This window comes from Sorghum bicolor, chromosome 4 (assembly GCF_000003195.3).
Source record: "Sorghum bicolor cultivar BTx623 chromosome 4, Sorghum_bicolor_NCBIv3, whole genome shotgun sequence".
Taxonomy (NCBI): domain Eukaryota; kingdom Viridiplantae; phylum Streptophyta; class Magnoliopsida; order Poales; family Poaceae; genus Sorghum; species Sorghum bicolor.
Window position 1 is genome coordinate 3,195,410 of NC_012873.2, and position 136,381 is coordinate 3,331,790.

The following is a 136,381-nucleotide window of genomic DNA, read 5'->3' on the forward strand; positions in this document are numbered from 1 at the left end:
GGTACTTAGGTAGCTCCTGCATGGAGGATTGGGGTGCACAGTGAACGTATCATCGCGCATGCTGAATCGGAGGATAACATCTGTGTCGAGCTTGCTGTGGTCAGCGTCGTCAGCCACAGACTGGACTGCACTCCAATAGAAGAATCCTGGCAAGCAAATAGGAGTCCTGCCCTTGATAGGGTAAGGTGGATCAATGGTTGCTTTCCATTCCAACGTCTCTATGCCATCGCCAAGCGTCAAGACCTCATGTCCAACATCGTATTCTGTACGTTTTTGCCCTTCACTGTATGAGCGCAAGAAGTGCCTAGCCACCTTATACGTACCACTGGAAGGATCAAAGCCGAAGGCGACCCTTTGGTCCAATGCCACATTCCGGGTGCCCCGTGGCAACTCAACAAACTCCTTGGTGGCCGGGTTGCACACAAATATGTGCCCTGTAACGCTGGGGATCAGAATCAGTCCATCGCAGTGCAGGGGGATGGTGAAATATGGGATGCCACCAGGACGAGGCTTGCTCTTCATAATGAGCTTGGCGACATTGCTTTGCCGTGCTGGCCGGAAGCTGAAGATGTGGACGAAACCAGAGGCCAGCTTTGTCGGTCTCGGCTGCTCCTTCCGAGGGACTATGACCATGGATGATGAGCTTCTAGCTCTTGCAAGTTCCAAGTGCAGGCGGACGAAATGAGCGCTGGCTATGGTGGCGCACCACGCCTTGCAAACAGATTTGAAGCGCACAAGGGACTTCACAGGAAGGCGCACCAGGATCTCGAACAGCAGCACCTCATCTGGAATCATGCTGCCACCACCGACCTCCGGTGCCACTGGACGGTGTCGTTTGGAGATCGGCTGGTTCATATATCAGCCCTTATTAATCCTGACTGCCTTCAATCTGCTCTATCCAGACTGGTTCATATATTCGTCCTTATTAATCCTGACTGCCTTCAATCTGCTCTATCTAGCCCTGCGCGTCCACATGTATATATAAGTAGTCAGAATACGGGCAAGCACAAAACTGACTCGGAATTGAGACCCGATACTGATCGGTATCATACTAAAACAACCAAAAAAATTCGTAACTGACTCGGAATTGAGACCCGATACCGATCGGTATCATACTAAAAACAACCAAAACAATCGTATGTGGATCAGATTCGAACAAATCTATACCTTATTATTTTATTATATATTCAAAATTTTGTTCTGCCATCAGTCTGCCGCGTTCCCTTCGGAGTCCATACAGCGGAGACTTTTATACGGCGGAGACTTAGATCCGTACAGCCTGCAAAGGATAATAATATATATGAATATAAAAGCGGTAGAGAGTTAAATCTGTACAGCCTGCAAAGGATAATAGTAGCGCCGGCCAAAGAGAAGGGAAAAAGAAAACGGCCAAAGATCCAAAAATCGAATCGAAAAAGAACTCCAAATAAATAAATCGAATAAAAAGGCAACGAACCATGGCTGCGACCCAGACAAGAACCAACGGCGCACCCAGCAAACGCACAGCGCCCCCGGTCCGACTAGAAGGCGACCTTCAGCAACACGCGCCCGGCGTCCACGGGTGGCACTCCCAAGCGGCGGCTGCGGCCACCATGGATTCGCCGATTTGGCTGCTTCTTGGCCAAAGCCCAAAGGAAACTCGATTAGGTTGAGGTACTTTGGGAGAGTAGATTTGGGGAGAGGAGAAAGTAGGGGAGAAGAAGTGGATTTGCCCGTCTGGGGGTGGGAACAGACCGAGCGGAGATTTTGCCGTAGGGTAGGGCGGAGGGGCGCGGTCCGTGCGGAAGAAGAAGAGCGGATGGGTGCGGTGCGGCCGTGCGGGTCTGCCGTCTGCGGACGGGAAAAGCAGCACCGCATGTATATGCGCGTGTACGGTCTATCCTGGCCGTTGATTCGGCCGGCGGGTCCCACCATTGCATCGCTGGGATGAAACGCCACGCGAAGTGATTAGGCCTTGTTTAGTTAAAAAAACAAAAACTTTTTTTTTAAGCACATCGAATCTTGCGGCACATGCATGGAGTATTAAATATAGATAAAAACAAAAACTAATTACACAGTTTGTGTAAATCACGAGACGAATCTTTTAAGTCTAGTTACTCTATAATTGGACAATGTTTGTCAAATAAAAATAAAAGTGCTACGGTATCAAAATTCAAAAAAAAAAGTTCTAAATAAGGCCTAACTTTGTTTGGACAACCTAGCTTCCACAGTTTATCCCAAACTGGGTGTTCAATAGATGTACTACCGCCCTGTCCACCATTTATGCTTTCTCTGTGGCGTTTCACCCAATCTCCTACAACTAAAAAGAAAGAAAGTAAGACCACAATTTGGTGCGACAAATACATCCTTCCGTCGGTCCGCTGGAGGTGCGAACCGCGCCCTCGATACCGTATCCACGGCTTCCCTCTAAATGCCACTCCTAGGAGAGATCTCGGCCAAGTCTCACTAAAAATGCCACTTTTGTGGACCCATATAAAGGCTTATTGATTTTATACCACTCAACAAATCACGTATCCTTGCCAGAAATTGCGTATCCATCAGAAATCACGGACCCTCGCCAGAAATCGCGCATCCTCACCTCCCTCCGCCTCTCAGGTCTCGCTCGCTACCAGCGCCTACCTCCGACGCATCTGCTCCTGCGAGGCGTATCCTCGCCTCCCTCCGCCTCTCAGCTACCAGTGCCTACCTCCGACGCATCTGCTCCTGCGAAGACGGCGGCACGACTGCTCCGGTGTGGCGGCACGGCTCGCCATGGCTGTGCCACTCGGCCGCGCAGTCTGTGTGATTGTGAACGTTGACGTCACTTGATCTCTCTCGCCGCTCGGACTGCCAGCGTGAAAAGTGAGGTAATTGGTGATCCTGTGTTAGCCTTAGCCATACACTAAAAGAATTAAATTACAACATTTGGAAACCTGTGTTAGCGTTAAATTTCAGCAAGGGTGAAAGAAGTTGTTTACATAGATCAAACCATCCGTAGATGAAGGCATACACTGACCATTGCCCAAGTCTAAAGTTCAGGACCGACTCCTTACAATTCCGATCTTTGTCAACAAACCTTCGCCTGTGCTTGTAGACTTATACCACTAACTCTAGAGCTTAAATGGTTAGCGTTTGATTAATTTCAGCAAGGGTAAAATAATTTAATTACATAGATCAAACCTTCGCCTGTACTTGTGGACTTATACCACTGACTCAAGAGCTTAAATGGTTAGCGTTAGATTAATTTCAGCAAGAGTAAAATAATTTAGTTACATAGATTAAACCTTCGCGCTGGTGGACACCTTATTAAATGGTTAGCGTTAGATCAATTTCAGCAAAGGTAAAATAATTTAATTACATAGATCAAACCTTCGCCTGTGCTTGTGGACACCTTGTTGTATTAGTGAGTGTTATGTTTTTTGTGCCCAAATGGCTCATGTCAGAATCACTCTATTACTCAATTTCCTAACTTTATCATAGTCTCAACAGAATATAGGAAAACAAGTAGCATATATTGTCGGACTGCTATAGTTCTAAAATAGATATAATAGTATCATCTATTTTCAATTACAAATAGCGAATTGGATTGCTATCTGCTTTATCTATTGTCGGATTGCTACAATTTTACAATATTGTTTACCTAGGTAACTTTTTTTGCAATAACAAGATTTATTGACCATATTATTTTGTAGGCACAATATTGTTGAAAGTGATATATACTGTTATGGATATGCCAAAGCCAACTGATTATCTGGTACCTTTAGGGGACCTTACAAATACAACAGACAGAGGTATATAAAGTTTTAAAATATATCTACTATTATATGCTCGTGATAATCCAGTTTGCTAAAACCATGCATTGCATTATTGTCCAATTCGTCAATAATGTTGATAGTAGTACATCCACAATTAAGCCTTTGTTATTTATTTGAGCCTCCAATTCTGTGGCCGGATATCCTAAATTTTTGCAATCTAAGTTTTTGTTTTCATTGTTGCAGTGTAGATCATGAGGCTTTGGAGATGATCCTAATGTGAGTTTACTGAAAAACATATATTCAGTTCCTTGTAATTTATTTTTTTATGGGCATGATGCAGTAGTGTAATTTAGATCAACAATTTAGATAGAAAGTGATGATGTAATAGTATGGTTGCAAATTAATTAATTTTGATTTTTTCATTGTGGTGTAGTTGAGTGCTTTGAGAAAAGAAAACCGGTTCTTTCAATTGTTATTTCACCTAATAACACTATAATATTCTTTGAGATAACTGAAAAGCTGGGCAACATGAAAGATACCTAGATATGCATTCTTGTGAGGGAAGATTCATACTAAAATTATTCATGGTTTTTCCCTCTATTATCATTAACAACCGTTATATTCATAGCTTTAATTAACCTAACTCGATTGCACTGTAGCAATGCCACATTCTACAAGGATGTTTCTGTGTTAAATGTGTCCATTTACATTTGTTGTCAAGAAATTTAATTCATCATCACATATACTTATTCCTGTTTCAGAGATCTACAAGGAGTCCTAAAGTCCAATGACACTTACTAAGCGGATCAAAGGCCAAAAAAGGCCACCACACGTGGCTCCGAGGATCAGTCTCCAGGTTTGGGAAGCCGAACAATGCGTCGAGGAGTGCACTAGATGCTGGCGAGGTTGCCCTTTGGGAGCATCACATCACTGTCAAACCGGAGCTCAAGGAGGCCGTGCTTCGTGCAAGCAAGTGTCTGGTAATAAATTTGCTCCCCCTGTCTCACATATTGGATGGACATAATATTAGTAGATTTTGGGTTTAGATAGTTGTTTCTTTGATGCTCAGATGTTTAGCTCAAAATTTATATGGTTCAAATTTACAGATTTGTCTCCCATTCATTCTATGCTTTGTACTTTAGGAAGTGTTGCAGGCTGCAGCACCTAAAGTTGAACTTCCATCAAGAAGTACATCTAAGAGAAACACAACCAAATCTGATAGCTTAAGTTCTGAACAACAGGAGACAGAAGGGTCTGAGATGGCTTATGCAAGCCCTAGGACTGATATGTCAAGACAAGAAGAATAAATGGTACTTACTATTTTGATTTTTTTTTGTAGAAGGTCAGTGCATTACTAATGTGGATGTTTTTTTAAAAAAATAGACATACCATAACTTTGACATGAGTAGAACCTCAAATTATTGTGATAATTATGTCTCTGAAAACTTTAAATGTATCGATCATAACTTAAAAACTACTCGATGTTTGTTTATCCATTCTGATGACATTCTTGTGTCAATAGAAACAATTCATTTGCTTTCAAGTAACATTACTTGTATTCTTGATATATAAACTTGTTTACTTATCAGTTGGAACTGGGCTGCTTGTATCCCTTACAACTTCTTATTCCAGCAACAAATCAAAGGAGAAACTAGGTCAAAAGGTATTAAAATTCTACACATTCACTGAAGCGATATCTGATGATTTTTGTTGTTACAGTCTGGCGTCTGGCCCGAAACCGTGAAGCTGCTAGGAAAAATAGTCTAAGAAAAAAGGTAGAAGAGAAGCAATATTACCCGTGTGAGAGGCACATATATTTGAATCTGTATATAGGATGATATAGAGATATGATGGAACTTATTCGTAGAATTATTAGTGCACGAAAGAAATAGATATACTAGAGAAAGATTACAGTAGAGTTTGTGAGCCTACGACATCGCACTCTCTGTGACTATATTAATTTTACAAATTTTGTTTTTTATTAAATGTCACTTTAATAATGATATTTAATTTCACTATATTATTATCTTATTATGCGACCCACATGTTTTTAGTATAAATGTTTTGTTGTCCCGTAGCAACGGACGGGCACGCTACCTAGTTTAAAGAAAAAATGGATTGTGATGGCTCATTCAGAAAAGGAGGACCAATCAGGTAGCTTAGGTTTTATTATCAGAGAGAGAGGCTGAGTTAATCATCTTCTTATCGCCCTCCATGCTCAACTGATAGCCTTGAGGAGAGAGTGCGGCAGGATGCTACGGTTTTGGGTCACTTTATACTGGATACAGTAAATATGAGCCGTTCATATTTGATCTAATGGCTAGCACAAGATAGGCCTTTGCGTTTGGGCCTTATATTGAGGATCAAATCGTGGATGAATATGGAGTTTTGATCTCTTTTTTATTCTTTTTTCTTCAAGAAAATTTATGAACTCTAAATTTAACTAGAAACTCAGCGCGGCTCACCTTTTTTTTGTACCAAAAGGTTGAGCTAGAAATAACAGGGGATGTTAATACCACGATAACATTGCATCATGAAAGGTCCCATGAAAAAAACTGTTCAAAAAATAGCAACATAACAGGTCCATAAAAAGGTTTTTATATACCAACGAAACAGACAAGGCACCAGGGCCAACCTTATATGTGCACAATAGCAATCACAGTACTCGGGCTTTGTTGGCTATGCACAAGTTTTTGGGGCTCCACACAAGTGTTTATGCACAGGTTCCATTAGTCATCTATGTCACTCATCAATCCACCCTTGGAACTGCAGCGGTTCCATTAGTCATCTATGTCACGCATCAATCCACCCTTGGAACTGCAGCGGTTCCATTAGTCATCTATGTCACTCATCAACTCACTCTTGGAAAGTTGGTTCACCCTGATTCAGGCCTTGTTTAGTTGGCAAAATTTTGGTTTTTTGGCTAGTGTAGCACTTTCGTTTTTATTTGACAAACATTGTCCAATCACGGAGTAACTAGGCTCAAAAGATTCATCTCATAGATTTCAGGTAAACTGTGTAATTAGTTTTTATTTTTATCTTTATTTAATGCTCCATGCATGCGACTAAAGATTCAATGTGACGGGAAATCTTGAAAATTTTTGCGAACTAAACAAGGCCTCAAAGTAGAGCAGGGTGAGCTTAGAATAAGCCAGGAACCATAAAGCTTTGCCTACCAATTTCAGATCGGTTACCTACTAGGACGGTACAAATGAAATGAGGACGCCTGTAGAATTGCTAGGAAGAAAGTTATAGCTTACTGAGTAGTGTAATCTTGATATAAAATTTGCCAGCGGACTTCATATGCAAAAGTGCTAATGGTCATATAAATGTGCACAGTAGAAACTCCATCTATGGGATACAATTCAGTAAAGGGATGCATCAATACTTTTAAGGGCTAATTGTTATATATAAGATTTGTAACTTTATAGTTTTACAGGAAAACAAAAATTTCTGAAACTAAGCATATCTCACAGGTATTTTCATAAAAGCTAAGGCCATGCATAAGTATGCATCACTAAGTTTCTTTTAGTGACCCAGCACAAAAATGTCTTGTATAACCTTTAATGAATGATGAGATCCATAGTATGCAGCAGCCTGGAAAGAGGGAAAACAAAAACGAAATAGTACTATTTAAATGTACACAGATAAAAGGATAATTATGCATTGGAGAAATATGTGTGCTCTGCCCAGGAAATTAATTTAAGTGGCTGAACAATGATTATAAATGCAATTTAGAAACCAAAATGATTAAACAAATAGACTAAGATCGTGTGCGCTCCTTCGCTTCAACACATTTCTATTTTACAAAGGGAACATGCTTTCTCCCCCATCTATCTGACAAAGGTGGCTATCTTAATATTAGATACTTATTAAAGGAACATAGATTAGGACAAATATCAAACTATTACCAATGTCAAGTCGTTACTGTGAAAAAAACCATTGATAAACACATTTATCATCAAATATAATAAAGAGTTTACTAAACACCATTAGTTAATCTTTCATATTCATAAATAACTAAGTTTGGAGAACAGAACTAAATTTAACATATAAAAAAAGAACCATGCGCATTGAGACTGAAACAACTACTTTCTTGTTCTAGTAGCATATATGATTATGAATGGCTGTCAATTTCTGTTGTAACTGAACTTACAATGTCATTTCTACCGAATAGCTAAATTTTAAAAAGGACGTATCCACTTAAATAATTTCATTTCTAACTGATTTGATCTTTCAAGTTCTGGCGGTATGGGGCCAACTAATCTGTGACGTGTAAGAATCCCGAATGGAGTAGTTGGATGGTTTTACTAATTTGATACAACATACTGAAATGCCATGATCTAATATTTGAGAAATACCATTTTGTAAATTTTTTAATCAGAGCAGTCGACAAAGACAAGACATGCCATTCCAGTTTGATGAAATGAAGTAAGCCACTGCACATGCCATATATGTACATTTATAGTTAGCACACATGGGATACAACCATTTTCAGTAAACATTGGCACTTATTCATAGGCATTCTGATTGGTATTATCTCAATCGATGCAATCGTGCATGATAGAAAGACAACAGAATGTTCATGTTTAAGTTCATGGGTTGCTGATTAAATACTACCAGAAACGCTAATTGTTCAGAGGCTCAATGCACACCTAGCTTGGAGGAATTTCCTCGAGCAACAGCTGGGCATCGTTCATGGACACCACTCCGGGTGCTGAGGAGGTGGCCGGTGCTTGCAAAGTTGGGGCTTGCATATGGGCACAACGAAGATGCAAAGTACTAAAACCACTTACCTTGCACGCCCTGATGCAGAATTTTCCATGAGCAGAGGTCTGTAGGCGGCGTGGTAACGTACCGACGTCTCAGGCCGTGGCCGAGGAAGGAGGGACCGATGACTGAGGGAGGTGTGAGGTGAGAGGCATTGGCAGCGCAGCAAGCGGAGGGTGACGAACATTCTCGTTGCTGACGATTTGCAAGGCGACTGTGGCACCACTGCGACTGCGAGGTGTGGGGAGCGACGATCTCGATCTGGGGATGCGAGGAAGGTGACGAACTGTCGCTTGCCATGGCCCATGCGCCGCGATTGAGAAGGCAGTTGCGAAGGGGGCCAAGAGCTGCGGCGCATGGGCACGCCAGCGCCCGGAGGAAGGGGTGGTAGACGGCGGCGGGCAGCAAGCGGAAGACGACAAGCTAGTGGAGCAGCGGGAGCAAGAGGACGAGCGGGTTCGCGACGTCTCATGACTGATTGGGTTTGCGGCTTAACGGAGGCGGACCCGCTATGGCCCAAATCGAACAGTCCAGCTTGCATCCTCGTTAGATCCAACGCTTCCCAGGCTAACGGGCGACGTGGCCCTATCGGACGTCTACAGTTTGGTGTAGGATTCGTAATAAGAGAAGAAAATCACTTTGTTGGATGAAGAGAGTTCTACAACTTTTATATTTTGGTTATATTTCCATGTGACTTTGTTTGACTAATTCAGGCCTTGTTTAGTTCCAAAAATTTTTGCAAAATAGGAATAGTAGCACTTTCGTTTGTATTTGACAAATATTATCCAATAATGAACTACCTAAGCTTAAAAGATTCGTTTCGTTAATTCCGACCAAACTGTGCAATTAGTTTTTATTTTCGTCTATATTTAATACTCCATGCATGTGTCTAAGGATTTGATGTGACAGAGAATCTGAAAAATTTTGCAAAATTTTTGGAGAACTAAACAAGGCCTCAATAGAAATGACAACCTCAAACAACATTTTGAAACACCAAATTATTTAAACTAAAAAAGTCAAAAAAAATAAAAGTTATAGTAATCATCAAGATCTATAACTTTTATTTTAGTTATTTCTTCATCCGACAAAGTGTTATTACACATTATTTATAAATTGACATATCTCTGATATAGTTCAACAAACTATGTGATAGACTTAAGAATTTGTGTTTATTATTACTTTATTGGATTAATAAATAACCAAAATAAAAGTTATAGATCTTGATGAGTTGTACAATTTTTGTATTCATAACTTTTTTAGCTAAAATTATTTAGTGTTTCAAAATCTTGTTTGTAGTTGTTATTTTTTAAATTCAAAATTTTAAATTATTTAAATGAAGTCACATGAAAATATTGTAAAAATAATAGCAATGAGAACACAAAAAACTTGATAGAGCATGCTATTAGAAAATTTAAGAAAAAATCACCTATTTTGAAATTCATATGATTTATATAAACTAGATTCAAATTTTATCACGCATTAAAAAATATATGAAAACTACTATTCTTATACGATTCCGTAGATGAACTTCAGAAGCGGGTGATATAGGGGGTACATTACCTGATAGACTTATAGATATAGGGTAAAGTGGAACTTAAAACTCCAATATTGGTGTAGCTCAATGCTGGAACCAAACATAACCATTCTAACGGACACACGTTCGAATTCCTATTAAAGCAACACTAAAGCCTAAATATGTAAATATGTCTTCCATCCTAGTGGTGTGTCCATAGTATTCCTATGGAAGGTCATGAGTTCGGGCTTCTTGCAGTTTCTTTTTTTAAAAAGATTTTCACCTCAGTTTTATGTCTTATTTCCTATTATATCCTTTTACAACACAAAATAATTTCAAATGTAAAAATCATCAAAAGCAAAGTTGTACAGCTCATCGATATTTACAATTTTTTTTGTCATACGAGTTTGCTTGAACAATTAAAAAATAAAATTTGAAAATATAAGGACTTGGAATGAAATTTTGGGTTAGTAATCTCTAACCGTTTTACATAGTTCGTTTGGAAAATGAGAAAGCTTACTAAGTCTCAAATAAATATGACAGGTGAAAAGAGGCAATCTTCAATGGTTTGGCATTAATCATTTGGCAAAAAAAAAATCTTGCGGCGGGAGGAGGGGTAGTCTCGCGACCACGCGCGGGGGCGACGGATTTCACACGAGGGACGTGATGCCAAGCACGGAGGGGCTTGGCATATATGAGAGTCCTTCCCCTCTATTTGCCAAGTTAACAAAATTGCAAAGCCCAATTATCAAATCGTTGGATAGGTGTTTTTTAGATTTTTTTTTGCAAAAACATGAATGCAAAAGCCTATTTGCAAAACGGTTGGAATGCTCTAAGTTATCTTAAATAAAAAAGTTGTCAACAATAAATTTGTACAACACATCGGAATATACAACTCTTAGTTGGTTATTTTTTTCCATCTGACTTTGTTTGAATAATTTGAAACGTGAAATTTTAATATGAGAACTTTAAATAGAATTTTGAGATAGTAGCTATTTCTAATTAAAATGTCATCGACAATAAACTTATAGAAATCTTTGAGACCTATAATTTTGGTTTTGGTCATTTCTTCTTCTGAGTTCATCTGAGCAATTTAAAATTTGAATTTCAAAATATGAGAAATTTAAAAAGAATTTTAGGAGAGCAAATGACTTCAAATGGAAATTTTGCCAGCAAGAAAGTTGTAGAAATCATTAGAAAATTTTTATTTTGGTCATTTCTCTATTTAACTTTGTTTAAATAATTTAAATTTTGAATTTTAAAATAGAGAAACTTAGGGAGGCCACGACAAATGAACTGTGATGTTTAGACATTGTCACAAAGCTAACCACTGTATGCAATGATAATTTGGCATGGCTGAAAGTAATATTCGCTGATTAATTATGAGAGAAAATATTGTTGGCCTAGTAGAAAAAATACGACTTATAAGACAAGCGAACAGACTCTAGCCTCGTTTGTGTCTAGAAAGTTACGGCTGAAAGTAGGGATGAAAACGATCAGAAATGATTGATAGGAGGCTAAATCACTTTTGTTTTCGTATTTTTTTCTTGAAAACGAAATCGGTATGATATTGTCAGAAAACGGTCAGAAATGATTAATAGGAGGCTAAATCACTTTTATTTTCATATTTGTTTTCTCAAAAACGAAATCGGTACGACATTGTCGGAAACGAATACGACGCCGACATTCTAATAATTTCAAAAATGATAGTAGTCGATCACAAAATATATCAAGAACGATGAGAAGAATCCGTGAGAACGATATCCTAAAAATGATAAACACGTCAAACCCTCGAACATAAAAAGTTCTATATAACTCAACCTATCTCACATGACAATGATAAATAAAGCCACAGTTGACAAAGATCACAAACTGAAACGATATAGTTCACACCATCTTAGGGACAATTCTTGACAAAAACACAATATAAACGATCATGTTTCAAGTTGACTCGGCATAGTATAGTGATTAAAAGATGAATTATTAGAGTTCCTCTTGGAGGTTGTAGCCTGTAGACTTACTAAAGATGAATGTCAGACATGTCATTAGTTAAAGACCTTTGAATCGGTAATTATCAACGACAAATTACCCGTTAAATACGAGAATCTTCAAAAACGATCGGAAGAAGGCAAAATCATTTTCACTTTCGTTTTCGCTTATTTTCACCGTTATCGTTTTTGTTTCTTCGGTTACCGTTATCGTTTTAGTGGCCTAAAATTGGAAAAAAAAACTCGAAAACGATTTCCGAAAATTAAAGATTATCATTTTCGTTTTCATCACTAGCTGAAAGTATTATTTGTTAATTTGTTGTGAGAGAAAAACACTCCTGAATGATCAACAAATTCGACAAATAAACTCAAACGAATAGATTGAATTGGAAGCAATTTATTTTTATTATTAGGGTTTATATATATTTGGAATTTTGGATGTGTAGTACGAGGAAGGCTGCACGTCCGGTACAGCCACCGATCAGCAGTGCCGAATTGTTAAGAAATAATAACGTATACCTCTTCTATTTCAAATTATAAGATATGAATCTTAGAGAGTCAAAGCATCTCACCAGAATTATAAAGATTTATAACATCAAATAGATATACTGTGAACAATATAATTAATGAAGAATCCAATGATACTTAGTTAGGCCTTGTTTAGTTCCACCCAAAATACCAAAAATTTTCAAGATTCCCCGTCACATCGAATCTTTAGGCGCATGCATGGAGTATTAAATATAGACAAAAATAAAAACTAATTACACAGTTTGGTCAAAATTGACGAGACGAATATTTTGAGCCTAGTTAATCCATGGTTGGACAACAATTACCACAAACAAACGAAAGTGCTACAGTGTCGCGAAATTTTTCACTTCGGAAACTAAACAAGGCCTGTATAATAAATGTTATTATCTTATCATATAATTTCGATTAAACTTGAGATATTTTGATTTACCAAGATTTTGGGAATGTCTTATAATTATTTAGGATGGAAGGAATATATAGTAAAAGACAATTGAAATGATAACATATAGTAAAAGACAATTCACCTTCTATATATAGGTACACGATAATAAAATTGTAGTAGCTGTTTATTACGCACTCACAGCCACAGTCACAGCCACAATCACAGTCACAGCATCGTGAACGCATAACGGCGAACCAGCCAGCAGCGCTCACCACGAAGGAAGAAGAAGCACAGGATGGAGACACCTTGGGCGTGTTCGTGAGGGTGGCCCAGATGGGCTTTACGCCCGTGGGCTGCAAGTGCGCGTGTTTGCGCACTTGGCCCAGGTTGCAGCCCGGCTCTGGGTGGCCAAAACCACCCTCTCCGCCTGGCTCCCGAGCGACGCCGCTAGGGTTCGCTTTCCTGGAGCTCGGCTGCGCGCGGCGCTCGGTTGGCGATTTTGGGCACTTATGGCGGGGCTCGAGGTGTCCGCGGCGGGCTCGCGCGGGAAGATGAAACATCCTGGCGCCAATTCACACCCTCCCCAACCCTCCTCTATAAGTAGACCCGCAGCGGTCTCAATCCGTTCCTTCTCCTCTCTAAGCTCAATCCACTTCTTCCTCGTGAGAGACCGGTGGCGGCGGCTCACTGCGCGGTGGTGGTGGTGTTCTCCTGTGTCCGGCGGTGAACTCCTTCGCCGTTCCGGGTGCTTGTTCGTGTGCTGCTGCCGGGACTCCGAGGAGGCGGTCTTCTACCTCTACTTCGCCTTCTTCTTCCTCTCCGTCGGATCTGCAACCTCTTCTTCCTCTACTGTCGGATCTGCAACCTCTAGTTGCAGTTCTCCTTCCTCTATCATCCAACGACCCCGAGGCTAAGGTGAAATCCTGATTTTTTATGTGTTGTGCTTTATGATGTTCAATCTGCTAGGGTTTGCTTTCAAGATTGTTATTTTACTTTCGTATCTGCTCTGTTTAGGGTAGATCTATGAGTTGGTATTTGCTTGAGGTGTGTGAGATGGTTTCTGTGAGTTGTGATCTGTTTCGTTCATTTCTGAGTTGCTATGAAAGGTCGATGATGTAGTTCACAGTGTGCACTAGGAGGCATTTTATTTTGCAGCCGTGCACAGAAAAAAAATTTCTTGATTCATGTTGCAAACAAGTTGATGCATAGCAGGGTATGATTAGCTGAACTATTCTTAATTGACATGCATGTAGATGGATCCCTCTTTGCGTCGGGAAATGATGCGTAGGCAGGCTGCTGCTATGACTATTGTGATGGTGTCTTTTGTAAGCACTAGGCTAAAAAGGAAAAGTCCTGAACCTGATACTGAGCCTGACCCCTTAACCCCTTGGATTAGAGAGGAAAATGAGCTGCACAGGCAGAGAACACTGGCACTTATTTACAACTCCACTGATGTAGAGTGCATATCCATACTTAGGATGAGAAGAGCACCTTTTTTTGCTCTCTGTGATTTGCTTAGGCACAGGCAGTTGGTGACAGATAGGGAGGGGGTGTCTGTTGAGGAGCAAGTAGCCATGTTCTTTCATGTGGTTGGTCACAACCAAAGGTTTAGGGTTGTAAGACATTCTTTTAGGAGATCCATTGAGACAGTGCACAAGTATTTTCATGTGATCTTGAATGCTGTTGGTGAGCTTAGGACTGAGGTCATTAGGCCACCTAGCACAGCCACTCCTGCCAAGATCCTTGGGAGTCCTAGATGGAATCCATATCTTAAGGTAATTGTTTAGCTTGGGTTCATTATTTGTTCATAATTGCTGGATGCACTTGTATCTCACTGGTATGGTTTATAGGACTGCATTGGTGCCATTGATGGCACCCATGTGCTTGCTAGAGTTCCTAGGAACATGCAGCAAGCTTTCAGGGGTAGGAAAAAGGACCCCACACAGAATGTCATGGTTGTTGTGGACTTTGATCTCAAGTTCACTTATGTATTAGCTGGCTGGGAAGGGTCTGCTCATGATGCACTTATTCTTTCTGATGCCATTGAGAGACAGGATGGGTTCACTATGCCCCAAGGTAATTTGCACAAACTACAACCAATTGTTGACCTGATAGGTAATAACATAGAGTCACTTAGAGGCATTTGTATCCCATTGTAGGTAAATATTACTTGGTCGATGCTGGGTATGCATGCAAAAATGGTTTCCTACCTCCATACAGGGGTGTCAGGTACCATTTGAGTGAGTTTGGGTCTAATAGGCCTACCAATGCCCAGGAGCTGTTCAATCTACGACACTCATCACTTAGAGTCACAGTGGAGAGGGCTATAGGTGCACTGAAGAATAGGTTCAGGATTCTGGATAACAAGCCATTTCACAAGTATAAGACCCAATTAAAGCTTGTCATTGACTGTTGCATCATACACAACTGGATCTTAGGGTTTGGTACTGATGAGCATGTCCCTTCTGAGGTAGGCTTTACTGGTACTCTGCCTGACTCAAATGATTCTCATAGCCAAGAACAAGACTCTGCACTCATGGCTGCAAAGAGGGATGCAATCTGCAATGCTATGTGGGAGGGGAGGGGCACTCATAGAATTTGACACTTCATTTATGTCAATTTTGTTTAGTCTACCCTGCTATGAACTCTTGTTTGCACTGTGAACATGTAATAATCCATGCTGAGACCTATTTTTTAATTAATTTGTATATTCTTTGGATTGTCTTTATATTTGCAATGTTGTTTGGCTTTGTTGTGTATATTTTGGGTGCTTTGTTACACTTGGGCCACCCTGACTTGTTAATGGCAAACACAGCTATGTCTCCTGTTGAGATTACTGGGTTTGTGGGTGCTGCTGATGTGCTGGAAGAGATGATCAGGAATGGTTCAGATGCTGCTGTTGTAGGTGGTGCTGATGCTGCAGCACCTGCAAATGGTGCTGTAGGTACTGGTGCAACTCCAGCAGCACCTGATGCTACTGTTGCCCCTACTGGTAGAGGGGGGCAATGAGGTGGAATAACAACACCTCTGGCTTTGTTCTTAGGAGGATGTCCCAACTGTTGAGTGATGGTAGCAGACCTGACAAGGTGTTTAAGGACAAGGATGTAAACCTTGTTGCCAAAGCTATGAAGGAGTATAGTGGGGAAGTGGTAAGCCCAACTCAGGTGTACAATCACTTGAGGAAGTGGAGGCAGAAGTGGGCTAGAGTGGTTAAACTGAAGGATCTTAGTGGGGCTTTGTGGGATGCTGATGCCAATGCCATCATGCTTGAGCAGGATCACTACCTTGGCCACTGCAAGGTAGTCCTTGTCTTATTCTCTAGGTTCTAATATTCTGTCTTTGTTGTTTGCTTCTCTAATCCTTTGTGTAATTCTGCTAGGACCACCCTAAGGATGCAGAGTTCCTAAACATCCCAATTAGGTTTTACACTGAGATGGAGTCCATCTTTGGGGGAAACCTGGCCACTGGCAAGTTTGCTGTTGGCTCTGGTGATTCCTAGGGACACCATTTTGATAGTTGTGCAGGTAAGGTTGATGGTCCAATACTAACCCAGACCTACAGCAAGACTGAGATAGCTGAGGGTAGCAAAGCCACTGACCTCCCTTCTACTGTTGTGGGTGGGAAGAGGAAGAGGGGACACTTCAGTGAGGATGAGATGCTCTTGCTGTCTAACATGAGTGATGCTGTCAACAATGTGGCTCTAGCTCTTAGAGAGACAGGGCCTGCCTATGTGGATGGGGATCTGTACTCGGCTGTCATGGAGATGGGGGGATACACTGAGGATGCTTTGATGGCGGTCTACACCTTTCTCTTGGACAACAAGGCTCAGGCCAAAGGCTTTGTGAACATGAGTGATGGACATAAGTCCATCTGGCTAAGGACCTTCCTAGCCAAGAACTACTTTATGTAGTTCCTGTTCATGCTAGTCTACATGTCTAGGAGGGGGTTAAGTGTTGAGATGTATAGTTCCTCCACCTCCCCTGAGCCACTCTCTTCTTCTTTTGACTCCAGCTGAGATGTGGCTGTTCTAGTTCTTTTGTGCAGGCAGGTTGTAGGACTGACTGCTGACCTTTTGGTGAGGATTAGCTAAGAGGGTGGCTAACAATTTGGGCCCTTATATATTGGGCAGAACAAGTTATTGTAACACACTATTACCAGCCTTTGTTGGCTGTTGTTTATTTCATGCATGTATTCTGTTTACTTTGTTTTGTGGAGATAATTGTTTCTGTGCCAATGATGAGTATTACTAAATTCTTTTATGTCATGCTTGTCATAAAAGTATGTGATAGTGAGTTGGCCTACACAAGGTTCATACTGACTTTGTTGTGTGGCCAGCTCACTACACATTCTTCCATGGCATGCATGAGTTCAATTACATACTCTGAGGCTTGGGTTTCATCTTTGGCATGTGATGACAAATAAATGTATGAGGTGGCTAACCTGTTTTCCTTGTGTCATTCATCACATCTGAAGGAACCATAAACTTTACTTAGCAACAATTGGGTCTATGACTCAAGGTGATGGCAAGAAGTTTATGGTCCTCCAGATGCCATGGGTGCCACAAATGTTTGGATTTTCCATTAGAGCTACCAATGATTACTGACGTGGCTTTACATTTGGCCTATGATGACATACATAACAATCAGAGGTGGCTTTACACTTGTAGTTGCTCTTGTTTTGTAAGGCTAGCATTCAGTCATGGTTATCATCAGGACATGAGATACATCCATCCACAATGCAACAGGTCTTGGTCTGACCACCTGATGGCTAAGGATGGATGTATCTCATGGCCCCATGGTACTCGTGAAACAGTTCTTTGGGATCCACAAAGTTGCCACCAGTGATGATTGTCTTAAGAATAAATTGTGCAAAATCAATAAGGTCTGAGGCCCCTTTTATGTGCTTCTGTCCTAGCCTATGATATTACATGGAGTAGTAATGAAGCACCATATGGTTGCGGCATGGAAGAACTTCCATTTGGTTCAAACCAAACTGAAGTTCTTCAATGCCGCAGTCATAGTTGTTTCAATGTAGTTCTTTATGACTGAGGCTTGGTCAGTTCCATTTCAAAGACTGGCAGAATTGAAATCTAAATTGATGTTTGGGTTTTTTTTGAAGGAACATGACTTGGTATATTGTGTACAAGGGGTACAAGCCTGGAGTGTATGCAGACTGGACTGACTGCAATGCACAGGTTGCTGGTTTTAAGAAGAACAGCTACCAGGGGTTTCCAACAAAGGAAGAGGCAGTAGCCTCTTTCTTAGAGTATATGGGTTGTGATGAAGATTCCATGGAAACCAAACTCTTTCCCAAACAACAAGGCATCACTGAGCCCAAGCAAGTTGTTGGTACAATGAACATCTTCCTTCCTATAGCTATATCTCTAATTGTGCTTTTGCTGGCCATGCTTATGTATGTATCTAAAACTTGTTGCACTTGTCCTGCAAATAAGTAGGTCCTGCAGCTGTTCCATGGTGACCTGGTATGTTCTGTACCAAGGTAGGCACCCTGGTGTCTACTCTAACTGGGCAGAACTATGTTTGGCACTTGCTGGAGGTGACAATAACTTGTATCAGGCTTTCAAAACAAGGGAGGAAGCTGATGCAGCTTTTCTAGCTTTCACATTAAGTATTGTCTGCTGAACTACATTAATTGGAATGGGCAATGATGTTAAAACTGAGGCCCAATTTAGATGTTGTAACAAGGAACATTTCTGTGTGTTTTATGTTTATTTTGCTGCATCTTTGCATGCTTCAGTTCAAAACATGTGAATTGGTGTATTTTGATCATGGGCCTGGCCGAGTTTCATATGTGCCAAACACAATCTCCAAAAGGTAGTTGAGGTAGTTGGCCTGTTAGCCTGGCTCCCAACTGCTCCACAAACACCAGCTAGGTTGGGCCAGGCTAGTTTCATACAATGACACAAACAACAGCACTTGCTCCAAACAAGCCTGGCTTGGCTGGGCCTGGGTCTGATGGGCTAGCCAGGCTGGGCTGGTACACCCTCACAAACGCGCCCCTGACCTCTCACCTCAGCACCACCAGTGACCACGGCATCCGATCCGAGCGTCCGCGTCAGCGGTCGTGGTCAGAGACGAGACGCGGTCCGAGGCCGTGAGTCCCCTGTCCCCGCCGCTCAGTGCATAATCAACCGCGTCCGAGCAGGAGAGACCGTGGGGTGAGGGTGGGGCCCGTGCGGTGGGCTGTTGATTCTGCACTGACCAAGCTGACGGCCCCCACCACCACGGCGCCTGCGTTGACCAAGCCGACGCCGCCGGCCATCGTGGCCACCTGCGGCAACAGGGGCAAGGGCAAGCCGACGTTCTACATGAGGAGCAAGCGGTCGGAGCGGTGCGACGCGACGCGTCAGGTGACATCCGGGTGGACGGGAACCGCTCCGCCCGTTCATTTAGGTCTTGTTCGTTTCGGCTGGAACGGCCCGAAACGTGGCCCGTTCCAGGTGGATCGACTAGACTTGGAATTAATCTTGTCCAATCGAAAATGGCTATTCGGTTAATTTAAGGCTGAATTATAGCCAGAGTGTTTTTCCTGTGTTATTCCATAGGTATCAATTCCGGGCCTCCTACTCTCCGGAAGAAAAACAGGCCCATTTTCAATATGCTCACCAGGTTTCAGTGAACCACTGGAAATCACTCAATCCAGCCCACGAAGAGAAACAGGCCTGTTTTGAATACGGAAGAAACGAACAAGGCCTTAGGGTGGAATGGGATCAGAAATTGTTCCTGCTGATGAATCTTATACAAATTTATGAACCAATCTAGCTAGAAATTGTTCCAGCTCTTTAATCCTGAAGAAACGAACAAGGCCTACGTCAGCAGGATAGACCGGGAGTGGAAGACCAATCCGTACGAGCGCGCTACCACGACCCCGACCCCGTGGCCATGGCCCACGTCCGCGAATGCACCCTCAAGCCGCTCATGCGTATTTGAGAGAAAAAAAAAGCGTGAGATGGCGCGGGCCGCCACCGACGCTGGGTTGGAGGTGTGCGGGTGGCGGAGCCCGACCAGCACACGGACATGGGCCACGTTCGCGGCGCTGGTGAACTCGGCGGACGTGATGGTGGGCGTGCACGGCGCCGGGCTCACCAACATGGTGTTCTTGCCCCGCGGCGGCGTGCTCATCCAGGTGGTGCCGTTCGGCGGGCTGAAGTGGCTCACGGGCGTCACGTTCAAGGACCCCGCCGTGGACATGGAGGTGACCTACGGACTATTGGAGGAGAGCTCGCTGATCGACTAGTCCCCGAGGAACCACCAGGCCTTGTTTAATTCTAAAATTTTTTTGCAAAATGTTTTCAAATTTTTCATCATATCGAATTTTTAGACATATGCATGAAGTATTAAATATAGACGAAAATAAAAACTAATTGCACAGTTTGGTCAAAATTGACGAGACAAATCTTTTGAACCTAGTTAGGACAATATTTGTCAAATACAAACAAAATGCTACAGTGTCAATTTTTCAAAAAATTTTAGAACTAAACAAGGCTCAGATCCTTGTTTAGTTAAAAAAAAATTACAAAATGGATAAAAAGTCAGGTTTGTCAATGCGGCCCATCCGAAGCAAGGGTTGTTGCTGCTTTGAGACTCCCAAAGTCCCAAACTCCAGGACCTCTCACGGGCTCACTGCACTGCACGCAACGCCGGCGCTCGGCGCATTGAGGCCGGCGCCCGAATCGTGTATATCAGCAACCAAACCAGAACCCCTGCCCCAGCGCCTGCTTTACCCGACGGAGGCGTCCCAAGCCGACCTGCTAGCGTAGCGGAGGCAATTGATACTTCTCCAATCCTTACTTGTTCCCAACTCCTCCAAATTGTTCGTCTAACCTGCCTACATTGCTCAGAGTAGTAGCGGCGGAGAGGATCGCGGAGGCCGGAACCCGGAGACGATGCTTCGTGACGGAGACGGCGGCCGCGGCGGCGGCGCGCACCTCATCTTTGCTTACTACATCAACAGTCACGACGTCGGGCAGGCTACCCGCGCCCTACAGGTCTGCGGTCTGCCCCTCCCTCCCTCTCAACTCCTCCGCCGCTTGCGGCTTACCTGCCTGGTGCGCAGGGGTGCGGTGGTGCTCGCCGCTCGCGCCTGATCGCTTCCGTCCCGTTTCCTGATCCTGCCTGCGTCCCTCCTCTGTGCTCCCCCCGCAGGTGGTGGAGCACCTGCTCGCCGCGGGGCACCACGTTCATGTGGTCACCGCCGCGCCCGAGTTGGTCCGCACCACCGAGATTGCATCTCCTAGGCTGCACATCCGCGAGGTCGAGCAGGTCGTGCTCGAATGCGGCGCCCCCAACGCCCTGACCGTCGACCGCTTCCCCTCGGTCGAGAAGGTTTTTTTTGTTCCCTTGCACACACAACTTGATCGTTTCCATTTCCGTTATTGCACCGCCCTTCGTATCTCCGAGTTCTGATAATGTGCGCGCGCGGATTGCAGTACTGCGACAATGTTGTGATGCCCCGGGAGTCCATTCTGAGGAGCGAGGCTAAATGGCTCAAGTCGATTGAGGCTGACATAGTGGTACTAAGAGCATGCATACTATGTTCATCTAGACATGTCTAATATTTGTGTGTGCTGAATATTTGTGGGTGTGGCAGGCTTCAGATGTTGGGTGTGCTGTGAATGGAAGTGCCGAATCGTAAGTTTGCATACCCCTGCAGTTTCAGTTTGCTGCATTTTGATACAAATTTGTTCAACATTTTCATTTTATTTTCAGTTCGCCGCAACCCTTTGCTGATGCTATGACCTCGCTGAAGAGCTTATCAGGGCTGGTTGTCAATGGGTCAAGAAGCCCCAAGAATCAAACTCGTGAAAAGGCCCTGCTCCCTGATTGCAGGGTACTCAGCTAACTTTAATCCTGAAATGTGAATTTCGATTTGTGCCAAGTTTTGTTCTCCATGATAGACTTAAGTGTGAATTCTTATAGTCCCCACATATGATGGACACTTGCGAGAGGACTCCTTCCCCACCTTCAAAACGCCTCCGTGGGAGAAGTGTACCACCAACACCAGCTGATAATTCAGACCTGGAGCTGCCTGCTGCTCGTCGAAGGAGCAGCAGCAGCCCACCTACCCCGGACCGGAAAAGAAGTGAGATACTCTACATTCTACCCTTCCTTTTGTTTCAACCTCTTATTTTGAACATCTCTTTAACATGGATTGGATAGAGAACTAAAGGCAAAGAAGTATGTCCATACTGTACCAGTCAGGAGATATGGTACCTTTTGCTAGACTAAACTGGATGAATTAGCAAATCCATTGTAAATATTGATCCCACCAGGTCAGATGCCACTGTTTAGCTGTGGGCACGATATTACCTCTTGAGCTATAGCAAAAAACAATATCTAAATTTTTGGTAAATTAGATGTGATTGTTGTACAGAGGAACCCCGAGTTGATATGACATGATTATGATTATAGTATTTAGTTTGTTGGATGGCTAAAAACACGTTTCTTGTTGTTGTATAGGAAATGATATCTCAACTGTGACATGTTGTTGGTTGAAGTGTTTACATTCCTATTGCATAATATTTGTTGCTTATCACTGCATGCTTCATGCTTGTGTTTAGTTGTTTTGTGATCTGAACCTTTGATCTTTGTTTTGGTTTACAGGTGAGGATGAAACAATCGTTATTCCAAAAGGTACTCCTAGCCCTACAGTAGTCTATTGGGACATTGAGAACTGTAGGGTTTACATTCCTGTTGCATAATATTTGTTGCCTATCACTGCATGCTTCATGCTTGCGTTTAGTTGTTTCGTGATCTGAACCTTTGATCTTTGTTTTGGTTTTCAGCTGAGGATGAAATAATTGCTATTCCAAAAGCTACTCCCGTTCCCCCCACAGCAGTCTATTGGGACATTGAGAACTGTAGGGTTTACATTCCTGTTGCATAATATTTGTTGCTTATCACTGCATGCTTCATGCTTGCGTTTAGTTGTTTTCTGATCTCAACCTTTGATCTTTGTTTTGGCTTTCAGCTGAGGATGAAACTGTGGCTATTCCAAAAGCTACTCATACTCCCATGACAGTCTATTGGGACATTGAGAACTGTACGGTTCCGAACAATGCACAGGTAGAAGAAGTGTGTAAGAATATGAGGGATGCTCTGCAAATGAACTTCTCTGCAGATCCTATAACAATCAAAGCATATGGGGCATCAAACAAAATCAGGGAGGGGCTTCAAAGAACTGGAGTCACAGTTATTGATATTCAAAATAGAAAAAAAAATGCTGCAGATAAGCTTATTCTGGTTGATATGATACTGTTTGCCGTGGACAATCCGAAAAGTTCATCAATTTTGCTGATCTCCGGTGATGGTGACTTTACTCTAGCAGTTCAGCAGCTTGTCCAGCGTGGATATACAGTTAGGATCGACATTCCCTCTCTGAATACCGCTTCATCATCTCTTATGAGTGCTGGGAGTTCTGTGTGTGAGTGGCCAGTTCTTGCCCGTGGTCTCATTGTCATCCCCAAGTGCCTTCCTGATAGCCTTGATGTTTTGAAAGCTCAAATGATACAGCTGTTTCTTTCAAATGGAGGACATATGGATCTTGTTCGTATTGTGCCAGCGTACATGAATATCTTTGGCAAACAATTAAGGCTAGCAAACTACGGTGTTTCTAAGCTGATTGATCTGTTCCTAACAATGGGCAACCCGTTCTTTGTCATAGAGGGATTGGTTATCCTCGACATGCAATCAGCTCTTGAAGACAGGACAACAGATCAGAAGCTTGATGACCCAGCCAGTACAAGTAAGTTGGTCACTGCTAGCTTTCCACCATTTCTTAATGTTCGAGTAACTTCACACTCAACTAATAGTATTATCTGTGACTTGTGTTTTCAGCAATTTCTTCAGACGCTCTAGGCAATGTTTTGTGTACCAGTACGGAGGATGATGTTTGAAACCCCTGGGAGGTGAATATGTTGAAAACACCGACAAAAAACCGGATTGCATAGAGAAGGGGGTTTGAGGATTGCCGGGTCAGCATCATTATTCATTCTCCATGTTGAAAAGTTGAAGTGCTTTAGCTTTCTGAAAAGTTGATGGCTGTAAGCACGTGCTAGTTTTCTTTGTTGTTTGTGTTTTGATGCCTAAAAAGTCAAGACTACAAGAGACAACAATGTCACAGTAATTACAAGCAACTACAATGACAATGAACTATGGCAATGCTCACCCGCTCACTCATAAATCTCCATGCTTCTATTTTTTTTTACTGGGAAATGTTTTCTTTCATAAGTTCTTACCCTTGGGGTACCGTGTTACATTTGGTTAATTGTTATTGTTCTGTATAATTTGAAATTTTTATGAGCTCAGGATTGATTATTGTTCTTTCTTGTTTGTAATATTGAAAAAATAATGTAAATCTATGCGGAAGCAATGGCATGGATACCACTAAACATGATGATGCTGGCACTTCTGGAAGTGGTGGGAGTAACACTGGTGGCTCTAGGATTGGGCTATTCAGGCCTGGTTTAGTTTCTAAAAATATCTTTAAATGTATGCATCGAGCATTAAATATAGACGAAAAAGAAAAACTAATTGCAAAGTTTATCTGTAATTTATGAGACGAATCTTTTGAGTCTAGTAAATCCGTGATGAAACAATGATTGTCAAATACAAATGAAAGTGGTATAATAGCCAAAGCCAGAATATTTGCAAACTAAACAAGCCTCGGGACACCTATTTCAGGTGGTGTGCATGCAGTGCAACCACTGTTCATGATTTACCATCACCAGCTTTGGCCGTTCGCAACCTCATGGAACAGGTGCGTTTACGCCCTCTTGTGTTTGGTTTAGTTGTATCTGAGATAGTAAGAGGTAAACAATCAAATATGGATACGGTAACGCTCCTTCTACGCCGTCTGTCCGTTCGGACGGACTCACACCGATCAAAGCGATGCGTCTTGCCTTCTTATCTATTCATTAGCTATCTCGTCTTCATGAGCCCCCATTAGCTATCTCGTCTTCATGAGCCCCCGCACCTCTCCTCTATTTTGCTTGCTGCCTCGCCTGCTCCCTCTCTCGGTTCCTCCACACTGCTGCGCTCGCCACTGCCGCTCTTTAGGACGACTGCCACGCTCGCATCCAGCTCACTGCCACCTCGTCTGTTAGCGCTCTCCGTGACCTCCATACCACTTGATAGGGGGCGATAGTGGTGGCTTCAGGCGAGCTACCCCTCCCTCCCTCCCTGCCTTTTTCTCTTACTCTGCGACCTCCATGCAACCAGAGAGGACAACGATGATGGCAGCTTCCAGCGAGGTAGGTTTGGATCTAAGCCGTCCTCCTCTCTCTCTTTGTTGTATTAGTTTTTTTCTTTGATGTTGCATCTCTTTTGTTGCAATAGTGTTGTTTTGCTATTGCAACAAGTATTTTTTTGTTTTATTACTCTTTTTTTTATCTGATGTTGCATCTTAAATTTGCCCTTTTGTTTCTGTTGTTGCAGTATCGTTTTGTTGTTGTTGCAACAAGTAATTTTTCTTTATTGCATTAGTCATTTTTTTCTAATGTTGTTCTTTTTTGCATTTGGTTTTTGTTCTGTTTTTGTTGTAGTAATCTTTGTGATGGTGTTGTGGAAAGCAATGCTCCTTTGTTGTATTAGTTTTTTTTATGTTCTTGCATCTCGTGTTGCAGTAGACTTTATTCTGTTATTGCAGTCATTTTCTTGTGATGTTACAATAGATTTTGTTCCATGGTGAGGATATGACGCACCTAGCGGGCGCACGGCAGGGGATGGAGCGGTGCGACAGAATGGCAGCGTGACAGGTGGCGGGGTGGGATGGCGGAATGGACGCGCGCTCGTCTTATTCGCCGATGCAACTCGACTCCCTTCCATCCCGCTCTGCTCTGCTTCGCGCCTCCCTCCCAACCTGCCATTACTAGAGAACATGCCTTTCTTCGATGTGCCCAAATGCCTTTAGACTGTCGGGGACCTTTAGTCCCGGTTGGTGTCACCAATTGGGACTAAAGCCCGACCGTTAGTCCCGGTTTGTGCTACTGACCGAGACTAAAGCTTTTGTCCTGGTCCATGGCACCGACCGGATCTAGAGGATGGGCTTTAGATGCGGTTTATGTTACCAACCGGGATTAAACCCTCTCCTATAAATTCAAGCTCCCTCTCCCTCTTCTTCCTCCCTTCCTCCCTGCCCGAGCCCGAGCTCTTGTTCTTCCATTGTTCTTACTTGTTCTTGCTCTCATCTTCGACGATCAATCCACTTCAACGCTTCTACGCCGTCGTCGATTTGTTTGAAAGTTTGCTAGCTTTATCCTCCTTTGTTTTAGCAGCACCATATGTAATTTCATGTTGTATATGTCTATTTTGTTTCATGTTGCTAGCCTAATCACTTTTCATGTTTGAATTTTTATGAAAGATGATAAATATAGTACCTAAAAAATAGTATACACATATCATTACTAGTATGTATACATAAATCATGTTTAGTTCTATTATAGACATTTTAGGATTTTTTTACTTTAATTTGTTCATGTTCTCATTTTAAAATATTAAATAATGTTGATTCTTTATAATTTTTAAAATAAATTAATTTTAACTTTAAAAATTCTTCAAATTAATTTTATCTAGAGATAAAATTACACCTTTTAATAGAAAAATGTAAATTCTATGACAATGTAGATGACGACATGCCATTGGATGTACAATGCCAATCGCCGCTCCAATGAGTTCATTGTGGGTGTGCGAGAATTCTTAAGAGTGGCAGAGGAAAACAAGTGGGATAGTTTTTTGTGCTGCTCATTTGTCGTGTGTATGAATTTGAAAGAATTTTGTAGCTCAAGAAGTATTCACTTGCACTTGTTCAAGTCGGGTTTATGTCAAACTACATTTGTTGGACCAAGCACGGAGAGACCGGGGTTATGATGGAAGAAGGTGAAGAAGAACAAGTGGACCCTGACGATGTTTTTTCTCAATATTGTGACTTCGCAATGGAGGAAGATGAAGAAGAGGCGGATACAGAAAACACTATCGCTGAAGATGACGATGCTCTTGGTGATGTCATTCGTGACGCACAGAGAGATTGCGAAAGTGAAAAGGAGAAGGCTAAATTGGACCAAATGCTAGAAGATGACAATAAGTTACTATACCCGTCCACCGAAGATGGCAGAAAAAGCTAGGCACAACACTGAAGTTGGTAGGTTGCTACTTACTTTGTGCATTTATAAGGTGGTGAAATTGTACTACTTCATATTTCATTCAAGGCTAGCAGGCGCCATTTGCACTTATGATCTAATTGAGAACAGGGGTCTTCATTCCATGGGAGCAGTTTTAAGTTTTAACAGATGCTGATGTTGATAGGAACCCTAATCCTACCGGGAATAGAGCGCAAGCTATATGAGTGGGAGGGTTGAGGACGTGGCCTGAGCACGCGAGGAAGACGGCGCGGCGGCGCCGTGGCTGCTGCGCGCGCAGGTTAGGACAGGAGGCCGGTGGAAGATCCCGGCTCCCTTCAGGAAGCCGGAAACAAATAATGTTCTTAATTTGTCCCATAGAGTTTACAAATATTTATATGTCTCTTATAGTAGCAATTATAAGAAACCCCCCTAAAAGTATTAATAATAACAGCGTATACGAGCTAAACCCCCTAATTCCACTGCCTTCTCTAGCCACTATTAGGTACAGCGCTGGTATGTTATGCCCGTCATAACAGATGTCTAGTTGATTGCCAAATGCTTCTGTAGTTGGTCTTGAATTTTTGTTTCTTTTGCTGGAAATGTGGAACCAGTACAAGGACATGTATTATAGTGGACCTCAGTGTGTCTCAACTGTTCAAGGACATTGTGATGTCTGGAGTTGTCATCAAGTATTATTATATGATATGTGCTTTGTTTAGTATGCTGTGCCTATGATTGTTAATAAAACTTAGAGGTGCAAAGGGCTAACCTTTAGGTGCACTTCTAAACCTCTTTAGTTTAAATATTTGTACTGCTTCTTAATTTTTTTGGAGAAGTAGTATAAATATTTGAACTAAAGAGGTTTAGAGGTGCACCTAATCATCACTCATTTGCACCCCTAATAAAACTATGGATTATTTCTGATTTCACTGATGCTATTCAGGTGAAATTCCACGCAGAAGCTCAAAGCCTGAAGGAAGAGCTGGAAAAGGCAAATAGTAGATTGCTATCCATGGAAGAGGTAACCAATTGCCTCCTAACACCTAAGCTTCTGGGTAATCCACAAATTAATCTACATGCGTCAATTTAATGCAGGAGCACAAGAGGGAAACCGAGCAACTTAAGCATAGCAGTGAAATGAGCATCAATGCCCTGGAGAACAAGCTCAGGTAATAAACTATCTTTTGAGGGCAGCTGCATATGACTGTTGAGGGAGTCATATTCAGCCAATATTCCCCTGCTGGTTGCTTTGTGAAAACTGAACGAGCTACCGACTTTCACTGCAATCAGCCACGTCCTTGTTCAGCAAGCAAGAGATGAAGCTGCAATGAAGCAACTGAAGTCGGAGCTGAGTGCCCATAAAGCTCACATCGACATGTTAGGTAGCAGGTTGGAGCAGGTTACTGCAGATGTGCATTTGCAGTGTAATTTCTAAACTTCCCTTCTACGTTTAAGATTAGCCCTTCTTCTGGAATAGTGTCTCTTATTCTTATACCACCTGATAGCAATTCTTTCTGGTTTCCTTGTACAGATAAGAATGAGATCCAGGATTTGAGGGATGTGATTTCTGTTGAACAAGAGGAGAAAAAGGACATGCACAGGAAGCTTCAGAATGCAGGAAAACGAGTGTAAGTTCAAGCTGAACTGGTCAACTGAAAAAAAGGAGATGGGTTTCTGCAAACAGCAGACATTATGAACCAATTCAAACAGGGAAAGAAAAAAGATGATTTGTATCCTCAACATGCTTATTAAGTAGCGTTCCATGGGCATGCCTTTCAGTTCTGAACAGGGGACAAATATTAACCACCAACCCCTTGTCTGATCTTCAGAAAGCAGAAAAATTTGCCTTAGATCTTATCAGCGCGTTGCTTCTTGGCGGCTTTAACTTGTTCTTGTTCATGATGCAGTGAGGATCACGAGGATGAAGCAGGCAGAGCAGCAAAGGGATTCCATGTCGGTCCAGCACGTGGAGACGCTGAAGCAGAAGGTGATGAAGCTCCGGAAGGAGAATGAGTCCCTGAAGAGGAGGCTGGCGAGCTCTGAAGCCTGAACATGAAAACTGCAACTGCTTTCCTTCACGCCGTAGCTTTATCTCATACTGTCAGATTTAGAAAAATCCACTGCTCCAAAACACACATATCTGCCTACTAATGCACCAACATTTTCATTGCTAAATCCACCCCACAAAACATCCCCACTGAGATAGCCTCCATCCATCCACCAAAAAATTATACTAAAAAAGACAACACACTAGAAACAAACTGTCCAGACTGCCTTGGTTACCAGATACAAAAAAAATTGAGCAAAGCAATTCCACGATGAGACACAGGACAGGACACTCAATAAGGCCTGTAGGAATTTGAATTTGCAATATGATTCAGAGCCATCAAGTGGAAGTGAAGAACAAAGCAGAGCCACTCAATAAAAACTGTACATGTAGAATGATGCCTTTAAGGTACTGTATATTTTAGCATTCTTATATGTTATCATCAGGCTGAAGAGAACTCCAAATTTCAGAGAGTAATAGCAGTTTAGTTTCAGCTGTAGTTATATTTTACAAGAACGGGGAGCTTAGGTGAAACATGGGGATAAAGCAAAATTGACGACTGTGTTATGTGAGATACTTGAACTAGGCACATTTCATACTACTCCCTCCATCCCAAATTATAAGACATTTCAAGATTTTTTTGAGAGTCAAAACATCTCAAGTTTGACCAAATTATAGAAGAAATTATAAAGATTTATGAGATCAAGTAAATATCCTATGAAAATATATAATGAAGAAGATATCATAAATGTTACTATTTTGTCATATAAATTTGGTCAAGCTTAAAATGTTTTGACTCTCCAAGATTCTTGAAATAACTTATAATTTAAGATAGAGAGAGTAGCATCCAAAATATGATAACATCATCAAAAGAACTGATTGACAAGTAATGCTGAAACTACCAAGAAAACGGCTGGTAAAAGATTAAATAGAAACAGAAATATAGAAGTTAACCAAATATTACAAAATTGTCAATACGGTTATCCTGGTCTAGTAAAAAGCAAACATAGACACCATTTTCTCACAGATAGCCTTTCAGCAGTTACAGTGAAACAGAAACATCAGCATATTGAAAACTGCTTCCACAGAAGATATGCACGAGCAACAGCAAGCACAAACACATCTAATTGGCACAGCTAGTACACTGGATCGCATAGCGCTTGTTTGCTTTCAGTGATGATCCAGGAAAATGGGATGAATCACGTTGTATATCATGAGGATATCTTGCAAATGTCCTCGTATTCGACAGCCCTAAGAACCTTCCCATCATAGAGGCCTTTCTCAACCTGCACTTTTGCACTGAATTTTGCAGTGTCCACTGAGAGCAACCTGGCATTTGACCCCCGATAAGCCCCATTCACAATCCGCACCAGTCCACCAATCTGAGGGATCACGGTCTCAAGCTCATCTTGGTCAACCCTGAGAACATGCTTGCTCTCCAACATCTCAATCTCCCCAACATATTTATCGATAACTTTCTTCACCACCCCTTTCTGCTTGTAGTATCCCTTCTCTGCCAATGTCTTGCTCATCACCTTGACCACAATCCCAGGGCACAGCCAGTAGTCCTTCCTATTGCTCCTCTCCTTGGCCTTCTCCTCCTCCTTCATCAGGTCATCCAATGCTGACCTCCTTGCCTCTGTTGCCTTCACATCCTTTCCCTTGTTCTTGGCCGCCTCATCCTTTTTCTCTCCGGTACCTGTGTCATCCTCGTCGAAACCAAATTTCACCTTCGGCTTATCCTCAAAAGGATTAACCTTGGGCCCTGGCACAGCCTTCTGAAGCGCAATTGCAATCTTCCCTGTTGCCTTGCTTGCCTCTTTTGAGCCATCCTCACGCTCCTCCCCATCATCGTCTGAGCCTGAATACTCTTCTTCACTGCCGGACTCAGGCTCGCCCTCGGCAGCATCACCATCATCGGGTTTGGCTAAGGACTTGTGTGCACGCTCAATCTGGCGGGCGATCATGCGCTCCTGGCGCTCGTCCTCAGCCATGTCTGACTTGATCCTCTTGCGCTTGAGGCGGTCCTTGACGGCCTTCTCTGAGTCACGGTCGATGTAGGTCATGAACCACCCCTTGGGCGTGTCCTCGACCTTGCAGTACCCCTCGCGCCCAAGGAACTTGACGAACTCGGTGAGCGTGGCCCAGCGCGTGGAGTTCATGTGGACGTGGTGACGGTCCGCGATGTACTCGTTGTAGACGACGGTGGCGGCGACGCGGGAGTGGCGGTGCGCGCGGCGGATGAGGGAGAGGAAGGACTCGAGGAACTCCTCGGAGAAGCCCTCGACGACGCGGTCGGGCGCCATGCCGAACACCTGCATCTGCCGCTGGTGCGACTCCGACATGCAGTGGCACTTGAACCCGTTCTCGTCGCGGCACTGCTTCTGGCACATCTGGCAGTACCACCGCAGCTTCTGCAGCCCCTTTGCCTTGATCCGGTTCGCGATCGCCTTCGGCGTCAGGAACTCGTGCTTCCCCATCCGCGCGGAAGAGGCCCCTGCCGCACAAGCAGAAGGAGGGGAATTACAAGTAGGAGAAGGGGGGAGTACGTTGGTCCAGGAGACGGACGCGAGGCGACGAGGGGTGGATTGTTTATGATGGAGAGCGGCGGCGGCGGCGGCGGCCGGAGTGGAGGGCGGTGACGGCGAGATCGGGGAGGCCTGAACGGATTGGGGATCGATTGGATGCGACTCGGCTTTGTTTGGACTTTGGAGAAGTCGGTTGCTTGTACCACAAATGAACGGTCCGGATCGCAGATACCGACCAATCAACGGACGAGATCGCAGATACCACATGGGAAGGGCGTCTCCCGCTAGCAACTAGCTAGCCCCCTTCCCCATTCTCGCATCGTATCTTCTCTCTCGTCCACCAAAGCAAACCCTACCCGCTCTCTCCCGCGCCGCCGCCGCCATGGACTCGATCGACGCGGACCTCGCGCGCACGCAGGAGGAGCGGCGCAAGATGGAGGAGGCGCTGGCGGCCGGCGCGCCCATGGCCGTCTCCTCCGTCACCTTCGACACCGACCTCTACGGGGGCGGGGGCGCCGACCCGAACCGCTTCGCGGGCTACGACACCTCCATCCCGGCCTCCGAGGACGACGCCGCGGAGGACGACACGGAGACCGCCAACCCCGCGCCACGCCGCCTCGCGACGTACACGGGCCACGCCATCGCCGCAGCCGACATCCCGCGGTCGGCCGACGGCGACGACGGGCTGCCCAAGAGGTCCCAGCGCATCATCGACCGCGAGGACGACTACCGCCGCCGCCGCCTCAACCAGATCATCTCGCCGGAGCGCCATGACCCGTTCGCCGCCGGGGAGGCCACACCGGACCCCTCGGTGCGGACCTACGCCGACGTCATGCGCGATGCAGCACTGCAGAAGAAGAAGGAGGACCTGCTCAGGGAGATTGCCAAGAAGAAGAAGGAAGAGGAGGAGAAGGAGAAGGAGAGGAAGGCTGCTGCGCCTGAGCAGCCGGCCGCCACCACAAAGCGGCGCAACAGGTGGGATCAGTCGCAGGACAGCGATGCTGCTGCCGGTGCCAAGAAGGCGAAGACATCCTCAGACTGGGATGCCCCTGATGCGACTCCTGGGATTGGGCGTTGGGATGCCACCCCTGGACGTGTTGGAGACGCCACACCCTCAGTGAGAAGGAACAGATGGGATGAGACACCGACTCCAGGGAGGATGGCTGATGCTGATGCGACGCCTGCAGCTGGTGGCGCCACCCCTGGGGCTACTCCTTCTGGGGCTTGGGATGCGACTCCAAAGCTGCCTGGTGGTGTCACGCCAACCCCTGGTAAGAAGCAGAGATCAAGGTGGGATGAGACGCCAGCGAGTATGGGGAGTGCAACTCCTGGTGGTCTTGGTGCTGCAACACCTGCTGGTTATACTCCTGGTCCGACGCCATTTGGTGCGGAGAACCTTGCCACACCAACTCCTAGCCAGATTGCTCGTGGACCGATTACTCCGGAGCAGTACCAGCTCATGCGGTGGGAGCGGGACATTGAGGAGAGGAACAGGCCTCTCACCGACGAGGAGCTAGATGCCATGTTCCCGCAGGAGGGGTACAAGATTCTTGAGCCCCCGGCTTCCTACCAGCCCATCAGGACTCCAGCAAGGAAGCTCCTTGCGACACCAACACCTCTGGGGACACCACTTTATGCTATTCCAGAGGAGAATCGTGGGCAGCAATTTGATGTGCCCAAGGAGCTGCCTGGTGGATTACCGCTCATGAAGCCAGAGGATTACCAGTACTTTGGAACTTTGCTGAATGAGGAAGAGGAGGAGCAGCTATCACCAGAGGAGCAGAAGGAGAGGAAAATCATGAAACTGCTACTCAAAGTGAAGAATGGCACACCCCCACAGCGTAAAACAGCACTTCGGCAACTGACAGACAAAGCACGGGAATTCGGTGCTGGACCACTGTTCAACAAAATCCTGCCCTTACTCATGCAGCCAACACTGGAGGACCAGGAGAGGCATCTTCTGGTGAAGGTCATTGATAGGGTACTCTACAAGCTGGATGAGCTGGTCCGTCCTTTTGTGCACAAGATTCTTGTGGTTATTGAACCATTGTTGATTGATGAGGACTACTATGCTCGTGTTGAAGGCAGGGAGATCATCTCAAATCTTAGCAAAGCAGCTGGGCTTGCTACTATGATTGCTGCCATGCGACCGGACATTGATAACATTGATGAGTATGTGAGAAACACCACTGCTAGGGCGTTCAGTGTGGTGGCTTCTGCTTTGGGCATCCCTGCACTTTTGCCATTCTTGAAGGCTGTCTGTCAGAGTAAGAAATCGTGGCAGGCTAGGCACACTGGCATCAAAATTGTTCAGCAAATTGCTATTCTCATGGGCTGTGCTGTTTTGCCACATCTCAAGTCTTTAGTTGAGATCATTGAGCATGGTTTAAGCGATGAAAACCAGAAAGTCCGTACAATTACTGCCCTCTCTCTCGCTGCACTCGCTGAGGCTGCTGCACCATATGGTATTGAAAGTTTTGATACTGTGTTGAAGCCTTTGTGGAAGGGTATCAGATCTCACCGCGGGAAGGTCCTTGCTGCCTTCCTGAAGGCCATTGGTTTCATCATCCCTCTTATGGATGCTCTGTATGCTAGTTACTACACAAAGGAGGTGATGCAGGTCCTCATTAGGGAGTTCCAGTCTCCAGATGAAGAAATGAAGAAGATTGTTCTCAAGGTTGTGAAACAGTGTGTCAGTACAGAGGGTGTGGAGGCTGATTATATCCGGAATGACATCCTTCCAGATTTCTTCAAGCACTTCTGGGTGAGGAGAATGGCTCTAGATCGTAGGAACTATAAGCAGCTTGTGGAAACTACAGTGGAGATGGCAAACAAGGTTGGAGTTGCTGATATCGTTGGGAGGATTGTTGAGGATCTGAAAGATGAGAGCGAGCCTTACAGAAGAATGGTGATGGAAACAATTGAGAAGGTCGTGGCCAACTTGGGTGCTTCAGATATTGATGCTCGTCTAGAGGAGCTGCTTATTGATGGTATCTTGTATGCTTTCCAAGAGCAGACTAGTGATGATGCAAATGTTATGCTTAATGGTTTTGGAGCTGTGGTTAATGCACTTGGACAGAGAGTTAAGCCTTACCTTCCTCAGATTTGTGGTACCATCAAGTGGCGATTGAACAACAAGAGTGCAAAAGTTAGGCAGCAAGCTGCTGATCTAATCTCCAGGATTGCCATTGTCATGAAGCAGTGCCAGGAGGAGCAGCTTATGGGTCACTTGGGTGTTGTGCTGTATGAGTACTTAGGAGAGGAGTATCCTGAGGTGCTGGGTTCAATTCTTGGAGCCTTGAAGGCTATCGTTAATGTCATTGGTATGACTAAAATGACTCCTCCAATCAAGGATCTTCTTCCTCGTCTGACACCCATCTTGAAGAACAGGCATGAGAAGGTCCAAGAGAACTGCATTGATCTTGTTGGTAGGATTGCTGATCGTGGAGCAGAATTCGTGCCAGCAAGGGAGTGGATGAGGATTTGTTTTGAGCTGCTCGAAATGTTGAAGGCTCATAAGAAGGGTATTAGGAGAGCCACTGTGAACACATTTGGTTATATTGCAAAGGCTATAGGGCCACAGGACGTGTTGGCCACCCTGTTGAATAACTTGAAGGTGCAGGAGCGACAGAACCGTGTTTGCACAACTGTAGCAATTGCCATAGTTGCTGAAACTTGCTCACCTTTTACAGTTTTGCCTGCCCTTATGAATGAGTACCGGGTCCCAGAGCTCAATGTGCAAAATGGTGTTCTGAAGTCACTCTCTTTCCTCTTTGAGTATATTGGTGAGATGGGCAAAGATTACATATATGCTGTCACTCCCTTACTTGAAGATGCTTTAATGGATAGAGATCTGGTTCATCGGCAGACTGCTGCATCTGCTGTTAAGCACATGGCTCTAGGCGTTGCTGGCTTGGGTTGTGAGGATGCTCTTGTTCATCTGCTTAACTATGTTTGGCCCAACATATTTGAGACTTCTCCCCACGTTATAAATGCTGTGATGGAGGCAATTGAGGGGATGAGGGTCGCACTTGGTGCAGCTGTGATTTTGAATTATTGCCTGCAAGGTCTCTTCCACCCAGCAAGGAAAGTACGTGAAGTGTATTGGAAGATATACAACTCTCTGTACATTGGTGCGCAGGATGCGCTTGTTGCTTCTTATCCTGCCCTGGAAGACGATGGGGATAATATCTTCAGCCGTCCAGAGCTGGCAATGTTCGTCTGATTAATGTGAGTCTTGCTTACTCTCAACTTTGTCTACAATGATTTAAAACTGCTTTCAGTCTATTTTCTGTATCCAGATCATGCAGCTTAATTCTACCTGCGTAAATGACTTTTCTATTCTAGTAACCAACCTCATGGTATTGTTTTAGTTTACTGATATGCTTTAAGTGATTTCTTAATTCTTCAATGAACTTTGATGATTAGTGAAAAAGTTAGGCATACAGATTTGCAGATTGTAGAGGAAACAATAATTGTGGTTTTGAAATAAATGTTTATGGTTACTATAACATTGGACATAAGGAATTGTGGATGGAAAGGAAAAATAATTATGGTTGTAAAAAATGGAGGTTTCATTGCTCAGGATAAATTTTGGTAAGAAGGACTTCGGATCAGACACAGAAACAATATTTGTTGTACTGTAGAAATCTTAATTATCTATGACCAGTGCCTGATGTGAAGAACAGGTTACTTATTTAACAATGCACTAAATATACAAATCTACCTGAACACTCTCTTGGAACTTGAGTTCTTTTTTTTTTGTAAAAGCATTAGCACAAATAAGAAAGAAGCATAAATACAAGCTGATCTCCAGTATATAATTTATCATGTTTGGTACACGCCAATTTCTGACCCATATTCAAAATGATATTTGGCATTGATGGAGATATCTCCGAAATTCTTTAAACCTTGTTTTTTTCCTTAAAATCATTATAATTCCAATTCAAGATGGTCTGATAGTGGAATCAGGAATAGTAGGGTAGTTTGCTGCCATTTGGTTTATGGTTTCTTATTGTGTCCACAATTTAGTACTTTTTTGTTTTTTTACAAATTGTGCTCGGAATACATAGTTGAATCCGGAATAGAAGTGCAGGCACTTAGAGCATAGATGGAGGTACAAATAGTTGCATCTGGAATAATCCACACAAAGAAAAGAAAAAAAAAACAGCTGCTGGAAACTGAAAAAACCCAGAACTCCTTGGGCCATACACTAAAATGCATACATTTGACTACAGGAAAGTTGGATTTGATTCTTTAATCTCCAATAACGATAGCGAAAAAAAAAGAATCAAGAGCATGTAGAAGAGCACCAGGATAAATTGAGGCCATGTGTGATAGGAGAAGCCTTCACTCCTACCCGAGCAGCAGCTCCCGTAGCCTGGTGTCCGAGCCATCGCTCTTGCCTGAATTAATCCCAAGCAGTAACCCTGACGGCTGGTGCTCTTGAGCTGTCGTTCCTGCCCAACCCTCTCCATCGTCGCTTTTGTCCGAGTAATAGAGAGAGAAAAGGAGAAAAACCAGTCACTGAGGTGCTGAATATTATTGGGTACCCAGGCGCCATATGGTAATACTTTATTTGTGGTGTTAGACCTTGGGGTGATTATTGCTGTGATGACTTAAAACACTAATAGCAATTTTGGCCCAGCTATTCGTAAGGCGCGTCATTCATTTTTCTTTGGAACTAATGGCAATGCTATCTAGATATTTGCATCACAAACACACTTGTGGCGCTTGACTATTGTCAGCAAGTTGGGCACATGTTACCATAAGAGCATGCATTATCAAGTACTAGTTTATCTGTATTATGTTTATTTTTGCTTTTGTATTTTCTTGTTTGTTCTCTCTGCGAAGGAAGAATCTGATATGTAAACGCATTGACAGGCTGGATGTACATGTCCATGTATCTTCATCCATATTCTTGTGAAGCTTGAACTGGGTGGTATTTGAGTTATAGCTTGAATTCAAGTTACTTGGTGGCCCTCATGTGATGCATGTAATTGAAGTTGCATCTGTTTTTGTATTTGCAGGATTGTTCCTTATGAAGGGGGTGCAATGTTTAGGAAATTTTTATTCTGGTTTACTGTAATGCAACTCAAAATTGCTATCATAATCTGATCTACTAACCATTTGTATTGTTTTCAGGGTACTTTGTATTGAAGCTGCTGAGGAGTTGCACTGATCAATCCCGAGGCTGCAGCATGTTTAGTTCACTTCAAAGAACCTGCTAATTAATCATCCATCATGATCCTATGGTTTGAAGGAGAAATGACAATCCTAGCATGTGGTTTTCCTTTTATGAATATTAGACGTTGGGCAGTTACTGTGTTATTAATCTTTGTATTAGCCGTGGATGTTATAAAATGTGGTGTGGACTATGGAGATTGCAAGCTCCTCTGTGACCTGACCTTGATTCCTGAGATGGCTCGCACATGTGTCTATTATAATAACTGGAAAGTTGCTTGGCATGTATATGGTTTCCTGCTCATGTACCGTGTCTTGATCACTGATCGAATAGCTCTGAGGAGCATATCGTCGCTCTGGGTTGATATGCATGTTATATGTTAGTGTACCTTAATACCTTATATGTTCTCCTTGTCATTTTATTTGTGATAGTCAACATGTAAACTTTGACAAGACGGACGATGCGATTGGAGTTCGTAGCATCGGATTTTACAAATAATTTGCATTCGTTATCACGTCTGTGTCCAGATACCAGTAGGGTGGAATGAATTTCATTTCGTTGTAGATGGGGCATCGGAGGATGGTGGGCATGCATTGCAGCACCGATTGCCGAGCGAGATATGCTCTGGAATGTGCTCTCCTGCCCACGGGAATCGGGATGTAATGGAAAACGGCCGGCGGCGGGGCTTTGGTCGTTTCTGTCGTAATTTTCTCGCTGGCGACATGCAACACGTGAATTTTATGATTTGTTTTGGCACAAATTCAGAATTGAGTTAAGAAAATTACTCTTTCTGTCCCAGGATAAAAGTCATTTTTGCTTTCGAAAAGTCAGTTTTTTTAACTTTAACTAATTATATTATTCATTACTATTATAATAAATTTATAATAGTAGGACAATGGAGTAGTGTCTGTCGTATGCACGATGATCGCAAACAAAATTCAATGTACCATACACGGTACTGGCAGAATAGATGTACAGAATGCTGAAACCGGTAGCCCTGTCCGTCCATGCTGAAATTCAAATTTATTACCGAGGAAAAAACCTTGCATAAAAAACATACATTTCGAAGAAGATTACGAATTTCCTGGCGTATGATACGAGCCATGGTCGGGACGCGTTGGCCTGCAGTCGTTCACCAACTTTGACCGCGCCCAGCATCAACCCCCACGCACTCGGCGCCCGCACCAGACCGGACCAAACCCACCCGCCCGACGCACGCGTTGGCGTAACGGGCCGACCAAGCCCTGCCTGCCTGCCTGCCCAAGTGCCCATGGCCGGGTTCGCGCGCGCCACCGCCTCCGCGTCCCCGTCGCCGGCGGCGGCGCTGCTCACCGGCGAGCGCCTCGTGGTCTTCCTCTTCGCGGCCCGCGTGGCGCTCGCGGCACCGGCGCACCTCGCCGCGCCGCTCGCGATCCTCGTGGCGGCCGCCCTCGCCGTCGAGCTCGCCGTGGACGGCTCCGCCCCGCTCCGCCGCTTCCGGACCAGGTACGGGCGGGCAGGCTGCGCCCCTCGTCCTTCTCCCCTACCTCTCTCGTTCGTGCTGTCTGTCTCCCTTATCGCCGTTCAATTGGGTCGGGAGTCTCCGGGATTCGGTTTCGTGGGGATCCCGGGGCGTCGTATTGCGCTTGCGCCGCGGTGTAAATTGAAGTGAAGCTCTCCAACGAAGGCTAGGGGTGTACGAGCTCCTTATTTTTAAGTGATGAATGGTAGTGATTGTCCTGCAAAGCTCCTGGTGGAGTGGGAAACCTGAAGGCTGATTCCTGCGAATGATGATCAAATCCAGGCTGCTTCATCGTGTGGGCTGCAATGCATGCGTTAAAATTGGGAAACAAGTATTGCATTACTTGATGCGCTGGAGATTGAGATGCAGACGTAAGGGCTCACTCCGTGTCCAGTCGAGTTTTTGGCTTTGACAGTAATTGTGATTCGCTCCATGGCACTGAAATGCGGTTTACATATGCCCAGTGTCTAATAACTATTCAGTTGACAGGAATGTGAAGGTTAGGCTTAGGAGCTCTCTTCTTTCATATTAATTGGGATTCTATGATGTCCAAGACCACTTGCATGCTCTCTTGGGCCTACACCGCCTGTACTCTACTGTAGTCGCTAAACTATTAGTTCCCCTCTTGTGCATTATGCTTGCTATGTAGTTTATACTCGACAAATGCTCTTATCTGTGCTTCTAGCAAGACAAATAAAAAAGGAAAGCCATTACAATGATGTATTGTGTGCTACAGGCCAGGTGCTTCGTCAGGCATACTTCTTGGCGCCACTACTCTTCCAAGCGTCATGCTTTCTCGGTTAATTCAACTGTCGAGGCTCCTACCAACTGATCCTAATGGACCTAAAGGTGTGCTTCTAATTTTTTTGTCTTGATTGTGTTGGCTATTAAATGAAGATCTGTCTCAATTCCACATTCAAATTTAACAATTCAAAGGGTTTCTAAGTTGTATTTGTTGTCTATTCAGTTGCCATGGACACAATTTGCTAATTACATTATGTTTCCATTTCCAGAATTTGCATACCTGGAAATGCAGTACTGGGCAGCATCAATCAGCTGTCTCAGTGTGCTAGCTTTATTCCTTTGGCATCTACGGACATCTCCCAGCAATGGGATTTCTAAACATTTGGAGTACGGCTCATTGTTGATAGTTTTATATCTCATGACATTCTTTTTATCCTTTCTACTGAAGACTGATGGAGGTAACACACATGTGTAATCTGCATTTAAATGTAATTTAGGTTCAGCATACTGCATATCCAAGGAAGTTCTCGAACTGACCTACGTGCTGGATTTATTGTAGGCCTGATGGTAATGACCAATATGGTGTATATGCTCTGTCATGGAGCGGCTGCTGTGATCTTACTCAAACATATTCTAGAGAAGTTCCCCTCATGCGCATCTTTTGGTTTGTAACTAAAATCTAAGATGTAACTAGATCTTTATTTCTCTTCTTTTTTATTATGTCTGGTTTCATATGCTAGTAGAAATCCATATCTTTATATATCTTATATACAAGTCTAGTGTCAAGTGTATTTATCATTTACCTTTTGGTCCTCCGTTGTTTCTGTAATCTATCAGTCTATTTATCATTTACCTTGACTTGGACTTATTTCGTTTTCCCCCTCATTTATTGACGCTTTTGTATATTTCAGGGGAGGCGCTTCTGGTGTCAAGTGGTCTTATTCTCTACTTTGGTGATATGTTGGGACATACACTTTCAAAGGTATGATTTATTCTACAACCAGTGGCAAAGATGATTATTTATTTACTTAATTATTTTGCTTGCATTTGTGATGGCAGATGGAGTTCTCCATGTCATCAAAAGTATTCATTCACACGCCTGGAACTAGAAGCGATATGACCGCAATTATTCAGGTAGAGTTGCTTTTGATTGTCTGGCATGAGGTTCATTGCACATTTATGCTTATTCGCTTTTATTTTGGCAGGGGATTTTACTTGGCCTTTTTCTACTTCCATTACTATACAAGAGTTCTCTTCAAGTTTGGGATTACTGTACAATGGAGGGAAAACAACAAACGCAAGAAGCTGAGGATCATACAGGAAAAAGAATTGGTTCTGCTGTATTCTATATCTCGTTGGTGGTGGTATTGATGTTTTTACTACCATCATGGACACACCTTGTCCAAGGCCTCAAAGTACACCCTTTTGTTTGGTAGGCATCGCAGTTCACCTTTTCACGAGAAGAGCCTAGAAAGCATGCACACGGCCATGCACTTGTTAGTCAATACACATCATTTAATTTGACACCCTTAAATTGAATATCCCTTCTGTTTAAATACAGTTGTTTGGTTATTGGGATTCCTCATTTCAAAATATATTGTCTATGAATAATTGAGAGAAAAGTTATTATGTTCTTCATCTTATACCTGCACTGTCAATGTTGAATAGGGTAGCTGGACAGCATTTTTGGGATGGACTATTTATACTTTGTGAGATGTTATTGCTTGTAAAATCTTATAAGACGTTGACTTATGTTTGCTTAATGCTTCATTTTTTCACAGGATTATTAACTATATGTTCACTGATGCACATGAACGACTTGCTTTATGTGCATACTGGATATGTGTAATATATGTATCAGTTAGAAGGTTCTACAGTATATCAAAGCAAAGCAAGACAGAGAGGATTCTTTTGCGCAAGTATTATCATCTTGTCGCTGTTCTCATTTTCTCTCCTGCAGTTATATTTCAGGTTGTTTGTGCGTTTTTAGGTTTGATTTCCATCAGTCCTAAAACAAGGTTCAATTTCCATCAGAATTACTAAGTATTTTTGTCTGGAAAACTATTCATGTTTTGCAGCCTGCTTTCTTGGACTTGGCATTTGGTGCAGCATTTGCAGTTTTCTTGACATTGGAGATGATACGAGTAAGAGACCTATTCTTTTGTCTTCCCAAGTTCTTTTCACCCATTTAATTTGAGTAACCCATCACTGATTTGCCCCCACAAAATGTTTAATCATCTCAGATTTGGGAAATATACCCTCTTGGACATGTTGTGCATCAGTTTATGAACGCCTTTACTGATCATCGTGATTCTGAGATTCTTATTGTCAGGTAGGTGTGCTTTAATGGGCTTCATTTTCCTCATTTCATATCTTACCTCTTGTCACGTTCTGTGGTTGAAAACCTTATATTATTGGTGTATTCAGCCATTTTTCACTCTTACTGGGCTGTGCACTTCCCAAATGGATGTCATCTGGATTAAATGATCGACCACTTGCCCCTTTTGCTGGAATTCTCAGCTTGGGGATAGGTGATACCATGGTAAGTTCTGTGTCTAATCTGTGTGATCTGTTAATTACTACAGATTATCTTTGATTTGACCCATGTGATGAATTATTTCTGTTTTATTTTACCTAGGCATCGATGATAGGGTACAAGTATGGTGTGTTAAGATGGAGCAAGACAGGAAGTGAGTCCAGTTTGTTATGTGTTATGCCTTTCTACTCCTTGATCTCTGAACTCTTATACTTTCATCTTCTCTGAAATGTTAGAGAAAACAATCGAAGGCACGGCAGCAGGCATAACTTCAGTGCTAGCAGCCTGCTCGATCCTTGTGTCACTCTTAGCTTCCAGTGGGTACATTCTTTCGCAGGTTCGATCTCATTCTTGCTTTTAAGCTAGCTACTGACAGCAAAACCAACAAAGCAAGCACATAACATCTTGCTGACCATATTTTCCTTTCCAACACAGAATTGGTTATCACTTCTGATAGCTGTCACATTGAGCGGATTATTGGAGGCATACACTGCACAGCTGGACAATGCCTTCATCCCCCTCGTGTTCTATAGTCTTCTGTGTCTATAGGAGTAGCAGCCTTCTGTACATCAAACTGACCTTGAGGTCCTCTTTTGTTTACACTTTAGTAGTATATATATAGTGCATCAACTGCCTGGTGATTCAGTTCAACAGATCACATTCTAACCCTGCCTTCGGAAGTTGAGGGGACGTGCTCATGGTTGAGACAGTCGGTATAGGCATAGGAACAGAAGTAGAAGAACATAAAATGTTCTCCGGTCGTACAGTAGAGGGCAGTTTTTGGCAGAGCTGGGCTGTTGGCTGTACAGTCTTATCTGAACCTGTCCTTGGAATTAACGAATATACATACATGCTGTGATGCTGATCAACTTTATCACTTGGAGCTTGTTGTGTCTCAAATAAATCCTGTGGATATTTCACACGTGTGTTCGGGGCGTGGTACCTGTGTGTAAACTCTTTCTTCTATTTTATTGAAAGGCAGAGCTCCTACTATTTCTTTAAAAAGATATATATAAAGTTCACTAGCACGTCCAGGTCACTTAAGAGCATTTTTAGAAAAATTTTTAGATATTAGTTTCAATTTATGGGATCCAAACACAATGTAAGAGGCTTTACAAATTTAATCTATATAAATCTATTTAGAGAGCCATTGAATAAAAAATTTCTTTGTATATCTCTGGTGTCTCCAAAGGACATTAATTTTTTGTTCTCTACACTTTAATATAAATTATCGTATTTTCTCTTATGTGAATTGTTTTAAAAAAGCTATTATATATTGTATTTAGAGAGCCATGTAGTCTCTCCAAAAGTGGAGAACTAGAATGATGGTTTTGGAGTACAGAAAAGGCAGAGAGTTCGAAAGTCTATTGAAATTTGTAACATGTTTTTTTCATTTTGTTTTTCTAAATTTTTGTAATAATAGCCATATTGAAAGCCTCATATGGCCCATTTTGTTTTCTGTGGAATTGAATTTTATTTCAAGAATTATATTCCATTTCAAATCGTAAAGGTTGGTGTGGGATTGAAGCTAGGAATAGAGGGGCAGGATAGCAGCCAAAGATCTAAGCAGTCGGTCGCGATGAAATGGTTTGAAATTGCTGCTAACTAAACATCCTCTAAACTTTAGTTACTTTTAAATGGTTTATTTTCTTTAATTATAGTTTTTAGGTAAAAATAATTAAATTAAATTAAATATGGTTAAATTTACAAGCTGCTACATAAAGCAAGCACCCTTAAGAGCACTCACAATGCTAAAAACTACATATAGTTTCTATACCTATTAATTTCTATAGACATTATGTATAAAATTATGGTCTCAATCGATAATTTCTATAGAAATAATTTTTTATCCAATCACATTTATTCTCTCTCCATTCTCAACCAATCATATCACTCTATGTCTTAGATCTCGTGTAGACATGGTTTCTAACTTAGACCCGATTTCTATGATTTTTGTTCTCTCTCTTCAATAACTATCTTGCCATATCAGCAAAATGTTTATGTGACACTACAATTAATATCTATAAAAACTATGATAGTTTCGTAATGGGAGTGCCCTAGGCCAGCCGTAACTCAGGTAAGCATGAATTGGAAAAAAAAAATGCCACGTCAGATCAGAAAACGTGTCATGGACGCGCAAAGGACTCAGACTTGACAAAATTTTTTGAATTTAGGTATTGTAGCACTTTCGTTTGTATTTGATAATTATTTTTCAATTATAAAATAACTAAGCTTAAAAGATTTGTTAAATTACAGATAAGCTGTGCAATTAGCTATTTCTTTACTTATATTTAACGCTCCATTCACTTAAACATTTTTAGGAACTAAACGAGGCCTCAGCTCCTTATGGTGCCTGGTACTACTGGTCTACTAGGGCCTTGTTTAGTTCCCAAAAATTTTTGCAAAATTTTTCAAATTTCCCGTCACATCGAATCTTTAAACGCATGTATGGAGTATTAAATATAAAGGAAAATAAAAACTAATTGCACAGTTTGGTCGAAATTGACGAGACGAATCTTTTGACCCTAGTTAGTTTATAATTAGACAATATTTATCAAATACAAACGAAAGTGTTACTATTTATATTTTGCAAAAAAATTTGGAAATAAACAAGCAGTAGTACGCGTGATGGATTCCTTTAGGCCCAAGGAAACATACTTCGGGTCTACTCCATTCGTCCCGAAAAGAGTAATGTTTTTGACTTTTAGAAATCATGTTTAACTGTTTGTCTTATTAAAAAATTTATGGAAATTATAAAATAAATAAATCATTAGTAAAGTATCTCTAATAATAAAATAAGTCTTAACAAAATATATAATATTTATATAAAATTTTTGAATAAGACGGATGATCAAATAAGATGTCTAAAAATCTAAAACGATACTTTTTTTAAAAAAAAACGGAGGAAGTACACGTCATCGGCACACAGCTACGCCAGCCGTGACGCGACCCGTCGTGCTCGTGCATTCGTGCCCGCTACGGGGAAACGAGAAGGCGGCGGCGTGGGAGTCTGCGTCTCCAGAAAAGAGGAGACGAAAAATTTTAGCATTTTTGTTTGTGTTAAATATTATGCAATCATAGACTAACTAGAGTTAAAAGATTCGTCTCGCGATTTACAGTCAAACTGTGTGATTAGTTTTTGTTTTCGTCTATATTTAATATTTCATGCATGTGCCACAAGATTTAATGTGACAAGGAATCTTAAAAACTTTTTGGATTTCGGGGTAAACTAAACAAAGGGCCTTGTTTCGTTCAAAAAAATTATATTTTCTTTTAATTTATTATCATATTGATTAGATATATGTATAGAGCATTAAATATAAATATAAATATAAATACAAATTAATTATATAGTTTACTTATAATTTAAGAGAGAAAATTTTTAAATGTAAATAGTTTATAATTGATTAATATTTATTAAATATAAACAAAATATCTCTGTTGTAAAAAAAATAGAACTAAACAAATCCTAAACCTAGACGAGAGTAAAGGAGACAAAAGGAGGCCCAGCGCAACGCGCACCGGCCCATTTAAAAACGAGCCAAGCCCACCTCCCACCGCAAGAGAGAGCCGAGACGAATCGCACGAAACGAAACCCTACCGGGCGCACGTACGCACGTCCGGGCCCCCGACGCGAGCGAGAGCGAGACGCCCAAGAGGCAGAAGAGGCAAAGTGAGGAACGGGTCGAGCCGCGCCCCGCCTCCGTCGGAACCCCTTATAAGCCGCCTCCCCCCAAACCCTCCCTAGCCCAGCCTCCCCTGCCCTGCCCTGCCCTGCCCTTCTCACCCCGCCACAGCCGAATCGAATCCGAGACGCCGATCTCGGATTCGCTTCCACCGCCGTAGCCGCGCCCTCCGTCGTCCTCGTCGCTCTCACCGCTCGTCTCGTCAGGTAACGCCCCGTGCCCCTGCGCCCCACCCCAGATCTGTCTCTCGTCTCGTCGCTGCCCTTGAGGCCTGAGCCGTGTTTCGTCTGGTCCCGTCGCTCGTCCCCCCCGTTGCTCGATCTGGCCGCGGGGTTTGTTTCGTGGGCGCTCGGATCTGCCCGCCGGCGTTGCGGCCGGATCTGGGCTGGGTCGGGCGAGGAGCCGGGTGTTCCCAGCGTGGAGTCGCCCGGAAGGTCTCCGCGCCGTTTGCGGAGGCCCGGGTGTGTGGGATTTGATCGGGAGAAATATTTGTTGGTCGGATTCTGTTGTTCCTCTACCTAGGCAGCATGGGTTAGTTATTAGCACGATTCTGGTTTTGCCAGTTTTGGGTGATTTGACAAGTTTGGGCGGCGCTCGCAGCACCCTTGTTTGTGTTGCGAACCTCATCCCAGATGTGCTTGCTTGTGGGTACTGTTAGTTTGTTACTGATGCTTATTGTGGGATTTGATCGGGCGAAACGGATTTATTGTTGCTCTACTTCACGCAGCATGGGTTTGCTATTATACTGACTGTGATTATTATCTGTTTTGGGTGATTGATAAGTTTCGGCGGGGCAGCACCCTTGTATGTGTTGCGAACCTCGTCCCAGATGTGTTTGCTTGCGTTACTGTTAGTTTCCGTTTGCTTTGTGGTGCTGTTAGTTTGTTACAACTGATGCTTATTTGTTCTGTGCTTGACAATCTGGTCCATTATCTTATGTAAAAATGGAATTATTGCTCCTTTTTCCAAGGTCATCAACCAGTTTGGTTAGTTGCTCTGGTCTTTCATCCATATGTAATGGGAGTTGGAGTCTTTTGTTGGCATGTACTTTGCTCGTGTTCAGGTGGGAGTTGGAGTCTTTTGTTGGCATGTACTTGTTCGTGTTCAGGCTTTTGGTTGGTTGGTGTGGTCTTTCATCCACATGTAGTGGGAGTAAGAGTCTTTTGTTGGCATGTACTTGCTCTGTGTTCAGGCTTTTAGTTGGTACCACTATGTATGAGTACTACTCGTGCATTTTTGGGGCCGTTATATATAACAGTATACAATTGTAGTCAATTAAAGATTTGACATGATCCTAACTTCTAGGTTGACGGAACACTGTTGGCTGATTTATTGTGAGAAAAACACTGCTGAATGGCTGGAAGATTCGGCTGATAAGCTCAAGCGAACAGACTGATACAGTATTGAAGTTTGTTCCTTGAGCGAATGCTTACTTGAAGTTGATGTGATTATTTCTGTCTAACTCGGATATAACTTGGTCACTTCTGGTGTGATATATTATGATGTGCATGAGCACTAAATGTCTTTAAAGTTTGTTCTGTGGTCCAGTTTGCTATTGATGTCTTGTTTACTGTGTGTTCCTTTGTGGCTATCATTGCTAGTGTGCTTACTTTGTAATTTATTGGTTACCTTCTCCATTACAGCCATGGCAGGATTGGCACCAGAAGGGTCCCAGTTTGATGACAAGCAGTATGACAAGAAAATGCAGGAGATACTGTAAGTCCTATTGCATAAATTTCTTGCATAGTCAATAGATGCTATGTTTAGCTGTTCACATTTTCTGTAGCTTTTGATTTACCAACTTTTGTACTGTGCTTGAAATGTACAGAACTGAGGACTTCTTCACTTCGTATGATGAAGTTTGTGAGAGTTTTGACAACATGGGGCTACAAGAGAACCTTCTGAGAGGCATCTATGCCTATGGTATATAATGATTTCAATTACTTCCTGACATTCCCTTATTCAGTGAGTTTTGATCCATTCTACAATTACATTACTTGATTTGCATTTGCACTCTTCAGGTTTTGAGAAGCCATCAGCTATTCAGCAAAGAGGAATTGTTCCCTTCTGCAAGGGGCTTGATGTGATTCAGCAAGCCCAATCTGGAACTGGAAAAACAGCTACCTTCTGTTCTGGAATCTTACAGCAGCTTGATTATGGATTGGTTGAGTGCCAGGCCTTGGTTCTTGCTCCAACCCGTGAGCTTGCGCAGCAAATTGAGAAGGTTATGCGTGCTCTTGGGGACTATTTGGGTGTCAAAGTGCATGCCTGTGTTGGTGGAACATCTGTCCGTGAGGACCAAAGGATTCTTGCCAGTGGTGTGCATGTTGTTGTGGGCACACCAGGGCGTGTGTTTGATATGTTGCGTAGGCAGTCTCTCCGCCCTGACAACATCAAGATGTTTGTGCTGGATGAAGCTGATGAGATGCTCTCCCGTGGATTCAAGGATCAGGTTTGCTTCTCACTCTGTTAGTCTACAACTTCCACTGCCATTGTCAACCATGCTTGTGTTTTTATTTGTCCTTGTCATGCTGCAACTTTAGGTACTGTAATTGTACAATTGGTCTGTGTTTTTAAGTTTGTGATGTGACATTATGTTTAGGTGTTACCAATGAAGGCCTAAACCTGATGTGTCCTTGTAAAAATAAAAATTTGGATTAAAAACAAATCTGATTCTTGAATTGCTGTTACAGCCAACCTAGGCCTTGTTTAGTTCCAAAAAATTTGCAAAATAGGAATAGTAGCACTTTCGTTTGTATTTGACAAATATTATCCAATCATGAACTAACTAGGCTTAAAAGATTCGTCTCGTCAATTTCGACTAAACTGTGCAATTAGTTTTTATTTTCGTCTATATTTAATACTCCATGCATGCGTCTATAGATTGATGTGACGGGGAATCTGAAAAGTTTTGCAAATTTTTTTGGGAACTAAACAAGGCCCTATTTTGAATTGCTGTGCTGCAGACTGTAATTTTCTATCAACTAATCCATATTTATGCATGGCATTCGTTGGCTAGTAGGATAATGATATGCATATGTCAAATCTAGTATTGGGATGCCTATAATAAGTCAATTTATTTTTTGTGACCCAACTTGCTGATATGGTATCTAATGTTCCTGAACCAGTTTTGAACTATTCTTTTCTTACTGCAATTATTATGGAAGATATCTGTTGATAGCTTATAAGCTGCTAGGCTTGAACTGACTTGTGTCTTCTGCAGATCTATGATATCTTCCAGCTTCTTCCATCGAAGATTCAAGTTGGTGTGTTCTCAGCTACCATGCCCCCAGAGGCCCTAGAGATCACCCGCAAGTTTATGAACAAGCCTGTGAGGATTCTTGTCAAGAGAGATGAGCTTACCCTTGAGGGTATCAAGCAATTCTATGTCAATGTGGAGAAGGAAGACTGGAAGCTCGACACATTATGTGACCTGTATGAGACCCTGGCAATCACCCAGAGTGTCATCTTTGTGAACACCCGCCGCAAGGTGGACTGGCTCACAGACAAGATGAGGAGCAGGGACCACACCGTCTCAGCCACACACGGTGATATGGACCAGAACACCAGGGACATCATCATGAGGGAGTTCAGGTCCGGGTCCTCCCGTGTGCTCATCACCACTGACCTGCTTGCCCGTGGTATTGATGTCCAGCAGGTCTCACTTGTCATCAACTACGACCTGCCGACCCAGCCTGAGAACTACCTTCACCGCATTGGTCGTAGTGGTCGGTTTGGAAGAAAGGGTGTTGCCATCAACTTTGTCACCCGCGATGATGAGCGGATGCTGTTTGACATCCAGAGGTTCTACAACGTGACCATTGAGGAGCTGCCGGCCAACGTCGCTGACCTTCTCTAGATGATGTCCTCTAGATAATATGGGCTGCTAAGGTTTCTGGATAAAGAAGTCTGTTTTTGTTAAAATACGCCAACTTTTCTCTGCTTTTGGAGGAGTGGTAAGGTCGGGTTCTATTCGAATTGTGGCGAAGGATGGTTTCTAAGTTCATTTTCTCGTATGCAACATTTCGGAATTTTTGTAGCGAGTAGGCTATGTGCCGCTCCTGGGTTAGCTGGGTGCTGAGACACTACTGGAGTATTTTTACATTCACTGTTATGAATCATTCCTGTCGCTGTGTACCTTCTGTTTGCTGAAGATGTGGGGGTATCAAGCAGAACCTGCGTAGACGATGCTACATACCTCCCATCGTAGAAATTATGCAATTCTAGTGATTCAGTCTAGATCACAATGTCTTAATTTCGTCAGATTTGTAGAAAACAGTTTATGCGATTTAAAAATAGGTAGATATATTCTTATTATAATTTTTTTATAAAAAATATATATCTCAAACACGGAGAGTAGCATAATGCTACTTTTTCTTTTTGAAAAAAGATGCAATACTAATTCCAATTAAATTCATTGTTTTAAGTTTTATGAAGTTTGTAGGAAATGTTATTATTACTCTAAACATGTCTCCTTTGGTTCCATAATACTTCCAATACATTCTCTCTCCTTATTGTTCTCTATCTTACTATCTACATCTTTCTCACTCAACGCATGTGTCCAAAGCTAAAAGAGCATATGTTATAGAATTGAGGGAGTATATATATACTATAAAAATATATTTCATAACTTATCTAATAGTATTTATGCATTATATATATATGTTATGATAAATTTTAATGTTTTTGACATTAGTTTGTTCAATTTTGCCATTGTTAGCTTTATCTTATAGTTGTTCTTCTAATAACCTAGCATGTAATATACTATCAAATAAATTGTGTAGAGATATAAATGGGGTCATCTATCCAACAACAAAGTGTTGGGACACGTGGACTTTTTTCTCCTCTACTGTTCATTATCTTTCTTTTCTCCACCGCCCTAGCCATGGCGCACTAGGGCTGCGGCAAGTGCCTTTTCCCCCTTCCCGCTCCCAGAGCAAGTATTATGGTGGGCTGTAAGCTGCCTAATGCTGATGTGGAGGAGAAAAAAGAGGAGAGAGAGGAGAAGCAGGCTGTAAGCTACAGCCAGCTTAGACACAAAAACCAAGAAACTTTGTGAGAGAGATAAGTGGGCCATGTATTAATAGTGAATAGCTAACTATTGTACAAGTGGGCTGGGAGAAGGCTGTAAAAAACCTTACAGCCAGCAAGTTGGGTATATTATTAAACTTGCTCTCATGTTGGAGCTCTACCACTAGTACTACTAGGACTTTGAACCGCCCGCCCCTATCCTCATTGTCTGGCTGGTCTACCTAGCCCCAATTGGCCCCTTCTACACTCACCGGACTTGGAGAAGAAGAGGTTGTGAAGCCGGAGAGGCCTCGCGCCGCCAATGTCGATGAAGTTGTCATCTTCGACACTAGCGAGTTTCCCTCCACAGAACCCTAGCCATGGGCGCGGTGCTAAGTGTGGCTGAAACACGCGAGTGTGGTATAGCATTTCCATATAAATGCTGATACTTGTCCTTCCTTCCTTAAATAAGTCAATTGTTGCAGTTGCCTTATGTCAAACTTAAAAGAATTAACTGAGGCCTTGTTTAGTTCGCAAATTTTTTTTGTTTTTGGCTACTGTAGCATTTCGTTTTTATTTGACAAACATTGTCCAATCATGGAGTAACTAGGCTCAAAAGATTCATCTCACAAATTACAGGTAAATTGTGCAGTTAGTTTTTATTTTCGTCTATATTTAATGCTCCATGCATGCGACCAAAGATTCGATGTGACAGGGAATCTTGAAAATTTTTGCGAACTAAACAAGGCCTGAATTTATAGAAAAAAGTTATAAGATTTATGGTGCTTAATTAGTAGATATTTTATCCATTCCACTTTGCTACCTCTGAAACTGAAAGCGATAGCGACCTGAGATGATGAAGCAACTGCACTTTCGACCAATGCGCGAGGCCTTTCTAGTAGTGAAGTTTTTGAAGTACACTTTTTCTGAGTAATCTCGTGTGTGTGGCTAGCTTTTGAGATGCGAAATTGTGAAGTACTTTTTTGGACATAGATATGTTCTCTAAGATACAACTTTAATCAGTACTCATTTTTGTAATGAAAAGCTTATAAAGCAAAAGGTGTGTTCTTGTGTCATTTCGAATATCTAAACTCAACCCATGAAAATTGCTTATAAGAAAACAAAAAAAATAAAAATGACTTTATCAACTTAGGCCTTTTCTTGGCAGGCGCCAGCTCCCAGAGCTGGGTGTATATGTAAACTCCAAACAAAAGATAGATAGAGAGACCAAGAGATACGTTGAGTATATTTTTATGATTCGTTTAATTATTTATTGTAGTTGGAGCTAGATAAATATTTAAAATATTTTAGTTTAAACTACAACTACATATCCAACAGTGGTATTAGGGTAGAGTCTGTGCCAAATGGACTGCTAATCCTATCATCTTTGTTTCCCAGGTCCATGGATTCACAACTGGAGGTCCAGTTGTAGCACAGGGCCCATGGGCTTCATAGCGTGCAGAAGTCATCGGGCTGGGCTAGGCTTCTGTGCAACAGTGAGGTTCTTCTAGTGCTTGTTTTGGGGGAAAAAACGAAATAATTCATCCCAGATTACGTCTTGATGAGAAGTATGACTTTAAATGAGAGAGTTGCTAAATTTTAGATGCCTGAATATAATAATTTTAGATAACCAACAGGTAGTGCAATTAAAAGAACAATTCGCAAGAGACAACTCGTATTTTTTTATATATAGTCAAACAATGACAAATTTGCATATTGCGTGGAAAAAAACAATCACCTGAAATATAGAAGAAGTTTAAAACAAATAAATATATATTAAGATATATACTTAAATCTAAATTTCTTGTAAAAGCAAACCTCACTATCTTTCTATTTCCTCATGCAAGCTATCTAAGCATCATATACCACAAAGTCCCATATCACCCCTCCCACTAAGTGCTACAACATCCTTCACTAAATACAAGCTATTTTTAGTCTACCTACGTACAATGATATTAGGCATCCATATTGTACGTACTATTTATTTGGCCGTCACATTCTCCTAAAATTCGATCTAATACTCCCTCTGTTCACATTATAGGACGGTTTGGCTTTATTTTTAGATACGTTGCTTTTAATATGTATCTAGATATAGTGTACATCTAAATGCGTAGCAAAAATTACGTATCTAGAAAAGGCAAAACGTCTTATAATTTGAAATGAATAGAGTATTATATAAGCGTTTTATTTTATTCTTTCATTAACTTAACCAGTTTTGACAACAAATCTCGTGCATATGCAATGATACAACTGTTTTATTTTCAAAGAAATCTCACGGTAACACACAGTATTCTTCTAGTTCTCAACAAAACCTGCTAACTCCCCAATTATGCATTGCCTTATATTTGGTCGTTGCAATGTAATTATCCTTGGTCAAGCATGTCATTTGTGATATGCATGTTGACTTTCGCCGGATGGTTGGAAAATCAATAAGCATCAGCATCTTCGCCGCATGGTACTATAGACTAAAGGCCTAGCTTATAGTATTAAAGTAAAGTCAGAATAAATAACATTCTCTCTCTTACTCCATGATTTGATTGAAGTATACTTCATCATTAAACTAAGGAAGAGATATATATGGACGGCTAATTACTTTTCCCCCATGATTTGGTTGAAATATATACTTCATAATTAAACAAAACGGATTCTGATGATAGGTATATATACACATATGAAACTTTCGCAACTCTGAAAAGAAAAGATTAAAAAAATCAAAGTCCAAACATGCAAACCTTGCCGTGTATATGTACATTCAAAGTTTCAAGCCGATATATATTCTGTCGTTGGAAGAGTGGACTTCTGTAAATAATCAGCATAAAATGAACTAGTCTTATATATTGTTTAAGCTAAGAGATGAACTTGATGATTACTTATTGATAGTGTGGATTTGAGGAGTGCAATTTCTGTACGCGCGCAACAACCAGTATGATAATCCCTCTGTTAAAAAAAACTGTAAATCTCTCGCTTCTCTAATAGGTATATTATGTAACTTAAATAATAATGGACTATATTTTTATAATGAAACTATCTCAAGATAAATGTTAACAATCCTACTATTTTTATAAAAACGGATCAAATTTGAGAATATTTGATTTCAAAATTATGATTTTTTTAGATGAAGTCCTGAGTACTATTTTTCTTGTGGAATAATCTTCACCAGACAGAACAGTTCAGATATGCACGAATCAAATTTCACTAGCTTATTCTGTGACTTATTGCTAGTCACGAATCTGACAAGTGACAACATTTTTCGCAAAAAAAAAAAGAAACTCACAACTTAGCAGCCGGCGGCGAGCAGGGATGAATCATAACCCTTTATTTAAAAAAAAAACTAATGTCAACACTCAACACCATTTACATTAATCACGTAACGGAAACGGAAATACAGAAGTTTAAGACGATAACCCTTTGTTGCACACATGCATGCAGAGGTGCATAGCCTGTGGTGTTTCCGATGATGGCATTCCATGCATCATTATTTGTATAAATCTTGGCTGGAGACTCTGGCTTATTACAAACTCTTAGATCCTCTTTGAACCACGATCGAATTGAACAAAAAATTTATCAAGAAGACCTTGGTGTTCAGAAATTTAGCCATGGCTTCTCCTATAGTTGCAGTGCATCGTTCACTCATTCTAATGCAGAAAATGGAGCATTGTGTTCAAGGCAAAGGATTGAGACTCTTGAGGCCGGCGATAGAGAGAGCTTGATGGCTCTCCACTATTGTCGTTATCGTTGGCTAGCTGAAGACCCTTTTCTTTGCAAAAAATGCCGGCAGAAAACTAATGGTCATAAATATGTAAAAAAAAAAGAACATGCAGATATGAAATAACCACCGCAGCGGCCGGGCCCCACCAATTATTTGAGATACTGTAGCTACCAACACAACCACAGCCAAAAGAAATCCTCATCGTTGTCATGTATTGTATGGATTGACGATATGGACGACAAGAGGCATCTCATCTGGATCTGGAGGCTGAACTGCTGAAGTAGATTGGGTCTTTAAGGCAATAAAGCAAACTTTATTCCTGATAGCAGTAGCAGCAGGTCCAAAGTCATTAGCCCAACGAGCTAAAAACATTTCCAGTAGTTTGTTTTTTTAAAAGGGGTTCAGGAACTTTGAAAAAGTATTTCTAGATCCCTTGAACTTTTTAAGTGATGCAACACATATCCCTAAACCTATAAAATGGTGCATCTCGATCAGGTCCATTTGTGGAACCCATATAGACCATTGTGGTGCATATCACTCAGCAAGCTCAAGGACCTAGGCTTTGTTTAGTTCCGAAAATTTTTTGGTTTTCGGGACGGTAGCACTTTCGTTTTTATTTGACAAACATTGTTCAATCATGGTGTAACTAGACTTAAAAGATTCATCTCGTGATTTACAGATAAACTGTGTAATTAGTTTTTATTTTCGTCTATATTTAGTGCCTCATGCATTGCCGCAAGATTCGATGTGACGGAAAATCTTAAGTTTTTGGTTTTTGGGGGCAACTAAACAAGGCCCTAGAAATGAGATTTGAAAGTTTGTGCGCCTAGATGATATCATTTAACAAGTTTAAGTGCCGCTCACATGCATTTGCCTCAAAATCATTCAATATATCTTTTTTGCACCCTTTATATTTTTTCTAGATCTTGTGCGCACTCTATATAGAGTCATTTCCTCTATGTATCTTTTGCGAACCAGAAACCCACAGTAGAAGATGACAATATTTGAAGATCTAATTGAAGAAACTGCTAGAGAGATATAAGAATATAAAGAGATTCTTGGAGTTATTTCTTAGCACCACATGTTTAAAGCTCAAGTCAGCGAGTAAGAAAAAGGCCATATGCAGAGTGTGGGGAACATAGCACCGAGCAGAGAGTGTGAGACACCAAGAGATTCTTTTATGTTAGAATGGAACCCATATTGCGGCTGGTCTCAGTCTTATATCTCAAGTTTAAGAGGTGTGTTTCATGGACCCCTACGTCATAGTAATGGCACAAGATAAAAGTAGCATCGATGGTTGCTTGGTACATGTGCATGACTTCGTCCTGGCAGTTGTTTGGTAGTTCTCGATAGTATTGTAGATGGCAGAAACAAATAAAATTGAAAAAGGTTATTTCAAGGTTCCATCGTTTAGATAGTATCACTTATCTAGGGTCAGAGTGCTTAAAAACTTAAGTCGTCTGTTTTGAAGTCCATTGTACACTTGACATTTTATTACATGGCAAAGCGACTTGAGCTCATCATGTATTACAAGTCCATGTACGCAGGTTTTAAAGAAAAATGAAAAAGAGACCAACCAACGAGGAACTAGATGGTTTTTCATTTAATCATTAAGAAGAGAAATATGCACCCAAATTCAGTGCAAAAGAGGACTCAAAACCTGGGTGGTTAGGTGCATAACCGCACCTTCTACCCCAACTAGTTGAGCTAGGCTCACTTACTGGAAAAAAAAAAGTAGAAACACATAGCAGAAATCACAACGGGTACACATGGTAGACATGAATAACACTGTACAATTTGCTGCACAACCTTTTTACCAAACGAGTAATTCAAGGGATTTGTATGAATGGGTGACACTGTACTTCATATCAAACTCAAACTCCACAGTTTTAAATTTTAACAACGCCAAATATTCAGTTCAGTTCAAACGAGCTTCAGTGGGCAGCCCCCTTCCATTTGCTCACGACTTCAGCCAGTGTCTCGTAGGACACGCCGCCGGGCCGGAGCGCGCTGGCCGCCGCCTCCCGGAGCTCCTCCACCTTGGCGCGCGCCGCCGCCCCCTTCTCGCCATGCGTCATCTCCTTGACAACCTCGGCGATGTCCTCCGCGAGGATCATCCCGTCGGCGCCGCGGACCACAGGCCTGAGCGCCGCCCTGGTCTCCTCGCACAGCAGCACGGCGTTCTGCCTCTGCTCGGCGTACAGCGGCCACGCCACCATGGGCACCCCGCTCACCACGCTCTCCAGCACCGAGTTCCACCCGCAGTGCGTCAGCATCGCCATGGTGGCGCGGTGCGCGAGCACCCTCGCCTGCGGCGCCCACGACGGCACCACGCGCCCCGCCGCCTTGGTCCTCTCCACGAACCCCGCCGGGAGGTAGCTCAGCGGGTCGTCCGTGCTCTTCGACCCGTCGTAGTAGCTCTCCCCGGGGTTGGTGTCGCCGGCGCCGGCGTCGTCGACGGGGCTCCTCACCACCCACAGGAACCGTGCCCCGGACAGCTCCAGCCCGCGCGCCAGCTCGCGCGTCTGCGCCGCGGACAGCGCGCCGCCGCTGCCGAACGACACGAACAGCACCGATCGCTCCGGCTGCGCGTCCAGCCACTCCACGCAGCCGCTAGCGTCGCCGTCGTCCGCGGCCGTCGTCGCCGGCCGACGTGTGATGGGCCCGACCGGGTACACCGGCGGGCGCCACGGCTCGGGCCGCCGGAGCACGGCCGCGGCGCCTGGCTCGACGGCGTCGAACGTGTTCACCAGTATGCCGGCCGCGTCGCGGTACCTCTCGCCGTGGTGCACCATCCACCGGCACGCGTCGCTGGTCCGGTCCTGGAGCGGCTGCAGGATGTCGGCGCCGGGCACCGGCACGCAGCCGGGGAGCCTGACGGGCTCCGGCATGTCGCGGAACTCGCCAACGGTGGCGGCGAGTTCCGCGTCGAGGCGCGGGAGGTGGAGCATCAGCGAGAGCATGAGGAGGTTGGACGGGAAGAAGAGGTAGCCCGGCACCCCGGCGTCGCGCGCCGCCCGCAGCGCGTCGGCGCCGAAGAGGTCGGCGACGAACGCGACGAGGTTGCCCGTCGTGGACCTGAGGTCCGTCAGCATCGCGGTGAGCGCCGGGACGGACCGCTGCGCCTCGACGGAGAGCAGCGTCTCGATGGCGGAGCCCGCGGGGAGGTCGTCCAGCGGGACGGCCGGCAGCGACGCGGCGCCCACGGCCGGCGGCAGGGACGCCAGGAACGCGCGCTGCGCGGCGGAGTCGGAGCTGGCGTAGGTGAGGACCGTGGCGGTGAAGCCGTGCGCCTCGTGCAGCCGGCGCGCCAGCTCGGCCAGAGGCGCCACGTGGCCCATCCCCGGCGACGAGAGCAGCGCGACGTGGGGCGCCGCCGTGGACGTCGCGGCTTTGGTCTCGCCGTTGCACATCGCCGCAGAGCTAGGTAGGTGACTGGTGAGGTGCGTGAGCAGCTGGTTTTCTTGGAGTGGGATGGATCGGAGGCGTCTAGAGAGGTGGTAGAAGAGAGATCGTTGGCGCCACCTATATATACGTCAAGCAGGAAAAACTACTAGCTGCTGCAAGTATTCATAATAAGTGCATTTTTTTTTTCGCGAGGAACAAAAGTATATAGCATAGAGTGGGGCATGGTCACTGTATTCAATTATTCATGCACGTCACGACATACTCATAATAAATGCAATCTCGCACGTTTTATAATACTGTAAATGATGCACAACTGTACTATAGATAATCTTGTTTAATCAACTAATAATAATTACAAAAATTACTCACTCGGTCCAATAAAAAGAGTCGCTACAAGACTAATACTGGCCAAGCTTTTTTAAATTTGACTATATTTATAAAAAGAATATTAGTAAAATTTTTATCTTTAAATAAGATTATTATGAAAATATATCAAAGATCGATCTATCAAATTATACTAACCACGTAACATAAATATCAATGTTGTTATATATATTTGGTTAAAGTTAATTTATTGGAATCGAGAATGACCCTTTTATATAGGATGGAGGGGAAAAAATTTCTATACATGCGTGATTAGGATTTGCCCTGTGCAGCACCCTATCACTGTCGTCCACGCGTGCTGATTTGGCTCAATGGAGCTATGCGCCGCGGCTTCGCGCGGACAGATCGTGAGGCAGTTGGTCCATGCTACTACCATCTGGATCGTGCGCTGCATAGGCCATCGAAGGTTGGATCAGACGGCATTTGATCCGTGTTGCAAGACCTGTATCGCGGGTGCATTTTTTTTTTTTTTGAAACTGACAATTTTTTTCTAGACTGTGGGAGTATGTGTCCTTTTAACTCAAGTAGTGACCTAGAGGAGCCCGACGGAGGTTGCGACTTGCCAATGATAATCGATACTACTGTCTCCAATAATAAAACCCAAAATACAAGATTCATATTAATGTTTATATAATGCTACAGGCAAATATTTTAATATTTATTTTTGGTTTTCTCCAATAATAAAATCTATCCTTTCAGCAAATAAGTCTTGAGAAGAGAGAATACTTAATTTAGTTTATGTCTCGCTTGACACCCAAAATAAGTCTCGTATATACTCTGTTAAAGACTGAAATAATGCGGTCAAAACCTATTTTGCATTTGGGTGCTCTTCATAGCCACTCTTGAAAGACACACTAAAGAGGATAAGAAAAGGCATTGAGCTCGGGTCAGCGACAACGACAACACTATGACTATGAGCAAAGGTGGTGGGAGACGTGATGAGAGGACACGACGGAGAGGAGGATGGGGACGGACTGAGGCACAATGAAAATTTTAATTTCGTTTGTATTGGATAATTATTATCTAATTATAAACTAATTAGGTTTAAAAGATTTATCTTATAAATTATAAATAAACTATTTTTTATTTATATTTAATGCTCTACGTATATATCATAAGATTTGATACGATGATAAATTTTAAAAAGTTTTTTAATTAGGTGAACGCTCAAGAGTCAAGACACACGATGTGTGCGAGAGTTGGACAGGGATGGGATGATGTGAACAGCAGAACGAACCAGACGTCCGAGTCTCGGAGATGATGATAATACAAGACAATTTTGATTCTGTGTCTTTTCTTTTCCCAACAACATGAGCGTGATCGATTACCAGAACGAAGCGTGTGACAAATTCATGCTAGTAGTAATTTGCTAGGCTAATAATGCCTTAGCGTGCATCACATCTGTTTTGGTTCGTTGGAGTTCCTCCCCGAAAACATTTTGACGTGCTATTGAAAGCTTAGGCGGAAGGCGGTACAGTGCTCTCGAGGCAAAATTCTACATAAACAATGCTGGAAAAGGCTTTCGCAATAATTTCTCTGTCCTATAATATAGTGTATTCAAGTAATTAAAAAATATTCTCAATTATAATATTTTCTAAAGAATAAAAACTAGTTTTGCATTAAATACTTTTTATTTATTATCCAATCACTATTAATTATGTTGACTATAGCATCTGGTTAGAAAATAAAATGAGGATATATATATGATTTAAATTTTCTCTCTTAATTTATTTTAAATTTCTTGTATATTTTAGGACAGAGGGAGCAAATCAATCATCTCTAAAATATAAGATATTATCCAAACAAAAAACTAACAGTACGTAAGATTCCGTGGGAGACAAATAAGATAGCTGATAGCTCTAAAAAGACAAGACGAACAAGCATGTTGAATTCAAGTCTTATTTCTTGACAAGCACTTGCGCATCGTCCAACTTATAAAATCAAGCTTGTGCTACAAACTAACAACTGAGGTAACAAAACCCCCATTTTCTGTAACATGTTTGCGATGCGGTGGAAGTTTTTACCTTTTCAAAAAAAAAGCTGGAATACAACACCAATCATAGAAGAAATGAACAAATCTAGTAATAATCTTGTCGCACGAGTTATATTTTAATTAAACAAGACCTGTAGGGAGAAAAATACATAAAAACAAAAAAGCTACTCGGTGCTTGAGTGTTTCTCTGGTCTCCAACACTAGGAGCCTCTCTTTGGTAGGGCATGCAGGGGTTTCAGGACAATGGAGTTTTACTTTACAAGAATATAAGATAGTTATAGATTGTATCTTAGTTGACTATATTTTACTATTCTAATTTGGATGTAAATTTTATATTTAATTGGTGTAAACTGATTATTCGTAAATGAAATTGGTCAGAATTACTCGAACAGTTATTTGATCATTTATTTAACTTTTTTAATTTTCTGTATGTTTTTTTGGTTCCCAATTGAAAATCTTCTATTTTAGCTTTTATAAAAATAATTTGGCTAATTTATCTGTTTAATACAAAATTTTGTTTAATATTTTTGTATTATTTTTATAATCTTTATTTGCATCGTTAGACCTGTATCGAGTGGTTATAGGATGTTGCCAGCCATGGAATAAAGGTGCAATCTCCACAACATCTGAATATGATCACAAGGTCATCACATGAGTGGCATAGGTAAACTAGTGTCGTGATAGCAATCGGAAAAGACGGACGAAACCTAAGGGATTAGAGATGCCTAGCCAGGTCAACTCAAATGAGGGACGTGGATTGGGGATGGCCATAGGATCAAGGAGGTCCAGTAGAGAGGGGTGAATAGTTGATTTTAAAACTTTTAGCAATACCTACCTGCAATAAAGAAATAGAAGTAAAACTAATGACTACGCCCCCAATCATTAACATTGCAAGCAACAATGTTTTGTTCAATGATAGACGGCACATCTATAGATAATGAGGCATGCGGTGGCTTTGTCAATCTTTAAATCTAATATCTTAACCTCATTCTTTCACATGCACTCATAAAAAAGCTATGTATGAGTGTGTACATTTATTCTATGTTTTTTTAAAAGACAGATTATTCTTTACCCTATATTTGAATTCTTTCCAACTTCGCAATTTTATCCTCACTTTTCGAAAGAGCGATGACGTACTGGGCCCACCCAAGGCCCAGAGCCAAGATGTTCGACAGCTTAACGGGGCTTACTGAGTTCAAAGCCCTTTTCGGCCTAAAAAGGCCCACTAAGAAGACACAGCCCTCCTAGACCTAGTTACGAATCCGGTGGGCCCGAAAGAACAATCGCCCGGCCCACGTCTACTCCCTTCTTGGGCGAGGGGCAAAAGCTGCGTTGAGACGGGAATGGACTTGCGGCGTGCTTCTACGCTAGCACGCCTCTTCTCCGTCTCCATAATAATAACAAAGCACAGGCAAAGCGGATCCCCCCTTCCCCTCCGCTGCCTCACTTGCGCCGCACGCGACCGGCGGAGGCTCCCCGCGTAGCGCCGCGAGCCCAACCCTAGCCCTACCCGTCGGTCCTTCCGGTGGACCAGCCGCCGAGCCCCTCAGGCAGGCATGGCTCCCCCCGAGAACCCCAGCCCCGCGGCGCCGGCCGAGCCGTCGCAGCCGCCGCCGCCGGCGGCGGCCGCGGCCAAGGGGAAGGGGAAGAAGAAGGACGAGAAGAAGGATGACGATCTGGTGAGTCCGACCCGCTTCGAGCCCTAGGAGCGGTTGAATTGCGGGGGCTAAAATCTCGCTCCCTCCTGTTTCGATCTGGGGGTTTTTGGATTTCGACTGACGTGTCGGATGGTGCCGCAGTCGGAGGAGGATCTGGCGCTCAAGGAGCAGCTCGAGCTCTACGTCGTGCGGGCGCAGGACGCGGATCCCGGCGTGCAGAAGCTCGCGCTTGAGAGCATGAGGTACCACTGCCCGCTTCGTAAATCCGCCCCGGTTTAGGTCTAGGGTTGCGTGACCCCAAGGGTAACTCAGCTTTAGTTGTGGTGCTCGTGTGATACTTGTTGTGGGTTTAAGTTTGTTATCTTTGTGAAGATTAGTTTAGTGTCTTGGTGCTATATCCTATTTATTATTATTACCTTGCCTATAATGTGTAAAGATTAAGATCAGTTTTGTTGTGTCCGAGAAGGATAATTGAGTGCTCCACTCCAGCTGCACTCCAGCAGTTTTGTGCAACCAACAGCTTGTTTCTTAACCCCTTATGCTGACCCTAAAATTGATCTGTTTCAGGCAGGAGATTCGCTCGGCCACGAGCTCAATGACTTCGGTCCCAAAGCCGCTGAAATTCCTCCGCCCACACTTTGGAACTCTCAAGTCCTATTTTGAAACAATGCCAGAGTCCGAGCTCAAGGTATGTGTGTGAACACTTTGGATCACCCAGCTCCTGTATGTTGTAGATTGGTTTGGTGCAGTGCTTATGCCACCATCTTATTGTTTTGCAGAAGTACATGGCTGACATACTGTCAGTGTTAGCTTTGACAATGTCCATTGAAGGAGAAAGAGTACGTACCTGCCACAATAGTTCTCTTCCTACTGTCATTTACAAGATATTTTTTTTCTGTCAAATCTTCAGCTGTACCTGTGAATCTCGAACTGAGACATCTTCTTTTCGCAGGAGAGCCTGAAATACCGTCTGTTGGGCTCTGAAGGTGATATTGGTTCATGGGGTCATGAATATGTGAGGTATGACTGAACTTAAATAATATGTTTCCTGGCTAAATCAGCGAAGTCAAAATTTTTTAGTCAGTGTTGACAATGGTACTCATGCAACGTTATGCAAAACTAATTAGAAGTCGTAAGCACATGACACAATAAATAAACTCCTACAAGTATACACTGTTTACAAACCTGGTCACATCCTGCTCAACTAACGACAAGGCACAGGCATGACACATGATTTTTTTTTGTACTTATTAAGTTTTATTTCAGAGGAAACTTTTTGCATAGAGTAACCCATTCCAATATGTTAAGGAGTTTATTTCACCTGTTGGATATGCTTCATTTTTTAAAAAAATATACTGTTTAAATGCTATTTCTGTGCAGAACTGTTGGATTTTAAATGAATAACTACCTTCTCTGCACTGTGCAGAAATTTGGCTGGTGAGATTGCACAAGAATTCCAAAAACGTCAGGTTGCATCCTCACTCATGCTAGAATACTTGAATCATTTTGTATTGTTGTATCTACGACTTGTACCTGGGTTTTGGTGTGCTGATTCTTGTACATACTACATAACACCTGTTAAAGTTGTAAACAACAATTCTTTGGTTTTTTCTTACTCTTAGTTAGTTAGTATGGTACTCACATCCGATTTATTCATTGATTAATATTCTGGTAATCATTAACTTTTTCATTAATACCAGTTTTAATGTTCAATAGTTGAAAATTGAAATCACACTATGTCTTTATAAGGTTTGACATGGTAAAGAATTGCATTCCATTCCTTTTATTTATCTTCATTGCATGCCCCGCATACCTGGTTACCAAGATCACATTTCATTGTGAATTTCTGCAATTTTTTTTATTGCTTGTTCTTGTCTTATTTTCTTCTCATGCTACTGGGCTGCAATAGGAATTAGTTGGTGGGCAGGTTTATACTTTATTCTGTTCCATTCTTTAGCAATCCTCTTATGCCGGGTTTATTATTTCCAGGATGATGACTTGCCCATTGATGCCCTAATGGAGCTAGTGCAGCAGATTGTTTCATTTCACATGAAGGTTTGTTCTGAGTGGAGTTCATGGTTGAATACTTATTCCTTCATTACATCTTGAACTCTGTTTATTTTTTAGTTTTGCTAATTATTTCTTGTCATTTTTATTAGCATAATGCCGAGCCTGAAGCTGTGGATCTTCTTATGGAGGTACACCTAGTTGTTACAATACTTGTTATTGTCAAGAGTACAGCCCCAATGTTTTTTTGCTAATGAACTCACAAATTTCATCTTTTGGTAGGTTGAAGACCTTGATTTACTAGTTGAGCATGTGGATGCTACAAACTACAAAAGAGCGTGCTTGTATCTTACTAGCTCGTCCAAGTAAGTACACATCTCTTTATCACTTGTTACTGTGATATATTACTTTTGCCCTCTCTTTTGTGGAACTAGATGTAGAACTCAAGTATAGTTGAATTTCTCTGATTAAACTAACGCTTCTGTGTGCAAACATGAAACTTGCAGTTTTCTCCCTGCCCCTGATGATAGTTTGGCACTTGACATAGCATATACCATCTACATGAAGTTTGGAGACCTTGCAAGTGCTTTGAGAACTTCTCTGAAACTTGAGAAAGTGAGTAACATGATTGTCAAATGTGACTTGACATACTGCTTTGTTTTAAAACCAAATACAACTTACATATTAATGTCTGTAGTCCCCGCAGTATGTGAAGCAGGTCTACACAGCAACTGATGATCTTCTGCTCAAGAAGCAATTCTCGTATCTCATCGCACGCCATGTATGCCCACACCCCATTTTTCTTTACATGTGTATCTGCTGTGTGTGTTCATGTGACTGGGACTATGTGTTTATTCATGCACACAATCCTGAGATACATCTTATAAAATTGTTATTCCCCTTTTTTGAACAATCATCTGTCTTCTGAAGGGTTTGGTTATGGAGATTGATGATGAGATCGCTGCTGATGACAATGACAAGGAGGTTTTGCAAGAAATAGTAAATAATACTAAGTTGAGTGAGGGATATCTTACTCTTGCTCGCGATATTGAGGTCATGGAGCCTAAATCCCCTGAGGATATATACAAGGTAATGTATATTTTACTGCTTACCATATTTTTATATCACAATTAAACCATCTATAATAATTGTGGTTGTGTTTTACAATGTGTAGGTCCATTTGATTGATGGTCGTGGTGCCAGCTCCAGTCTTGATTCTGCAAGACAGAATTTAGCTGCAACATTCGTAAATGCATTCGTGAATGCTGGGTTTGGCCAGGTTAGCTTTTGAGACAACTGTTACTAGCTATGTTTGTGAAAAAAGAGTTCTAAGTTTTTTTTTATTACTTTGTGCAGGACAAGTTGATGACCGCTCCATCTGATTCATCCAGCAGCGGGTCTTCCGGAAATTGGTTATTCAAGAACAAGGAACATGGAAAAGCCAGTGCAGCAGCTAGTCTGGTATAATTACAGTATTCTTCATTTTGTTTCTGCAATGTAGGGTTTTATTAGAACTATCCAATGAATAATTAATGATTTTCTTTTTGTTTCCAGGGAATGATTCTCCTGTGGGATACTGATTCTGGGCTTGCTCAGCTTGACAAGTACTTGCATAGTAACGATACTCATGTTGTTGCTGGAGCTTTGCTAGGTATTGGAATTGTCACTTGCGGGGTGAAGAGTGATTGTGATCCTGTAAGTGCTTCACTTTGTTAGCTACTCTCGGCCCCTCCCGCCCGACATCTTCTTTGTTCCTAATACCCTAACCTTTCTGCCAGGCGTTTGCTATTCTCATGGAGTATATTGGCAAGGATGACTCAAACATTCGTATTGGAGCAATATTGGGTCTTGGAATTGCATATGCCGGTTCCCAGAAAGAAGAGGTGGGAACTAGTGCTTATAATTGTGTCTCGCTGCCTCATAATTTGGCGTTATCTTTCTTACCAATGCTGTTTTTAATTTTCAGCTTAAAATGCATCTATCTGCTGTGTTGGGAGACTCCCAATCACCACTTGAGGTCCTGGTCTTCTCAGCCATTGCCTTGGGATTGGTGTTTGTCGGTTCTTGCAATGAAGAGATTGCACAGTCTATTATATTTGCCTTGATGGAGCGTAGTGAGGCTGAGTTGGCAGAACCCATTATACGGTTGCTTCCTGTTGCGCTTGGCCTTCTATATCTTGGAAAACAGGTAATTCTAAGCATCCTGTAAATATGGTTCAGATTTCAAACTTTGCAGCTTTGTTGAGTAATTTAAGTAAGAAGTTGCTGCTAGGCGGTAGCATATCCATCCTGAGTACTATTTGTTGCTTCTCATTTCAAGTATCTACCTATTTTGTTCATTTAAAACTGATTAATTGGTTGTTATTAATTAACTACCCTTGTGTTGGTGATTGCTGCTACCTCTTCTGTTTACCCTGTGTGCAACATGCCACTTTTCAATGTAGTCTACTTCCATCTTGGAATATAGTGCACAGAAACATAAAAAACAATGTAAGCAAATACAATGGTTTCTTTTTTTTGGGGGGAGGGGGGGCGGGGCGGGGTAAAGGACAATTTTGCATCAAATAGGGTCGTAAATTTGGTGGGACCTTATTGTTACTTGCCAGTTATGAATCAATCATCCTGTAATCACGCAGATGACAGCGTTTATACATGTAGGAATTAAATTGGTTATGAAATGTAAGTGAGGGTACAAATGTCTTTTGCATTATTTCTTGATCTCCCTTAGAATCTTTTGGACACATTATATTCTAGGATGGGAGGGAGTTGATCTATGCACCTGCTATTTCACATATGACATATCACTCTAGTGGTTTTCAAAGATCTGTCTTACATATCACTGATAATCAATTCCTATTTCAGGATAGTGTGGAGGCTACTGCAGAGGTCTCTAAAACATTTGATGAGAAGATTGGGAAGTACTGTGATGTAACACTTATGTCACTGGCATATGCTGGGACAGGAAATGTGCTTAAGGTATTTGATGTTATCCTTTAATTGAAAGTTTTCTAGCAGATTCAGATTTTTAAGATGTTTATTAAGATGTTTGGTTGTATGTAAATGTTATCAACTCTGTTTGCAGGTTCAGAAACTTCTTGGCATATGCTCACAGCATCTTGAGAAAGGCGAAACACACCAAGGGCCAGCTGTCCTTGGAATTGCTCTTATTGCTATGGCTGAAGAATTAGGAGCTGAAATGGCTGTACGTTCGCTTGAGCGTCTTCTGCAGTACGGCGAGCAGAATATAAGACGAGCAGTTCCTCTTGCTCTTGGTATACTCTGCATATCTAACCCCAAGGTATGCGGATAAATTTGTCTTATAGAAACTAAATCTCTGATACATGAAGTCTCCTGCTGGAAACAATGCCTGATCAGGGTAATTTTAAGAACTTTGGTTTCAGACAGAACTTTGTGCCCCATGGGGAATTTTCTGTCCTAGTTGGTATACTGCCTCTTTCTTTTTCCTTTTTTGTTTCTTTTTTGGTCTAAGAAATGTTTCTCTAATGAGACCATCTGAATGGAATTACTGCGTGATAGTGCTACCTATTTGATGCACTGGCACCAGCACACAAGCGCAAATTTGTGCTTGCATTCAAGAATCTAAATAACTGTTTTTTTAGGGGGGCGGGATTGTTGACCATGAAACCAATCTACCCAAAGTATAGTCTACATAAGCTGTTTATCCCATAATACAAGACAATTTATTTCCCTAATTATACTGTTGGACCCAGAAACCATCAAGCTTTATCCAGCGCCATAGTATAATGATGGGGATGCAAGCAGGTCTATTTTTTTTGCGGGTTCTCGCAGAACCCTGTAAAAATTATAAGCCTATTTGCGGGCTTGCGGACAGGCCCGCTTGCATTCTATAAATAAATCATATCATAGCAAAGCCAGTTTTACTGTAGCTCCTTTTCTATAAATAGATTCTATCACATGGATAATTTTGCATGGTGACATTGTTATTAAAAGCATGGCCAAATCATGTTCACTGCAATTTCGTACTACTTAACTTTCATTTCTTTCATAAGTATATTTTAAATACTCAAGACTATGTATGGTGAAAGTATGGACCTTATAACATCAGCTCTGTGTTGTCAATCCATCTGACTTTTTCATATATAATTGATGATGGGTCAAGTTAAAAATGTTTGACCTAGTAGAATTCTAAAATGACCTACATTTGGAATCATAGGAGATTCTGATTTCATCGCAATCTACATTTGGAATCATAGGAGATTCTGATTTCATCGTAGTCTACATTGTACGACATAGTGAATCAAATCATGATCTACATCGTATATCTATGCCAAAAACTTTGGAGATTCTGATTTCACAACCCAAGTTTGGCAGTTTCTTGTGTATTCTTCTTTCAAACCTCTAAAAATACTCTGTTTTGGTATTATGATAATTTGAATGCTGAGTATTCATTGAACAGGTTCCATAAAGTTGAAAAACATATGCCACCAGGCATTCTGATTGCATTTCTAATACTTGCCTTCTCAGGTAAATGTTATGGACACACTGAGCAGATTGAGTCATGATGCAGATGCCGATGTGTCGATGGTACGTATTTATCAATTTTTCATATAGCCTTTTCCTTTGTTATCTTTAGCTTATATATCTGGTTATTTTATTTCGCCAGGCTGCAATTATCTCATTGGGTTTGATTGGTGCTGGCACAAACAATGCCAGAATAGCTGGCATGCTTCGCAATCTTTCAAGTTATTACTACAAAGAAGCTGCTCATCTGTTTTGTGTAAGTATAGATCCATAATGATCACTTGGCATCGTTCATGTACTATAATGGTTCCTTGGTTGTAATAATTTTATTGTGTTCATCAGGTAAGAATTGCTCAGGGCCTTGTTCACCTTGGAAAGGGCTTGCTGACCCTTTCTCCATACCATTCTGACCGATTTCTTCTTTCCCCGTGAGTGTCGATCTCTTAGCACCCATTTCACCTGTGAATGCCACCGGACTTTGTTTCATTTTTTTTCCTGTCTTCCAGAATGGCTCTTGGAGGGCTTGTAACTGTCCTGCATGCGTGTCTTGATATGAAGTCCACCATCCTAGGGAAATACCACTACATCCTTTACATTATTGTCCTGGCGATGCAGGTGCGTTTGTTAGTCATTGCCACCACTCCTATGGATTGAGTAGACAACTATTGGATATTATGTCTGAACCTATTCTTTCTTTTCTTTCTTTTCGCCCATACAGCCCAGGATGCTTTTAACTGTGGATGAGGATCTGAAGCCTCTCTCAGTACCTGTCCGCGTTGGGCAAGCTGTCGACGTGGTTGGTCAGGCAGGAAGGCCGAAGACAATTACTGGCTTCCAGACACACTCCACACCGGTCTTGCTTGCAGCAGGGGAGAGAGCTGAGCTAGCAACTGAAAAGTAAGCTGCATTCAGAATTTACGATGTGTATATGTTCCTCCAAGGATATCCTAATCACTGTTTGCTTGTGTCGTGCAGATACATTCCATTGACGCCGGTATTAGAGGGCTTTGTGATTCTGAAGAAGAACCCGGAGTACCATGAAGAGTAAAAGACTTCAGTATGCTAGATAGCATGGTGCTTTTGTGTCTCGTCCACATGGCAGTCTTCAAGCCTTGGCAACCTTTGTCGAGGAATCGATCGCCCCTGGATATCTTGCTCAATCCTCGGTCCGTTCATGTTTGATTCTTACCAGAGTTGCGGCTAACTGAAAGCTGTCTTTGGTTATGCATGCTGATATACCACTTGTAGGTGTTTTGAGTCTGTTTACTTCACCTCCAGTGTATCTGTACGATTGTATTTATTACTAGAGACGTATTTAGAGCTTACTCTGTACGGTGAGGTGATAACATGGCATAGCATTTTTTGCGTTCGTCTCGGTCAATCTATAATCCTTGTTTTGACATGTTGCATCATCATTATCTGTTTTTTTTGTATTGTGGTTACGTTCTGTATTTACAGCTTACTCTGTACTGGAAACACTGTACACATGATATGCGAGTCTGTGTACGTTTTCTTGTGTGCCTTCGTCTACGATTCACAATGGAGGCCAAATCAGGCTGAGCAAGCATAAATGCATGAGCCGCGCGGCATCTGCTCCCATGTATTCTCGTATAACATATTACGTGTACTTGTGTGCCTTCGTCTACGAGTATTCTCGTATAATATAGTACATGTACTTGTGTGCCTTCGTCTACGAGTCCCGCTGCGCATCTGTTCCTATGTATCAACGTTTATAAGGGTATTTCAACAAACTATCGTATATAAGGGCATTTCAACAAACACTGTCCGGTTTGTCCTAACACGCATTTTAACAATCTCCTATGTCCTAATTTTAAGATGATCCCAGGTTCGTGTTTGGCTGGATGAGATTCCTAACTTTATACTCCTAAGATAAGATGTTTGTGTTTGCCTAGGCGATGAGTTTGAAGTGAGAATGAAAGAAATTATAAAATATTCTCTCTTTACTATTTTATATAGATATAGATTTTATAATCTTAAAATTTCTGAGATTTTATAGAAATTATAAAATATTCTCTCTTTACTATTTTTTGTTTTAGCTATGTACTTTTGTTTATATTTAATAATTATCATCTAATCATGAATTAACTAGGCTCAGAAAATTCGTCTCGTAAATTATGGTGAACTACATAATTAGTTATTTTTTATCTATACTAGCAAACATGTCCTTGCGTTGTAACTGAAGAAAAAAATATTAAACACGATGAACAATAGCGACAGAAATAGTAAATACCTATTTAGGCCTTGTTTAGTTCGCGAAAATTTTTGGATTTAACTATTGTAGCATTTCGTTTTGTTTGACAATTAGTATCAAATCATGAACTAATTAGGCTCAAAAGATTCGTCTTCCAAATTACATGTAAACTATGCAATTGGTTATTTTTTATTTATATTTAATGCTCAATGTATGCGTCTAAAGATTCGATGCGATGGAATGAAAAATAATTTTTTTAGGAACTAAATAGGGCCTTACTATGTTTTACATATAATTGTATAATATTTGAAATCTATAATATATTTTATTTATGTGACTATGACACACAATAATATGAAAATGTTCTTTTAAAACCAAAAAAAGATGAAAACAACAAAAAGAATCTTTGTGATTTAGAGTGTAAACAAAACAAAGGAACAATTAATTCGGTAATCACCATCGAGTCCTTTACTGGAACATCTTTTGCCTGGTTGATAGCGAGAGTTAGCCTGGATCTACTACTTATTAGGCCGGTTGCAGATGAGCAAACAATTCAATTTCAATCGTGTCATGTCTTAAGAGTCTTGACTCATCTAATTACAAACAGTCACACTGAGACCAACTGCCATCATCTCCTGTAGAAGAAGTTCTTGAAGTAAGCTGAGACGCAGGACGCCCCTCTCGAAGGTGTTCCTGAACCTCGCCTTCCGCAAGTGCTCCAACGTTCACGATCCTGAACACGACACCCTCATGCAGCCACTCGCACTGCCGTCCTCCTAGGGCCCTGTTTAGGACTTGTTTTTGGTGGGTGAATTTTTTTTGTACCATAGCATTTTTCTTATTTGATAATTATTGTCCAATCATAGACTAACTATGCTTAAAAGATTTATCTCGTGATTTTACAGGTAAACTGTATAATTAGTTTTTGTTTTCGTTTATATTTAGTGCTCTATGTATGTACCGCAAGATTTGATTTTATAATATTGGTTTTATGTAGCACTCTAGTCTCTTGAATAACAGATCAACTTCATAGTGATTTGCAATTTTTTAGTCTCATTTACACAACAGCTACCACTTTTGTTTTTCATATGTATCAAGGCCTTGTTTAGGCCTTGTTTACTTCCTAAAAAATTTTGCAAAATTTTTCAGATTCCCCGTCACATCGAATCTTTAAACACATGCATGGAGTATTAAATATAGATGAAAATAAAAACTAATTGCACAGTTTGGTCGAAATTGACGATACGAATCTTTTGAGCCTAGTTAGTCCATGATTGGACAATTTTTTCAAATACAAACGAAAGTGTTACAGTGTCGATTTTGCAAAAAATTTTGGAACTAAACAAGGCCTTAGTTCATGAAGTATTTTGCAAAAAAGTCAAAAACCCAAAACCTTGAGACTCCCACCAAAATTCTAACACCAAAATTTTTTGGTTTTGGTGTTCACTTGCCAAAAAATTTTGCAAAACATTTTAGATTCTCTTCACATCGAATCTTGCGGCATATGTATAGAGCATTAAATATAGATAAAAAAATAATTAATTGCATAGTTTATATGTAATTTGCGAGACGAATCTTTTGAGTCTGATTATTCCATTATTAGATAATATTTGTCAAATATAAACGAAAGTGCTACTATGTCCATTTTACAAAACTTTTGGAACTAATCAAGACCAATGTTTTGCAAAAAGTTTAGGGCCAAAATATTTTAGACATGTTTACTTTCAAAATGCAAAATAGCAAAAATTTTTGTATTTTGTCCAAAATATTTTGGAACTAAAGCCCTGTTTAGATTGGAGATAAATTTTTTTTTGATGTCACATCGGATATGTCAGAAGGATGTCGGGAGGGGTTTTTAGAAACTAATAAAAAAACAAATTACATAGCTCGTCAGGAAACTGTAAGACAAATCTATTAAGTATAATTAATCTGTCATTAGCACATGTGGGTTACTGTAGCACTTAAGGCTAATCATGGAGTAACTAGGTTTAAAAGATTCGTCTCGCGATTTCAAACCAAATTGTGTAATTAGTTTATTTTTTATCTATATTTAATGTTTCATGCATGTGTCCAAAGATTCGATGGGATGGATGAAAAATTTTTGGGTGGGAAACTAAACAGGGCCTAAACAAGGCCCAAGTGTAGCCATCAAGGTCTGAACTCTGGCCTTGTTCACTTCCACCCAAAATCCAATTTTTTTTTTAAAATTCTCCGTCACATCGAATCTTTAAATGCATGCATGGAGTATTAAATATAAACGAAAATAAAAACTAATTGCACAGTTTAGTCGAAATTTACGAGACGAATTTTTTGAGCCTAGTTAGGCCATGATTAGACAATAATTACCACAAACAAACGAAAGTGCTACAATGTTCAAAAAAATTTCGAGAAAGAACTTAACAAGGCCTCTATACCGCCACTGAAACCAAGCTTGACATGTCCCTTCAGTTTCCAAGTGTAGCTAGAAACATTTCTCTTCAATAATTTTTCACTATAATATTTATTTTTTTATTTATATGTTTTATCTCTAATAAACTATTCCTAAATTAGCTATTTGGAACCATTCAGACGCCCTAGGCCGCTGCTTTCCCCGTCCGCAGACCCGCACCCATCCGCTCTTCTTCTTCCGCACCCCTCCCTACCCTACCGCAAATCTCCACCCGGCCTGTTCCCAGTTCCCACCCCCAGACGGGCAAATCCACTTCTTCTCTCCTCCACTTTCTCCTCTTCCCAAATCTATTCTCCCAAAGTACCTCAACGGAATCGAGTTTCCTTGGGCCAAATCGCGACCCAAGCAGCCAGATCAGCAAATCCATGGCGGCCGCCGCCGCCGCCGCTGCTTGGGGAGATCCTATTTGCGCAGTGCCACCCGTGGACGCTAGGCGCGTGTTGCTGAAGGTCACCTTCTAGTCGGACCGGGGGCGCTGTGCGTTTGCTGGGCACGCCGTTGGTTCTTGTCTGGGTCGCAGCCATGGTTCGTTGCCTTTTTATTCGATTTATTTATTTATTTCGAGTTCTTTTTCGATTCGATTTTTGGATCTTTGGCCGTTTTCTTTTTCCCTTCTCTTTGGCCGGCGCTACTATTATCCTTTGCAGGCTGTACAGATTTAACTCTCTACCGCTTTTATATTCATATATATTATTATCCTTTGCAGGCTGTACGGATCTAAGTCTCCGCCGTATAAAAGTCTCCGCTGTATGGACTCCGAAGGGAACGCGGCAGACTGATGGCAGAACAAAATTTTGAATATATAATAAAATAATAAGGTATAGATTTGTTCGAATCTGATCCACATACGATTGTTTTGGTTGTTTTTAGTATGATACCGATCGGTATCGGGTCTCAATTCCGAGTCAGTTACGAATTTTTTTGGTTGTTTTAGTATGAATACCGATCAGTATCGGGTCTCAATTCCGAGTCAGTTTTGTGCTTGCCCGTATTCTGACTACTTATATATACGTGTGGACGCGCAGGGCTAGATAGAGCAGATTGAAGGCAGTCAGGATTAATAAGGACGAATATATGAACCAGTCTGGATAGAGCAGATTGAAGGCAGTCAGGATTAATAAGGGCTGATATATGAACCAGTCGATCTCCAAACGACACCGTCCAGTGGCACCGGAGGTCGGTGGTGGCAGCATGATTCCAGATGAGGTGCTGCTGTTCGAGATCCTGGTGCGCCTTCCTGTGAAGTCCCTTGTGCGCTTCAAATCTGTTTGCAAGGCGTGGTGCGCCACCATAGCCAGCGCTCATTTCGTCCGCCTGCACTTGGAACTTGCAAGAGCTAGAAGCTCATCATCCATGGTCATAGTCCCTCGGAAGGAGCAGCCGAGACCGACAAAGCTGGCCTCTGTTTGCGTCCACATCTTCAGCTTCCAGCCAGCACGGCAAAGCAATGTCGCCAAGCTCATTATGAAGAGCAAGCCTCGTCCTGGTGGCATCCCACATTTCACCATCCCCCTGCACTGCGATGGACTGATTCTGATCCCCAGCGTTACAGGGCACATATTTGTGTGCAACCCGGCCACCAAGGAGTTTGTTGAGTTGCCACGGGGCACCCGGAATGTGGCATTGGACCAAAGGGTCGCCTTCGGCTTTGATCCTTCCAGTGGTACGTATAAGGTGGCTAGGCACTTCTTGCGCTCATACAGTGAAGGGCAAAAACGTACAGAATACGATGTTGGACATGAGGTCTTGACGCTTGGCGATGGCATAGAGACGTTGGAATGGAAAGCAACCATTGATCCACCTTACCCTATCAAGGGCAGGACTCCTATTTGCTTGCCAGGATTCTTCTATTGGAGTGCAGTCCAGTCTGTGGCTGACGACGCTGACCACAGCAAGCTCGACACAGATGTTATCCTCCGATTCAGCATGCGCGATGATACGTTCACTGTGCACCCCAATCCTCCATGCAGGAGCTACCTAAGTACAAATGACCTTCTGTGTGAGCTAAGTGGCAATCTGTGCTATGTCCACTCCCCCTCCTCTCGCGAAGTCTCCATTTGGTTAGCACAAGATGGACAAAACATAATAACATGGTCACTACGTTGTCGTGTCAATCTGCCCGTACCAAGGCTTCTTCGTGTTTATGCTTGTGCTTCAGCTGATCAAGGCACAATATTCCTCTCTGTGGATGCTCTTCACCTTTTGAAGTGCAACCTCCATGATGGATCTCTTGAAACAGTGGTCAGTATGCCATTTAACTTGGTGTATGTTCACGGGAAAGGGGTAAATTTTATCTATCAGGGACACCCTTTTTCGCATTACATGGTGCCATATGTGGAATCTTTGCTACGGATTGGACCATGCTAATGTTATTAATACCAAGTTGGTTAGGGTCCTTGCGGTGGGATTTATCCACCCGGATTGAAGTCTTAGCAGCCTGGGAATGGGAACATGATTCTCGTTCCTGTTCTCATGTTCCACATTCCAGGAATGTAGACGTTCCTGAAACGCCAATGTTCCCGTTAGGTTGAGTGTGTGTACGCGTTGAACGTCTGCATCTATACTTGTGTAATTCACAAAAATAAATAAAAGAAAGGGTATGCTTGAATGCGGCTTGTATGTTATCAATAGATGTGGGTGTGTTGTAAGCTGTTTGTAACAAAATTACTATCCTCTTTTTTCGGCAAACAACAATTAATTCATATGTGTTCTCTCTCTTTGTCAATGTTGACACGAGCAACGCTGTAGCACCTGATTCACCGGATGTGTTGTATGATGCCGAATCAGTAGTCCAAGTGGATGCCACTTTTGGAGTGAGATGTGCAGCACCCTGAAAATCATGGAGTATATCATTCAATGTATGAAAAAATGTACTGTGTATTTCAAAGACTTAATTAGTGTGTACCATGTAATATATTCATGCTTTCTTATGCAGAAATCATCCTTCACACCAGGTTGTAGCTACATGACTTTGAGGGCAGTGGCGGAGCTTGGACCTAAATCCAGCAGGAGCCAATCATTAAAGAACAAGGTTAATCTTTAGTTTTTATCAAGCCAGAATGGCTGCAACTAATGCAGTTTATGCAAGTTTAGGGGTGGCCATGGCCCCTATTGGCCTGTGAGAAGCTCCACCATGTTTGAGGGTAGGGTCTGCAACACCACAAAAATCATGGAGTGTACCTTTCTTAGTAAGAAACTTCCTCCTGTTGCTATGTTACGAAAAAAATGCATGATCTCTACCAGCAGTCATTCATGTTTACGCAATAATGTTTTCATGCAGGGTTCATCTTACACAACAGAATGCGATGAGTCCTTAAAGCCAGCAGTTGGCATGACATTTGAGGATATTGAATCAGCCATAGAGTTCTACGAAGCCTATGCTGCACATATTGGGTTTCCGGTACGTGTTGGTCAGCACAAGCAAAGAATGGATTGCTGATAAATAAGTGTTTTATTGCTCGAGGGAAGGGTTCCGTAAGTCTAAAGATGAGATGCAATCCGAACCTGTGCACAGCGGGAGAAGGAAGTGTAAAAAAAATCACTCGATGTGGCTGCCTGCAATTGTTGCTATCAAATTGACAAAGGAAAGTAAGTACATCATAACCACTTTTGTAGAACAGCACGCACATGCATTTTTCTCACTTAATAAACATCTCGTAAGATCAAATAGAGAAGTTGGTGAAAAGGTGAAGAATACATTGTTCAATTTGCATAGCACATGAGATGCATAATGTTTCCTTCGTGTCGGCCTTGGTGGGTTTGAGAATGTTGGGTGCACATTGGAAGGACCTACAGAATTACAACGGGAGCTTAGGTGCTTGGTAAAGTCATCTAACACTAAGTGTCATCTAACTGCATTTATGGAATAAAATGCATCGCCAACTTGGTTGAATAAAAGTCAGATGAAAGCACCCATAGGTAATAATGGCAATGCAGAGCTCGAGTAGTTGAGTGTATCTTTTAACATGTAGTATAGTCAAATCATTCGTTCACAACGTAATTTTCATCCATTCAGCTCCTTGCCTAACATAAGTGGGGAAAGAATCGAAGGGTTCCAAGGCTACTGAATCTATGACACACAGATACTTTTATAAAAATGTAATTTTATTAAGAACTGAGAAGATTAATGGAACTGTAACTAAAGAACAACTTTTTTTATGTTTAAGAATATTTCACTTATTACATTAGGCCCATGGATTTCTGTCACCTATTACAATTGAACAGTACTGCATGTTCAGACTAATTCTCAAAGTCCTTGGTGCGGCAGATTCAGGGACTCACTTAGCAATGTGATTGGTAGTGCAGATTGATACCTTTCTTCAGACAATTTCTGGAGCAATGTAGTGTGTGTTCCAAAAATTATCTCAGCCTGCAATGACCTGTGGAGGTGTAATCTTTTCTCGAAAAGCCCCTATTCCTTTGATGGTTAAGATATTCTTTTGGGTGGCCATACATGATGGAATTCAGTGTGGAGTTCAGTTAAAAAAGAAGTGGTCTGGCCCTGAGAAATGTTTTGTTTGTGATAAACATGAAACTTCTGGTCATATACTCTTCCAATGCCCCTTAGCTATTTTCCTTTGGTCTTTCTTGCGAGACTGTCTGGGATGACCAGCTGTTCGTTGCTGTTTTTAGAGATTGTGGAAAGAAGTCGAGGTAAGAAACAAGTGCTAATCCTTTTTCTATCTGCAGGTGCATTGTGGTCCATTTGGAAGTCTCGCAAGAAGATTGTGACATCGCCAGTAGCGCTGATCTACAAGATGCTGATGCTGAGCAAGTCTTGGCGTCCTCTGTTGAAGCCGAAGCTGATTCCAATGGCGGATGAGATGATGAATTTGATTTCGGCGAAAGCTGCTTCTGCGATATAGTTTCTGTCTTAGTAGAGTTCTTTGTCTCGTTTAGCTGCTTTTGCTGAACCTTTTATAGCTTTTAGTTGCTTTTGTCGAGCTTTTAGTTGTGGTTGTTTTGGGCCCTCTGTTTTGTAAACTGGAATCCCCAGTGCCGGATCAAGGTGTTCGTTACGCTTTCTTATAAAGTTGGGTGAAAGCCTTTGATCTAAAATACTCCCTCCATCCTAATTTATAAGTCATTCTAAGAATCTTGGAGAGTCAAAGTACAGTTTGACCAAATTTATATGATAAAATAATAAGTATTATGATATCAACTAAGTATCATTAGATTTTTTTTTAATTATATTTTCATAGTACTCATTTTATGTTATAAATCTTAGTATCTTTTTATAATTTTGGTTAAACTTAAATGCTGACTCTCTAAGATTCTTGGAATAACTTATAATTTGGAATGGAGGGAATATAATTCAATCACAACTGATGATGTAATATTGTGTTAGTTACTGACCAATTTTTCTATCCTTGTGACAATAACCTGCATCATACATGGCTGCTATGTTCTGTAGTGTTAAAAAATGGTACGAGGATGCCCTCAAAAAAGGAATATATTGATACTACTGGTTAAAAAAATTGTTATGAGGATGCCCCAAAAAAGGAATATGTTGATAATAGGTACTTATCAGAAACCAAATTAACATGCACTTTGGTTAACTCTAGGCAAATGATAAATTGCTTCACCTGTTCCTCCTAGTGAATGGCTCATTAAAGAAAATCCAATCTGAAAACTGGGAGCAAGAGCCTCAAAAATTGATGTAGTGACTACAAAATAAAGAGAACAAATGTGAGAATGATCATATTCATGCATGATAATATACAGTATCATCATTTTAATTGAAAAATAATCAAATCAAACAAATTGCAGGAAGAATAGCAATTCTCTATAATTCAGATAACCATAGACACAAAACAAATGACAGCTCATAAAATTAAGTACCTTTGATCCCAAAAACGATAGAAGCAAACTATATATATGAGCAATAACTAGTTTTGAGCGATACTTTTTGGAGAAAGCACTTGACGCCAAATAGATGAGAGCAGAAGAGTGGCCTTCTGGCTGCTTAGTCTTAACACAGTCATTTCATGAAGTATACATAACTTTGATAAAAGGATGTGAATAGCAGAAAAACTTTATCCAATCATTACTAGCCTGTAAATTTCTGAGCACAAGTTTCAACATGTTGGATTTTTTTTTCCTTTGGAGGGGAGCGAACAAGTTGCTCATGGCAGAACATACCGTTTCGTTTATTTCCGAGGCACTGAAGAAAATCTGAGGCTTTGTCTCAAGCTTTGCAAGCCTCGCAAGTCATTGGCATTAGCAGTTTCATCATCAATGCAAAATTCTATTCATGCTTCCATCATGTAAATATTCTCTAAAGGAGCTTTTATTCCTTCTCAGCTTATCAAACAAAGCAGCTGAAGATGAGAAGACAGATACAGCCCTCGAGAGTGTTCTCTGGTGGTGTGCACCAACACGTGTTTCATGATCAGGGTGAACCATCGCTAACAGCAATTGATGAAAAAGTGCTTCTGGAAATACCTGATAAATATTACACAGGATAAACAGTTGAAAAATCACTAAGAATTACTGCTAAAATGAATTCAAAGTCTGTGCTCCAACAACATACCTTGTTCTGATATGACAAATTCGGTATTGAAGCAAGAGCTGTGTGATAAACAGCTGAGGTAGTTGCTATAGCAACAAGAGGAGTACATGATATGTACTCGAGCATCACAGACATCATGTCAAGAACTGGTCCAGCATCACCTACTTGATCAACAACACCAACTAAGTTATGATCTCATATAGTACTATGCAAACCAAGCTAAGAAGTAAGAAGCATAATACTGGCATCAAATTAGCAAGGGAAGAAAAGGCAAAGAGCAGCAAGTACAAATTACTGGTAAAGTTTCAATTGGAGGGAAATTGACCTTCTTTGACAGCTGGATTATGCATTCATCAAAAGCCTTGCGGAGTTTGTCATTCCACTTTACCGCCTCCAAATCTTTGCTGCCGAGAGCTAAATGCAGTGTCTTTTTCATATGCCTCACAAGATCACTTTATACTAGCAACCATGGTTGCTGCTGAAGCCTGAGCTCTTGATTGTTCTGCAAGAGCAGCTATCACTTCCACAATGCTGAGTTGCATCTAGGTTGTTCCAGTATGGCCTTGTGTTCAAGGTGCTTTACTAGTACTGATGTCATCAAATTAATATTTGTCCCTGCAAAAGCCAGTTGTAGCTAAATAAGTAAAGTAGTCATGTTAATGACAAAGGTTTACTTAATGCGAATTGGGCACCTGAGTTTTCCATGAACATTTGCATGTCCAATAGAACACAAAGGGCAAGACCATTCTTGGATGACCATGAATCAGCATTATCGAAGTGGTGAAATAGGGACTCCATAACTCGGCGGAATGTGGTCGCCTCCCTGGACAGCTTGGCCATGTTATGCACACAGACTCTTGACCAAAAATAAGATCCTTGGCATAGTCCCTACAAGACAGGAGTCAGTTAAGAACTAAAAAACAAGAGGAAATGACAAACTTAAGTTCAAAGAATGTTATATTACTATGATTTTTTATTTCATGATTTTTTGTTATTTAGTATGATTTTTTAAAGATTCCGCCGAAATAATTAAAAAAGAAAAATACAAAATCATCTTAACTATAGCAAAACCTCCATCTACTGTAGCAAAACCGCCTTCGAAACTTCTCCAAAGATATAAAATGCACAGTTAAAAAAATTTAATAGAGGTGGTTTGCCCGGTTTTGACGTTGAAAGAGAAAAAACGAACTTTCGTAAAAGTTGGGAGGAAAAGTAGACTTTTTTTTTTTTTGTTTTGCATTACATTAACCCATCCGGGCCCGAAGACTAATGCATTCCTCCTCCTGGGCCGCACGTCGCGGGCCTTGAAGTTAAAGCCCGTATCCATGTGGAGCAGGCATTTTCCTTCCTAGAGATCCGTCTCTGCTTCCGGCCCATTGACGTTTCCGCCTGCGCCGCCCTTCTCCTCCGCGCGACCTCCTCTTCCTTCTCTGCGGCGGGCGGCGGCGAGGGAGCTGCATCTGCCGTCGCCTGTAGGAGTGGGAAACCGATCCGTTCTCTCCCTCTGTTCCACGGATCCACCCTCGCGAACCCCTGCAGTTCCAGGCAGGCTGTAGCGAGCGCCGCAGCCGCCCGTGACCTCTCCCCAAAGCACCCGGTTGCAGCCGAGCAGCTAGTAGCATGGGGGAGGAAGACGATGATCCTGACTGGCTCCGCGCGTTTCAGGTACCATCAGGCTTCATCTCCCTCCTCTACCCCATCTCCATTTGAGGCCAAGGCTCTGGCTAAATCGTGGCATCTGCCGGGGTAAGCTAGTTTTCTTATTCCTCTTGGAGCAAATCTTCTCTTCCGGATGCAGGATGCGACCTCTTGCCTTGGATTTCCACCCCACTTGTACAATCCTGCTCCTCGTGAAACTCTAGCGAAATACAGTAGGTCAGCCCGCACTAACTAAACCCCGGTGAGTGACAGACTGACAGTCTAGTTAATCTGTGTCGTCTAATTTAAAACTCGCAAGTAAATGAAACGGAGACAAACGATGTCGTACTAGCAGTTGATCTGTGTCTTTGTGCCAATGAGCTCATTCTGTGCCATAAATTGGTTAATGCCCTACTCAAGAAAGTTCCTGCTCTTTCTGACCCCGTAGGTTTGAGCTCTTTCTGTTCGTTCACTTGTGTATAACCAAGATTGTAGCTACTAGCTATGCTTATGCTTTTTGTGAAACAGTGGTCGTCCACCTTGATACCACCAAGTAATGTTAATAATGGTACTAGCATCTAAAGTTTTAAGTTGGTGCCAGTGACTGACAGAGCTAGCACCTTGTTCTTGCAGTACTTATTGGCTACTATTACTTTTGTCTTTACACAATCAGCTTCTGCCTTAGCTTTCCAGATTTTTTTTCTTTCCAAAATCAATACTTTAGATAAGTCTATTATGTAGCAGTTACTACCACATGGATTCAAACATTTTTTTTTTCTGGGGGGCATAGGCACCAAGTGTGGCACCAGTGATGCTTTCTTCTGGGTCAGATGGCTCTCGTGAAGCTAGTCCTACAAGAACCAGTGCATCTAGAGAACAAGAAAAAGGAGAAAAGCAGGCTAGTCCGGATCATGCAGGTGATAGAGGTGGTGCTTCACAAAATAAAAGCAAAATCTCTGCAGCTACTAGAAGAAAAACCATTGGCAGTAAAAAAGGTAGAACTAACGTACCTGTATATTTTAGTACTATAAAGATTCTGAGGCACGACTCCTTAAGATTTTAATCCATATTTGTCACATGGTTGCTTATTGATTCTTTTGGCAAATATGCAGAGGGATCAACCATGGATAAAAAGCAAGCTAATACTCCTAGACGCTCGGTATGGATTTGAGTGTTGTTTTAGATTCGCTGTCTCCAATTCATGATATCTTAGTAACTAGACTGGTATTGTATTGTTGCTTCATGCATTAAAAAGGATAATATAGCACTACTGTAGTGCAGGTATCATTTGTACAGATTATCTGTACCTGTTTGTGGTGACAACATTTTTGGGACCTTTTTCTTTGTAATATTCGATTTCTATTGTGATATTAGTGACCATACATTGCAACTGTTATGTTTTATTTTAATTTCACTCTGGCAAGTAGTTATAATCTGGTCCTATATTTTGTAGTTAATTTTGGCACATAATATATTTTGTAGACTCCAAAGAAGGATACGGTAACACTTTCATCTGATTCTGATGCTTCCCTCGGAAACAGCCCTTCAAGGGCTGGTGAAGATAATCATGAAGAGGACTCACTTAGCGCTGCAAAGAGAAAGGATGCTCAGCAAACAAAGACTAAAAAAGCAACGGTTGCTGGAACAAAAGCTGGTCCAGAACAAGCAGGTAGTAAGGCACTTTAATATGACTTCCATTTCAGTTGATCCTTGATAACTTATCACTCAGATTTGGAATGACATGTGATACTATTTCATGGTTCAACATCAAGACGGAGATGCTGAGGATGATATGCAAGATAAACTCACAGGGAACTCTGTATGATGTCAGCTCACCCATCTCTTCACTTTATCAGCTCCTTCAAATTTGGATGTGAAGCTCTAGCTTTTTTTTCTCTCGAAGGAACAAGCTCTAGATATTTTCAATTATATATTTGCAGCTCTCTGATTGAGTGTATGTTCCTCTAAATGCCAGGTCTCCCAGAGGTTACCATTAATATTTCCTGATAAAGTTCAACGATCAAAGGTATCCTCAACTCTAAGAGGCACTGTTTATGTGGAGATCACTCTCTCATTAAAATTTCTATGTTTGCAACAAAATGTTATCAACATGCCTGTTATCTCCCCCTTATCATATTTATATTCTTATTCTCGGAAGAAATGTCTTCATAGCATAGCTGTGTAAGGAATATGTTAATAATATGTTGAAGTACAATCAGGAGACATGACATGACATAGATACTTGTTATTATGTATGTCCACTTGTAGAGAACAATGAGTTAACAATTGAAGTATGGACTAAAACACAATAGCCACACCCTTTTTTTCCCTCTTGACAACGCATGATGGCATGAGAGCTGCATTTCATTTCCTTAATTGATAGAGGAAAACAATAAACTTACAACTGTTAACCCAATCTGAAATCTGAAAAGAAAAAAAAAGTTAACGTCTCACACAGAAATTTAAAAGACGACCAGAACAACACAATGGAAAGAATGCCGGACCCTACTTAACTAACAACTCCAGATCTCCAGAGCTTTGGCAGTGCACCAAAGAGCCATATACTTGTGTATGTAATTCCTGAAATGTTTATCTGTATCTGTGTTAAATGGGACTGTGAACAACTAGACTTCTGGTGAATAACTTGATGAATCTATCATTCCCTGTTATCCCATAACATATACCTGCAAAATTCTGACTGCATATCCGAAATTTTGTTTTTATTAATATTTCCCAAGTTATAATCCTTATTCTGTTTGTTTGTTTTGTTTCTAGGCATTGATTGAATGTGATGGTGATTCGATAGATTTGAGTGGAGATATTGGTGCGGTTGGGAGGATAGTAGTTTCAAATGGTCCTACTGGAAATCAGGATTTGTTGTTGGACCTGAAAGGTACCATCAAGTAATAATTTATCATTTTCTGTACTTCATTGGATACTGAATTGTAATGATGTAATCTGTCAAAGGATATCCAATGCCAGATATCAGTACGGAAGCTTTGCTTAAGCATTAGAAACCAGCCCTGTTCTGTCTTAAATCTTGATATGTGCAATATTCCAAGACTTGAGCATCTTATTTCTTCTCTCCAACTCATACAGGAACAATATACAAAACAACTATAGTTCCATCCAGGACATTTTGTGTTGTAAGTTATGTTCCAAACCCAAGTACGTTTATTGTTTTGTGTTGGTGTTTAATCCTCGATTTATTTCCTTTCAGGTGAGTGTGGGACAATCAGAAGCAAAGGTTTATAAACTAAATTTTGCATGCATATTTGAGCTATCCATCATGTCAATTTACACATGTCATAATTTTGAGCATTTAGTGTGCCATTCTGCTGGTTAATTTGGTCGTGTTCAATTTCTCAACACCACTTCCATTCCAAGGCAGCTGCTATTCACCATAATCCACCCACTGTTTTTTCCTGTGCAGATAGAGGCTATTATGAATGACTTCATTCAACTGGAACCGCAGTCCAATTTATTTGAAGCAGAGACTATGATGGAAGGTGCATACTTCCAACAGTTAATGCAGCTCGCAGACTAATATGAATTCATTTTTCCCCAGAGCAGTTTTAGTGTATAAAACTGGCATGCATACTGTAAACTTGTCAATAGTAGCATGCTCCTATCGTTGTTTGATTGAGTTGTCTTGTTGCATGTGCATTTGTAGCTGTAGCTTCAGTCTTTTAGTGTGCACTATGAGGAACAACCAGACTTTTCATGAAGCTATGCCCCATTATTTATACAATGATAGCCTGCGCTACAATTTTCATTCTCTAATATTAAAGATCTATCATCTGTTTAGGTACCCTTGATGGATTCACATTTGATTCAGACGAGGAGGGTGACAAACTCTATGAACCACAGGCTAGTCAAAATGATCAGAACAATGAAGATGAAGGTCAACCTAAGGCGAAGACCAAAAGGAAAGCAGAGAAAACAGCGGTGTGTTTTCTTGACTCTAATAACTAACCTGCAACTATGGATAGTTAGAATCTTGATAGTTGTTATGTACAGAAGTTTCCAATTGGTGGTGCTGCAGATTTGCAGTGATTGCAAATTCTGTATTGGATGTGTTTATTGGGAATTTGCATGAGCCGTTTGCAGTAGCACTGTTCTTATTTTTGTATGCTTCCTTGCTGTTGCCATGTTCGATGAAGTAATCATTTCACAGAACCATAACAAAAAAATGTTGTAAAACATGCTACCAAAAGTTGGTAAATTTGGCAAAGATAGCTGACAATCCAGATTCAGCTTGGTGTACACCTGAAGCCTTCCATGCTTGCTGCTACCCGTTAGTCTGTTGCTATTCTCTCATAGTAGCCCTTACAAATCACAAATTGATCTTATGTAACTACGGAAACCTTATTTACTTCAAATAATGCTTGTCTCAACATCATAGTGCACCTGATGGGAATCTAATCCGATTCCTGTGACATGCAGGGGAAGGCACCAAAGAAGGCAAAGGTTGCTGGAAAGGGCCCTAAAAAGGGCGTAAGGAAAACCCAACCTGCAAAGAGAGGTAGGAAGGCGAAGAAATGATGACATGTTGATTACCTCGGAAGGGGAAAAAAGGAGGCAATTGGGAACCTGAGATAGTTTGCAACAAAGATGAGAATTCTTCAACGGATAGCCATTGCTGTGAGGCCACATGTGGTCTGGCGTCGTCAGTTAACATCATGCAGTAGTTGTTTTAGAGAGAGAGAGAGAGATCATACATTATTGTTGTGTTGTGTACTCTAGGAGCTTTCAGATTTGGATCATGTCCACATTGAGTTTGTAAACTTGTTTCTGAGAAGGTGTGGTCTGTAGCCTGTACTGTTCAACTAATCTGAATTCTAGTTTTGTAAAATCTCCTGCCAGGTCTGTAGTCTGTACTGTTCAACTAATATCCTGTTCGTTTAAGCTTATCATCCGAATCTAACAGGTATGATCCGGAGTCATTTCACTGTACTACATTTGTGCCGAATTCAAATCTCATTTCACCATGAAAGGAAAAGAAATGTCTTTGTTATAAAAAAATAAATTCTCTTAGGCCTTATTTAGTTCTTAATTTTTTTAAAAATTCTCCATCACATCGAATCTTTGGACGTATATATAAAGTATTAAATATAAAATAAAAAATAATTAATTGCACAGCTTGTCTGAAATTTATAATATGAATTTTAAGTCTAGTTAATCCATAGTTGGACAATAATTATTAAATATAAACAGAAATGTTCAAAAATTTCGAAAAAAACAAAGGCCTTAAAATAAAACTATATATAAATTCCTTCCTGGGTAAGGTACGGTCCTGCCTTTGACTGACTGACGAAGTTGGCCAGCAATAATTGTCTCAGCGTCCAAGGTTCTTCCTGCCGTCCGATCAGCCGCCCAGGATCATCCCAGCCGTCCGTCCTCTGCCCCTAGCGTCAACTGCCAACAGGAGGCGTGCGCCGCGCGGTGCAGAACTGCAGAGTGCCCGAGACGACGCGTCATTCTTTCCTTTTCCTTCCCTGCCCCTTCGCCGCCTGCTCCGCTGCTCCTTTCACGCTCTCCCCCTTCCTTCATTTCCGCGTCCGCTTCGCCTCGCGGTCGGCCAGTCGCAGCAGCAACCGCCGCGCCGCCCCTCGCCTCCTCCGACCTCCTCCACGCCCTACCGCTCCGTCCGTCCCCCGCCCCGAGCTCGTCGGCGGGCACCAGCGCCGCCGTGGCCGGCTGCGGTTCGGTACCCGCATCTGGGGGCCGGTGGTGAAACGGCCTGCGTCGTCGTTGCCTCTCGACGTCTGCCCGCTTTCTCGCCGGCGCCATTGTGTTCGTAAGCATCCTCTCCCCAGCTCTTGCTCGCTAGCTTCCTAGTGTGGTTTGTTTGGTTGCTGTGTACTAGTTCTGAGGAGGGGATCGGGGTTGTGGGTTTCGCTTTGCTCCCCTCTGTGCTTTAGACCCCAGATCTACTGCTCCAAATGGATGTAGAGGTGTTGCTTCGACTTTTAACCGGCAACATTTCGACTGTCTAATTGGAACCAACCAAGTTACCACTTAGCGCTACTCGGTGCTTCAGATTGCGCATTTGGGTTCCCGTATGCGCGGAAGCAGAACAGTGAAACAGGGCGTGTTGGGTTGCCCGTATGCGCGGGAGCCGAACATGTGCTCAACTGTCCACCCTGTGACTGTTAATTCCACACGGCTCTGAATTTGTTTAGTTCACCCAAAAAAACCAAAAACTTCACGTCGAATCTTACGGCACATGCATGAAGCATTAAATATAGATAGATGAAAACAAAAACTAATTGCACAGTTTGCCTGTAAATCGCGAAACGAATCTTTTAAGCCTAGTTACTCCATGATTGAACAATGTTTGTTAAATAAAAACAAAAGTGCTAAAGTGTCAAAATCCAAAAACTTTTTGGATCTAAACCAGGCATAAATGCCACACTGCACAATCTGAAACTGGAGTGTACTTGGCAGTTCATTGACAGTAGATGTGCACATACGGATAGATTAGTGCTGTTGTTTTTCTTAATCTGGCACTCTGATAAGTGCTTTGTGAACATGTTCTTAGATGCCTGCCTGAGAAATAACAGTGCTACCGAGGTCAAATCAGCATAGCTTGGTGCAAAATAACACACTTTTTTTTTTAACATGTACTACAGCCATCAACTTATCATTTTGTAGTCTTGGCACTACTAAATTTTGTTGTTCAGCCTGCTCCAATTTAACACTTCTATTATTCTATTATTAGGTGTAAACCCCTGTGATAGTGATATTCACCGTTGCTAGTGATGCATTCTTCGGAAAATATACTGGTATTCTCCAACTCGGGAAGATCATCAAAAGGGAGGAATGAGACCTCTATGGAGTTGGTTCCTGTACCAAATAGACCAACTAGATCTGATGCTTCCCGCCAATGCAAATCTGATTCTCCTTTGAAGCGATCACAAAGGAAAGTTAGAAATGCTACTCTGGCAAAAAGCATAAAGAATAAATATCACTGTAGTCCCCTCAAGCAGCGGAGGGGTTCAGATTCTGTTGCTGGGAAAATTGTGACAGGACTAACTGCACGGAGGAGGAAGAAAAGAAAGATGCAAAATACAGATGAGGCAACTCGCTTGGAACGAAGAGCGAGATATTTTCTAATCAAGATAAAATTGGAGCAGAATCTACTAGATGCTTACTCTGGAGATGGATGGAATGGGCAAAGGTGCATCCTGTGCTCTCCCTGCTGTAATCTTTTGAACTTTGAAACCTGAAAATGCTGTCTTGTCAGGATGAACAGAGGAAAAGTTCACAGAAATGTACTGTAGCAGAAATGTACTGTAGCTTTTAAGGCTTGTAACCAACAAGACACCTATTCTTCTGGAACTTTTACATATGAGATTTTTGATGTCTTATGAAGAGTAGGTGTATGTGGGCAATGGACAAATACATGTTTTTAATTGTCTAAAATAAAATTTCTTAATTATAGTAATATCACAGGTCCACTGGCTGCTGCCATTTGTAACTTATTAATGTAGCTTTTTATATTCTAGGAGCATATGGGTTCATGCAATTGAAGTCTATTTCATGGAATGAAAATGCTGTGTGGTACCTTTTATTGACTGGGCTACTGAGAGAACTCTGATTTTCTCGCCTATTGTTTGGATAGAATCATGTTAACAGTTTATATATGTTCTCTTAACAATGTCGCTGTTATATAATTTGCTTCCTCTTTTTTTTTCAGTTGCTTTCATGTGTTAGTACAGTAAAGTAAGGTATGATGATAGTAAAAAGTACACTAATTATGTTCACCTTTCCAAACAGCCGGGAGAAAATAAAGCCAGAGAAGGAACTGCAGCGTGCCAGGAAACAAATCATAAAATGCAAAATTGCTATACGTGATATCATTCGCCAACTTTGTTTGTATACTTCTACTGGGAGTGTTGATGACCCAGCAATGCCTCCAGATCAGTTTACCAATCCCGAACATGTATGTATGTTATCAAATGAAGGTCAGATGTTCTACTTCATAGGATCTATCAACTGATAAATTGTCAATATTTGTTTTGCTAGACCATGTGCTCAACATGCAAGTCTCATGAATCATTTCCCAGCAATAAATTTATCTTCTGTGAAGGGCCCTGCAAAAGGGCATATCATGAGAAATGTTTGGAACCTCCCTTAAACAAAGGTGGTAAGTAAATCTTGTTTTACTTCCAAATATACGGCTTTATATTTGTTTGACATGGTTATTTGTTGAGTTTAAAGCCTAACAGATTTGTTTTGAACTCCCCACCTCTCTTCCCTGAAAACTTTGTTTCAGCCTTTCATGTGCCTAGTGTAATAATATTGTTACATGTGTATGTCAAAACAATGCCTATTTTGTTTGTTGACCGGTAAAACTTATAAGGCTAATTTTCCCATTTCGAAACCAGTCGATCATTGACAGATAAACAGTATCTTGACATGTCTTATGTAAGATTTATCCCTTACTAAAAAAGGTATCAGTCTAAGTTCAGGCTGACTTTTGAAAATATCTCTGTTCCCCTTATTTTAGACTTATATTTCATGTGCCACCACCCACCAGGGTCCTCACTCCTCAGCAATAATAGTTTGAATGCACTTGTTACTGATGGCATTGTTATCATGAAAGTTCGCTTATCATGATTGCAATATGTAATACAAACATTGATTGGCAATGGGCACATGCCCTAGCATAGTTGTGCCAGTCATCTAAATGAACTTGTGGAGAAAAATAAATGATATTATGGAACTGCAGTCAGCAAAGTATAGATTACCTGGGACCAAAATCAACAGTACTAGAGTTTAGGGCTAAACTTTAATTGGCGAAGCTTGAAGTATGCACTAATTGTATATTGATTTGTATATTCATGTAGTCTTTTCTATGTAATGGCTTTCATGTTGTGGAGCTGTTTGGCATGCCTTTGCTTTGGTCTTATATATGTAGTAGACTCCAGTAATAGTTGAGTGGCATTTATTTCATAGGAACTACTGCTTATCTTTGAAGTATTATTACTCCTTTACATGTCTGCTTTTGCAATAGTCTATGCAGATTCTATTCTGATGTTGCAGTGGCATTTATTTTACCATTGATACATTTATCTGACTTGTTCTTTTCATCAGTACTTCCAACAAGTAGCCATGGATGGCTTTGCAAATTCTGTTTGTGCAAGGTGAAAATTTTAGAAACTATCAATGCACATCTAGGAACAAGTTTTACAGTGATGTGCTCCTTTGAAGTAAGTGTTTATCGTTCTCACACCTGTATTATGACTATTTCACTTCAGCATTCTTGTCACTGTCAACTCTACTTTTTCTGTAGGATATATTCAAGGAAGCAACAGAACAAATAGACTCCGAGGATGCACTAGATGAAGATTGGCTTTCTGAGTATTCAGGTGATGAGGACTATGATCCTGATGAAAATGAGGACAGCGACAACTGTATGGACAGCGGGGAGGAAATTATGTCTGATGATTCCAATGGTTCAGGAAGCCCCCTTTATTCTCCAAATGACGATATTCCCGACTTCATATCAGCAGATTTAAATGACGTGGAAGGGTTTTGTCACGCCAATTTAGACTTAGGCATTGATGCCGGTGAAGATGATTTGGCACAGATCCTTACCTACCAAAGGCCAAGAAGAGATGTTGATTACAGAAGGCTTAATGAGGTATGTTTCACCAGTACAAATTGTTGTTACCAATACTGTAACTCAAAACACTTTGCTTGGCAATATTTTGTAAAAATCAGTCATCATTGATGTGATGATTATTTTTTATCCTGTGCAGGAAATGTTTGGAAAAATAATGGGAAATGAAGAACAGAGTGAGGATGAAGATTGGGGCCATGAAAGGAGAAAGAAAAGAAGGACGCGTTCAGGTGGTGCTGGGGATAATTCTGTGGGTTTCTCAAATGTTATATCTGATGAAAAGAGCCAAAAGAAGGGGAGAAAACTTTTCAGGATTCCTCCTGCAGCTGTCGAGGTAATTGATAGTTAAAAAATGATAGACTACTTTAGAGCTTTATATTATGATTCATAGGCCTGTTTGGTTTCCTTTATGGTGGCCTGCATCGCATCTAGCCAGCCAAGGCCTCCTCTGGCCAGGCTGTGGCCATGCATACCATTGTTGTTTGGTTGCCTTGATCTGCAGTGCCAGGCCCTGAGAGAAGTACAGGCAACCAAATGTAAGGAGCCTGCATTCCATGAGCCAGTCCAAGCTATATCTGTTCTGGCCAACCAAACAGGCCCATATGTATTTGCTGTCATGCTGTGATATAAGGCCAACTCATGGCTGTATTTGGATTTAAGCTAGCTTATTGTACCTGCATCTATGTTACTACCACTTTTACCTTGTTCAGTTTTTCATGGCTTCGCGCTTGCTTACATTAATACCCTCTGTTCTTCACCTTGCTAAAACAGGTACTACGCAGAGCTTTTGCTGAAAATGAGCTTCCACCCCGGGATGTCAAAGAAAATCTCTCAAGAGAATTGGGAATTTCTTTCGAAAAGGTACTCAGTTGGATTGGATTAATGTTGTCAGCTGTGCATTACTGAGACCTTGTATGTGTTGATTTGCCTGAAAGTTGCTTTATGGTTTTCAATTACCGTTTGGCACCTAACTAAATTCTACACTTGTGTGAAGAGATTCTATAAATACTACTCATTTTTAAAATCAGATAATAAAGTCCATATCACAGTTGTCACGATTTCCATCTAACAATATATTTGGGCAGAGCATCTAAGAAATATAGATTAACTACAAATTTGCTTTTTCTTAAAATGCCTTAATCAGTAACCAATGTCTGTCATCCATTTACAGATTGATAAATGGTTCAAAAATACACGGTGTGCTGCTCTTAGAGATCGTAAGGTAAGGATTTCTGTCCCATGGTTATTCATATGATCTACATTATATCATTGAATGAATAATATTTTCTTGCATTCAAAGTTGTTACCTTTGATTCTTTAGATCCCCCCCCCCCCCACCCCACCCCAAAAAAAAACATTTCTGTTTTCTCTATACAAACATTTGTAGTGGGGCATAATAGCAGTTCAAAAAACTGGCTATGCCATTGCATTTATGCCAGTGAGTCTGTGTTTGCTATAAGTGCACAAGTTACTTTATATATACAGAATCATTCATTGGCACGAACTAAACTTCAATTTAACTGTTATAGCTTCGACTATTGCATATGCTTTTATTCTTTGCGTTAATTTATTGAAGGACACATAGCACCAAGTTCTGGTACTTTTAATTCAGCATATCTTGTGGTTATATACTTAACAATGTTGACATTAGTGCCATCTTTCAGGCTGAAGGGAACAGTCATAATACGGCTCTCAGCAAAAGCTCAAGAAATAAAGGAAAAGCTGGAATCTCAGGCAAGGTTGATTCAGCAGACAATTCATTCTTTGTTCCCATGTCTGAAACCACCAATGTCCTGATGTGTTTGTGAGCAAATGAGAAGAGTATGATTCTCAGTTGTCTATTGTCTTAAGGATTCATGTTGGTTATAATAATGCCAGTGCAAGGGTTAGCTCCCCAGGTGAGGGAGCTGCCGGCCAGGGATCAAATCCTGGTGGCCAAAAGAAAGGTCCCTTGCTGCCAATCCCCAAAAGGTAGTGGCACATTGCAGGTCTGTAGCAGCCCTATAGGGGCGATGAAGCCAGGGTTTGGGGTTGTTTGTCAGTTTATTCTTATTGCAAAGACAATGGCCCGTTCCCCCCCCCCCCCCCCACCCACACACCACTAGACGAGTATTTTTTTAATAATGCCATGTCCCAAAGGTTTATAATCTGTGTGTTCCTTGATTTATAGTGTAGATATCACCTTTAAGGATTACTTCATTTGAAAACCTGATTACAAGTGGACACTAACTAAACAGAACTGTATTTTAAGTTTTTTCTTTCTGTTACACTGAAATATTTTGGTATCCTGCGGAAATTTATTGAAGGCAAGTGTCAAGTTCTTTTTTTCATTTGATCTATAGATATATCCAATGCAGTGTTTTGTTAATGTCCCTTCTGTCCTGCAGGCCGAAAGAAATGACCATGTTACTGGTCCCTGCAATAACTCGAGAACAAATGAAGAAAAATCTGGTATATCAGGGAAGGTTGATTCAGTAGACAACTCTTGCTTGGTTCCCTTGTCTGAAATCATCAATGTGCATACACGAGTGCAACACAATCTTGAGATGAGGAAGATGGAATCAACTAGCAGTCCTGTGTGGCTGCACAATGAAGGAGGTTGCTTGTTTCCAACACTCCAAGCCAAGGTAGAAATTTCACAATGCTGATTGCATCTAATCTAACGAGGGCCTTGACCCTCCACGCCCTCCCACCCAAAAAAAACTGTGATCAATTTTCATCGAGTTGATTGCATGGTCTGAACATGTTTGCAGGAGAGTACATTACCTACAAGCAAGCCTTGTTTACCGTCAGAAATAAGCCATCCAACAACTAATGAAGTGGGCACTTTAGTGCAAGCTACTTCTTGGATGGATGCTGGGGCGTGCATTGAGCAGCAAGAAACCACTCCTTGGGTGGATACCGGGGCCTCAGGTTACCAGCCTTTCCTGGACGTGATTGATGAGATGTGCGGACTTGAGTGCAGGCTGCAGAGGCTGAAGGAGAACATGTTCTCATCTGGCATGGACGGCAGAACCGCCGGTGTGAGTGACATGGGAAACCAGGCTGTGGTGCTTGTGCCGACTGCTGAGCTCAAGGAAAAAGCGCCGCATGGCGGTTTATTTGGCCATTATTGCCCATAGATCTTATATATAGCAGATAGCTGTACAGGGAACCAAGAGAAAAAAAGAAAAGAAAAGAAAAGAAAGAAGAAACAACAAACAGAGAAGTGCCCACTTACATACCAATCCATACTGTCAGGTACTCTCCTTTCTTGGGCCTCTCATTACTAATACTGTCAGGTTGCCCAGAATCGCCAGAACCTTTCCTTGTATGCCTCGGAGGTTCATCATATATATGTTGTAGTATATCAGACGAGCTGTGCTTAGTAGTAACAATTGTGTACACTCCTAAATCCTAATCCAAATCCAGACTCTTTTTTTGATAATGTCCAAATCCAGACTCTGAATCTGGATCAGCTTTGTCATGTGGTTGTACCGTGCAGAACAGACATCTGAACTGGTCGTTGGATTTTATAGAAAGAAACTTAACATGCATGATTTTGGCCCGAATGGTGCGGTACAGATTTGAATCTCCTTCCACTGTTGTAGACCGTCCCAAAATTTGCCAGACCATAAGAGTATAACCGTGCGAATTACGCGAGCTAGCTGTTAGGTCTTGTTTGTATTAGGAAATGGATCCTGCTGATGCTGCCAGAAATAAACTCCTAAAAGAGACTGCTGGATATTCGGCCTTGGCAGCGCGTGAAAAGGATCTCCACTCCACTCGACCCCAGCGCAAGGAAGCAAGGAGTACATGTTATCCGGTCCGGTCCTGAGGTGAGGCAAAGCAAATGAACGGAGGATGGGTTAGGGGTCCAAGTGTCTGCGCTGCGCACCATGCAAATTGCAACGCGGCGCCCTCCTCTGGCCTCTGTACCTATTAGCAAGGGATATGGACATGGTACGCACTGGAGCAGTACGCTACAACTAGAAGCTGACAGAGTTGGGATAAGATGGGCAGGTCATGGGTTTCTGCTGATGGGGACGCCAGATATATATATATATATATATATATATATATATATATATATATATGCTAGCCTTGTCTTGTGGCGCCGTGACGGTGGGTTCTGATGCTCAAAATTCACCAACGTTTCCAACTGCTCACGGATTTGACGTGCTTGGTGGGTTCTGCTTGCTTGTTTGGCGACCATATATGGTTAACTTCGGGTTGCTTTGTTGTTGTGGTGGTGAAATACTATGTGCCTTGTCGAATAGATATCTTTTTTTTAAAAAAATGCTTCTCCAAATAGACATGTCTTCTCGAGTAGGCATTGGTGATTGTATCAGACGGTTACCATAGCCACCAAAGGGGATTGGCCTTTGGTACACATACGAATGGTTGCCATCCGGCATAGACGCCATTTCACCACACAGCCTCACCACATATATATTTTTTCATGATCAAATCAATGCAAGATACAAATTCATCTTTTTCTATTATTCCATTTACATTTCATACTTTAACAGTTGTGAGCAATTACAGATTCTTCTTTTGTATTATGCCTTGCTTGCTTCATAGATGCAATTTGAGTTCCTTCTCTAGTAAACTTTTTCTAAATTTGGAGCCTAATAAAGTTTTAATTTCAAAATCGTTTGACTTTTAGGCTGGCATAAATTAAAGATGACTGGTAAAATTAAAATTTTCAACTAAACAATCCATTGCGTGTCCGCGGAAAAATAAAGTCAATTCGTGTGCTTACAGCAGTATTTCTTTTCTGTTAGAAAAATGTTATACGGTGGTTTTTAGTCTGTTTCGACGGCATGTACATGTACATGCGGTGGTCACTTGTAGAGTGCGTGCACTGAATTTTGAGATGGAGATTGATAAGGCTTAGTCCTCGTCCGTCGGTTTGCATTGGTTCATCATCTACCGTATGTGTGGTGTGAACAAGAACAGCCGTAACAGTAACACCTTCTTTTTTTTTTTGGGTCTTGTGGTGTGTGCGCGTGCGGTCTGCGGTAACAGCAGCATGCTCTGGTTGCATTGCCGTAACACCTTTAGGATCTACCATAGCTCAAACAACACAGACACTGGCACAAGAGCAGTCAAGAGGGCAGAAGCTTTCGCATGCATGCCACATAACGATGTGTAGGAGCATGTGTTTTTATAAATGCTTAAGGTAAAGGGTAAAAAGAAAAATTCGTCTCAGTAAAGACTAGGAGAGAGCATGCATGCATGCATGCATGCAAGGCCATATTATACAATATATATAGTCCGTACAATGCAACGGGCCAACAGATGTTCTTGAAAATCACCAGGGGCAGTAGTAAACAGTGCAGGGACGATTCTTGAGCTGCTGCAGCGGATGCATGCATGCAACAGGAGTTCCTCCTCGCTCTGAACTCTGGAATTTCTGAACTCGAGGCAGGAAGAATTTGTAGGTGTACGGCACCATATAGAATGGCTAACAACTGCTGCTGTACGTACACTGCCTCTAGCACACAGCAGATGCACGAGTGGCCGTTTAATTTGCCACACGGGAGGGCACGCACGACGTGCGGCTCGATCTAGAAATGATCGCGATTAACAGTACGTGAGCCAGTGACTATTTGTTAATTAGATACGCACGTCAAATTAACAGTGACTATTTTATTAGATAACTATTTTATTAGATCGATATACGGCCGGGGCAAAGGTACGTCATCGTGCCCGTCTGGCCGTCTCTAAAAATCCAAAACTATTGGTTGGGCTTTTGCCTGTGGCTTTTGTCCCTTAAAAACCAAAAGCCAACCAAAAGGTTAGTTTTTATCTAAAGTCAAAGTCAAAAGCACTTTTTTGCGTAGTACAAATTTCACAGCACATCTACCTCTACTTTCATCTGCTTTTGGTCACAAAAATTACCCACCTGCCACTGGTTACACATGTATCGTTTCGATCTTTCTTTCTTTCTCTTGTCTTCCTCCGTGAGGCCTCCTGTCGGCGCTACCCGCAAGTGGCCTCCCTCCCTCCAGCGTGCACTGCTCCGCCCCGGCCCCCTTCTTCCCTAGCCTCCATCCCTCCCTCCGGCGTGCTCTGCTCCGCTCCGGTCCTCTCCTCTCTCCGGCATGCGCCGCTCCGCGACCTCCCTCTCTCCAGCGCGCTGCGGCCTCCCGGGACGCGAGCCACACGGCGGACGCGGGCCGGAGTGGCTCCGCCCCCAGCCTCGCTCCCTTTGGCGCGGCGGGTGGCTCCTTGTGCATCCCTGACCTCCCTCCCTCCAGCGCGGGCGCTGGCGGGGCTACTTCGCCACATGGCCTCGTGGGCTCAGGCATACGGCGGCCGCCTTCCCCAATCCTCTCCTCCGGCGCATCCCGACCTCCCTCCCTCCGACACGAGCAACAGGCACCCTAACCTCCCTCCCCTCCCCTGCGCGGTCGTCGGCTGCCCCCACCATGCGTGCGTAACCCCAGGCGGCCAGGCCAGCGGTGTGCCCTCCTGCCGAGAGGATGAAGAAGAGGGAGTTTTTGTCTATGACACATGGGCGCGTATAAAAGAGTGAAGCGTTTCCAAAAGCCACATGTGTCTAACCAAACCGGCTTTCAAACTTTGTTAAAAAACAGCTTTTCTAAAAACCACAGATCAACCAAAAACACTCTTGATTAGTACTATGCTAGTGCACGGCGGCTTTAGTGGTTTCCCGCGGCTACGGCAAACGGGGCCCATGGGTCAGAGACTGTTGCGGACGGCAGTGGTGGCAACGGGCAGGGGCGGGAGGTAGCACTAGCGGTGGCACGGCACAGCTCGCTAGCGGCTGCTGCATGGACCACGCATGCAAGCAAGCTGCCGCCTGCCGTCGACGTAGTACAGGTACAGTAGTGGCGTGTCGACGCTGCCCCCGCGCGCGCGCCTGGACCGCACCCGCCACACCCACACGGCCGTTTTCTTTTTGGGCAAACAACGCTGCAGGAGGAGACGGAGCAACTCGACCGAGATGCCATACCATGCCTCTCTCTCTCTCTCTCTCTCTCTCTCTCTCTCTCTCTCTCTCTCTCTCTCTCTCTCCATCTCTCTCTCTCTCTCTCTCTCTCTCTCTCTCTGTGATGTAAAATGCTGTGTGCGTGCGGTGACCATGCACGACGACGACGACGGACACTGTTGCTGATGCATGAGTAGTCACATGCACCGGTCTCAGGGTTGGATCGAGCGAGCGTAAGTTTGGCTAGTACATTATTAGGGCAGGGGCAGCTAGCACGTATATAATTAAGTACGTGTCGACACGCCATTGGGTCTGCATGCATGTTACGTACATACACACACCATGTATATTGTAAATCCTCATCATCGATATGGTCCTCAAAAGATCAAGAGTAGGCGCCATGCATATGCATGGATGAACGTCCAGATCCTATACACTACGGTCGTTTTGAACTCTAGAAGTGTATGTAGTCTCACTAAACATTATATCACTTTAGCTCTCTTTCAGGCATCAAACAGGAGGTCTAGCGTTTATTAGCTAATGTAAACAACATTTTAGACCCCACAAGTACGTGACCTAAAGTAGTCTAAACCTTTAGTCTTTAATATTGGTCAACTAAATTAATTTTAGACCACATAGGATCCAAACAGGCCCAAAATTTGGTATAAAAAGAGTACAATCTCATATAAGTACGTGTTATTAATTAATCGTGACAAAATATCCTCGTGCAGTAAATTAAATATAATATTCATAGTATATGTTTGCATAAACAAATTAGACAAACTTTAAAAAAATGACTTAGTTCAAATCTCTAGAGTTACATTCTTTTGAGACGACAAGCAGATAAAAGGGGAACACGCGCGTACACGGGCGTCCCAGTAATAAAGGGGAAAAAGGGCGTGCCCTTTTTACCGTTGATCCAAACGCGCGCGTACGATCTGCATGATCACAAAGTCTCTGCGTGTATCATGTATGCTAGCTCTTGGATCTTTCCGGTAAATGGCAAGCGGATCGGATCCCGCGATGCAAATTAAAAGCCACAGCCGGATCGAAGGCCGGGTAATTCAGTAACTTATATTACTTGTTACTGCTCCTATATGAGCCTGCAGTTCGCCGTAATTTTTCTACCAGCTCTACTAGTAGTACGTTAATTGCCCTCTGTACCTAGACAACGACTGCCCCGGCCCCTCAATTCAAAATTTAGCTTGAAATTCAAGATGATTATGACAAATTTATGAGTACATGACACTTGAGGAAAGTTGAATCGGAGGATTATTCTCCATTTTTTGGGCTTATTAATTACTTTGGGCTCGACGTACAGGCTTGAGTAACTGTTAAATGTTTCGACCTTGTGATGTTATATGTCCTTTGAAAGTAAAGTTTTCAGTACGCATGTTGTTGTGCTCTCGGAACCTAACTTGGGTACCACTAGTCCACTATGGAGATATTTGGCCTTCACAAGGCCTGATGACTCAAAATTGCAGATCTCCAGGCTTACAATTCTTTCTTACAAGTTGTTGCCAAACTCCATCTTCATTCATAAAGCTTGTATAACCATCTGCTAAGCACACATTCATTTTGAATCTCAAGATTTGTATTTCCCGAGCCTCCTTGCTCGATATTCTGGAAGCCCCCCACCCCCACCCCACCACCACCAAAAAAAAATGGATAACCAAATGGTTTTTCCCTTATGGTTACACCCCTTCCTAGAAAAAAAACTAGATGTACAAAAATCTAACTTCTTCAACATACCCTTAGGTAGAAGTGTGGCAAGGTGACTCAAAACAGAGTTTGTCAGAACTAAACATCCACCATAAGACAAAACTTAGTGTTTTTTTGTCTAAGTATCTAATTACTTTTTTTGCATAGACAGTCTTCAAACACCTTCAAATCTTTGTTATTGGATATTTTTATGATTCATTGGGATGTCTAAGTATCTAAGAGGGAGTTGACCTATAATCAAAGATCTGTGAGTACCGATCCATGAGCTTGCCTTCCCCATAATAAAATAACTCGCTCTTGGGAAATTAATTTTAAATCTTGAAAGGTGATGAAAGGTGTAAAGAAGAGTCTTCATATTCTCTATTTGTTCAATATGATTTCACTTAATAGGATTGTATCATCAACATATTGTAGAATTGAGAGGTCATCATCTATCAAATGACAGGACAAGGTGCTTCTCTTTCACCAATTCTCTTAGCTCAGAGTTAGCTCTTTAGGTGATCGGCAAACACTTTCTCTTTCAGGAGTCTAACGTTGTAGTGTTAGGGCAAACCCAAAATAAGGTTTGTATCTTGAGATCAATTTTCATGAAAATGAAGTTTATACCATTGGCTATATAATAACGAAGCTAAGAAATTGGATAAATCTGAAACCTTTCTTGCTACTCTCTCTCTCTCTCTCTCTGTTTTGAAATATAAGGGACTTATTTTATCCTTAATCAAACTTATTGACTCTGACCAAATTTGTAGAAAAAATAACAAATTATGAAATATATTTATATACAATTTACCTTTTTATGTGGTACTTCCTCTATCCCAAGTTATAGGATGTTTTAGCATTTATAGATTCATAGCATTTGCTATGTATCTAGGCGTCGCTCTGTTCATTTGGCTGATAAGCCATGGAAAGTGTTGTTCATTGATTTATTGTGAGAGAAAAACACGGCTGAATGACTAACAGATTCGACAGATAAATTCAAGCAAACAGTATCTAGGTGCATAGCAAAAGCTATGAATTTTTAAAAAAGTCAAAATATCTTATAATTTGGAACAGAAGAAGTATATATCAATACCTTTTGTATATAATATAAACGCCACAAAAATATAAGGTAGTTTGGCTTCCTGCCTATAGGTTTTTGTCTGGGAGGGATTACGTACACTTACTCTCACATTGTCAATAAGATGGAAAATGTAAAGTCCATTATCGAGCATTTGTAACAAAATGGCTTATGGGGAATCAAAATCCAAGTGATCATACGCATATTTTCTTTGTTGTTTTTTAAATTTATAAATTTGATATATAGGCACGCATCAAAAGACATAGCATACAGTGGAGGGAGTATAGGTATTGACAAGCGACTTTTCCAACCCCCCAACCCCAAAAAAAGTGCATGTGTACAGTGTACGCCATATCGCTGACCTATACAGAGCAAATGTACAGTATGACGAAACAAGTAGTAATAAACCCTAGCGGGCATGCAGGTCTCCTGCACAGGCCATTGGTCATGCATGCAGTATAGGAGCAGTAGCAGAAGCTGCTGCATGCCACATTGCCACTTTTTCTGTGTTGTATGGTATGGTGTGGTGTGGTAGTATTTTTGGGCAAGCATATGGAAGCATGGACAGATGTTGTGGAAATTTGGCCACTTGCATTGGTGGACGGGTGGTACCTCCTACGGTCGGTCGCCTCCATCTTCATATGCGGACGTCCACGGTCCATTCGCTGTACCAGCACTTGCACTCATCTTGCCCTTTTTTTCCCATCCCAGAGCCCAAGGCGGTAGCAGAAAAGGGTAACTGGCACAGCTCGGCAGCAGGAAGCAGTCAAGCAGAGACAGACAGAAAAAAGATGGAGGTTGGCCAGCAAAGCCAAAGCACCAGAGACGACTAGGCCTTGTTTAGTTCACCTCAAAAGCAAAAAGTTTTCAAGATTCTCCATCACATCGAATTTTGCGGCACATGCATGAAGCATTAAATATAGACGAAAGCAAAAACTAATTACACAGTTTAGCTGGAAATCGCGAGACAAATCTTTTGATCCTAGTTAGTCCATAATTGGATAATATTTGTTACAAACAAACGAAAGTGCTACAGTATCGAAATCCGAAATCTTTTCGGAACTAAACAAGACCAGTGCATGCATGCAGCTGCTAAACATGCATGGCTATGGCTTGCTAAAAAGCATGCTCTGCTTCGGCTCCTTTGAGCTGATGAGCCGACAGCCGGAAAAAGATCGAGAGCGAAAATGTAATGGCAGGCAGCTCTCTACACCTAGGGCCTTGTTTAGTTTCGAAAAGTAAAGTTTTCGGTACTGTAGCACTTTCGTTTGTTTGTGACAAATATTATCCAATCATGGACTAACTAGGATCAAAAGATTTGTCTCGTGATTTATAGCTAAACTAATTAGTTTTTGTTTTCGTTTATATTTAAAGTTTCATGCATGTGCCACGAGATTCGATGTGACGGAGAATCTTAAAAACTTTTTGGTTTTTAGGGTGAACTAAACAAGGCCTAGGTGTAGCTAGCTAGTAGGAGTTAGTTAGGTCCTAGCCCATACTGTGTAGGAGGTGGAGTACATTCTATAACATTGAGCTAGATTCAAACCGATCGTTATAAGACTCATCAGATGCTGGAATGCATAACGTAATTGAATTGATTCCATAGTTACTCACATTATTATCTCTAGCTAGTGGCTCATTTAGAAGTTCACTCTATTTTTTTTTCTTAATTTCATTTTTTTGTTTTTTTTTCTTTATAGTTTTCTCAAGAGTCGAGACATTGGTGAACCTACCTAGCCAACAACATCATCAGGGTCAACTTCGGTGCAGTTTGAATTCCATAGGATTGTAAGAATCCAGATAAAAAGAACCATAACAGTTTTATTAGATTTTATGATTATAAGAAACTATATGAGTTAAAATCCCTCTAGACCATTTGGATGATATACTAGGATTCTAGAATCTTTTTTTATCTGGATTCTCACGATCATGGGATTCAAACGGGGTCTCTCCATTACATTACACAATATAAATTTTCTTGAGATTTAACATTTCGCTAAAAGATTAACAGATTTTATCGGGGTCGACAGACAACGATAAACCACCTTGATCCACCCCGGCCTGTCTCTCAATTCAGAAGATGATCTACCATACATCAATAACTAATTCTCTCAACATAACATTGTTTAATTTAGTTTCGTCAGGCAATCCAAATGAATACGAGCCTTTAATTTCAAGTCCCAGACATGCCCTCATTTCATTCTTGTTTTCTTATTATATATGGCCATGTCTTTTGATTGAATAGGGCAAAGTCTCGTGCTACCATATTGGCCATGCATGCTACACATCTTATATTAATTCGTTTTGGCACTATATATAATATAATAACATATATATAGCGACAACAATCGAACCGCCGCCATGCATATCATCAGCTTATCTTGATATTTTCCGTATAGTTGAGATCTGTTGTAGTGTTACTAGCCAACTAGCTCCAAATATCTATTCTGCTAGATGGTACATATATCGTCCAAGAGTACATACACGTACGTGGTACATGTTCTCGACATATATGTGTGGATAAGTACGCATGCCTACATAGTACAAACTCTCTCTAGATGCATGAGAGTGTTCTTATCATACATTTTAACCCTAGAGCCCTCTAAGTTGCACCTAAATTTGATTTTTTAACTCTAAACTGTATATGTTCACTAGCTATCGAGTGCCCTGCAACTATTAAAATTGGATAAAAAATGTAGGCGTCAAAAATAAGATTGAAAATGTGTACTTTATTATTATTATTTACTTCAGTGCCCTCAGATATGTACTCTCTCTCCGTCACTAAATAATTGTCATCGTTGATGTGCGTACCATAAATTTAACTTAATTTATAATAAATATGCACGACATGTGTATCTCTGAATAAATTTATTAAAAATAGATTCAAAGATCTTTCCAATAATACTAATTACATATCATAAATATTAATATTTTTTAATATATATTTAGTCTCATTTGTTTAATTTCTCATGAAGCGCAAACAATAGATATTTAAGGATAGATATTTATTAAGGACAGAGGGAGTATTAGGCATTGAAATGGCTTTCGATATTAATCCCTCCCAACTTTTAAACATATGACGTCTACGACGACATGCTATGTAAGTGTAAAATGAATTGCTTAGGTCTAAGATGTTCTTATCTTTCTACACTTTGTTGGAGTACACATTGTATATAGTACTCTAACAAAAGTGTAGAAAGATGGAGAGATGGTAAAACACCCCTACTGACTATTTCCTGTCCTATAAATAAATCAACGAAATGATTTTTTTTTCGTTAAAAAACAAATACACGATGTTTCTATTCTTATCCGTTCAAATTTCGTGATGGTCAGCCCTTCGAGAAGACGCATGTTGGCACATACACGTCGACATTACAAAGCAAATAAAGGAGAGGCATAAAATTAAACAAGCCTAGGCTAGTACGACCGTGTGCACCATAACCAGACAAAAAATCTCTCAAAATAGCTGGCCACAAATGCAACACACATCTGTTAAATAAAACACAGACACAGAGCAGCTAGCTAGCGGTTGTAGACACTTGGTGGATGAGCCTATCTGCTGGACTGCTATCTGAATGCCTTTGAAAGCCTTCTGGCTGCTGGCTACATGCAGCTGATTGGCTGCTACATCCTGACCATTCAGGATGTAAAAGGACTAGTACTCCCATGGTGTTGTGTGTTGGAATATTGGTGGCAACAGCTGAACAGAGATATTTATCTTCAGCCGCATATATAAATATCTCAAAAGGCAACTAAGAACATATATAAGATTACTAAATTACTAAATGTTATTGTGTAGGAGCTTACTATTACTACATCAAACACATATTACCTATATATATATATATATATAATGTCTGGTCTTTTTTTAGAAAATAGAAAAATTCCGGCCTCTGCGAAAGTGCCTCTATATCAGGCATTTATATTTAACCGTAAAAACTTTTGGGTTAATATAGTGTATATATGTTGATGATTTCACAATATCCCAGTGATTATGTATGTATATAATTAAATAACTTCCTCAAAAAATTCAGTCACCAACCACGCAAAAAGACACTTTTGGTGCAAAAATAAAATATCTTATTGAAAGATCCTGACTGGCCTACCATATGGGCAGAGGAAAACCTCATCCTAAACAAAGAGCCAAGATTAATTTGGTTGGCTAGAAACGGCTCAATTGGCCCCTCTCCTCTATCATTAGTGGTTGAACCCAGGGGACACAACGTATGGGGCATCACAACCACACATCCTAATTCGCAAATAAAAGGCAAGTCCAAAAGCAAGAAGAGTTTGATGCTACGCGCATACGGAGAAAACTCTGTTCACGCCGCTGCTGTCGCTGACAGGAAATAGCACCGGACGAAACTCCTGACTCTCGCTCACTGACACAAAACACAACACCAGCTACCAGTTGCAGCACGTGGCCCGTTCGCAGTCGAATGTTGTGACACAAACTTTTGATATGCGAAACTTATCCTGACTCATTAAGGGGTCCCAAATCTTGTAGCACAATCCCAAATTATGTGCATGATGATGAAATGGCGCACAAGGGGGAGAGAGAGAGAGAGACTTTGTGGGGTGTGCGTAGCACTGTTCCTCTTGGTACTGGACCAATCACCATCAGCCATGCACACACGCTAGCTTCCAAGATCCTCAGGGCCCCGCGCTTAGCTTCACGTGAAAAGGTAGCCGAGCCGATAAAAGAGCGCGCCACGTAGGCCAGAGAATCCAGCGCGGCCAATGGGAGCACGCCATGTCAGCAGATAAGGGAAAATCATAGGACCTTTTCCGTTGGGGTGGATGGGATGGGCAATCAGGCTTAAAGCCGTCCTAGCTCGGATGTTTACTAAAATGCCCCTGCAGTTTGCTTTTGTTGGTTACAACTCCACACGAAATGCATATTGTTTTTATGTATGTAGGTAGGACATATGTGAACAAATGTTTTGAGTACCACAAACTCACAATGAATAATATTGTTCCAAAAAACTGACTCACAATAAATTTGTTCTAAAAAATATTCATATATATATACACACACAAACACACACACACAACTGAAATGATGTGTGAGGGCAGTGAAATTCACACTACTTTCTGCTTGACTTTTTTTTCTAAAAAATCTTTTATTGCAGACTCTGTAAGAGTTCTGCACTCTCAATCATTCATTATTATAAAGTTCTAGCCTCCGGTTGATGAAGAGAATCTTTCAGAAGGCATAAAAGCAGAGAGACCAAATAAGACTAATAACAAACTAAGCACCAAACCTATTCAAAGGTAGCCACCCATTTTTGAAGAAAATCTCCATTGTCATAGTCTCCATCACTTTGCTCGATTCGTTTGTTGTTTGTTACAATCTTTGAAATATTGCATGGTTAAAAACATTAAGATTCACTAAGTAGAATTGTAGAAACTAACGATATCTATTATTCAATATATATTTTTTGACAATGTACAAGTACTTTTGGTCAGAAATCTATTACCATTTTTCAGTGACAACTAACCAACTTCTATAAAATACAAGTGTATAACTATGTCCTCCTCGATGAGCAAGTACTTTTAAAAAGGGACACATGATATTTTTAAAAGAAATATGGCGTGCATTTCTTGATAAATGGAAATATGATTTAGACACCCCTCGTATTTCTTCGATGCCCTCGTATAAGAATCTATAAACGACGGATACTATCAGAATCTGGAATCTCATTTCTCCACCTACATTTAGCGATATATCGACCGCACTTGGTTGGACCCCATATTGTTCTTGAATTTGTCCTCTAACCAAAATAGAAAAGGCGGCAGAAATAAAAACCCATATGTACTTCATTCAGGCTAGCAGCAAGCAGTGCTGAATCTATCAATGCAATCGACCAAAAGCATGTGTATACACTTCACAGGAAATGCCAACAGGCTAGTTTAAACAAATGCAGTGTACTAATATATTTATGCCAGCCCACTGTAGAAGTATCACAACAAAAATAAAATACGATTATTACTATGGGATGCCGAATTACATTAGTAGTATATTTAACATCTGCACACAGACATGGAGGTAGCATGCATCAGGACAAGGGTGGTACTTGACATTTCATCACCAAGAAGAAAACATATGGGAGGAAAGCTTCAAAGATTTGCTTTTCATACAGCACAAGAGGCATGAAGACAGGACAAGCTGTATTAGTCCAAAAGAGAATGCCATTAAGTAATGCTTATTCCCATGTTTCATTGGCCACTGCCGTCTCTAACTAGAAGAAATGTTATTGACCCCTAGCATGGTTACAAAGAGACAACCAAGAAACAAAATGCCAATTAAAGCTTTAGAAAGCTTGGTGCACAAATGACTTAATTTTAATTATTTTGTTTCTAATGACGTGAAACCATTACGAGATCAGAACGTTTAGAAGAGTAAAAATGATTCCAGCAACTCCTAACAAATTGTCAGATTATCGCTTACAGTTTTCACCAGCTGTGATCATCTCTCATTGTATATATATACTTCTTTTTTTTTGTCTCCTTTTCCACCACACATTGCCATCTATTTTGTTCAACCAAAGGTGTACTAGCAATTATGAGAATCACACATATGGTTCTTGCTACTACCAGCTACCTTACTTTGTGAGACAGACTCGCAGTAGTTGGCAGGCATAGAAATACAAATACCTTTAGTCATCCAGTGAGGTTCTTCCAAACAAAAAGAGGGAGTGAGGATGGTGAATTTTGGGAGGTAGGGCAAATCGGTCTCATTTAGCCATTTGCAAATCTCAGATATGATGACCCAAGCAAAGCAATCCCAACACATGTACAACCTATAAAGGATGAATAAAGAGCACATATGACTTAGAGGAGAGGGAAGGGGTGCCCAAAACGCCGTGTGGGCCCTGCTAATGGCACGGGTCCCACAGGCAGCAGGGGAGAAAGGGACCTGATGAGAGGGTGGCTTGTCTCATCCTCTGGCCTCCAATCCCCAAGCCCTCTAAAACCCCACCCTGTACCCCCTTCTCTTGAACCCTTTCTTCCTCCTCCCCCAACCATCTCCAATTCCCCATACTCCTCTCTGTCTCTCTCTCTCTCTCTCTCTCAACAATCTCTCTCTCTCTCTCATCCTCCAAAGGATCCAAGAAGTACCATTGCTGCTCTCCCCATTCGTCCTCAATCCCAACACAGCTTCTCAACTCAGCTCAGGGAATTCCCCTGCTTTTTTTTTTAATTCTTGTGCTCTTGGCTGCTTCTTCACTCTGCTTCTCCTCCTCTTCTTGCCACAGAGGAGGAGTGCATGTGCAGCAGCTGCAAAGACATTTACTTTTTTTTTCACCTCATCTTCTTCCAAGGTGTTGTTGGTGCCCCTTGGGTTCTTGAATTTTTTGGGGGAGCTTGATCGATTAGGTTCAGCCATTTCTTGCCCCAGTGTTCTTGGATTCATGGTTGTGGAATTAATCCAAGAATAGCTGGAGCTGCTCATTTTCCCTTCCGACAAGACGAGGACGAAGACGAAGGCGATCGTTTGAGAGAACGGTAGCCGTTGCTGTTGAGGCGGTGCAATGTCGTCTTCCTGCATACCAACCGGCCTGCGGCTGGACCTGGACATGGTGAAGGCGGCGGCGTCGCCGGGCGCGCACTCGTCGCCGCTGCGGCCGGTGCACTCGTCGCCGTCGTCGACGCTGTCGGAGGCGTCCAACGCCTCGTCGTCGGCGACGTCGGTGTCGCTGAAACGGGCGCGCGCGCCGCGGAAGCGGCCGAACCAGGCGTACAACGAGGCCGCCGCGCTGCTCGCGTCCATCCACCCCTCCGTCTTCCCCGTCAAGAAGAGCCCCAAGACGGGGCCGCCGCGCCCGCCGTCGCGGCAGCTCTCCGGGCTCGCGGCGGCGTTCGACGCCTCCTCCGACCTCCTCCCGCCGCTCCCCGTCCTCGCGGACTCCGCATTCCTGCTCCGGGACATGCCCGCGCCGTCGCCGTCGCCGCAGCCGCAGAGCCCGTCTGGCGCCAAGAACTGCTCGTCGCCGGCCCCCGTGAGCAGCGCGTTCCGGGACTTCCGTGACCCGGCGCCGTCGCCGGCGAGCCCCGACACGGTCGACGTCGACGAGCTTGGCGAGATCGACTTCGACGACGACGGCTTCGACGCCGAATCCATTCTCGACGTCGACGAGGCCGCTGCCGGCGCCGCGGCCGAGGGCCTCGACGGCATCATGGGTAGCCTCACCGTCGAGAGCAACAACACCGCCACCACGTCCGATGACTCCATCCTGTCCAGCTCCGGCATACACCCTTACCTCAGGAGCCTCATGGTGGTCGGCCTCGCCGGCAGGTTCGAGCTCGGACTCGGCTTCCGGCACGGCGCTCGGCCCAACCTCAACCGCGCACTGAAACGGCGGGACGACGACGGCGCCTGGTGGATGTGGCCTGCAGTGCCGGTAAAGGACTTAACGATTGCACCACCGACACCGCCAGCACCGCCGGCGTCGAACGCCGCAATGCCACAGGCCGCCGCCGCGCCAGAGAAGAAGAAAAGCAAGAAGAAGAAGGTGGTGAAGGTGGAGAAGATCATGGCGAAGGGAAAGGAGGAGCTTCCCAACGCGAAATGCAAGGAGGAGGAAGCTGACGCCTCTGTCGATGCCGCTAATGGCGACGGTGACGCTGACAGTGCGCCGACGAAGGCGCCAAAGACCGGGTTGGGGCTGAAGCTGGACGCCGACGAGGTGCTCAAGGCGTGGTCCGACAAAGGGTCCATGTTTGCCGAGGGCAGCGGGCCGGAGTCGCCGACGTCGGCCGCCGAAGTGCGGGTAAGTAATAATTCTGTACCGTCTGCATATATGACGCATCTTCAGTGTTTCTTTCATTTAAAATTTTGAAATTCTAAATATATTTAGATGCATAGTAGTAAAAAAACTATATGTCTAGAAATGCCAAAACAATCTACAGTTTGGGACAGAGGGAGTAAGAAAGTTCGTTTCAAATTGAGTACATGAATTACAAGAGAAAAAGAAATGGAATTGTGAATTGCATCCTTCAAGCATGTAAACCATATTAGGAGTCTCTAGAGAAACTGTTTATCTAAATGGATGGTCCCTCACACAAAGTACTGTGCAGTATAGTACTGCACTGCTACATAAGTGAGGACACGTCTTTTTCACAACATCAGCAGTACTGCAGTAACCCCATAGAAAAAATATTGAGTTTTTGTTTATCAGGGGAGAAAATACAGAAATAGTGAGCCTTAGAGTCTTAGGTCAGCAAGCACGATTTTCAAATTTCGATGAACTACTTTCTGCTCTTTAAGTTCAACAATGTTAGAGCCTTAGAGAATGGATTAATCCAATTCAGCCATTCAATTGGTTATATATATAGCTCGTTAAACTCAATTATTCAACAGTGATTATCAAAAAAAAATCAACAGTGGACCACAGACAATAGAGCCTGGAGATCTGGTACCAAGCAAACAGGTCTGTCCTCTTGCAAAGGGTCATTTTGGGCTCAATTTTGATGCCCCTTAGGCCAATGATAGATCAACTGCAACAAACTCTAGGCCCAACTCAGTTGGCTGTTCTGCAATTTGCTCAGGCACATGCCAATATTTGGACCTGTCATATTATCATATATATATATGACAAAACCATAATTACAGATATGTCCAGCCAGCCTTTTATAGTATGGGCATACCAAGCATGTGGTTTCCATTAGAGACATTTCAATGATGATGATGATGCAAAAACAACCTGCATGTACCTTCTGAATATATTTCCAAGCTTTCTGAAGTTCTGAACTCAGGAATGGGAGGTCTCTTATACAGTCTTACTGATGATCATTACATTGACCCTTGTTGCAGGCTAAGCTTGCAGACATCGACCTGTTTCCAGAGAATGGAGCTGGTGGTGGCATCAGGGAAGCCAGTGTGCTGCGGTACAAGGAGAAGAGGCGCACCCGGCTCTTCTCCAAGAAGATCCGGTACCAAGTGCGCAAGGTGAATGCCGACTGCCGGCCTCGGATGAAGGCAAGCACTTGAACTGATTAGAAAGCATAAAAGATCTGTTCGTAAGGCAAAAACTCACTGTCCAATCACACAGAAAAAATACCATGTTTTCAGCCTCTGATGATGCAGTTCATCATAGCAAAGCTTCTGAAGTCCTGACATGTTCTGTGTTCTGTTCTGCTGTGGTTCTTGCAGGGAAGGTTTGTTAGGAGCCCATCTCTTCTTCAGCAAGCCCTGGAGGAAGAGAGCTAGCTAGACAGACAGTGATCTTTGCTGGCCTTTTCTCTTTTTTTTTTATCAGAACCTTTTTGGCCTTTTAGTTCATCATTAGCTAAGAGATGCGAGTGAGAAATTTACCCCGTTTTGTTTTTCTCGGAGTTTTTGCTCTGGAGAGGAGAGGAGAGGATAGGATGCCATAGATCGGATTGTCATGTCATGGTGGTCAAATAGTTTGTCTCAGGTTTACAATGTCAGGTAAAGGAAGGAAATAAAGTGATGTTAGAAGAATATACAGTCATATAGCAAGCAGCTCAGATGATGGGTTTTGTTTTTGCTTTGCTTTTACTGCTCCAAAATTACCGACTGAATATCAGATTGCTCTGAAACATCCATTGCTAAGAAAAAACGACTAGAAATCAGCATATTATGGTGTAACAAGTAGCAGTTGACAGCATCTGCTGTTCATGCATTACGCTTGTCACTGCTTTGGAGATGTAAATAAATTATTTGCAGGCATCCAACTACACGAAACATCAAACATGTATACTGCAGTCATTACCAAAATAGACTAGCAAATGAAAAAGAAAAGAAAACACTACAGATCTCCTTGAAACTTCACCATCACCTGAAAAATGCTGCGATTTCACAAGGCCCCATCAGGTAATAAGAATTACAAACAGTAAATAAAGCATAAAAAATAAACAGTAAATAAAACAACACGTGGCTTGGTGAAGCTGAGGTTCAAGATATCAGATATTTCAGATGGTATCTTTTTTTACTTGCAGTGCATCAGACAAAAGAGCGAAATGATTTGGCAGAGGCACAAACCTGCTTAGCTCAGTTATCCAGACATCTAGGCAAAACTCCAACCAACGGCATGGACAGCGCAGATGAAATTGGTCAGATGGCAATTGGTTGATCCTCCACAGCCTCCTTATGCTACAGGGAAGGAGCAGCCACGCCTGCATATGCATGCTGCTGCTCTGCAGAGCTGATCAACCGGTCGGAAATGGTACAGAGAGTTGATGGCTCAGTTTGTGCATTCAGCATAAATGCGCTGTAGTTCATGACGTTTTTTTACAAATGTATGATAAATCGCCTGGAGAAAACAGAGTTTAACAAAAGAACAGGTAGGGAAGCATCCGAAATTAACATGTATGGGATTTTACTACAACAGAGCTTCATGATTTATGAACTCATACAACATCACAACAGTCGACAGATATATAGTACATACAACAAGTAATGGTCCATAGTGATGACATCTATCCATACGCCGCTCTTATTGGGCGCATATTTACACAAGCGGAAGTATCCAAGCAGACATTAAGGGTACTACAACAGCTAGGGGCCGCAATTGGTTCCAAGCAGACATTAAGGGTACTACAACAGCTAGGCGCCATAATCGGCTAATCGCAGTAGACTTTTATCAAAGAGAAAAAGCAAAGTTGAGAGCCTGCCGATGTCCTGGGGCAGTGGTATCTCATGACATGCTTATTGCGGTGACAACTTCAGGGTGGTAGTGGAGCATCTCCTGCCACATCATTTCCCGAATCATCTCTGAGCTGATATTTTCATCTATATCGAGATCGATGGGCACTTGGGCTGGGGGATTTGCACTTGGGTCATACAGAGGAGACATGTAAGGGTGCTCAAGAGCCTCGGTGACACTAATCCTTTTGGTGGGGTCGAAGATGAGCATCTTCTGCAATAGATCAATGGCAAGAGGGTGCGCATGTGGGTACATACTTGCGAGAGCAACACCAGGAGTGTAGGGGAGGGACTTAATGTATCTCCGAGCTTTTGGGTTGTCGATGAACTCTAGGTCAGCCTCACTCATGGTGCCGAGAACGTTCACTATGAGCTTGAGCTGATTTAGGCATTCAGTTCCTGGAAATATTGGCTTGCGGCCAAGGAGCTCAGCAAAGATGCACCCAACAGACCAAACGTCTATGGATGTGCCATAGTTGTCACAGCAGAGGAGCAGCTCAGGAGCTCTGTACCAGCGGGTGACGACATATTCAGTCATAAACTGGCCTTTACTACTGTTTGTACGTGCAAGACCAAAATCACATATCTTCAGATCACAGTTTGCATTCACCAGCAGATTTCCAGGTTTTAGGTCTCTGTGGAGTATTTCTGCTGAATGGAGATATTTCAGTCCTCGGAGCAACTACAATGAAAAAAAAAGAACAGTGCATCAGATTATTAGCGGTAAAGTAGATAGCAAATATCTAGATGAAATGACAAAACAAAAATACAAAGGTTCTCGAAATAAAAATGAAGTTGGACTGCTGAAGGGTAGGTTGAACAAGAAATTCATCAACCTGCTCCTTACTTCATGTAGAGGATAAGCTCTGCTTTTCATAGTTTCATCCAGAAATTCCTATGCAAAACTACTTATTAACTACTGGATAAATTCTTAAGCCCTATGCAGAACTACTATTAGCTATTGGATGGACTCTTTGTAAATATGCAAGCTGGCTGAAAGAACTGCTAGCTTTACCAGATGATCCCATTTTTCAATAAAAGCTGTTGTTTTATTTGGAACAGGAAGTCTGATCAAACAAGGTGCAAGTTGTCTTACTCAAATATCATTTGGAGTGGGAGATCTGGCTCGAGCAAGTCAGTAAAATAAGCTGTAATATGTAAACATCTAAAGGGAGGGTGTTAGGCTGCATAAAGCATGTGGGCAATAATGTATAATTGTATATTTGATAAGTCAATGAGAGAATGACTGAGAGTTGTTTGCATGTGACAACATAAGCAGATCAAATCAAACTTGAGAAATTCAAAACTTGTCAAAGAGGAAACATGGTGACAGCTATTAACATCTGCAGCATGCTCAACTGCTTGCTGATTTGGACTTGCATAAGAAAAAAGATGATGCATATCAGATTTGGATAATTCTATGGACTAAATATAACCCAAAAGGTAGAATTTTTCTTTTAAGCCCAAAAGAAATACAAAGGTTTAAATAGTTTCACAACATTAGATTCGAAGTTTGTCTATATATTTGCAGAGTAATCTGAGTTTCAAAAGGGAAGATAACTGGTCAATTAATTAAGTGCAAGGATTTGTAAAACCAAGGAGATTATGTGCTTTTAAATGCAATCATTTCATATTGCCTTTTGTGAATATTCTTTGTGAAAAAGTATTGCTATACAATTTTTTTGTGAAAACAATTTATGAAAAAAGATGTTCAGAAGAGACCAATGCAACAGGACCTAGGTTGATTTTGATATTATGACTAAATTGACACCCAGGATGGATCATAAGTCCAATAAAAATCAACTTCAAATTAGTACCAATGCTAATAACACTCCTCTGCTGCAGTGGAGGTACAGTGTGGCAGTGCACACCACGTAATGACACTTATTTAGGTACTCCCTTTGTTCCAAATTATAAGACATTTTGGCTTTTCTAGATACATTGCTTTGACTATGTATCTAGACATAGTGTTTATCGAAGTGCATAGCAAAGCTTTGTATCTACAAAAGGCAAAATGTCTTATGATTCGGAATGGAGGGAGTAACTAATGGCTAAAGAGCATTACAATACACATAATCTCAGTTGTATTTGTTGAACAACATAGATGTGAAAGAGTACATTTAGAATAGCGAAGAGAGACCCAAGTATTACCTGAAAAAGAAAATACTGGCAATGGTCATTAGAAAGGCCCTGAGGCGATTTGATTATCTGGTGCAAATCAGTATCCATAAGCTCGTAGACCAAGTATACATCCTTAAAGCTCCTCCTGTGTATTGGCATCATTATGTCCTTCAAAGCAATGACATTCTCATGGCGGAGATGGCGTAGGAGTTTCAGCTCCCGCAAGGTCCGTAGTGCATCCACACGGTTGTCGAAAACATTGTGTATCTTCTTTATTGCTACTTTCTCATTTGTCTCACGATTGATGGATGAACAAACTATCCCATAAGCTCCTCGCCCAATGGGCTTGATCGGCACATATTTGGTGTCTATCTCAAATAAGGTCTGCCACATAGTGTAGTAATGCTTTCCTTTGCTTCCGATTCCATTCGGAGGATCCACCATCATCGCCATTTTCTAGTAAAGAAACGAAAGAAAAAATAATTTAGTATACATAAGCGATAATTAAAAGAGAAAAGTTAGAAGAATTACAAATGCAGAAGATCAAAGAACTTGTAGAATTGAAGTCAAAGACCAGATATATGGTCATATAGAAGTGCGGTCACAGTTATCTAGAGTGCCCACAAACTACAAGCCAGCAGCTATATTACAATGTGGTGAACTGACATGCTCTAAACTGAAACGTTTCAATCGAGAGCACATTCACCTCAAGGCCACACCACCTCATTTTTTATTTTGAATAAACATTAAGCTTAAACTCTAGTCTAGCGAGAATATTTAGGACCTAAACCAAAATCATAGTGTGTACCATAAGGCTATGATGCCCCTAACATCATAATCAGATACTGCAATGGGTACCACCAATGAAGTAAAACAGCACATGTTTGATCAACAGAACCAACATGCAGTCAAACGTTATTGCGGTGTTTACCAAAAGGTTGTACATCGATTCAGTTCAGAAAAGGAGCACAGCAGATCACCAACGGAATTCCAACCTTGTAAGGATGCACAAGCCAGACGTAGCAGCAAGTACCAAATGCAAATAAACAGCGCGCTTGCTGAACGACAGCATCCTTTCGACAACCAAGCACATATTCAATGCTAGGTCAAACCCACCTTGGCAACTCCGCCTCTCCCTCCATGAAGTAGCTCTCACCACCCAACTCCGGAAGTAGCTCTCCCTCCATGAAGCAGTAGCTCTCACCACCCAACCATTCCGCCTCTCCCTCGATCGTTAGTCCGTTGCCACCGTTAATTACCCCCAACTCACCGCCACCACCACCATTCAATGCTATAGAATATCCTCTGCGCCACAATCACAAGCTAACTTCCTAATCCCAAGCATGCACAATTAACCTTAACCCATATGGGGCGAATAGAACACGAGCAGCTAAGCGCAGAACGTGCAGATCGGTCGGTCACGGACACCGACCATCCCCATCACATTCCCTGATCATCGCCCGGCGCGGGTAATAAGACGGAATCCCACCACGAATTCGCGAGCAGAGTGCCAGAAACCAGACAGATGGATCGGTGCCAAATCACACTCAGCTGCGGGATGCAGGCGCCGATTCCAAGCGCGAATTAAGAGCCCCGGCGACCCAGATCAAGGGCACGAAATGACGCCCCCCGCTGTCGGGAAGCGAGATCGGTCGTGTCCGGACACGAACGGACGGTCGTCGGAGCGCAGACCAAACCAACAGAGACAGACAGAAAGGGAACGAAGGAGAAGGCGCGGAAGATTTCACTCACACGAGAGGAAGAGGAAGAGGGGAGGGGAGAGCGCGTCTGGCGAAGTGGGTGCAGCAGCTAGGGTCAGAGCGGCAGCGCCATGCGCGCGGCCGAGTCCCTCGCCTCCGGTCCGCTCCAGCCGCGCGGGGCGGGAGGGGGGAGGAAGAGGAGGAAGAGAGGGGAGGGGAGGGGAGGGGAGGAGGGAGTCCCGTGCTGCGAGGAGGATGCGGGGGGGAGAGGGAAGGCGAGGAATATTCTGATGACCTGCTGACTGACGGATCATGGTCGCATCCGCCGGCGCGGGCCGTCGATGCGCCGCGGCCGGGCGCCGCGCGGCCGTCGGATGCGGGGCGCTACGTCGCGCGCGCCCGAGACCGACACGGAAGTCGGGGCGACCGGGAAGGGAAGGGAGGAACGGACGCGACGCGACGGGGCGGGGCGGGGCGGGCGGCACCCATATGTCCCATGCCCACGCGTGCGCGTGTCTGAGGGGAGACATGCCGACCAGGCCCAGCCGGCCAGCCGGCCGGTCCAGCTCCAAGCCACGGCACGTGACAGATAGCACCACAGCCACAACGGTATTACTACTTCTTTATTAGGCTTTCCACGGGCTAGGCTTTGCAGTGATGCTTCAAAGAAAGGAAGTTCCCAAGTATCACTTTACGTTGCAATTAGGCTACTTGATATCTATATGCCCGAAATTGGAGAGCTGAGCAAATACATGTGTCAAACCGTCGAGCATCAGTGTGGTGGCGGATATGAACAGCATACTCACGCAATCAAGCAACTCCTTCTCTACCTAAAAAATTTTCACTCATCACATCAAATCTTTAGACACATACATGGAACGTCAAAAGTAGACGAAAAAAACTAATTACATAATTTGGTTATAAATCACGAGAGGAATCTTTTAAGCCTAGGTAGACCATGATTAAACACTAATTACTATAGTTACAAATATGCTACAGTATCCAAACCTAAAAACTTTTTGGTAGGGCTAATTGCACAGTTTACAAATATGCAACTAAGGCCTTGTTCAGTTTCCAAAAAATTCAAGATTTCTCATCACATCGAATCTTACGGCACATGCATGTAGCATTAAATATAGATGAAAATAAAAAGTAATTGCAAAGTTTACCTGTAATTTGAGAGACGAATCTTATGAGCCTAATTACTTTATGATTGGACAATGTTTGTCACAACAAACGAAAGTGCTACAGTGGCATTTCCCAAAAAAATTTGGCAACTAAACAAGGCCTAAACAAGCCCCTACTATATATTGAGAAAATAGATCCCAGAGTGGAAGGGGAGGGTCCCGGATCTAGGGTGTGAGGGGAAGGGCCGAAGGGGGGCCAAGGGCTAAGATCCAGTTTGGTAGGGCTAGTTCTAATTATGATTTCTTGTGACTCTTTGCAAGGGGCATTGCTATATAATATAAGTATATAAAAGATAGCTCCTTATAAGGAGTCTAGAATAATTGAACCATTTTGTATAGGGAAACCAAAGACAAAAAAAAATCTAACTCCTCATAAACCTAATACAAAATATTATAAAACTGCCATGGATCAACTTTTTTACAAAATATATTTTTGTATATATTTTGTCAAACTTAAAAATATTTGACTTCTCGGTAAATGAGATGTGCATTTATTCATGGACGGAGGGAGTAGCAGTCAAAGAAATGCATTTATTTATGGGACGGATGGAGTAGAATAATAATAATATTATTATCCCCAGCGCAACAATCACAAGCTAGCTTTCCTGGGCCTTGTTTAGTTCCCAAAAAATTTTGCAAAATTTTTCGGATTACTCGTCACATCAAATCTTTAGACACTTGCATGAAATATTAAATATAAATAAAAAAAATAATTACACAGTTTGATCGGAATTGACGAGACGAATCTTTTGAGCTTAGTTAGTTCATGATTGGATAATATTTATCAAATACAAACAAAAGTGCTACTATTTCTATTTTGTAAATTTTTTTAAACTAAACAAGGCCCAAACCAAAGATGCTCCGTCCACGCAAGAAATTAACGCGTGAGTGTAGCTGCTGGTGCCGGAGGCAACCAACCACAAAAGCAGCCCTCGAATACCGGATGGTCGGTACCAAATTGCACTCAGGTCTTTCCAAAAAATTTTTTAAGATTCTCCATCACATCAAATCTTGCAGCACATGTATAAAATATTAAATATAGATTAAAAAATAACTAATTGTACAGTTTATCTGTAATTTGCCAGACGAATCTTTTAAGTCTAGTTAGACTATAATTAGACAATAATTGTCAAATAAAAACGAAAGTGTTACGGTATCAAAATCTAAAAATTTTCGCGAACTAAATAAGGCCTTAGCTACTCTACGCATGCAGGTCTGATTATTCTAGTCCAGTTTATTTGGGATGATGCATGAAATAAAGGCGGCTATACAAAATGTTCATCACTGTTATGCTCGTCCTGCAGCAACCTGATACTGCATTCTAGCTATGTATGTATGTCTATCAGCGTTTTCTAGTAAGCATGTTGCACTTTCCTGCTGCTTCTGTAATGTCTGTTTCTCTTGAGCTTCACTACATGCAAAGCAGGATACTTCTCTGTTCCGTTCCACCGTCGTACGAACTTTTGAATGTTAACATGCATCCTCTAATTGAAAGGCGTGTTTGTTTCTTCAGTTGTTGCATTTCATTTATGCTACTATACCTTCTGTATGTAATATATGTACCGAGTTGAAGAAATTTTTCCTATTGCTTAGTGGAGATATTATTTGTATGCAGACGATTGGTGATTTCTTTTTTTTTTCGACAAAAGGCAAAGCTTTATTATTAGCAGCAAGAAGCTGAGACTGTATCCCAATTTACACTGCGCAGCGCCTGTTGCAAAGGGCAACTGCTTACATGGTCAATATTGTTACACAAGAAAACTGTGTTACAGTCATTGGGTATCAGCCTAGAAACTGATTTAGCTAGCAAATAGGCCGTAGTATTCCAGTTTCTAGAGATTTTAAGGACCTGAGATCTTTTGCTTCAGGTGAAAGGTTTGGCATCCCAGGGAGTCGGGCGACTAAGGCCTTGTTTAGTTGGCAAAAATTTTCATTTTTGGCTACTGTAGCACTTTCGTTTTTATTTGACAAACATTGTCTAAACAAGGAGTAACTAGGCTCAAAAGATTCATCTCACAAATTACAGGTAAACTGTGTAATTCGTTTTTATTTTCATCTATATTTAATGCTCCATGCATACGACCAAAGATTCGATGTGATGGGGAATCTTGAAAATTTTTGCGAACTAAACAAGGCCTAAGATCCTTTCCATTGAAGTAGTCGACCAGCAACTGGCTGTCGGTGAGGAAGTTAATCTCTTCCAGACATTTTTATTTTTACATTTACATTCTGCGGGAGCTCCCCGTGCAGCCAGGGTGGCCACGTCTCTCCAAATCTTCTCGACCGTCGGATTCCGCAATCGACGCTCTAGAATGAATCCCCGATTTTATACAGTGTACATTAAAAAAAATTCTCTTGACTTCCCCTCCCTCTCTCCCTTCCTCCCGACCTCTCGAGAAGTCCGACCTCTCCAGAAGCGGACAACGCGGGCAGCACTCCTCCAGGTGCCGCCACCAGGGGCGACCGCGACGGCGATGGGCGCGACCGGCGCGCCACGGCCGCCCTCCTCCTCCTCTCTCTCTCTCCCTTTCCCTCAAGCGTTGGCGGCGGGGCACCAGGCGACGGCGTGGCCTGCAGGCGGGGCGACGATACTGGTGAGGCCCGACGACCCCCTCCCTCTCCTCCATCCTCCATGCGGCCTCGTCGTCCTCCTCCTCCTCTCTCTCTCTTCTTCCCTCCCGAGACGACGACAGCGGCAGCGGCGGCGGACCTGTTGTGGCCGGCCCCTACTGCCCCCTCTCCCTTCCTCCCACCCCCCGCATCAGCAGGCCTCAGTGGCACGGTGTGGCGCCATCAGCGCGCCACTTCCTCCCTCCCTCTCTCCCAGATCGGCAGCGCATAGGGCCAGCCATTCGCGTGGGTTGCACGGCAGCGCACTACCGTCGGGGGGCCCGCGGTCGCCGCCCTCCGGCATAGCGGCACAGTGGTGCGGGCGTCGGCACCGCTTGGTCCTCTTCTCCCTTTCTCTCTCGTTCTCTCCGTCCCTCCTGATGTGGCGGCGTGCCAGTGACTCCAATGTTGCTCCCTCCCTCGGCTCCCCTTCCTCTCTTCCTCAATCCCTCTCTCTCTTGATACGGGAGTACAGCAAGATGACCGAGCCTGGCTGCAGCTGGGGCGACGGCGCCCCCAACCTGCGTCGCAACGGCGCGAACGTGCCCCGACGCGAGCCTTCCTCTGGCATGGCACGAGCAGGCAGGCCCCATAGGTGGCTGCAGGTGCAGGTGCCTACCCGGTCAAACCTACCCGCCTTCACCTGCGCCAAATCTGCCATGCCGTGCCCTAGGGCTGGTTTCCCTCACCTGCCCGCTCATCAGGTTCTTGCCGGATCTCCGTCCTCTGCTTCCACGTTTCCTTGCATATTTGTTGTTTCTTCATTGGTTGCGTGGCTACCCTGCTGCCTCTGTCAAATAAATAGAGGTTCATGGTCTGGCTCTGAATCCTTGATTTCAGAAAGATCACGGCCATTTGTAGCACAAGATTGTAATGAAGGTTGTAATGATGGTTGCTTCTAGATCTTGAGGGGATATGTGATGCGCTGCTACACTTCTAAGTTTAGTAGCACATCGACCATATCTAAGCAGTGTTTTCTTCACATAGTACATGTTTTGTTATTAAAGTTCTTAGTCGTAAGAATTTAAAACAAAAATGCATGCAATGAACTTAGGAAAAAAATCTACCTCTTAAGGATCAAATTATTTGTCAATTTTTAAGACCATGTACATATACAAAACCACTTGGCACCACCTTATCTAAATATAATGTGGGCCCTTTCTTCTACATTAGTATATATGTTTTCCAATTATTATCTATTATTTTTCCATGTGCTGTATGCAGGTCTAAAACATCTGGAATTGAGATTTCGGTAGGTCCTTTGCACGCTTTGGTTACTGCCTTCATGCCTTCTCTCATGCCTATTTTTAAGTCTTCTCTGTGATATTGTCAGCTTACATGCCTTCTTAGCCACGGCTGCTACCCATGCCGGTACACCAACGACCGATCTTGCTGTGCTGTATCGGTAAATTCTTTCCCTTATCCTCTATCCCAAGCATCAGTGCAGCTGCAGCGATTGCTTTGTGCTTCAGGTTCGATGCACATATGGCTGTTATATGCATGTGAAACCTATTCTTTTCTCTGCTGAATCTTATGGTCACATCGTGCTTCCATGTCACAGTTGTTCAGATGATGAAAACCTTTGCTATTCTAAAGCCTGTGATGAAAATGACGCCTTATGTTACTTGGCCATATAGGTTGATGATCTTGAAAGGTCCACAACATGTTCTGTCAGATGCAATTTGTTGCAATTGCTGCCACTGCACCCCTCTCTTTCTCTCTAAAACCTCCCATGCTTCCTTCTCTTCCCATGCATTTACATGATTTATTCATGCTTCACATGAATAGATCAGCTAGGTTTGGCCACCGGCTAGCCTATGCACCGTTTTATGCAACTTTTACCTTACAGATTTTTCCTTCCACTGTTGCTCCACGTGTTTATCCTCCCGGTGGTCAACAGCAGGTCAGAAAAAAGAATATCTCAATTGCTGTATGTGGGTTCCAGATTGACTCCACTTATACACTAAGAATAGACAAACCCACTGAATTTTTTACTACTAATGATCCATCTACTCTGGTAGTTTTAATTTTGCCTGTGTGACCAATATGCAGGTTTCAAATTCATGGATCATGTTTATATATACAGCCACTCTTGAACATAAACTAAACTTTCCTGCAACAATACTCACCTTCAAATATAGCCCAAGATATGGTATCTGAACTAAGCGGACTCTAAATTTTAGTGCTTCTGAATTATTATTTCAGTTCTGGTACCACGCAGGGAAAACCCAAGTTCTTGCTACTCAGTGATGAATTGCTTCAGGGTACATATGCTTCAGATATTTCCAACTTCACACGCTTATAGAAATCGGTAAGGAACTTCACTTATCTTTTTGACATGCTGCTTCTTTTATAGGCTGTATTCTCAACAGTTTTGAGACTACAAAATGTTGCTTCAGTGTTACAATTCAACAGATCCATTTATTTTTGGATATTTCCAACTTCATGCGCTTACAGAAATCGGTAAGGAACTTCACTTATCTTTTTGACATGTTGCTTCTTTTATAGACTGTATTCTCAACAGTGATATTACTATATAGATTTGAGACTACAAAATGTTGCTTCAGTGTTACAATCCAACAGATCCCAAAATTTTTTTGCCATACTTGCAGTGAATGTCCTATTGGCAATAGAAGAAGCTTGCAATTTGTTTACGGAAGCAGACAAGTGTAACACAGCCCACCTCCCAAATTCAGTTCCAACTGTAGCTAGATATGGATCTGTCACTACACTATTCTCCATGTCATTGATGTTCATTTGGAGACCCTTGCAAAATCATCACATACCACGTTCTTAGTTTTCCAATTGCTTGATACATTTGTATTTTGCAAAAATTTGTGAAAGGTATCGATGTCCAAACTGAATGTATGGTAGAATAGATGGTTTTATGCTACTCTTAAAATTTTTTGCTTACCTATGCTATGCTCTCATTGAACATAGACGAAAGGATAAACACTTAGGCTGCATCATTCCATAGTCAGTTGTGCAAAGTGGTAGACACCATGTTGGTTTACTATTGACTAACCCACCGTTATTGTGAACTGTGAAACCTATTAAGTTGCCAACACTCTTCCTATTTTCCATGAGAAAAAAAATTGAAACTATGTATTTTATTGTTCTCAAATTTTCACTAGATTATTACATCAATAGATCTATTGGTCATTGAACCCTATATATGGATAAAAAAGATATCTCATTCCTTGTATTTTTTATAGGTTTTGATATACTGAGAAACACACTACTTACATTCAGCTGGGCAACCTATGTGTTCCCTCCTTGATACTCAAACAAGGAATCATTCATGCAATTAAGCACTACCATGATTTGAGAAGTAAGTTGTCCATTTCTGTCTATTACTTGCATGCTCAAGATATACTTAATAAAGTACCATCCAACACAAATAACATAATTCTATTGCAACTTATCACTGCAATTTGTTCAGCCCAAAAAAAGTTTTAGTACATGGTCTAACTATTACTCACATGTACTAAAACAGAGGGGCACATAACATAAACAACTCAAATGCTCAGGCTAAACTTCATAAGTCTAATGAAACTGGCCTCTTGAAACATGTTTTTGGTCAATGATAGTGTTGAGACATGCTTTCAGAATTCGAAGGTAATTAACCCAGATCATTGCCTACCGTTTCTACCCCCATGTAAGACTCCATTTACGACTAATCTTTTGTAAACAATTGTTATTGTAACCTGCAGAGATCACTACTTAGCAGGAAGATTCAGATGATTTTTATAACTTTGTTTAAGTATTCTTGCTTCCACTATGCACTGATATGTTAATCTGTATTTTTTATCGCCAATTCCATTATCCTTCAGTTATCAAGGATGGCATAGAAACTGCAAAATACTCAATCGTGTAAAAAACGGATGTAATATATACCTATGTACCCCCATATATAACTAAATAAAAATATACATTTTAAACATTTATTTACCTCTGTTATAATTCTTATTTCAGCGTATATATCTAACATATTTTACCCGTATTTAAAAACTTCTGTGTGTCCACTAACGCGCGCGAGGGCGCGCGCCTTGCACTAGTAGTTCTGAAGCAACAGCAGCCGCAAAAGCAAGAGCCGCAGCTTCCGCCATCACCACTGAAGAAATATTATTTATTTGTAGCTTGATGTAGGATTTTGTATTGGTTCTTGGGTCAAGAAAGGAGATTCCTAATCCTGCCGGCTTCGGCGCGCTCTGCGATACCTCCGGATCAATAGAGGCATCAATGAAACACTGAGCCACATCGGGAGGTTCAGGAAACCTGCAAGGAGGATTGATGCAGTGAATGTAATGAGGACTCCTTCCTGGAGCATTTGCACCTTTATTTGCTGCCCCTTTTCCATGCTGATTTTGAGGTTTCTCTTTCAGGAGCACCTAAGCAAAGGAGTGGATGTGTGTCCGAACCGCCAAATGTACCTGCAAAACAGACCAACTACGCTTGTGGAAGCGAAGATCATTTCTGGCTTTCCAAATAAACCACAGATATGTGGTGATTTGCACTAAAATATCCACCGGAATTTGGGGTGTAATTATCTACGCCAAGCAGTGTTGAACCCCATCCTGTTCCTGTGGCAAAGCAGAAGAGAGCAAAGGAGTTTTGGCAGAGAACCAAACTGCTCTGGCAAACTCATAGTGGAAGAAAAGGTGAACATCATTTTCAGGAAATCCACAAAGAGCACAATCTTTTTCAATATCAGTGAGGGCATTTGCATGCTCACCAGTAGCAATGGCTCTCCTAATAAGTCTCCAAATAAAAGTTTTAATCACAGGAGAGATATTTTTGCATTTCCACACCCTCTTAAGAATGTTCATGTTCTCCTGGGTAATGCTTCTGGGACCTTGATGGAGAAGTTGTACCCTGGACAAATTGTTAAGATAATGGAAGGCATTTTTGGCAGTGCAATCCCCGTTTTTGGCGGGTTTCCAAATAATCATGTCATTTTCATATGAAGGCACAGGTTTAACTTTACTTATTGAATCAGCCGCGTGCCTATCAAAAGCTAGATTAATAATATCATTATTCCAGCTAAGGTTGTGAAAGTCTCAGAGATCAGCAATACGACTAGGCAAGCTGCTAACCGTTACAGGTAGATCAATGTGATTATAAATCTCTTTCCAAATGTCACACCAAGGCGTGGACCAAATGCTAGAATTTCCTTTGTGTACCTGAATAATACAGTTGTTCACAAGAGTGTTTTTTATACTGGTTACATAGGCCCAGAAGGCAGATTTAGTGGGGTGGTTACCTGCAAGCCAGAAGCTGGAGCCAGATAATATTTAGCTTTGAGAATGTCAGAGAGGAACTGGTTCTTACCTGTGGCAATCTTCCAAGCTGCATTGAGAATGGGACTTTTATTCACCGTGAAGAGATCTCTAATGCCTAGGTCTCCTTCATTTTTTGGCCTGTAAATATCTTTTCAAGATCTGAAATGGAAACTAGAATAAGTACTTTCATCCTGAATGCCGGCCCTTTCATCCTGAATGCCGGCCCACCAGAATTTTCTGATGATAGACGTGATTTTTCAATGAATTTTTTAGAGAACAGAATCGTAGACATGTAGTAAATCGGGATAGAGGCAAAGACTGAATTAATATATGTTAATCTACTGAAGCGCCCCTGGTAAACCAGGAACTCAAATGTGATACAATACTAGTCTCAGGAGGCTAGTAACACATTTATTACATCAGATAAGTTTCAGCGCAGTAGTCTTGGAAAGCGTGGACAAGGAAGGCACGCTATAATAATAAGACACCAAAATACAACACCGGTCCAAAGGACCCAGAAACAAACGATATCGCCATCGAACATCTGACAAGTCCCAATGCCACAGGCTTAGTTGGGTGCAGACACGACCTTACTCGAACGCCACTTCGGGATCGAAGTCCGGATCTTCCTCTGTTTAATAAAGCAAGGGTGAGTACAAAGTACTTAGCAAATCCAATCTTACCCTACGGAAGGGAATAACAATATATATGCATATGGATAAATCAAGGATGAGGCTTAGTTTTTACACATGCAAGGTTTCATTTCACAAATACTGTTGTAAAATACCTCTTTTTCCACATATGATAGTATTTCTAAAAATGGGGGTTTGATCACAATTTTAAGTGTTGTTGAACCCTTGTTCCCACAACACAATGGCAGTCAACCATTTATTTCCAAAATCACACTCTCTCACATGCTTTCACTCATCCCAACCAATCTAGTTGTTGAAACCAAACCATAACCCGTCCGAGACCGTGGACACGGCTATCCAGATAGATTTACACTCTGCAGAGGTTGTACACTTTTCCCACAAGTAGGATACCATAACTTACACCGTCGTGCAAGCACAGATCCATCAAAGTCATTACCCTCCATAGCTAAGTAATGGCACTCACCACGGGAACACTAAGGCCACATCTCATGATACCACAATAATTCACAAAGCTCTTTTCATATATTTCCATAATTTCACATACATTACTTAGTGTCCCGTTGCACACCTGCCTCCAGGTGATTGCCATACTAACTAGAGGGATTTAGACTAAGCCTTTCCCATGCAAGACGAGTGGTTGTACGATAAATGAGTTAGGTAAGATGAATCATCAACTCAGTCCTTAATCGAGACAAGGCGGATATCTTCACGCTTAACCCCGCAAGGTATAAGCCACAACACCAGGGCATCCCCAAAAGAGATCCCATCCGCCCCATCTCCATAGTAATCACATCTATAACTTGTTCATTAACCCTTTCATAATACCCACAATTTATTTTCACCACTCAAACCTTTTACTTTTAAAATCATTATATTTAGGAAAATATAGCGATGAGTATCCAGGATGAGTAACAAGTCCTAAGCATACTAAATAATAATATTTCTGTCATAGCATATTATTTGTTCCTAGGTTCGAACAAGACAATTAGCGGGTAATATCAATTCAAGGATGGCTATTCAACAGGTTTTAACTAAGCAGCAAAAATACTTCGTACATATATTGTACATGCAATATTTAAAACAGCTTCTACGGGTTGTGTTTAAAAATAGGATCAATATGCATCAAAGGGGATCGGTTGGACTTGCCTCCGTCGGCGTCCTCAGCAAACTCTTGCTGACAGTCCGGGTCCTCGGCGTCAAACTCGCGGTACTCGTCTCCAACGTTCTCGTTTTCCGGTTCGTTCACTCCGTCAACTAAAATACGCGACGAACGACACAGACAACAGGCACAGATAAATAATCATATAAATTCAAATAAGCTCTAAAAATCATGAAATTAATATGGAAGGTAGATCATGATTTTAGATGAATTTAGGAAAAGAATTATTAGAATCAAAGTTAGCATGTGGCATTTGTGAAATGGCCGGACTTTAATCATGCGAAAAAGGCTAACGATGATTAAGAAATAAATGCTTCACGAGATAAATTTTGGCTGGTAGTGCATGTTGCATGCATGCATGTACTATTTGGAGTTAATGCTTATGGCCCACACATGCATGGTTAGAGAGAAATTAGCAGGGGTCATTAGAGCTCTTCTGTATGTCATGGTTCTATTCGTGGAGTTCTTGGCAGTGAATCGGTACAGACAAATACAAGGAAAAATACAGAAAAAATACTACAGAAAGACAGAGAAGAGCAAATTCGGACTGTTGTCGTTCGAGTTTGCTTGGTGACTGTGTCTAGGATTTTTATTGGCACTTCTTGATATCTTAGGTCGTCTTGTAAATCAACTGTGTCTGGTGATATTTGTTCCCCTGGTACTCTAAGACATTTCTTCAATTGGGAGACATGAAACACATTGTGTATATCTGACATTTCTTCAGGTAGCCGAACACGATAGGCTACAACTCCAATCCTCTGTAATACTTGATACGGTCTAATATACCGAGGTGCTAGCTTGCCTCTGACTTGGAACCTTCGAGTTCCTCGAATAGGAGAGACTTTGACATACACAAAATCTCCAACTGCAAAACTTAACTCCCGCCTTCTTTTGTCAGAATAGCTCTTTTGACGTGATTGTGCCTCTTTCAATTTTTCTCTGATTTCAGCTACACGATCTTCTGCTTCTTTTATAAGGGCTGGTCCAAGCAAGGTTCGTTCTCCAACTTCTGACCACATCAATGGGGTTCTACATTTTCTTCCATACAGGGCCTCAAAAGGTGACATGCCCAAACTAGCTTGGTAACTGTTATTATAGGAGAACTCTGCATAAGTTAGGCTTTTCTCCCAATCTTTACCATATGTGAGCACACATGCTCTTAGCATATCTTCCATAATCTGATTTATTCTTTCAGTCTGACCATCTGTTTGAGGATGATAAGCTGAGCTAAAATCTAGCTTGGTTCCCATAGCTTCATGCAAACTACCAACATGGTTTAATTTGTTGGCTTTAAGATTGGAGACCTTACCTCTGAATTTGATTATAATAAAATTATAAGCCTTAGAACAGTCAGCATGACTAAATATAAGAGGGTGACCTAGATAAATCGCATTAGGTTGAAGGTCAGTAACAGGAAAAAAAATTCCTCACCTCATTTTTACTTTGGATATCCACATTCTTGCCGAAGATGATGGAAGATTTGTTTAAATTAGGTGTTTGACCCAAGGCTGCACAAAAATTATGAAGGATGGAGTTGATTTTACTAGCTTCGCTAGCGTTAGCTTGCCCGCAGATGATGAGGTCATCAGCAAAAAGAAGAGCATGAATGCGGGGGCAACCCGGTCCAAGAGTGATGTCTTGAATGTTATTGCTAGCCGAATTGAGTTGTAGACTAACAACAAGCTCATTAACAGCATGAATAAAAAGATAGGGAGAAAGAGGGCAGCCTTGTCTTATGTCTCGTCTGGGGTGAAAAATAGGCCCAGGTTCTCCATTGATGATTCCAACCATAGTAGTAGTGGAGATGCAAGTGTGGACCAAGCCATTGAACTTGTTTTTAAAACCCTGTCTTTTCATAGCAGAGATAATGAAATACCACTCAATTCTGTCAAAAGCCTTGGCTAATTCACTCTCAGCTTCCGTGAAACTCTGCCAAACACTTAAAATACAATTGGATTCTAATCGAAAATTTTGACAATCACTTCTCCATTTACATTATGACTTGGAAGCTTAAAAAACCAGCTCTCCACCGCTTTCCGTTACCCTCCATTCATCTTTCACAGGAAACACTTTAGAATTGATTCTCACCTGCTCCCCACCTTACTCCACACCAGAATCACTCTGTCAAAGAATCAAGAAGTGAAGCTCAATAATAAGTGAAGCTCTACCGAAGTAGATTTTGATCTCCAATTCAAGAGGATTAGATTGAAGATTAACCAAACAAACCTTTACAGTACACTAGTTTTGGAATATCCACTTGGGTACCCATTTGTTAGGTACCATAATAAGGGATACCCAAATCAGAGCAATAAAAAATGCAAAAAAAACATACTAACCACAACCCTCAGGGCCTCGGACGCAAGTTCCGACTCGCCCGACCCCTCAAGGCCTCGGACGCAAGTTTCGACTCGCCCGACCCCTCAGGGCCTCGGACGCAAGTTCCGACTCGCCCGACCCCTCAGGGCCTCGGACGCGAGTTCCCACTCGCCCGACCCCGTCCAGGCTCGGGCACCGGAACCCACTCCGCCTGGGCAGCAAGACTTCCACCGCACGGCGCCCGTACCTACGACATGACAGACGCGATGGCTTCCATACCGCAGCAGGGCAAGGCGACAACTATTCCAACCACCCTGGGCACTGCAGCATCACCTTTTTCACTATGTGCCCTTACATCTTTCACTGCGGCGTACTGCCGCACAGTAGAAAGGAAATGGGAGAGGTAAAACAGCACCACTATTTGGGGTCTTTTCCCACTATTGACGAGATGTGAAGCAGTGCTGGCGATCCGACCCCCGCGACCCCTACAGGGCTCGGTAACCCTCTACAGGAACAGCCATGCCGTCAACCATCCCTCAAGGACGAGATGGACCAGCGCCAACAGGATCGGTACTGTGGTTTCACCATTCCACCCAGGGAAATCAACTCATGTAAATCTTTGTCTCCCCTTGAGGCTATAAAAGGGGAGCCAAGACTCATAGCTAGAGGCAGGAGTTCAGAAGGTTCACACGCACACAACACTCTTTCACAGAGTAGCGATCACCACTCTGTCCACCACTAAGCCGAGACCTGGGACTTAGCCCTCTCTCGCAACCGGCTTGTACCCCCTACTACAAGCACCATTGGGTGCAAGGTTATACAGAATCTACAGCCACACTGGACGTAGGGCATTCTTGGCCTGAACCAGTATAAACTCTCTGTGTCTCACTTGCATCACCATCCAAATTTAGGTAGTCACGCAGACTTATACTTGTTGGTGCCTAGACCACGAGTCTGGACGCCGACACCATTACTGCCGTCCTCTTGTTTCTCTACAGTTATAGCCTTGCCTTTTTGGGTAGTGCTCATGTTGTCTTTTCCCAAACAGTTTGATGAGATATGTCTCTCTGCATCAGGTGCAAAGAAAGTCTAGATATGTATATACAAATCAACGAGCATAGTAAATGACAAAGATCAGAGAAAAATGTTGGCATGTAAATAACAATAATACCACACGCCACACCTTTGTATGCTATCAGCTCTGGAGGTCGAAATATCTCAATTCGCGATCATGGGTACCCAAATGTGTCGACCTATTTTTTGGCAAACAATATATCAATTGAGAAATTAAATTCGATCTTCTACTTTTTTTTAGTATATATAAGAGTCTAAGAGACTTGAAGAAATCATTGGCATCACCTTTCGAGGCCTTCCTTAACCTTTATTTAAACCACGTACGCACCCAACTTGTTGGAAAATAACTGTCTATAGTAATGTCAGTCTGAGTGGGGGTTTCACCAGGATGTCATGCACATTTATTAGAGCGTCATATCAGTAAAATTGTACTTTTTGCATGAAACGAAGAAGAGAGAGAAGAAAGTAGTTTCACCATGGTGAAACTCTGCGGGCGTTGTTTCCCACGCGGTGAAACGGGATGAAATCGTTTCACCATCTTGCATGTGATCCAATCATTTTGCAGTAATTAAATGCTTTGCCCAGCCTAGGAAACGTCAAGGTGAAACTCATGCATTGTGGAGGTTGTTTCATTATTCGTTTCATTGATGCCCTTTCAGCGGATTTGTTTTGGAAACAGTGCATTGAAACGGGCCACTGAGACTGGCCTAATCCTTGTTTTCAAAGCAATTAAATTAGATGGTAATTAATGAGAACATTGTCAGGCATGTGTTGGCAGTTGGCACAAAGGTCATTGCGAGGGAAGCCTGCCATCAGGAAGGATGCTCTACCAGAATGCTATATATGGTAAGAGCAAGTATTATAGTGGGCTGTAAGCTGGCTAAATGCTGAGGTGGAGGAGAGAAGGAAGGAGAGAGAGGAGAAGCAGGCTGTAAGCTTACAACCAGCTTAGGCACAGGAACCAAAAAACCTTGTGAGAGAGATAAGTGGGCCATGTATTAATAGTGAATAGCTAACTATTGTATGAGTGAGCTGTAAGAAGGCTACAAGAAATCTTACAGCCAGCAATGCAAGTCGGCTGTATTATTAAACTTGCACTAAACATAACACTATAGCCTGGAAGCATTACAATCTGTACAGCTAATGATATATATCTTGTCTCACTTTTTGATTATGAACGATTATCTCATAAAAGTATCGGCTAAGATATAGTTTTTTTCCTCATCTTGATTGAAATTCACGCAATTCTTTGTCGAGAGCAATATGCATTTGCATGCAGGGGGTGATATGTTCTTTGAAATTCACGCAATATGCTTTGGCAGCGGTCCAGGCAACTACTTGCTCAGCTATGCTCAGTACAACGAGAGACACCTCTAAAAAAAGTGATCTCATAAACACTGGAGTGTCTACTATAATTGTTACTAGACCACCATTTTTGGTGGGAAAATCCATGTCATCCATGTGAATAGTCTTCTCGCCCACGGCAATCTAAATGCCCTACGAGTCCATAATCTAGTGTCAACCACATCATTGATATCATCAAAATATATGGAACCTGCTTGTATGTCTCCAAACACTATAGTAGATTTGCAGAAGCCTCGGCTAAGAAAGAAGGCCTCATCTTTGGCAAGCCCGACTGAGATCCACTCACCCATGTTGACATCCGCTTTAATGACCTTGACACTCATAATGTAAGGTTCGGAGCGTATAGGTGAAAAAACCTGACGCCTCACCATGAGCAACTCGCCGTCCCGCGACTTCACTAACATTCGGGTGGTAGTAATAATATCACCTCTATATGGCACTTGAGTATCAAATGATCTCTCTGTACCATCCAACACCAAGGCATCAACATTGTAGTTACTATTATATTCCTCTTCTTGGTTTGGTGCATCATCCTCACCACCACCACCATCATCAGCACTGTAGTTGTTGTTATCATCGTCCTCGTCGTCGTCTTCATCATCATCATCATCCATCCAGTCCCAATAGTGCGCCTCAGGTAATGGCGACGTGGCCTTGATGACGCGCTTCTCTTTGGTAACGACAGGCTTGCCATCGTCGTCCTCCGCGAGGCGGAAGGCGAGAAGTTCTTCATCCCTAGTGATCCCATAGAGCCACTGATCCCCAACGAACGCGGCGTCGAAGACACGACGGTAGCACATCACATACGTACCTTTCCCGGGACGGCACAGGATGACATTGCAATCCCCGCTGCTGGTCACGACGGCGATGAGGTCATCAGGCGTCGACGACGACCGCATCGCCACCCTGTAGATCTCGAACACCTCGGAGACGGTCCCGACGACGGCGTCCAGCTCCGGGAGCGGCAGCGGCGTCGCGCCGGCGCCGGAGAAGGGGTTGAGCAGGAGGTACGAGTGCGCGTGCCTGACGTCGCGTCTGGGTGTCTTGTACCGCAGCGCGAAGACGTCGCCACGGCGGTACGCGCAGTCGGTGCGGTCGAGGAGGAGCCAGCCGCCGTCGGCGGACCCGACGACGGTCACGCCGTCGGGCAGGCCGGGCATCGCCGTCCGGTGGAAGAAGGCCCCGCCGGCGCCGACGGTGCAGAAGGAGCCGTCCCGCAGGACCAGCCACGGGAGCTGGCGCACGTGCAGCGCGGCGACGGAGTGCCACCCGCGGCAGACGGCGCGGAAGCGCGCGCGGTCGGCGGGGAACGGGAGCCGCACGAGGACCTGGCCTAGCAGCTCCGGCAGCAGGTCGCACCACGGACGGAGCGGCGGCGGCGGCGGCGGCGAGATTGCTGCCATCGCGCACGGTCGTACGTGCAGATGCAGACGTGCAGTGTCGATTTGCCTTCTCGGTACGTAGGGGACTTGGATAGGATCGATCTAGCTATTAATTGACGCCGGGTCGCTGAGGGATCGATCCGTGTCGAGACGATTTCGAGATCTTATCCATGTCGAGGAGAGGATCAGAGACGGTCTCCTTCTCGGAGATCTAGGAGAACTATGGAACGGCCGTCGCGTGAGCTGATGAGATTGAGCCCTTCATCATCTGGTACAGCCGTACAGGCGTGGTCTAGGCAAATATTAAGGTCATGCATGCATGGCACCTAAAACCATTGAGCTCTGTGGTACCGATGTACAGTACCTTGACACACGGACGCAGTTTTTCTGCCCTTGAGGCCATGTGCTCTCACTCCCTCCACCACTGGATTCGCATTAAGAAGTGTGCAAACACACATCTCAATGCAGATTCGCTTTGAGATATGTGTTTGCACACTTCTCAATGCGAATCCAGTGGTGGAGGGAGTGGGAGCACATGCCCTCAAGGGCAAAAATAACTTTACCCTTGACACACCGCATAAATACAGTATACTACTTGTTGATCTGATTGCTCATTTATATTCTAGCATCGCTAGGTTGTAGCTGTATGTATGTATGTATGTATGTATGTATGTATGTATATATGTATGTATGTATGTATGTATGTATGTATGTATGTATGTATGTATGTATGTATGTATGTATGTATGTATGTAGGGAACGTATGCTACGGAAATCAGCTTTCCGTGAAAACTATGGAAATTTGCACGTGGATCGTTAGATCTAGATCCGATGGATATGGCTAATGTGTTAGAGATTAGCAATTAACCCCTCCCACTCATCCCTCCCTAATCTCTCCTTTTACAAATTAAACCCCAGAAGCCCTCCCGTGGAAACGCCATGTGCGAGCATATTGTTTGGCCGGTCAGAGGTAATTTGCTAATGCAAGATCGAAGCTATGGACCAATAAGAGATAAAAGCATCTAGCTTGACAAAGCTAATTCCTGGAAGAAGTGAAATTAGTACTTTATCTCAATATTTAAAAGATTGCTTGAGTAATTCCTGGAAGCATGACAAAGCTAATTACGTGAACTCATTTAAGAGCTGCTTGCTGCTGTAGACCAACAACACACGCCGACACACGTGCTACTGTAATTCCATGGGAGGGCTTCTGGGGTTTAATTTGCAAAAGGAGAGATCAAGGAGGGATGAGTGGGAGGGGTTAATTGCTAATCTCTAACACATTAGCCATATCCATCGGATCTAGATCTAACAATCCACGTGCGAGTTTCCATAGTTTCCACGGGAAGCTGGTTTCTGTAGCATACGCTCCCATGTATGTATAAGCTCACATTTTTAGTTGAGAAAGTTGTAGAAATACTATGGGTGTGTTTAACTACTGCAGAAACGCTTTTCCGCAGATGGTAGGTTTGGTTTCCGAGGCGGGCATCACGTTGGCCCTGGTCACAACGCCTGCATTAATCATTTTTTTAGATGGGCAATTTTCGATCGGTTCCATAAATTATTTCTAAGAGTTTAGCAATTTTTTATGTCTACGTAAATAAAATATTTGTCTCTGAAAATCCTCAGATATTTTATAAATAGGTTGAATTATGTATCCTCCACCCTTAATGAATAGGCAATGTCTTAGTGATTTTTTTTCATAGTAATGTTGGTTCCCTAACGCCTAACTTACAACAAGTCACACCACACAATGCAAAACTACTGTTTTGTTCACGCATAAGTGTAGGCACATACGCCAAAGGACTCTAGCTCAATTGGCTAGAGCTTTTCGACGGCACCCCTTAGGGCCTCATAGGCTGAGGGTAAATAAAGATTCCCTTGTTAACGTAATTAGGGTTCGCGGGGTTTTCTGTGATTGGAAAGAATTGTTTTCTTCTTAATAAAATACGCAGGGTCTCTCCCACTTCGATCTCGTTTTCTTCTGTAGGCACATACAATTTCAGTGTAAATTCCTTGTACGACAAGGCTTTTTAATTTCTTTATTTAAACCCAGAGTACCGTAACAACTCAATAAAGCTAGTTGAGCGGAAAATTAGCGACAAGTAACGAGGCGGTACCGTTGGTCAGCGGTTGCACTCACATCCCATGTGCACTGTTGACTAAAATTATTTGAGTCAGCTTAGCTAGTGTACTCCATCTCTAAATGATACTACCTCCATGAAAAAAATACAATTCTAAATTCAAATTGAGTCAAATTTACTTAATTTTATATAATTATATAAAATATCATTAACATTTATAACTTTAAATAGGTATATTATGAAGCCATAGTTTATAATTAATATAACAACACTTATTTAATATCACAAATATCAATATCCTTATATATATATAATAATAATAAAGTTAATCAAACTTTAAAATGCTGAGCTTATGTAAAAGTAAGAATTTTGACGGAGGGAGGTCTCGAGACAACCACCATCAGAGATTCAGAGAGGACTTAGGCCTTGTTTAGTTCCAAAAAGTGAAAACTTTTCGGTATTGTAACGCTTTCGTTTGTTTGTGACAAATATTATTTAATTATGAACTAACTAGGATCAAAAGATTCGTCTCGTGATTTACAGCTAAACTGTACAATTAGTTTTTATTTTTATCTATATTTAATGTTTTATGCATGTGTCACAAGATTTGATGTGACGAGGAATCTTGAAAATTTTTTGGTTTTTAGAAACTAAACAAGGCCTTATG

General features: G+C 42.2%; 14 protein-coding genes, 1 long non-coding RNA gene and 1 pseudogene across 25 annotated transcripts in view; 11 read left to right on the forward strand and 5 right to left on the reverse strand.

Moving 5' to 3' along the window:
* LOC8069961 (putative F-box protein At2g02030) overlaps positions 1–1,826 on the reverse strand; it is a 2,556-nt gene extending 730 nt beyond the window's left edge. Inside the window, exons 1-4 of the mRNA XM_002453247.2 lie at positions 1,735–1,826; positions 1,457–1,610; positions 1,168–1,279; positions 1–961 (exon numbers count right to left, since the gene is read on the reverse strand). The exon at positions 1–961 is cut by the window's left edge and continues 730 nt beyond it. Coding sequence (XP_002453292.2) covers positions 1–855 — 855 coding nt within the window. The 5' untranslated portion in view covers positions 856–961; positions 1,168–1,279; positions 1,457–1,610; positions 1,735–1,826. The remainder of the gene's footprint in view (positions 962–1,167; positions 1,280–1,456; positions 1,611–1,734) is intronic.
* Positions 14,193–15,517, forward strand: LOC8073370 (putative nuclease HARBI1). Its single transcript, XM_002451484.2, has 4 exons — positions 14,193–14,521; positions 14,612–14,690; positions 14,766–14,991; positions 15,075–15,517. The coding sequence occupies exons 1-4, from the start codon at positions 14,193–14,195 to the stop codon at positions 15,515–15,517; spliced, it is 1,077 nt and encodes a 358-aa protein (XP_002451529.2).
* LOC8073373 lies at positions 20,765–24,241 on the forward strand. Its single transcript, XM_002451487.2, has 10 exons — positions 20,765–20,923; positions 21,081–21,260; positions 21,365–21,448; positions 21,526–21,566; positions 21,645–21,765; positions 21,855–22,017; positions 22,539–22,568; positions 22,721–22,795; positions 22,906–23,679; positions 23,772–24,241. The coding sequence occupies exons 1-10, from the start codon at positions 20,822–20,824 to the stop codon at positions 23,828–23,830; spliced, it is 1,629 nt and encodes a 542-aa protein (XP_002451532.2). The 5' UTR covers positions 20,765–20,821; the 3' UTR covers positions 23,831–24,241.
* On the forward strand, positions 26,867–29,789 carry LOC8073374 (annotated as a pseudogene).
* On the reverse strand, positions 30,014–31,794 carry LOC8073375 (KIN17-like protein). The gene has a single exon (XM_002453248.2). It carries the CDS (start codon positions 31,577–31,579, stop codon positions 30,311–30,313), a length of 1,269 nt encoding a protein of 422 aa, XP_002453293.1. The 5' UTR covers positions 31,580–31,794; the 3' UTR covers positions 30,014–30,310.
* LOC8069963 (splicing factor 3B subunit 1) lies at positions 31,921–38,114 on the forward strand. Of its 3 annotated transcripts, none has more exons than XR_002452260.1 (3): positions 31,921–35,857; positions 37,511–37,622; positions 37,772–38,114. XR_002452260.1 is itself a non-coding variant. In XM_002451489.2 (2 exons), exon 1 carries the CDS (start codon positions 32,010–32,012, stop codon positions 35,850–35,852), a length of 3,843 nt encoding a protein of 1,280 aa, XP_002451534.1. In that variant the 5' UTR covers positions 31,921–32,009; the 3' UTR covers positions 35,853–35,857; positions 37,772–38,114. The 3 variants fall into 3 exon arrangements, 1 of the variants encoding a protein (XP_002451534.1); XR_002452261.1 differs by having other exon boundaries at positions 37,511–37,568; positions 37,657–38,114; XM_002451489.2 differs by lacking the exon at positions 37,511–37,622.
* Positions 40,616–43,512, forward strand: LOC8073376 (dolichol kinase EVAN). The gene is made up of 11 exons (XM_002451490.2): positions 40,616–40,742; positions 40,968–41,038; positions 41,116–41,190; positions 41,262–41,488; positions 41,838–42,027; positions 42,135–42,200; positions 42,300–42,388; positions 42,484–42,598; positions 42,695–42,746; positions 42,829–42,929; positions 43,028–43,512. Exons 2-11 carry the CDS (start codon positions 41,015–41,017, stop codon positions 43,139–43,141), a joined length of 1,053 nt encoding a protein of 350 aa, XP_002451535.1. The 5' UTR covers positions 40,616–40,742; positions 40,968–41,014; the 3' UTR covers positions 43,142–43,512.
* LOC8073377 (eukaryotic initiation factor 4A) lies at positions 46,325–50,415 on the forward strand. Of its 3 annotated transcripts, XM_021459374.1 has the most exons (6): positions 46,330–46,484; positions 47,584–47,722; positions 47,922–47,994; positions 48,107–48,201; positions 48,300–48,730; positions 49,502–50,415. In XM_021459374.1, the coding sequence occupies exons 3-6, from the start codon at positions 47,924–47,926 to the stop codon at positions 50,135–50,137; spliced, it is 1,233 nt and encodes a 410-aa protein (XP_021315049.1). In that variant the 5' UTR covers positions 46,330–46,484; positions 47,584–47,722; positions 47,922–47,923; the 3' UTR covers positions 50,138–50,415. The 3 variants fall into 3 exon arrangements, with proteins under 3 accessions (XP_002451536.1, XP_021315049.1, XP_021315050.1); XM_002451491.2 differs by lacking the exon at positions 47,584–47,722 and having other exon boundaries at positions 46,325–46,484; XM_021459375.1 differs by lacking the exon at positions 46,330–46,484 and having other exon boundaries at positions 47,663–47,686.
* On the reverse strand, positions 56,579–58,548 carry LOC8074624 (UDP-glycosyltransferase 72B1). The gene has a single exon (XM_021458566.1). The coding sequence runs from the start codon at positions 58,408–58,410 to the stop codon at positions 56,932–56,934; it is 1,479 nt and encodes a 492-aa protein (XP_021314241.1). The 5' UTR covers positions 58,411–58,548; the 3' UTR covers positions 56,579–56,931.
* On the forward strand, positions 62,164–70,464 carry LOC8069964 (26S proteasome non-ATPase regulatory subunit 2 homolog A). 2 transcript variants are annotated; one of them, XM_002451492.2, is made up of 25 exons: positions 62,164–62,461; positions 62,582–62,682; positions 63,008–63,128; positions 63,220–63,279; positions 63,393–63,460; positions 63,867–63,909; positions 64,430–64,495; positions 64,600–64,638; positions 64,730–64,812; positions 64,954–65,062; positions 65,145–65,228; positions 65,378–65,536; positions 65,622–65,726; positions 65,804–65,908; positions 66,002–66,142; positions 66,226–66,330; positions 66,414–66,635; positions 67,310–67,423; positions 67,530–67,745; positions 68,954–69,013; positions 69,093–69,206; positions 69,293–69,378; positions 69,457–69,565; positions 69,669–69,847; positions 69,926–70,464. In XM_002451492.2, the coding sequence occupies exons 1-25, from the start codon at positions 62,339–62,341 to the stop codon at positions 69,996–69,998; spliced, it is 2,685 nt and encodes an 894-aa protein (XP_002451537.1). In that variant the 5' UTR covers positions 62,164–62,338; the 3' UTR covers positions 69,999–70,464. The 2 variants fall into 2 exon arrangements, with proteins under 2 accessions (XP_002451537.1, XP_021314403.1); XM_021458728.1 differs by having other exon boundaries at positions 65,154–65,228; positions 69,926–70,379.
* LOC8074625 (putative F-box protein At2g02030) lies at positions 73,737–78,669 on the forward strand. Of its 2 annotated transcripts, none has more exons than XM_021459290.1 (6): positions 73,737–74,136; positions 74,318–74,429; positions 74,637–76,469; positions 76,547–76,799; positions 76,892–77,199; positions 78,301–78,669. In XM_021459290.1, the coding sequence occupies exon 3, from the start codon at positions 74,743–74,745 to the stop codon at positions 75,976–75,978; it is 1,236 nt and encodes a 411-aa protein (XP_021314965.1). In that variant the 5' UTR covers positions 73,737–74,136; positions 74,318–74,429; positions 74,637–74,742; the 3' UTR covers positions 75,979–76,469; positions 76,547–76,799; positions 76,892–77,199; positions 78,301–78,669. The 2 variants fall into 2 exon arrangements, with proteins under 2 accessions (XP_021314965.1, XP_021314966.1); XM_021459291.1 differs by having other exon boundaries at positions 76,566–76,799.
* Positions 78,821–80,728, reverse strand: LOC8069965. Its single transcript, XR_002452829.1, has 3 exons — positions 80,144–80,728; positions 79,753–80,055; positions 78,821–79,277 (listed from the first exon to the last, which is right to left on the reverse strand). It is a non-coding gene; the product is annotated as an uncharacterized LOC8069965 (long non-coding RNA).
* On the forward strand, positions 81,490–86,716 carry LOC110435018 (DNA-binding protein BIN4). The gene is made up of 12 exons (XM_021460284.1): positions 81,490–81,787; positions 82,551–82,755; positions 82,873–82,919; positions 83,243–83,429; positions 83,533–83,579; positions 83,736–83,786; positions 84,536–84,653; positions 84,860–84,906; positions 84,981–85,007; positions 85,194–85,269; positions 85,569–85,708; positions 86,207–86,716. The coding sequence occupies exons 1-12, from the start codon at positions 81,743–81,745 to the stop codon at positions 86,303–86,305; spliced, it is 1,089 nt and encodes a 362-aa protein (XP_021315959.1). The 5' UTR covers positions 81,490–81,742; the 3' UTR covers positions 86,306–86,716.
* Positions 87,254–94,952, forward strand: LOC8069966 (pathogenesis-related homeodomain protein). Of its 2 annotated transcripts, none has more exons than XM_021459301.1 (12): positions 87,254–87,560; positions 88,485–88,943; positions 89,543–89,708; positions 89,792–89,909; positions 90,863–90,978; positions 91,062–91,412; positions 91,531–91,725; positions 92,163–92,252; positions 92,563–92,613; positions 93,056–93,130; positions 93,779–94,018; positions 94,145–94,952. In XM_021459301.1, exons 2-12 carry the CDS (start codon positions 88,525–88,527, stop codon positions 94,511–94,513), a joined length of 2,190 nt encoding a protein of 729 aa, XP_021314976.1. In that variant the 5' UTR covers positions 87,254–87,560; positions 88,485–88,524; the 3' UTR covers positions 94,514–94,952. The 2 variants fall into 2 exon arrangements, with proteins under 2 accessions (XP_021314976.1, XP_002451539.2); XM_002451494.2 differs by having other exon boundaries at positions 87,255–87,560; positions 89,792–89,912.
* LOC8074627 (protein CHLOROPLAST IMPORT APPARATUS 2) lies at positions 107,963–111,635 on the forward strand. Of its 3 annotated transcripts, none has more exons than XM_021458694.1 (3): positions 107,963–109,884; positions 110,928–111,138; positions 111,267–111,635. In XM_021458694.1, exons 1-2 carry the CDS (start codon positions 108,646–108,648, stop codon positions 111,102–111,104), a joined length of 1,416 nt encoding a protein of 471 aa, XP_021314369.1. In that variant the 5' UTR covers positions 107,963–108,645; the 3' UTR covers positions 111,105–111,138; positions 111,267–111,635. The 3 variants fall into 3 exon arrangements, with proteins under 3 accessions (XP_021314369.1, XP_021314370.1, XP_002451540.1); XM_021458695.1 differs by having other exon boundaries at positions 110,928–111,133; XM_002451495.2 differs by having other exon boundaries at positions 107,965–109,884; positions 110,928–111,092.
* On the reverse strand, positions 112,454–116,856 carry LOC8074628 (mitogen-activated protein kinase 3). 2 transcript variants are annotated; one of them, XM_002453252.2, is made up of 3 exons: positions 116,655–116,856; positions 114,933–115,358; positions 112,454–113,463 (listed from the first exon to the last, which is right to left on the reverse strand). In XM_002453252.2, the coding sequence occupies exons 2-3, from the start codon at positions 115,353–115,355 to the stop codon at positions 112,774–112,776; spliced, it is 1,113 nt and encodes a 370-aa protein (XP_002453297.1). In that variant the 5' UTR covers positions 115,356–115,358; positions 116,655–116,856; the 3' UTR covers positions 112,454–112,773. The 2 variants fall into 2 exon arrangements, with proteins under 2 accessions (XP_002453297.1, XP_021314371.1); XM_021458696.1 differs by lacking the exon at positions 116,655–116,856 and adding an exon at positions 116,019–116,596.

What these genes read in the sequence shown, in the direction of transcription:
- LOC8074624 (XM_021458566.1), bottom strand. Translation starts at nt 58,410, where the DNA reads ATGTGCAACGGCGAGACCAAAGCCGCGACGTCCACGGCGGCGCCCCAC.
- LOC8074628 (XM_002453252.2), bottom strand. Translation starts at nt 115,355, where the DNA reads ATGGCGATGATGGTGGATCCTCCGAATGGAATCGGAAGCAAAGGAAAG. An exon ending in GCCAGTATTTTCTTTTTCAG is followed by an intron (nt 113,464 to 114,932) that starts GTAATACTTGGG and finishes TTTTCATTGTAG; the next exon opens with TTGCTCCGAGGACTGAAATA.
- LOC8074627 (XM_002451495.2), top strand. Translation starts at nt 108,646, where the DNA reads ATGTCGTCTTCCTGCATACCAACCGGCCTGCGGCTGGACCTGGACATG. An exon ending in CGTCGGCCGCCGAAGTGCGG is followed by an intron (nt 109,885 to 110,927) that starts GTAAGTAATAAT and finishes CCCTTGTTGCAG; the next exon opens with GCTAAGCTTGCAGACATCGA. An exon ending in ACTGCCGGCCTCGGATGAAG is followed by an intron (nt 111,093 to 111,266) that starts GCAAGCACTTGA and finishes TGGTTCTTGCAG; the next exon opens with GGAAGGTTTGTTAGGAGCCC.
- LOC8074625 (XM_021459290.1), top strand. Translation starts at nt 74,743, where the DNA reads ATGAACCAGTCGATCTCCAAACGACACCGTCCAGTGGCACCGGAGGTC.
- LOC110435018 (XM_021460284.1), top strand. Translation starts at nt 81,743, where the DNA reads ATGGGGGAGGAAGACGATGATCCTGACTGGCTCCGCGCGTTTCAG. An exon ending in CATCCAGGACATTTTGTGTT is followed by an intron (nt 84,907 to 84,980) that starts GTAAGTTATGTT and finishes ATTTCCTTTCAG; the next exon opens with GTGAGTGTGGGACAATCAGA. An exon ending in AGCAGAGACTATGATGGAAG is followed by an intron (nt 85,270 to 85,568) that starts GTGCATACTTCC and finishes TCATCTGTTTAG; the next exon opens with GTACCCTTGATGGATTCACA.
- LOC8073376 (XM_002451490.2), top strand. Translation starts at nt 41,015, where the DNA reads ATGTTGGGACATACACTTTCAAAG. An exon ending in TGACATTGGAGATGATACGA is followed by an intron (nt 42,201 to 42,299) that starts GTAAGAGACCTA and finishes TAATCATCTCAG; the next exon opens with ATTTGGGAAATATACCCTCT. An exon ending in GTGGGTACATTCTTTCGCAG is followed by an intron (nt 42,930 to 43,027) that starts GTTCGATCTCAT and finishes TTTCCAACACAG; the next exon opens with AATTGGTTATCACTTCTGAT.
- LOC8073377 (XM_002451491.2), top strand. Translation starts at nt 47,924, where the DNA reads ATGGCAGGATTGGCACCAGAAGGGTCCCAGTTTGATGACAAGCAGTAT. An exon ending in AAGAAAATGCAGGAGATACT is followed by an intron (nt 47,995 to 48,106) that starts GTAAGTCCTATT and finishes TGAAATGTACAG; the next exon opens with AACTGAGGACTTCTTCACTT. An exon ending in CCCGTGGATTCAAGGATCAG is followed by an intron (nt 48,731 to 49,501) that starts GTTTGCTTCTCA and finishes TGTCTTCTGCAG; the next exon opens with ATCTATGATATCTTCCAGCT.
- LOC8069964 (XM_002451492.2), top strand. Translation starts at nt 62,339, where the DNA reads ATGGCTCCCCCCGAGAACCCCAGCCCCGCGGCGCCGGCCGAGCCGTCG. An exon ending in CTCGCGCTTGAGAGCATGAG is followed by an intron (nt 62,683 to 63,007) that starts GTACCACTGCCC and finishes GATCTGTTTCAG; the next exon opens with GCAGGAGATTCGCTCGGCCA. An exon ending in GACCGATTTCTTCTTTCCCC is followed by an intron (nt 69,379 to 69,456) that starts GTGAGTGTCGAT and finishes CCTGTCTTCCAG; the next exon opens with AATGGCTCTTGGAGGGCTTG.
- LOC8069963 (XM_002451489.2), top strand. Translation starts at nt 32,010, where the DNA reads ATGGACTCGATCGACGCGGACCTCGCGCGCACGCAGGAGGAGCGGCGC.
- LOC8069966 (XM_002451494.2), top strand. Translation starts at nt 88,525, where the DNA reads ATGCATTCTTCGGAAAATATACTGGTATTCTCCAACTCGGGAAGATCA. An exon ending in ATTACAGAAGGCTTAATGAG is followed by an intron (nt 91,413 to 91,530) that starts GTATGTTTCACC and finishes TATCCTGTGCAG; the next exon opens with GAAATGTTTGGAAAAATAAT. An exon ending in TTCCTCCTGCAGCTGTCGAG is followed by an intron (nt 91,726 to 92,162) that starts GTAATTGATAGT and finishes TTGCTAAAACAG; the next exon opens with GTACTACGCAGAGCTTTTGC.
- LOC8073373 (XM_002451487.2), top strand. Translation starts at nt 20,822, where the DNA reads ATGCTTCGTGACGGAGACGGCGGCCGCGGCGGCGGCGCGCACCTCATC. An exon ending in CCCTGCTCCCTGATTGCAGG is followed by an intron (nt 21,766 to 21,854) that starts GTACTCAGCTAA and finishes GAATTCTTATAG; the next exon opens with TCCCCACATATGATGGACAC. An exon ending in CTATTGGGACATTGAGAACT is followed by an intron (nt 22,796 to 22,905) that starts GTAGGGTTTACA and finishes TTTGGCTTTCAG; the next exon opens with CTGAGGATGAAACTGTGGCT.
- LOC8073370 (XM_002451484.2), top strand. Translation starts at nt 14,193, where the DNA reads ATGATGCGTAGGCAGGCTGCTGCTATGACTATTGTGATGGTGTCTTTT. An exon ending in GATGGAATCCATATCTTAAG is followed by an intron (nt 14,691 to 14,765) that starts GTAATTGTTTAG and finishes TATGGTTTATAG; the next exon opens with GACTGCATTGGTGCCATTGA. An exon ending in TGGGTTCACTATGCCCCAAG is followed by an intron (nt 14,992 to 15,074) that starts GTAATTTGCACA and finishes ATCCCATTGTAG; the next exon opens with GTAAATATTACTTGGTCGAT.
- LOC8073375 (XM_002453248.2), bottom strand. Translation starts at nt 31,579, where the DNA reads ATGGGGAAGCACGAGTTCCTGACGCCGAAGGCGATCGCGAACCGGATC.